The 121,896-nt window shown below is 51.2% G+C and overlaps 3 protein-coding genes, 3 long non-coding RNA genes, 9 other non-coding genes and 2 pseudogenes across 17 annotated transcripts; 9 read left to right on the top strand and 8 right to left on the bottom strand.

Annotated features, from left to right (window-relative positions):
- Positions 1 to 2,053: 2,053 nt before the first annotated feature.
- LOC131817288 (U2 spliceosomal RNA) lies at positions 2,054 to 2,244 on the top strand. The gene has a single exon (XR_009348471.1). It is a non-coding gene; the product is annotated as a U2 spliceosomal RNA (small nuclear RNA).
- A 9,756-nt stretch (positions 2,245 to 12,000) lies between these two features.
- LOC131816829 (uncharacterized) lies at positions 12,001 to 14,078 on the top strand. Of its 2 annotated transcripts, none has more exons than XR_009348199.1 (3): positions 12,001 to 12,421; positions 12,697 to 12,741; positions 13,088 to 14,078. It is a non-coding gene; the product is annotated as an uncharacterized LOC131816829 (long non-coding RNA). The 2 variants fall into 2 exon arrangements; XR_009348198.1 differs by having other exon boundaries at positions 12,994 to 14,078.
- On the top strand, positions 12,225 to 12,415 carry LOC131817290 (U2 spliceosomal RNA). The gene has a single exon (XR_009348473.1). It is a non-coding gene; the product is annotated as a U2 spliceosomal RNA (small nuclear RNA).
- Positions 14,079 to 19,161: 5,083 nt separating the features above from the next.
- LOC131816709 (uncharacterized) lies at positions 19,162 to 31,794 on the top strand. The gene is made up of 5 exons (XM_059149648.1): positions 19,162 to 19,254; positions 21,761 to 22,509; positions 23,543 to 23,712; positions 23,792 to 23,921; positions 30,978 to 31,794. Exons 1-3 carry the CDS (start codon positions 19,162 to 19,164, stop codon positions 23,703 to 23,705), a joined length of 1,005 nt encoding a protein of 334 aa, XP_059005631.1. The 3' UTR covers positions 23,706 to 23,712; positions 23,792 to 23,921; positions 30,978 to 31,794.
- On the top strand, positions 22,629 to 22,819 carry LOC131817294 (U2 spliceosomal RNA). The gene has a single exon (XR_009348477.1). It is a non-coding gene; the product is annotated as a U2 spliceosomal RNA (small nuclear RNA).
- On the top strand, positions 30,626 to 30,696 carry LOC131817131 (U4 spliceosomal RNA; annotated as a pseudogene).
- Positions 31,795 to 32,370: 576 nt separating the features above from the next.
- Positions 32,371 to 32,561, top strand: LOC131817292 (U2 spliceosomal RNA). Its single transcript, XR_009348475.1, has one exon. It is a non-coding gene; the product is annotated as a U2 spliceosomal RNA (small nuclear RNA).
- Positions 32,562 to 34,179: 1,618 nt separating this feature from the next.
- LOC131817296 (U2 spliceosomal RNA) lies at positions 34,180 to 34,370 on the bottom strand. Its single transcript, XR_009348479.1, has one exon. It is a non-coding gene; the product is annotated as a U2 spliceosomal RNA (small nuclear RNA).
- Positions 34,371 to 38,336: 3,966 nt separating this feature from the next.
- On the bottom strand, positions 38,337 to 38,527 carry LOC131817291 (U2 spliceosomal RNA). The gene has a single exon (XR_009348474.1). It is a non-coding gene; the product is annotated as a U2 spliceosomal RNA (small nuclear RNA).
- A 576-nt stretch (positions 38,528 to 39,103) lies between these two features.
- On the bottom strand, positions 39,104 to 51,736 carry LOC131816707 (uncharacterized). Its single transcript, XM_059149643.1, has 5 exons — positions 51,644 to 51,736; positions 48,389 to 49,137; positions 47,186 to 47,355; positions 46,977 to 47,106; positions 39,104 to 39,920 (listed from the first exon to the last, which is right to left on the bottom strand). The coding sequence occupies exons 1-3, from the start codon at positions 51,734 to 51,736 to the stop codon at positions 47,193 to 47,195; spliced, it is 1,005 nt and encodes a 334-aa protein (XP_059005626.1). The 3' UTR covers positions 39,104 to 39,920; positions 46,977 to 47,106; positions 47,186 to 47,192.
- LOC131817130 (U4 spliceosomal RNA) lies at positions 40,202 to 40,272 on the bottom strand (annotated as a pseudogene).
- Positions 48,079 to 48,269, bottom strand: LOC131817293 (U2 spliceosomal RNA). The gene has a single exon (XR_009348476.1). It is a non-coding gene; the product is annotated as a U2 spliceosomal RNA (small nuclear RNA).
- A 5,083-nt stretch (positions 51,737 to 56,819) lies between the features above and the next one.
- On the bottom strand, positions 56,820 to 58,899 carry LOC131816771 (uncharacterized). 2 transcript variants are annotated; one of them, XR_009348175.1, is made up of 3 exons: positions 58,477 to 58,899; positions 58,157 to 58,201; positions 56,820 to 57,904 (listed from the first exon to the last, which is right to left on the bottom strand). It is a non-coding gene; the product is annotated as an uncharacterized LOC131816771 (long non-coding RNA). The 2 variants fall into 2 exon arrangements; XR_009348176.1 differs by having other exon boundaries at positions 56,820 to 57,810.
- Positions 58,483 to 58,673, bottom strand: LOC131817289 (U2 spliceosomal RNA). Its single transcript, XR_009348472.1, has one exon. It is a non-coding gene; the product is annotated as a U2 spliceosomal RNA (small nuclear RNA).
- A 9,358-nt stretch (positions 58,900 to 68,257) lies between the features above and the next one.
- On the bottom strand, positions 68,258 to 68,448 carry LOC131817295 (U2 spliceosomal RNA). The gene has a single exon (XR_009348478.1). It is a non-coding gene; the product is annotated as a U2 spliceosomal RNA (small nuclear RNA).
- Positions 68,449 to 79,502: 11,054 nt separating this feature from the next.
- On the top strand, positions 79,503 to 81,482 carry ARL4D (ADP ribosylation factor like GTPase 4D). Its single transcript, XM_059149528.1, has 2 exons — positions 79,503 to 79,620; positions 80,190 to 81,482. The coding sequence occupies exon 2, from the start codon at positions 80,284 to 80,286 to the stop codon at positions 80,887 to 80,889; it is 606 nt and encodes a 201-aa protein (XP_059005511.1). The 5' UTR covers positions 79,503 to 79,620; positions 80,190 to 80,283; the 3' UTR covers positions 80,890 to 81,482.
- A 4,310-nt stretch (positions 81,483 to 85,792) lies between these two features.
- Positions 85,793 to 90,505, top strand: LOC131816251 (uncharacterized). Its single transcript, XR_009347987.1, has 3 exons — positions 85,793 to 87,319; positions 89,768 to 89,828; positions 90,039 to 90,505. It is a non-coding gene; the product is annotated as an uncharacterized LOC131816251 (long non-coding RNA).
- The last annotated feature ends 31,391 nt before the right edge of the window (positions 90,506 to 121,896 follow it).

Raw genomic sequence — 121,896 nt, 5'->3', positions numbered from 1 at the left:
AGGGCACCTGATGGAACTGAGGAAGGACAGGTGGGACTAGGTAAAGGGAGACGTAGACAGGGGCCATGTGAGTGTAGAGGCCTGGGGAAACCAGAGATGAGGGAACAAACCCTATGCCCTGCCCTGCCCCAGTGTATGGGATGGGTGTCTTTTTTTATGACAAAGAATAACCAAACCATAAAATGGAAGGAAGCCATTGAAAGTGTTTTCACTAATATCAACAGAGATGTTACAAGGATTTTGGTTCCCTTTCTATAAAAGAGGAATCCTAGGGGCCCTCATTGGCAAGCCTGTGGGGACCCATCTCACCCTTGCAGGCTTATTCTGTATCTTCAATTAATAGACTTCTGTCCCTTTACTCACTCTCCTTTGTCCTCAAGATACATTCATTGGCTCCATGAGACAAGAACCTAGCTCTACCAGAATGACATGAATCTGGGCTCCCTGAGCAATGGGAAGAATGCTTCTCCTTCTCCCACTCCCCCTCTCCTTGTGTTCCTTCTCTCTCCCTGTGTCTCTGTCAAATAAAACTTTTTTTAAAGATAAATAAAATCTAAAAAAAAAAAAAAGAAGAAGTGGACAAAATAGAGATCCCTGCTCTAGGGCTTATGCGCTATTGAGCTAAAAGGCAATATAAACTCACGTTTAGGTGTCCAGGGATACGCTGCTACGAAATAAAAGAAAGGCAGGTAAGGTAGAAGGCGGGGCCCTGGGTGGAGGAGGGAAGGTGAAGGTCAGGATTATAGGCCAGGATCATAGTCTCCCTTTGGAGATGAGGAGGCTACAGAGAAGTGACTTGCCGGAGCTAGTTTCCCTGCCTTTGGTTCTCCAGGATACAGTCTATAGCAAATATGTCTCCTTATCCCCAGTAATGATGTGCAGTAATTTCCCATCTCGCCAGCTCCCTGTTTAGAGATAAGGGACAGAAGGGGGAGGGTGAATCGAGGAGGCCAAGGTATACAGTAGGTCCCACCGGGTACTGGGAGCCAACGCTCTCAAGGCCTGCACGGGTTGTGGCCTTCCGGCCTGTCTGCGGGAAGGACTCCTGTGTCACTCTGGGCAACACTTCATCTCCTCGTGCGCTGGACACACAAGCATCAGGTTCCCCTTGGTGCCCTTTCTAGGCCCTGCGCTCTCGGATTTCCAGGCCCAGCCAGCCTCTTCCATGAAGCCCAGGGTCTCAGGCAAGTTTCTTCACCTGTCTGCCTCAACTGCCCCATGCATAGGCAAACTGGGCAAGTTTGAGATGAAGAAAGCACTAAGCCCAGGTGTGAGCCCTATCAAGGAACGTTTGTCTTTTCTCGTGTCCCTTGCTCCATCTAACTCTAACCCTAACCCAGAACGCATATTCTCAACCACTAACACCAAGGTCACCTCATTAGATACATCTGCATTCCCTAAATCCCATCAAGGAGGTCTGAAGGCGACCACTTCTCCACTGGGGAAACTGAGGCTCAGGAGGTTAGGGAGTGTGCCCAAGGGCCCCGCGGATGGGGCAGGGTGGCCACCATATCAGGGCCCAGTCTCGGCGCCCTGCCTTGTCTCTGGAGCCCTTCCCAGGTGGCCACAGCCCCGCGCTTCTCCGCTGGTTCCCAGCCGCGGGGACCCAGCAATCCCGCAGCAGGGTCCTAAGGTGATGCCCCGACGAGTTTCGCGGAAACTCGGACCACTCTGCCCCAGCCCCCGTCCTCCCCGGGGACATCCCCACTTCTCTGGGTCTTCCCCTCACGCCAGCAAGCACTTCCCACCAAACCCGAGCTCTGCTTCCACCGGGGTTCCTCTCCGGCGCGGCCACGCCTCCGTGCGCGGAAGGGGCGGGGCATTCAAATTAGAAATGGCGATCGGCGCGAGCGACAAAGCGACGACAGAAGCACCATTTCTGTATTCAGGTGTAGAGAATGGACACGTGTGCGGCCGAGCGTCCTGAGCGATGGCCGCCATAGCGCTGTCGGCGAGGGGAGGGAAGCGAGGCGTGGGCCGTGCGCGCCGCGGCTCGCCGTGAGTGCAATATGGATGGCGACTTGGCGGTGACCGCGAGGGACGAATGTGCGGTATCGCTTCTCGGCCTTTTGGCTAAGATCAAGTGTAGTATCTGTTCTTATCAGTTTAATATCTGATACGTCCTCTACCCGAGGACAATATATTAAATGGATTTTTGGAGCAGGGAGTTGGAATAGGAGCTTGCTCCGTCCACTCCACGCATCGACCTGGTATTGCAGTACTTCCAGGAACGGTGCACCCCTTTGGGGGTTAAAATGTGTGGTTTCTAATAACAGAAGTTGCTTTTAGATGCAGTGGTTTTAGGCTTTTTACTGGTTTTGTTTTGGTGTGATGAGGTTTATTGCGATTTCTGTTTTTCATGTACCCAACTTTCTGTAATTCTGTAGCTTCTCATTTTTTTAAATTTTTTAAAAGATTTTATTTATTTATTTGGCAAAGAGAAATCACAAGTAGATGGAGAGGCAGGCAGAGTGAGAGAGAAGCAGGCTCTCTGCTGAGCAGAGACTCAGGACTCTGAGACCAGGACTCTGAGATCATGAACTCAGCCGAAGGCAGCGGCTTAACCCACTGAGCCATCCAGACGCCTCTGTAGCTTATTTTTGATACCTTGTGGGACAACGCTTATGCTTGGTTTAGCAAAATTTTTGTCAAGTAGCTTTTGGGGGTGATTTGCTGTAATAGAGTCTCCTGTATTTTTATTCCCAGATTAGTGAAACGTGGAGGCAGGTGTTTTTTGTCTTTTTCTAGTGATTGGTGGAAGAACAAACTGTCGGGGTTCCTAGACCTTTCTGTTACTGTCTTTGCTAAACCTGACTTTATTTTTTTTTAACATTTTACTTATTTATTTGACACAGAGAGAGAGAGATCACTAGTAGGCAGAGAGGCAGGTAGAGAGAGAGAGAGAAAAGCAGGCTTCCTGCTAAGCAGAGACCCCATGCAGAGCTGGATCCTATGACCCTGGGGATCATGACCTGAACGGAAGACAGAAACTTTAACCCACTGAGCCACCCAGGCTCCCCTAAACCTGATATTAAATCTAGTGAGTTTGACCCTTTTTGAAGCTCTGTTTTCTCATCTGTTGAACAAGGATAGTTTGACCTACTTTATTACTGTGTGGATCCAGTTAAGGACTCACCAAGTTGTAAAACCACCATCCAAGAGTAAGGGAGGAAGAAGAGGAAGGAAGGTGAAGAAATTCGGTGCTGGGCCTTGGTAGCCTCGGTTTCTTCAAATGGAAAATACCATAACACTTTTTCTCTTTGAGATCCTTGAAAGAATGAAATGAGTTAAAGGGAGGGGTTTGGGAGGATGGGGAAACTGGGTGAAGGACATTAAAGAGGGCACATGATGGAATTAATTAAGTACAGGTAGGACTAGGTAGGGAGACACAGGAGCCTTGTCACAGAAATCTCAAAAATGTGGAGGCCTGGGGAAACCAGAGATAAGGGAACAAACCGGACCTCCCTGCCCTAGGTGTGTGGGATGAGTGTCTTTTTTATGATAATCACCTGCGACCAACAAAGAATAACCAGACCCTAAAGGAAGTAAGCCATTGCAAGTATTATCACTAATATCAGTGGACATGTTAAAAGGATTTTGGTTCCCTTTCTATTAAAGACAAACCCGAACCCTCCTTGGCAATCCTGTTGGGACACTCATCATTTTATTTTATTTTTTTAAGATTTTATTTATTTGACGGACAGAGATCAGCAGTAGACTGAGAGGCAGGCGGTAGGGGTTGGGTGGAGGAGGCTCCCCGCTGATGTTGGGGCTTGATCCCAGGACCCTGAGATCATAACCTGAGCCGAAAGCAGAGGCTTAACCCACTGGGCCACCCAGGCATCCTGACCCTTCTCACTCTTGAGGGCTTCTTCTGTATCTTCACTTAATAAACCTCTATCCCTTTACTCTCTTTTGTCCTCAAGATTCATTCTTTGGCTCCATGAGACAAGAACCTAGCTCTCTGGCTTCAGAATGAGCACTGTGGGGCGCCTGGGTCGCTCAGTCCCAAGGTCCTTGGATGTGTCCCCACACTGGGCTCCCTGCTCGATGGGGAACTCTGCTTTTCCCTCTTATTGTGTCTCTGTCAAATAAATAAATAAAATCTTAAAAAAAAAAACTACTAGGTATTATATAAGACTGTTGAATCACTGACCTCTGCCTCTGAAAGGAGTAATACATTCTATAGTCGTTAATTGAATTGAGATGTTTAAAAAACAAGGGGAAAATGTGGGGATTAGCGGGCACATAGTGGGTGCTAAATAATGGCAGGCAAGTTTTGAAGCCCCGAATTTGGTTGAGACAACCATTTTTTTTTTTAAATTTTTATTTATTTATTTGACAGAGAGAGATCACAAGTAGGCAGAGAGGCAGGCAGAGAGAGAGAGAGAGAGAGAGGAGGAAGCAGGCTCCCCGCCGATCAGAAAGCCCGATCCGGCACTGGCACTTGATCCCAGGACCCTGAGATCATGACCTGAGCCGAAGGCAGCGGCCCAACCCACTGAGCCACCCAAGCGCCCAAGACAACCTAGTTTTATGGATCTCATGGAGCTGGACATGCAACTTGCTCCCCAACACACAAACACTTCTGTTTTAGCCCCAGGATCCTGAACACATTCAGGGTGGGAGGTTGGGGGAGAGGCACTCTGCTGGCCCTTGCACTGCCTCAATCATCTGCAACTCTGGGGACGTCCTACCTCCAAGGTTTTCAGGCTTGGAGTAACACCCGGCTGTGTCATAGAAAGCGTAACAGCTTCCCACTTCTTTGTTCACGTCTCTCAGGGAACGTTCAGGGGCACCTAATTAATCAGATTCTTCTATGCTTTTCCCCTATCTCATCCCCAGTTCTTGCAAGCTCCTCATCACTAACGACCTGAAAAGAAAAAAAGCAAACATTGAGCTCCTACATTAGGGGTGAGGAGGGAGCAGAAGGCTGGCTGCAGACAAAGCAGAAGGGGACACCGGGCACCCTCCCCCCACCCCCACTCCTGGGTGTGACAGGCGCGACCTCCTTCCGGGAAGCTCCCAACGCTCTTAATGTTAATGCCTTGCTTGAGCGGAAAAACAACCTTAACGTGAAAATGGCAAGACCTCAGATATCTCCTAGGTCCTCTTTAGCATATGAAAGTTCTTTTGAAACCTCTCTCTTTCCTTACCCCCCACCTCCCAACTTGTAGGTATCTAAAAGGCCCCTCCACAGGCCCTCAGTACGGCTCTTTTTTGCTCAGGGGTTCTTTCTACATGCTTTAATAAACCACAATTTTGCACTCAAGACGTCTCAAGAAATCTTTCTTGGTCATCAGGTCGGCCACGGGCTCCACCCCACGGAACCTCCCAGGTAATTCCAAAGCCCCACCAATGGGCGCCTTCCTTTTCTCTTTCTTACTGCCAGAAGATTCTAGAAACTTGAGACTCTCCTCAGGGTTGTAGAAAGTGAGAGTGTGAGAAGAATGGTGAGGAATTGGGTTGCCTGTGTTGGTAGTGAAAGTTGAGATCCTCAAAACTGTGTTCGCTGCTTCTCTCTGCCTCTCTCCCTCAGCCATCAAGTCCCGTTGCAGAACACTTTTCTTTCAGGCTGCTGTGTACACATGAGAGTCTTGTTAAAAAGCCTATGGTTCTGCATTTTCAATATGCTCGCAGGACTCCAACGCTGCTGGTCTGGGGACCACACTTTGAGCGGTGAGACTGTGGCAAACTGTCCCCCCTTGAGTCACTTTTAAAACGGGGTATGTGTGACCCCAGCTTAGCTGGCTGTTGCTAGAAAAAAGCAACGTCTTTTCCCCACTGACAAGTCAGACCGACTGACCCAGTTCTGATGCTCGTCCTAGAAGTAAAAGCTTTTGTTCGTAACTGGGAAAAGGAAAAGGGGAGAAGGCTTGAGAGGGAGAGGGAGGGGTCAGAAGGGAGAGGAAGTCCGAGGAAACAAAACCGGTCAGTCTCTCCAACCGGGTCTCTTCAACTTGTTATGAAAGCTGAGGTGCTGGAAAGGACCTCACAGAGCCGTGGAAGAGTACAGTGTAGACCTTGAGGTGAAGGCAGGGTCACTGCAGGACCAGGCAGAAGGGATACGGTGAGGCCCAGACTTGAGGACGCCGGCAGGGACCCAACAGTCCTCTGGAGCCCCGGGGACAGAACACTTGGGAGGCCCTGCAGTTGGCAGCCTCGGCCCGGGGAAGACGTTCTCTGGTTGCGCTTGGCGTCCCCAATGGCTCTGTGAGGAGTGGCGGGGGTTGAATGGCAGCCGAAGAGGAAGGGAAGAGCATGGCAGATGGCCCTGACCACAGGGACAAGGTCGTGTTCACCTGTGTGATCCAGAGCAGGTGTGACACCGAAGAATCAGTTGATTCAAAAATGCTATTTCAGGGTGCCTGGGTGGCTCAGTGGGTTAAGCCTCTACCTTCGGCTCAGGTCATGATCTCAGGGTCCTGGGATCGAGTCCCATATCGGGCTCTTTGCTCAGCGGGGAGCCTGCTTCCCCCTCCCTCTCTGTCTGCCTCCCTGCCTACTTGTGATCTTTCTCTGTCAAATAAATAAATAAAATCTTTAAAAGAAAAAATTTTTTTAAATGTTACTTCATTTTATGATTTTATTTAAAAATTGATTTATTTGAGAAGAGAGCGCACAACTGAGAGGGACAGAGGGAGAGCATCTCCGACTCCGAGCCGAGCACGGATAGGATCCCAGGACCCTGAGATCCTGAACTGAGCTGAAACCAAGAGAAAGATACTTCAGGACTGCACCCACCAGGAGCCCCTGAATCACAATTATTTTTTTTAAGATTTTATTGATTGATTTGACAGAGACACAGCGGGAAAGGCAACAAAACCAGAGGGAGTGGGAGAGGGAGAAGCAGGCTTCCTGCTGAGCAGGGAGCCCAATTTGGGCTCAATCCCAGGATTCTGGGATCAGGATCTGAGCTGAAGGCAGATGCTTAACGACTGAGCCACCCAGGCACCCCTGAATCACAATTTTTTAAAATTATTTATTTATTCGACAGGCAAAGATCACAAATAGAGAGACAGGCAGAGAGGGAGGAGGAAGCAGGCTCCTTGCTGAGCAGAGAGCCCGCTTTGGGGCTCGGGGCTCGATTCCAGGACCCCGAGATCATGACCTGAGCCGAGGGTAGGGGCATTAACCCACTGAGCCACCCAAGCGCTCCCTGAATCACAATTTTTTAAAAACAGGTTATCAGGGACGCCTGGGTGGCTCAGTTGGTTGGGCAGCTGCCTTCGGCTCGGGTCATGATCCCGGCGTCCTGGGATCGAGTCCCACATCGGGCTCCTTGCTCAGCAGGGAGCCTGCTTCTCCCTCTGCCTCTGCCTGCCATTCTGTCTGCCTGTGCTCGCTCTCTCCCCCCCCCCATCTGATAAATAAATAAAATCTTTAAAAAAAACAGGTTATCAGAAGATTTTTTCAAAACAAAAATCCAGGGGCGCCTGGCTGGCTCAGTCAGTAGAGCATGCAACTTTGGATCTGAGTTGGAGGATATAGAGGTTACTTAAGCACAAGAATCTTTCAAAACAAAACAAAACAAAAAGATCCTCTAAAAAAAGGGGGAGGATGCCTGGGTGCCTTTTCCTCGGATGGAGCTCTGCTTCCAGCTCTCTGCTCAGCAGGAATCTGCTGCTTCCTCCCCTACTCCCCCTTCTTGTGTTCCCTCTCTTGATGTGTCAAATAACTTTTTCGCATCCGAGAGACCATCAGGGAGCCAACACCGCTGTAATCACACAAGGGTTTATTTGACAAGCTTAAGCTTGGGCCCAAGTATACTCAACACAGCCGAGTAGGGACTTGGACCCTGAACCAGATTACAGTTAGAGTTTTTAAAGGCAGAGTAGGAGTGAATTTGGCGGTGGGTGAGGACAAAGGGGAAGATGTTAGTCTCTAAGGCATTTTGAAAGCAAGGTCTCCAGGACCTTGAGGGGCTAGCTCTTGTTGGGAGAAAGGTTATTTATTACTAGTAGTAAAAATCTTCTTGTGAGACCCTTTAGATGTATATCAGCGGACCCTACACTTGGGAATTATCTCGACACTATCTTGGAGGTTTAGAGATAGTTTCCTAAAGGAATTGTTAAAGTAGACTTACAGGATCCTGGTCGGACCTGTCGGGGTAGGGCGTCGGTCAGGCTAGGATTGTCCTTGGCAAAACCTCGAGGTGAGGGTGGTTGAGTCCCCGGGGGAGAGCCACTCTGTCTGCTTCAAGGGCTTGTCAGTAGGTGAGGAATTTTAATGATTTTCTTCTCCCCCTGTGTCCCACTTCAAAAATCTTAAAAAAAAAAAAAAAAGATCCAGAAGCAGATCCAAATATATATGAGGACTTTCTTATATGATACAGGTGGCATCTGAAACCGATACTAGATGGGCCGTTATATGATGCTGGGACAAGTGGGTAGCCATCCAGAAGAAATAGTCAGATTTATACCAGGACTCACTAGGGGGCGCCTGGGTGGTTCAGTGGGTTAAGCTTCTGCCTTTGGCTCAGGTCATGATCTCAGGGTCCTGGGATGGAGGCCCCAACATCGAGCTCTCTGCTCAGCAGGGAGTCTGCTTCCCTCTCTCTCTCTGCCTGCCGCTCTCCCTACTTGGGATCTCTGTCAAATAAAATCTTAGGGAAAAATATACTACTCACACACTAGGATACATACACAGCATGCTAGAGATGGAAATGCAAAAAGGTAACTCAAAGGACAGTGGGCAAAGACTATGAAGAGAAAATGATAGTGGATCTTAAGCACGAGGACACATGACCATCCTTGCTCCTAAAGATACCACTGGCTACTCTGTTACGCAAGAGTCTGATAGCAAGACAGTTGGGCAAGGCTGTGGGAAAAGAGTCTCTGTCCCCAGCTTATCATTCCCACCTCCTCTGAAGCGACAGTCAAGGGAACCGGGGTGAGATTGGAGGATGCTTTGACAGGGCGTGACCGTCCCCTCTCTGGCCTGCACTGTGGAGGCACTTCGGTCTGTGCCCATCGATGCGAGCTGGCTAAAGGAGACCCATATTACCCAAACTCCTAAGAAGCTGGTGCGTGAACTAGAACAGGAAATCATTTTTTTTTTTAACTTTTTTTTATTTATTTGACAGAGAGACATCACAAGTAGGCAGAGAGGCAGGCAGAGACAGAGAGAGGAGGAAGCAGGCTCCCTGCTGAGCAGAGAGCCCTATGCGGGACTCGATCCCAGGACCCTGAGATCATGACCTGAGCCGAAGGCAGCGGCCTAACCCACTGAGCCACCCAGGCGCCCGGAAATCATTTTTTTTAAACTCTGTATTTCTTTTTAAAGATTTTATTTATTTGACAGATCACAAGTGGGCAGAGAGGCCGGCAATGGTGGGGGAAGCAGGCTCCCCGCTGAGCAGAGAGTCTGATGAGGGGCTCCTTCCCAGGACCCTGAGATCATGATCTGAGCCGAGGGAGAGACTTAACCCACTGAGCCACCCAGGCGCCCCGAAAATCATTTTTAGTCATTTATTTTTATTTTAAAAAAGATGGGGCGCCTGGGTGGCTCAGTGGGTTAAAGCCTCTGCCTTCGGCTCAGGTCATGATCCCGGGGTCCTGGGATTGAGCCCCACATCGGGCTGTCGGCTTCACGGGAGGCCTGCTTCCTCCTCTCTCTCTCTCTGCTTCTCTGCCCACTTGTGAACTCTGTCTGTCAAAGAAATAAATCTTTAAAAAAATTTTTTTTAAAGATTTTATTTATTTGTCAGAGAACGAGCACACACGAGCAGGCAGAGTGGCAGGCAGAGGCCTAGAGAGAAGCAGGGTCCCTGCGGAGCAAGGAGCCCAGTACCGGACTGGATCCCAGGACCCTGGGATCATGGCCTGACCGAGGGCAATGGCTTAACCGACTGAGTCACTCAGGTGTCCCAGGAAATCATTTTTTTTAAGGTTTTTTAATTTTTCATTTGACAGAGATCACAAGTAGGCTGAGAGACGGGGTGGGCGGGGGGGTGGGGCAGGCTCCCCACCAAGCAGAGAGTCCAATGTGGGGCTTGATCCAGAACCCTGAGATCATGACCTGAGCCGAAGGCAGAAGCTTTAACTACTGAGACACCCAAGCACCCCACCAGGAAATCATTTTTAAAGATACTTTGTTTCTTCATCTTTAAGTAGGTACTACACCCAAGAGGGGGCCTGAACTCAGACCCTAAGAGCAAGAATCCCGTGGTCCACCCACTGAGCCAACCAGGCGCCACCTAGAAAGGGAAATCACTAATTTCCAATGGGAAATGCACCTTCCCCATGAGGGAATGTGTCATTCTGCAACATAAAACTTCTCCTTCTAAATATCAGAAAGCCCACAAAGCAAATGTAGTGAGCACACGATGGGTTCCTAAGCGTGGAAGCGCTCAGAGCTGTAGTAGAACACACGGAGGGTCCTAAGGACCACAAGGCCCAAGAGCTTTGCTAATCCCTTTCTGTAGGCAGGTATCCCATGATATAATATTGATTCATTCATTTAATCAACTAAGTACGCCGGGTGTCTGGTATATGCCAGGCGCTATTCAAGCACTGGAGATATAAATGGAAACAAAACACACCCAGATCCCCTCTCTAGGGTTTCTGCGCTGTTGAGTTAAAAGACTATTATAAACTCACGTTTAGGTGTCCAGGGATATGCTACTACTAAATAAAAAGAAAGGCAGGGGGGTGCCTGGGTGGCTCAGTGAGTTAAAGCCTCTGCCTTCGGCTCAGGTCATGATCCCAGGGTCCTGGGATCAAGCCCCGCATCGGGTTCTCTGCTCAGCGGGGAGCCTGCTTCCTCCTCTCTCTCTCTGCCTACTTGTGATCTCTGTCTGTCAAATAAATAAATAAAATCTTTAAAAAAAAAAAAAAAAGAAAGAAAGAAAGAAAGGAGGGGAGGTAAGGGAGAACCCAGGGCACTGGGTGGAGGAGGGAAGATGAAGGTCAGGATTATAGGCCAGGATCACAGTCTCCCTTTGGAGATGAGGAGGCTACAGAGAAGTGACTTGCCCGAGCTAGTTTCCCTGCCTTTGGTTCTCCAGGATACAGTCTACAGCAAACCTGTCTCCTTATCCCCAGTAATGATGTGCAGTAATTTCTCATCTCCCCAGCTCCCCGTTTAGAGATAAGGGACAGAAGGGGGAGGGTGAATCGAGGAGGCCAAGGTATACAGTAGGTCCCACCGGGTATCGGAGCCAACGCTCTCAGGGCCTGCACGGGTCGTGGCTTACAGCCTGTCTACGGGAAGGACTCCTGTGTCACTCTGGGCAACACTTCCATCTCCTCATGGGCTGGACACACAAGCGTCACGTCTCTTTGGTGCCCTTTCTAGGCCCTGCACTCTCGGTTTCCCAGGCCCATCCAGCCTCTTCCACGGAGCCCATGGTCTCGGGCACATTGCTTCACCTGTCTGCCTCAACTGCCCCATGCGTAGGCAAACTTGCCAAGTCTGAGATGAAGAAAGCACTGAGCCCAGGTGTGAGCCCTATCAAGGAACGTTTGTCTTTTATCGTGCCCCTTGCTCCATCTAACTCTAACCCTAACCCAGAACCCATATTCTCAGCGACTGACACCAAGGTCACCTCATTAACTACGTCTGCTTTCCCTAAATCCCATCAAGGAGGTCTGAAGGCGACCACTTCTCCACTGGGGAAACTGAGGCTCAGGAGGTTAGGGAGTGTGCCCAAGGGCTCTGCGGACAGGGCAGGGTGGCCACAGTATCAGGGCCCAGTCTCGGGGCCCCGCCTTGTCTCTGGAGCCCTTCCCAGGTGGCCACAGCCCCGCGCTTCTCCGCTGGTTCCCAGCCGCGGGGACCCAGTAATCTCCCAGCAGGGTCCTAAGGTGATGCTCCGACGAGTTTCGCGGAAACTCGGACCACTCTGCCCCAGCCCCCGTCCTCCCCGGGGACATCCCCACTTCTCTGGGTCTTCCCCTCACGCCAGCAAGCGCTTCCCAGCAAACAGCTCTGCTTCCACCGGGGTTCCTCTCCGGCGCGGCCACGCCTCCGTGCGCGGAAGGGGCGGGGCATTCAAATTAGAAATGGCGATCGGCGCGAGCGACAAAGCGACGACAGAAGCACCATTTCTGTGTTCAGGTGTAGAGAATGGACACGTGTGCGGCCGAGCGTCCTGAGCGATGGCCGCCATAGCGCTGTCGGCGAGGGGAGGGAAGCGAGGCGTGGGCCGTGCGCGCCGCGGCTCGCCGTGAGTGCAATATGGATGGCGACTTGGCGGTGACCGCGAGGGACGAGTGTGCGGTATCGCTTCTCGGCCTTTTGGCTAAGATCAAGTGTAGTATCTGTTCTTATCAGTTTAATATCTGATACGTCCTCTATCCGAGGACAATATATTAAATGGATTTTTGGAGCAGGGAGATGGAATAGGAGCTTGCTCCGTCCACTCCACGCATCGACCTGGTATTGCAGTACTTCCAGGAACGGTGCACCCCCTTCGGGGGTAAATATTCTGGTAACTAATGGCAGGTTTAATAGTTTTTCTTCTCTAGTTGCATGAATACTTTATTTTCTCTGAGAAAAGGTTTTATGAAAAGGGTTTTCTTACAGGAATTCCTCCTCCTGTTAGGTGTTCATCTGGGCAACTTAACTCTGTGGCTTTTAAGTAGTTTATTTTGGCCTGTCGACCTTCTTTTCTAAGTGTGATGTATAGACAAGAGTTCCGGAGGCAAAAAGTTTCTTCTGGAGATCGTACTCATTTCTTTTCCTTCTCCCCAGGTCCTGACTGGTTTGAGCTAGTTTGGGATTGGAACACTAAATTAGGTACCACCGGTGGGGGTGTGATGACGTGGTGATGACAATGACGGAGGGTGGGGGGAGGAGTTACAGCTTAAGGTTTGTCCACAGTTCAAGAAATACTTGATGAGGGGCACTTGGGTGGCACAGTCCTTAAGCGTCTGCATTCCACTCAGGTCATAATCCTGGGGCCCTGGGATCAAGCCCTGCATCAGGCTCCTTGCTAGGTGTGAATCTTATCTCCCTCTCCCACTCTACTCACTTGTATTCCCTTTCTAGCTATGTGTATGTCTCTCAGATAAATAAATGAAATCTTAAAAAAAGAAAGAAAGAAGGAACGGACATATTTATTGAATGCTTTCTATGTGCCAAGACCCGATGACAGGAGTGACTCCTACCCCCAGACCAACAGGCCTCCAGCCCAAGAAAACTTACAGTCTCCAGTAGAGAAAATGAAGGAAGAAATAGGCGCGGGTCCAGGATGGTTTCCTGACCTGAGATTTCTACAGACCTTGCAATGGATTTCTTCTCATGAGTTGTGCACACTCCTTTGCCACCAGAGGGTTCCCTCAACTGACTGATGCAAGGCATCTGCTTGGACTCTCCTATCCACTGATTTAATGAGATATCCTAGGAGCTGATACCAAACAGTTGAACAGGCAACACAAAATGGACAAAGGATAGTCTCCGGGTCGGGGGAGTGGGGAGAGAGAAACACAGATATAGGCAGACATCTGGCCCCCGGGGCACATCCAACCCCACCACCACCCGTGGCCTGGGCTACCTGGTCCTGGCACGGGCCCTAGGGTGGATCCATTCCCCTGCTGCATCCACCTGATCAGGTAGGATAAGCTGGGGGAGTGGAGGGGGCAGGTGTCTCAGAGGCCATCAAGAGACCCGCACACTCCCCTGGCCACCCCACCCCACCCCACCCCTGACTACAGAGGGAGGTAAACCCTACAGTAAAACAGCACGATGTTCAGGAGGTCCTGTTGTCGTCCAGCCCAGGGACATCCCCTCCAAAGCCCAGAAAACTGCTTCCTCTTTATACCGGCGTCTACTGAGAGAGAAGGAAGCCCAGGGCCCAGCTCGCGTTCTGGAAGGGACACATTCCACACAGCTAGACACCCCATCTGGGCTCACACACTGGGTGACTGGGAAGACCCTCAGCTCAGGCTGGCCTGTAGCCGAAGAGGGCTCTCAAGCCCTTTGAGGGGAGCAGGGCAGTGGGGGCAGCTCTGTGGTTTGGGCCACAGGATCTGGCAGACCCCATTGTGCTGATGACAGTGACATGTCCTTGAAGGAAAGACATGTTGGAGTTGATGGGAGCCCCGGCAGGGAAGGATCACAGCGCGGGTTCTACCTGCGGGCTCTACCTGCGGGTTCTGGAGCAGGCCGCCAGGCCACCGATGCCAGAGACTTTGCCTTCTGAAAAGCAGCTCCTGGAACACTGCTGGGCATTTGGGGAGACGGCTGTTTCCCTGGGGACCACGGATACTGGGCAGGACAGGCTCCCAGCAGCGGCAGGCCATCCTGAGATAAACGTGGGGTATCAGGATGGAGGAGACACTGGGCAGCCGACAGACCCAATGACCCCACCCGCCTTTGTTGGCTACCGCAGACCCGGCACAGTGGGCGTGGGAATGGGGGAAGCCCATAAGGGTGGCCGTGGAGGTCCCATACCGGCCAGCATCCTTCGGGGGCCCTCGGTCCTGAGCTCAGTGGGGGTACTGGAGCCGGGCCATTTCTACCGAGGGGATGTGGGGCTCTTCTAGTCGGTCGTTAAGGGCTCTGCCTTTGTCAGTAGCTATGGGGCTTGAGGCTCTCCCAGCCCACACCTGCCTCCTCCCTCCTTCTTTCAAAGCGTTAGCCACCCCCGCATCCCTCCCCCGCAAAGAACCTCCTGTGCTCCTCACTCTGTCCAGCAACATCTTCCCAGAGGACCCAACTGCCACCTAGGACTCACACCCCAGTGGGCAACTTTACCAAACATTGGACTATGTAATGCTCGTGTCTGTCCAATGGAAAGAAGGAAGGAAGAGAAAAGGAGAGAAACAGAAGGAAAGGAAGGGAGGGAGGGAAGAAGGGAGGAAGAAAAGGACGAACAAAACTGGGAACAAATATTTGCCAGCCCACCAGAGGCGGGGTTCATCTCCAAATTACACAGGAGATCCCGGAAAGGGATCAGAAAGAAAAAGGAAAGAGGAAAACCGACTGGATAAAACATGAGTAAAGGTCATGCAGTTCAGGGGAAGGATCATCAGTGTGGCTTTTCACATACACATACACATGAGCGAAGACGGACAAAGAGAGAAATGCGTAGGACAACGGTCCCGAGATAGAATTGATCACCTGTGAGTTCGGCAAAAATCCAAGAGTCTGCTGAGCTACTAGGTACGCCAGGCTCCAAAAACATGTTGCTGGAGACCGCTCAGTCCCCGCCCCAGATCTTTGGCTCCAGTGAGAATAGCAGGGACCACCACGAGGGTGCGACACCTTGGCGGAGGCACATGGCTCTTGGTGAGGGTGACACCCCGTTCTGTGGGTGTGGACCTGTATGGGCTCTGGGGCACGGCCCACGGCTCTGGGTTCTCCGGATGCCCTGGAGTCCGTGAACGCGCAAGAGGCCAATGCGTGCACTAGAAGGCGAAGAAAGCGTCTTTCCCAGGAGAGGCAGTGCAAGCGCCTTCAGGTCAAAATACATGGGAACCCATCCGGTGACTCCTGAAGACCCCGGAACCAAGCAGAGGGGTCTTGTGTGGGTGAGGCGGCAAGAGCCCTCACCAGAAGCCTGCACCAGGGGCTGGGTAAGCGGGGTTGATGGCTGACCTGGTTTGAGCCTCACCCTTCACTCATCCCTTCTAGAGATGCTTAGGAGCTGGGCATGGCTCTAGCTCCAGAAAGTCATAAAACGCAGTCCAGGTTGGATTTCCAGGGCCTGGAGAGTGCTGGGGTGGAGGGCCAGGGGCAGGTGTGGGATAGGAGGCCATCCGGGGACCAAGTGCCTGGGGGACCTATCTTCTTCGTGCTGGTGCCAGCCACAGGAGAAAGTTAAAACCAGGCTGGGGGCAGAGAGGGGCGCCTCTCTGGTGGGGGCGGGAAAACAGGAGGCACGAAACAGGCCCCACATTAGGTGTTATTAGGACCAGGCATTCAGAGAGGAGATGCGGGTTGGGAAAAGTGACTGGCCCAATTACTGTCTCTCCCGGAGGGTTGGCTACTCCTGCTGGGCATTTCCACAGAGGGCGTCCGAGGCTCACCCGAGCACTTCCTGAGGACGAGTGCAAGAGAGATCGTCCTCTCCGCCAAGGGAGAGGGGGGCAACCCCAGGCCGGGTGAGAGTCACAGAACCCAGAGCTAGGGCCGCGCTGGGCCGTGAGCACAAATATCGCCATCGTGTTACCCGCGTCCCCTCTGCCCACGCAGATGCGTGGGAACCTGCCGCCCTCGTTGCCCTCCCAGGTGCAGGTCGGGTTCTCAGGGTTCCCTCCCACAGACTCCTGCAGCGGGCGGGGCCTGCGCTCCAGACGCGGCCCGTTTCTGGGGACAGGCGGAGGGCAGCGGGTCACCGGACCCGTTTCTTAACCTCTCGGGTCTCGGGGATCCCAGCTGGGAAGTGAGGGTGAGAAGAACTTCAGCTCGCTCCGGGGTACCCAGGGCCCAACGCGGGAGAGCGAAGCCTTGCAGGGCAGGTGCGTCCAGCGCGCGCGAGGGCGGTGCCATCAGGGTTCTTTCCCCGCAGGGCCACGGCCCCTGAGGAGTCCATGAGGTTGCGGTGCTGGTCTCACGGTCCTTCCGGCTAAGTGCAGGCTTTGCGGGGCACCCACCGAGCACAAAACCAGACGGCGGCCGGGGAGCGGTTGGCGGGGTAGGTGTCTCGGTCGCGGAAGGCTGGAGAGGAGGTGCTTAGGGCGGAGTCCGGCTACCGGACACAGGCACCCGCACAGGTTCCCCGCCCTTTCGCTTGGGTCGGGGGATGGGGCGGGGCGTGCAAACAGCAGGTCATCGTCTAGGGAAGAGGGCGAGGGAGCGGCAGGGGATGTGAAAACTCACCAGGGATGCGGGGGATCACTGCAACCGAAACCGCGTGTGGAGCGTCCCGCCCGGGGAGAGTGAGCCAGGAGTGCCGACAGAGGGTGACTCGGCTCCCGGGGAGTGCAGTACGGATGGCGGCGCGACGGTGGCGGCGAGGACAGGGCGGCCGGCATCACTTCTGGACCTCTTGGCTAAGTGTGGTATCTGTTCTTATCAGTTTATTTTTTTAATTATTATTATTATTATTATTATTATTTTTAGTGATAGACAGGGAGCACAAGTAGGCAGAGAGGCAGGCAGAGAGGGGTGGGGGAAGCAGGCTCCGTCCCGGAGCAGAGAGCCCCATGCGGGACTCCATCCCAGGATCCTGGGATCAGGACCTGAGCCGAAGGCAGCGGCTTAACCCACTGAGCCACCCAGGCACCCCTCTTTTTGAGTTTGTTCATCTCAGTGACGTTTCATTTCCCACCTAGGGTCCTGGCACGCGGGTGTTTTCTGTAGCACAGATTTGGGGCAGCGACGTGTAGCTACTGTGGCCCGAGTGTGCAGAGCCTGACCTTCCTGCCCTGTGGTACCGCCCTTGGTTGATCTGTGTGCTGGTGGCCATCAGGATCGGTTTCTCCACGTGTTTGCTGCCTCTTCTCCAAGTGCTTTCCCTGCTTTCTCCTGGTCCCCTTCTGGACTCAGACGCGCTACCGTTGCACCGCGAGGTCCTCCTGGGCCCCTTCTGCCCTTGAGGTGGGCTGGGGCCAAGGGTTCGGAGGAGCAGTTTTTGGTAGACCTAGGTAACGTCCTTGCACGTGTGACCCGACCTCCAATCTAGAGGACTCCAATCTGGCTCCTTCAGGAAGCTCTCCACTGGCTCTGCGCGCCCCCTTAACCTTCCGGAACAAAGAACAGGCCACTGAGGTTGTGGGTACAAAGGGCTTCCCCGGGAGGGAAGGAAAATTTGTTCTTCCAGATCTGTGGCCGCTGTTTATCCATTCTGGCGGTCCCCCAGAATCTCTGGGGTTTCTCGTTTCAATCAGACGCATGCCCCAGGACCGCTATAGGGCAATGGAATTCCAGTCTCGGGGGCCGGGGCGGAGGCTGGTGGACCTCCAAGGCCATGGGCTGGAAGCACTCCTGGGAGCATCTGGGAAGATGCCCCTGAGTCAGCTTCTGAACCAGGCATTCCCTGTGACCATGACAGTGTTGGACGGGCTCCAGGCACAGGTCCCTTCCCCACAGTCCCGGGACTGGCTTTGTGTTCGGCACACACTAGGCACTCAGGACAGTGTACCGATGAGGAAATGAGGGATTCCCCGGTCTTGATTCAGGAGACCACCCAGTCCAGTCGAGAGGCCTTTGGACTCATACCCCAGAATCTGTTGAGAGCCCATGAGACGGAGCCACCTTGCCCTGCTTCCTTCCCCAAACTCGTTGTCCAAATTTGTTTTAGAGGTGCAGACTGAAGCCCCCCCACCAACCACGAGGCTATGAAAAAGATCTATAGCTTACATAATGACGCTTTCCAGGGAGAGCTAGGTGGCTCCTAGGCCAATTCTAAAAGGGCTTGAGGGCAAGGGGAGGAGACTGGGTTGGTGTGTTTAGGGTGGTGAGTGGAGGGCCTGGGGTAAGGGCACCTGACAGATCCCAGGGGACCTTCTGTGATCCTCCCTTCCATTGGATCAGAGTCTGATGTAATAAGGAGGGTTCCAGCCAGACTGCGGTGGGGGTGGGGGCTTCCTGTTGAAAGGTGAACCTGCTGGCCGAGTTGAGGATATGAATGAGTCTGTGAAGGAAGGGACACGGGGAGCGGGGGGGGGGGGGTGTGAGGGGGCAATTATGGTAGTATTGCCCATCAGAAGCAAGCGTCCCCTGGGACACTCCGAGGCCCAGATCCTAACTTCCAGGTGGCGGGGCAGGTCAGCCGGATCCAACCATCCCCTCCTTCCCTAATTGCCCTCCGCCCCAGCCACTGTTGCCTCAGACTGCAGTGTCCCGCTTGCCCCCTCCTGTCGACGTGCCCTGAAATTGTGTCTTTAAGCCCCCCTGAGGTGTCAGGCAGCCCTTCCTGCTTCAGCTGGCTTTGTGTTCCACCCAGCCTTCTGATTTATTGACTAGATATCATGTGCTCCCGTTAGGGACACTGAGCCCCATGGGAGAGGCCTTGGGCCTCAAGGGAATCATGGCCAGGTGGGAGCCACAGCTGTGTGTTCACCTCTCACGGTCCCCTGTGCATGGAAACCTGGGGTTCTGGCCATTTGGGCAAATGTCTTATCCGGGTCCTGAGCCAGATGATCCCTGCTTGGGGTCAGGGAGGAGAAAGGAAGGGCATCTGGCTTCTCTCTACTCCCAGGACCAAGCAATGCCCTGGTGGGTGGTGTCCCAAGTGGTAAAGGTCTGTTGGTTGAGCCAGAGCCCGTGGTGATGGCAGGAGGCCTAGAGTCCCATGCACTGGGACCCGGACCCCAGCTCAGTGGCTGGCAGTTTATGTCCTGCTGGGCAGACCTGTTTCCCCAGGTGAGAAAAGACAAGAGGTTTATCCCCAGGAGCCCTGCTCTGTCCGAGAGTCCATCCACACTATAGTGCCTGCCGCTCCACGAAGGGGCATCCATTCTCTTGAGAAGGAGTCTCCATAGGAGTGACCCGGCAGCCCCCCAGCCCCCCCACCATGAATGCCTAGAGGGCAGGAATGAGATCACAGTCACTTCTCAGTGCTGGGCTCCCTGATAGGTGCCCAACCATCATCTGCATGGATGACATGGGTCAATCCCATGGACTCAGAGAATTGAAGGTGGTCAGGTCCATGTGCTGCTGCTGTTGTTGTTGTTCTTCTTCTTTTTTTAATTAAGCTCTTGGCCCAATGTAGGGCTTGAACTCATGACCCTGAGCTCAAGAGTCGCCTGTTCTACTGATGGCCAGCCAAGAACCTCTGCTCTGGTTTGTTTTTTTAGATTTTGTTTTTTAAGAGAGAGGGAGCCCATATGCACACGTGAGTAAGGAGAGAGGCAGAGGGAGAGGATCTCAAGCAGACCCACGCTGGTCCTCTCCATCTCAGGACCCTGAGATCAAGGCCTGAGTCAAAATCAAGAGTCCCACACTGAACCGACTGAGCCACCCAGGTGCCCCCTGCACTTTTTTTTTTTTTTTTTTTTTTTTTTTTTGCTCTGCACTTTTTAAAGAAAAATCCAAGGGGTGGTGGTGGTGGCTGGCTGGCTTGGTCGGTAGAGCACCTGAGAGATTATTTGAACTGGGTTCGTGATCCCAGGGTCCAGGGAAGGAGCCCCGCATCGGCTTCTCTGCTCAGCGGAGACCCTGCTTCTCCCCCTCCCTCTGCTCTGCCTGCAGCTACCCCTGCTTGTGCTTGCTCGCTCTGTGTGTGAAATAAATGAATAAAATTTTTAAAAAATTTTTCCAAAAAATGGGGCGCCTGGGTGGCTCAGTGTGTTAATGCCTCTCTCTGTGCCTGCCTCTCGGCCTACTTGTGATCTCTCTGTAAAATAAATAAATAAATAAATAAATATCTTTTAAAAATATTTTTATAAAAAAAAGATATTAAGGGGGCGCCCGGGTGGCCCAGTGGGTTAAGCCGCTGCCTTCGGCTCAGGTCATGATCTCAGGGTCCTGGGATCGAGTCCCGCATCGGGCTCTCTGCTCAGCAGGGAGCCTGTTTCCTCCTTTCTCTCTCTCTCTCTGCCTGCCTCTCTGCCTACTTGTAATCTCCGTCTGTCAAATAAAATAAATAAAATCTTAAAAAAAAAAAAAGATATTAAGAAGGAAAGAAAGAAAAGAAAAAGAAAGAAAAAACGGGGCACCTGGGTGGCTCAGTGGGTTGAGCCTGTGCCTTTGGCGCCGGTCATGATCTCGGGGTCCTGGAATCAAGCCCCACGTTGGGCTCTCCGCTCTGTGGGGGGCCTGCTTCCCCCTTTCCCCTGCCTGCCTCTAAGTCTGCCTCTCTGCCTACTTGTGATCTCTCTGTCAAATAAATAAATAAAATTTGAAAAAAAAAAAAAAAAAAAAAGGAAAGAGAGGAAAAAACCAGGAATGTTACAAAAATATACGCGTGGTGCCAGTTTAGGATCCAAGGGGTCATCTCAAATTGTGAAGGAAAAATTCACTGGATTACACTGTTCTGCAGAGCAGACACCAAAGGGCTAAAGATTTCGCTGTGGAGAAAGAAGAAGAAAAAGACCTGAGGGAGGATTGAGGAAATCATTTTTAAGGTCATGGTGAAGTCCTTTCTAACTTCCACTCAACATCCAAAAACTTTAAAAAACAAACAAAAAACGGATGAGGGGGCGCCTGGGTGGCTCAGTGGGTTAAAGCCTCTGCCTTCGGCTCAGGTCATGAACCCAGGGTTCTCGGATGGAGCCCAGCATCAGGCTCTCTGTTTGTCAAGGAGGCTGCTGCCTCCTCTCTCTGCCTGCCTCTCTGCCTACTTGTGATCTCTGTGTCAAATAAATAAATAAATTCTTTAAAATTAAAAAACGGATGAAGAACATGAACTGAAAAACGACTTTCTGTAAGCGTATTTATTTAGCAATCTCTACTCACAACGTGGGGCTCAAATCCAGGACCTGGAGATCAAAGCCGGACCCCCCCCCCCCCGCCCACCCCATAACTTTCTGTGGCACCTTAAGCACCTTAATCATCAGCGAGGCCCAAAGACCGCTCTCGCACAGAAGGAAATATCCAAGGCTTAGAGGACAGACGGACGGCCAGCCCTGTTAAGATGTAAATGACAGATCCAAGCGCCACCAGTTCACCTAGTCAGAAAGGGGCCAAAGTGCCTGAACAGAGCGTTCCGAGAGCACAGCAACGTGGGGCTCACAGGCAGAAGACACTCGGCCCGACTGGAGAGGCGCACATCCAAACGGCGCCGAGGTACCCTTTTCACCACCCACAAGGAAAGGTCGTTCCCTCGCGCCCCCCGCCCCCGCCCGCCATCCGAACTCCGTGGCCACGCGGAGTTGCTGGCGAGTCTGGGGAGGGAGGTGGCGCCCGAGAAGGTCCGCCGGAATTCTAGGCACTCTGGCGGCGAGAGTGGCGGGGATCACGACGCCGCCGCCGCACGCACGCTGAGGGCACCGGGGCACGGGGTCGGCCTCCGCAGAGCGCAGTTGGCAGGTACTGGGGTCCGTGCGTGTCGCTCCGAGCAAAGTCGCCGCGCCGCAGTGACGCCGAGGCAGCGGGAATTGTTCCGTTCCACGGGTGTCATCCGGGACATCCCGTTGTGGGGTCGCAACCGGCCGGGCCCTGGCCGGAGGACACGGACGCGAGCGGAGCCGTGGCGAGCGGGGAGGGCGTGGGGGTGCGGGCTGAAGAGCCGTCGCCGTCGCGACGCGCCGAGCAGCGGCTGAGCGTGCGGGAGGCCAGACCTCAGGCACCGAAGCGCGGGTGGAGTGCGCGGTCCGTGCTGGGGGCGGGGCGGCGAAAAGGGACCCAAAGTAAGATCTGGCCTTCACGGGCTCCCGGGAGCCCCCAGAGCGGCGGCCGCGTCAGCCGTCCCTCCACGGCCGCCGCCCCTCGCCCCGCGTCTCGGTGCGGGACGCGCGCTCGGCGGGTTGCGGCTCGGGGCTCGGGGCTGGAGGCTCGCGGCGGCGGACGGGAGGGCGGAGCCGGGCCGCGGCGGCCGCGCCTCCTCGGGCCGCTGAAGGCGGGCCATGCAGATTCGGAGAGGCTGCTGGGCGAGGGAGAGTCGCGGCCGCCAGGGATACGGGATTTCTGGTTGGGAGGGAGGAGAAGGAAGCCTCCTGCCCAAAAGCGTCTGGGGAGGTGGGTGGGACCGTGGACGGCGCAGAGGCAGTCGGGCGAGGAGTGAGGGTCTGGGCTGTCACCGTGAGTTGAATATGGCAGATGGGAGGACGGTGGCGGGGCGCGGGCGGTGCCGAGGTATCGCTTCTCGGCCTTTTGGCTAAGATCAAGTGTAGTATCTGTTCTTATCAGTTTAATATCTGATACGTCCTCTATCCGAGGACAATATATTAAATGGGTTTTTGGAGCAGGGAGTTGGAATAGGAGCTTGCTCCGTCCACTCCACGCATCGACCTGGTATTGCAGTACTTCCAGGAACGGTGCACCTTCCCCACGAAGTTGGTTGAAAAAAAAGAGGTGTTTAGTGTGGTAGGTTTTTTTGTATCTCATTTGTCTGCTTTTTTTTTTCTTGGTGCTTGTGTGGTTTTGTTTCTTGCTCTTTTTGTTTTCTTTTTTTCCTAAGGCTACAGTACTGTAAAAGTGCCTTTTTTCCCCCCTTTACTTGTTCTGGTTTTGTTTTTGTAACTTCCGTCCTGGTCTGGTTTTCTCCAACCTCATTTTAGGTCTTTTATTGCTTCTGTCTTTTATGCAGGGTGCTTTTTTTTTTTTTTCTTTTATTTTTGCTTTCTTTGGAAGATATATCTTCCTACTCTCTCTCTCTCTCTCTCTTTCTCTCTTGGTCGCAGTTCTTTTTCTCTGCCTCTTAGACCCTTGGCTTTGGGGTTTCCACATTATTGTCCCTTATAGCCCGCTGCCTTTTCTTGCTCCTGTCATCTGCCTGAGACATTCGTGTCCTTCCCGGTGATTTCAACACAGTGTCGTTTGCCTGGCTACCTGGCCTCTGTCAGAGTTCTCTGACTCTTGACCTGGTCAATGACCAATGAATGGCTACAGCCCTGTCCACATCCCCTATCACACTGGCCCATCACCTTCTTCCCTCCCCCGACCTTCCTCAGCCCTTCGGTACCACCTTTCCGTGTCCTTTCACCCCCACCCCACCCCCAATTCCCCAATGTCCTCCCATCCCTCCTGACGGAGATTAAATTCCCTGCAGGTACCCTCTGTCCCCTTACCACATCCTTGGGGCCACCTGTGCCTCCGAACGTAGCTGGCCGAAAGCGTACCCACCGGGCTCATGTGGCTCGCCCCAGCTCTCCGTAGGCCAGGGAAAACTAGGCACCGTCAACGTTCGCTACCGGCCATCAAGATGCCCTTAAAGGAAAGGTAAGAATAAAGCATCGTGGGTAATGGTCGGAATGGTAACGTAGCACCCCTACATGTTCCGTTGTTTCGTCCTTTCCAGGTTCTCCACGTCTAAATACCTGCATCCTGGGACACATTCCAAGTGAGCTGCCAGGGTGACTGCTCATCGGCTGTCCCACCCGGCCGGCCTGTGGGATACTGCGTCCGGACCTCCGACCCATCCCGAGCAGGTCTGGCTCACCACTCCTTCCGGTTCTCCTTGCGCTTGCCTTGTCAAAATGTTAACAGTCGAAGACATATTTTGGTGACCCTTGCTGAACTGCAGATTCGGGAGTCAGAGAACATTCATCGGGGATAGCGTCATTTGCAGACCTGCGGTGGGAGCTGTCCCTCCGCCAATGGGTCCCACCGACACGGGTTCCTCTGGCCGTGTTCTCCACTGCATTCCACAAAGGCAACGTGGAGCCCGCGGGGATGGGGTCTCCCATGCTGGGGGGGTCTGCCTTCAGGAAGGAGGACTGGGTACTTCTTTGTTACGGCAAAGAGAAAACGGGAGGACGGTGGGTGCCGCGGCACGACCTGTTCCGAGACCGCGGCGTCCCTCTCCCCTCTGGGAGATTGCTTCCTTCCTCCATTTGCAGGTCCTTGTAGACGTTTTGGTCGTAGCCGCGGAGGGAGGAATAAGGGCAGGCAGGCAGTCAGGCAGAAATAACGCCTGGGCTGACGACCCAGCAGACGGTGTCCAGACGCACGGAAAGTAAGGTCGCTGAGACCCCGCGGCGTGTCTCCGGTTTTGAGAGAAGGAGAAGCGGCCGCGGAAGCCGGCCCCGCCGCTCACAGCTAGGCCGGGGTGGTCTCCGGTGGGCCGTGGACAGTTTCCCGCGAGGGCGGCCGCCTTAGAAAGAGAACAGCCAGTGATTTTACTGGCCAGATGAGTCTGTTCGGGGATGGCGGAGGCCTCGCAGTCAGGGACGTGCAAGCTACGGGGAGCCACCAGCAAGTCTGAAGAGGCCAAGGGGAGGTCACGTTTTTTGGTTTGTTTGGTTTTTGTACTTCCTTCCTTCCTTCCTTCCTTCCTGCCGTCGTCACTGGAAAGTCAGCTTCGATTTCGATTCACGGAGGATATTGGGGATGCTTGCTTTGAACACAAGTTCCCGGGAGAAGAGCAAGACTTTGAGGTTGTGGCAGTTTCCCATTCAAAGGCGGGCGGTGGTTAGTGCTTGCTGCTGGGGCAAGAGGGGCTCTAGCCTCCTTTTCCTTACGGGCAAGCGATGACCTCCCTGCTCCAGAAGGTTCTCCCTTGTCAGAATAATGTTTATCTTCCTTCCTGCTGGTTAGGCAGGAGTGCTGTGGGCTTGAGAGCTCCCCTTCCCCAGGCCTTCCCGAGTCCAGCCTCAGCGAGATGTCCTTCCTTTGCGACATCAGCGTGGGGCCCGGCCGCTCTGGGACCGTGGGGAGTCAAGACGGGAGCGAGGCCCACCCGGTGGTGGGTCACGTGGGAACGGAGACAACAAAGAAGAACGTTGTCCGAACAACGGAATGGACCAAACACGTCCCCTACCCTGTCTAACGGGAGTAACTGCTGCGGGACCGACGGGCAGCTTTGGCTTGGCTCTGGTTTTCCTTTCTCCTGGGTAAGATTTATTCAGGTTCCCAATCACTGAATTCCCCTGACTGCCCGAAAGCATCTGTGGGGCAGCGGGAGATCTTTTCCCTTCTCCCCTTCGAGGTTCTTGGGGTGGGGGTGGGGTGGCTGGGGCTTTGTGACCAAAGACAGATTCACCAGGGAAGAGCAAACAGAAGTGGATTTGTGTGTATATCTCACATACACACGGGAGAAGCGGAGGGCTGAAGAACGCTGTGGGGTGGCTAGAACTTGGCCTTATATAGCCCCGTAACCCAAAACGAACAGAAAAAGAAAAAAAGAAAAAGAAAAAAGAAACAATAAATTTTCAGAGAAGTGACAAGACAGAGTAGAAGGGCTTAGAGTGTCTAGGGGGGCGCCCCGGCGCACTCTGACACCAGGGACCTAGGATCTATCCTGCGTGGGACGACGGTGCCCGGCAGTCGGGTTGGGTGGGGGTGCGGATCGTCTCGGTGATGGACCTTCTCGTGTCTTCGGTTCCCAAGGACTCTCCCTTGGGGTGCCTTTCAACCCACCGAAAACCATTGGGATTGCAAAACTTCGGGAAGGACTGAGCCCTTGTAACATGCACGAGTTCAGTGGGATCCATCGGTTCGATGTCCTCTGCGGGAAATGGGGCAGATGGACCTAGGGGGACCTTCACGGTTCTACACCAGGATCCCCGACCTAAGGGCCTTTTGGGGAATGTGTTTGCCTGAAGGGGTCGGCTGGCAAAACTCCCCTCCTGCCCTACTGGATGATAATTATCTAGCCAGGCCTCCTCCGGATAAAGCCAGCCGGCTGGAGGAAACATAGCGGGCCCCCCCGCCCCCCGCCAAGGGGACTCCTGTCTCCCACTGTTCATCCTCCTGGTAGATGTGGGGACTAGATTTCTCCCTTGCTCATTTCCCGGGTTAACTGCTGTAACTGGAGCCAACGGCAGTTAGTCTCCCTCGGGACGGGGGCCGGAAGGAATGTTCCGGAGCAGCGGCCGAAACTTGCTTCGGGGAGACTCCTGGTCTTCGCTGTCCTGGCGGGGACTGCCTAGTCGCCCTCGTTGGTGGGAGAACACAGCATCTGCTCCTCTGTTGGGGCCCATGAGCTCTGGAACCGGGAACCTTTTCTTCTGCCCTCTGGCGGCCCTCTGCCTCTCCTGTCTCCTCGCTCCTGCTGGAGACTCCTGCTGGAGACTCCTTGGGTGCGGCGAGCCTGACTGGCTTCTGCATCGCCCTCATCCTTGGCGCCTCAGGAACCAGGGCTGGCTCCTTCTCCCCTCGCTGTCAGGGAGCAAAGGAGTGCGCCCACCCCCACCTCCACCCCGACCCCCGACCCCGCCTGCTCCAGATGCTCCTGATCTCCCCTCCAGCCCGCCAGCCGGCCAGACAGCTGGCCAGCGTCTGGGGTAGAAGCTGCCTCTGGGGAGCTTCCTTCAGGATCCTTCCTGATGGAATCATGACCTGAGCTGAAGGCAGAGGCTTTAACCCACCGAGCCACCCAGGAGCCCCTGGTATTCAACACAGTTGAATTCTAACTAAATTCTAACACAAACTCAGCACCGTTGAGTTTGTGGGTTCCATGAAGATCTATGGGTCTTTTAAGTGACCAGCAGGAAACGTGAAACTCTTCCTGTTTCGAGGTCCGCTGAAGGTCAGACCAGCTCCTGTGGTCTCCGTTGCAGTTTGTGAGCAAAGAGATGACGTGACGTGATGGTCCATCTCACGTCCGTCCGTCCCCGGGCGTTCGCAGGCGGCTGTTGAGAGCGCTTTTTCCTCGGTCTTTGGGAACTCGAGACCTGGAAGTTCTGCTTGGATGATGACTGGGAATAAATTCACCGGACACCTAGGTCTCTTCCGAGTAGGACAGCGGGCGAAGTCGTCGACCACTGGATGGAGGCATGTGCAAAAGGATGCTTGTAGTTCTGTGGTTCTTGTTTGAAACATGGCTGGTTTTCTCATGAGGACTCTTCCAGGTTAAGGAAACTGTCTCCCAAGAGGTCTGTTGCTGCTGCCCCTCAGACCAATTTGTTACTTAAACTGTAACCCCTGGAGGATTTTACTAGTCGCCAAGCACATTTAGATATGGCCTTAAGAAAAACGTATACTGGCAACGGGTCTTTGGGGAGAAGGACGATATACGACCGTGAAGCTGGGCAGCTGGGGATGCCCGGCTCGCTCAGGGCGGAATGCCGCCCCTTCACCGAAGCCGGGCAGTCGGGATCGCCTGGCCCGCCCAGGGCGGAACGCCGCCTGCTTCAGGGAAGCTGAGCACCCGGGAACGCCCCGGTCAGCGCAGGGTGGAACGAAAACCGCCTGCTTCCCTTTTCCCGATATCGCTCCTTTCTCTTCCCAGAAGTGCTCGTTGTTAGTTAGATGAGTCCTTTGAATGTGCTTGTTTAACTGAAAACTCGATCTCCTCCTTGCTTACCTGCAAGACGAGACTACCGACTACCGTTTGACCTTCATCGGTCCTTCTGTTGGCTGTTGTTTCTATCTAATAAAAGTGAGACTGCGGAGTTGCTCGCGGCAGCAGGCCTTTTCGACTGTTGTCCCCTGCTCCCAATCTCTGGCAGCTGACTTGGTTGTGCCTAATTCTACTCCCGTCGCCGACTGGAAGCGGCAGTCTGGACTTACGGAGACGCGATAAAGGACTCGCCTGTGAACCGACGGAAGCGGTTCCCTTTTCTCTCCATCTGTGCCCTCTAAGTTTCAAAAGGCCTCAGTAAGTGTTCTTTCTTCGGTGGCAATCGTAGCCATTCGCGTGAGTTCGAGGGGACCTGGTCTCCTTGTAACAGGAGACCATAGGAGACATTGGTAGTTTCACCAAGGCTTTGACTGGGAGGTCATATCTGAGAAACCTGTACAGCCTCAGCTAGGGGCAGACGGCTCTACGGGACTAAGGCTGCCTTTACGGAGCCCGGAGCCGTAGAACCCCTCGGAAACCTTGGCCAAGTACCTCGCTTACGGAGTTCCCAGCTGCCTCGCGTGGTGAGGGAAGAACGTCACGTCCTGGCAGGTGCGGGAACCTCGGGATGCCCCGGGGACCCCGTGAAGAGGAATCTGGCCAAATCGACAGGCACGACAGGCACGTCGGAGGGCAAGTCCTCGGCCTGGCTCCTGGCCTGGAGTGCCTACTAAAAGTTCAACCTAGGGACTCCTCATCAACGTTTCAGCCAAGCCGATTCGAAGAGATCTGGATGATCGATCGTTATTCTTGCTGAGCGTATGTGAACGATTAGGCCAAGTTTGTTAAAACCGGACTTGTTTTCAAGTGCTTGAGATACGTCCAGTGGCCCTCCCTGATGAAAAGGGCGGGCTGTTTCAGAGAGAGAAAAATTACGTTTCAGGAGCACACCTTTGTGGATGGTAAATTCTCGATCCGATTGTGTTTGAATGTTTGTTGTTCCCCTAAGCCAGACCCCTTGAGGAGAACGTCGGAGAAAGTCCGGCGATAGCTCGTGGGGACGGACGGAAAGCTCGCGCTTTCTGTGCTGTCGGGGATAGTCATGGGATCCCGTGGGCCCGTGATGACGTAACCAGCTGGAGAATGAGATCGAGTCCCCGACAACGGCATAACTCAGCGAGCAGCTCGACCCCATTCTATGTGGCTGGGATGACAGAATCGTTCCCTAAAAGCCGGAGCGTACCCGACTCTGTAGGGGTGACGGTGGGCTTGTGGAGATAATGGCTGGGTTGGATGGTGCCCTTGGGGATACCCTCGTCCCTTGGCAAGTCTTCTCCCGCCTGCCAGTGATTCCTTATAATTAGGGCACCGTTAGGGCCGGACCTCAGACATAAAGGGCTCCTCGACGGTTTCACCCCTCCTAGTCCTGTTGTTCCTAGAAGCCCCGCCTGCCGAGGTCCAGTTGCTCGCAAGCCAAGGCGTCAGCCAAGCGCACAACAGCCCTCCCGGTAGAACGGAGCCTCGAAGCTCCCCACGGGACAGTCCCTGACTGTGAGGACTTCACATCAGGTCCCGAGTGTCTCAGAGCCCAAAGGCCACCAGTGGACGCTGGGAGGCAGACTTACGACGTACCGGCTTACGCGTATAGATGTGCCTGAGCTGATTCTTGAAGCCCGTCAGACTTTCGGCCCAGCTTCCCTTAGGCCCGGACCCGATCACCGTGCTTCTAGAGAGCGCAGCTGTTCCGAGGTCTCCGGCCGACCAGGTTTAAAAGATGCCCCTGTCGAAGGCAGCGATGACGGTTGGTTTACCGATGGCAACCGTTTCCTGTCTACACGGGAAGCAGTTCCATGAGAAGCTGGGTGCGTGTGCCACAGTGCTCACTGGTGCCTGGCAATTGCCCAGCCTTGCAAGTTCGTACGTACACGGACTCCGAATATGCTTCCCTGGTCCTACGTGCCCTGGGAGCAATTTGGAAGAAAAGGGGATTGTTATCAAGCCCTAAGTCCCCAATCAAAAAGCCCCGGCCCGAGATGATCAAGCTCCTTGACCGACTGGGCCGCCCAGGTGCCTCCTTGAAATTATTACTCTTCTCAAGGCTGTACACCTGCCCAAGGAAGGAGCTGAAATTCGCCCCAAAGGGCTTCAAGGGATAGGACCTTAGAATCTGAGGGAAAACAGCCCACAGGACCGTGGGGGCGAAGCGGGCAGCACAGAACAGACAGAGGCAGAGTCTTTTATCCATCTTCACTCCAGCGGAGTCCCTGCATGCAGCCCGTTCAGACCGAGGAATGCGCAGGCCTGGCTTGTTAATAATGAAGGAAGACGCCTTTCTTCCCCAGAATAACCCATGGGAGGTAATACAGGATTCACACCAGGCTACTGATTTGGGTAGAAGAGGCCACGGAGGTGACAAAAACTCTAAGAAAAACTGTCCGTAGATCTGGACTCCCTCGGTGTCTACAGAGAGACCACGGACTTCCTTTTAGGACGCCGATTCAAAAGTTGGTCCTCCAAAATGGAGCAGGCCTTGATACTTTGGCTGCCGTTTAAAGGAGCCCGGCATCAGACGACTGTCTCCTCACAGGACCCGATGGCTAGACTAGAGTCTAGCTCGTGTCCAAGGCTTCCCCCAGGCTGGACAGGCCACGGTGCCGTGGGTTTTGGCCAGCATGCAAACCACCATCATCCCAGGCAACCTTCCCAACTAGAAACAGTGCTGGACACGGTCTGCGTCTCATCGGTATGACCGCCGAACACCCGTTCTCGTTCCCTCTTTGGCACCGGACGATGTCGTTTGGCACACGGAAGCTCTTAAGAAGTACACGGTGAAGGCCCTAAATGATTACCCCACCCGGCATTTCTCTGTTAAAAAACTAACGCAGCACAAATGCTTAAAACAGGTTTACAAGCTTTGCGCAGTGGCAGTATCTTAGCCAATGAGGTTTGTCCGAGGCGCGAGTATTGCTAATTGAAAACAGGTGTACAAAGTAGCATGCCAGTTAGGTGTTTGAACTAACGTGTGCTGAGCAGAACGACAAAACGCCGTGTGGACGTTCCGGGTTATCGCAGGATGTGTGTGGGTGCCTGACGTGAGTACTGCCATTGGCGCTTTCAACAATCCCTCTCTCTCCTCTAGTGATTGGTTAAATTCCTGGACTGGCAAAGGATTTTTGTCAGCTACGAGAGGACTCTTGTTCGAGCTGCTTTTTCTTTCGGTTACACTAATCTCGTTTGGCTGTTTTCTCCCATCTCTCTCCAGCTGGCGACGAGGCCCCTTCACTGCGGGAACTTCAAGCCGGCGGAGGAGCCTTCCCACTTCGGGAGATCTCTACACGCAGTCTCCCTTGGATTCAGCTGCCTCTGCCTTTTGTAACTCCCGTTCCCTGTACGAGCCCGGACTGACCAACGCTGAGCCAGAGGTAGGGACGTCTCTATGCCCCGGTCCAGCAGGAAGAAGTCCCAGAAGATGAGACCTTCCGCCCTCAGAACCGTAAAGATTTATGGGTCTAAACTGTTTACGGGGGGCGGGAGGGGGGGAGTGATGTGGGAAACAAAGGCAGAAGAAGAATTATTAAAGTTCCCTACTACCTGTAGCCCGTTGGCAAGTCCCTGAAACAGGCAGAGTGACATTCCCTTAGGGACTCACTGGCCTCGATGTTAATCGATGTTAATCTGCCCTTTTGGTAAGGGCAGAAGGCAACCCTCGCCTGAAACCCTCCCCACACCCACCAGGATCCTGTAAGTCTACTTTAACCCATAAAGGGCTCTTTATTTCTAAACCCCGCAAGGTTCGTGTTGGCAGTCATCCCCCAAGCATATGGCCCACCGATGTACATCGGAAGGGTCTCACCCCGAGGGTTTTGCTAGACGGTAATAGGTAATGACAACAACAGCTCAGCCCCCTGGAGGCCCTGGAAACCTGGCTTCCAAAATTCCTTGGAGACTTAACGCTCTCCGTGACGCCCTCCCAACTTGGAAGTATGTTAATGGGGACACCTCCCCGGGACCCCGCTGGGGCTCTTTCTGCCCAGGGGCCCTGTCCCCGTGCTTTAATAAAACCACCCTTTGGTACGGAATACGTCTCAAGACCTCTTTCTGGCCGCAGGCTTGGAACCCTAACGTTCTCTCCCCCATCATGCCTATACACAGGACTCGGCAGTCAGATGATGTTGGGGGGTGGGTGCTCAGGGCAGAAACCTTTCAACGTAGCTGTACGTTGGAGAGGATGTTGAAAAAGAAGAGAGGAGAGATGCTGCCAAGAAAAACCTCACAGAGCTGTTCGCGTCTTTCCCGCTGGGGGATTTCTCCTAGGAAACGGGGCTGAAGGAGCTCCGGGACTACGGGTACCGGCGTGCATTTCCGTTCGGAGGTGGGAGGGCAGGAAACCAGGAAACGGCGCGCGTGTGGGCGGGACATGCAAATTAGAAATGACTGTTTCTCCCCGGGACCGATGGGAGCAAAACAGTAAAGAGGGTGAAAGCCCGAAACAGGTTAATGATCTGACAAAGCATGTATGCCTAACGAGCTGTGAGGATGGCGTGCTGTCAAGTTTAAGGGAAGAAGGTGCGAGTTCGTTTGAGGGTGACTTTTCTCACCGTGACCATAAAGACATGCGAGAGGCAGGGTGCCGGCGCGCTCCGGCGGCGTCCGTTATCGCTTCTCGGCCTTTTGGCTAAGATCAAGTGTAGTATCTGTTCTTATCAGTTTAATATCTGATACGTCCTCTATCCGAGGACAATATATTAAATGGATTTTTGGAGCAGGGAGATGGAATAGGAGCTTGCTCCGTCCACTCCACGCATCGACCTGGTATTGCAGTACTTCCAGGAACGGTGCACCCCCCTCGGGGGAATATCGCGGTGTGCAAAGTCAGAGTTAGAGTGGGTGTTTCTGACTCGGCCATGTGGGCGGGGCTGCGTTGGGAGGCAACGGTTTGCAACAATTAGCTTCTCTCTCTTTGCCTAAGTCTTCTTGAGGTTCCCAGGTGTACTTTCTGGTATGTGGGCTTCTCCGAAGAAAAGTGGACGCTAGGGTTTCTGCTAAAAATGCACAGAAACAGCCAACCGCATTTGTCTCTGCAAGGGAGGTGTGATTCAGGGAGTGCCAAGTTACACGCTTTTTTACCCTGGTTAAAAAAAGTCACTGGACCTCAGTGTTCCCTCTTTTCCAGCCCAAATACGGTTGGCCGGGGACGGGGAGGTAAGGAAAAAGGGAGGTTTCAAAAAGAACTTTCATATGCTAAAGAGGACCTACTAGATAGCTAAGGCCTTGCCATTTTCAAGGTAAGGTGGCTCTTCCCCTCAAGCAAGGCGTTAACATTAAGAGCGTCTTGTAAGGAAGTCCAGCCTGTCACACCCAGGAGGTGCGGGCGGGGGTGCCCGGTACCCGTGTCCTCTACTTTTGGCTCTGGTTATGTTCTCAGGGCCCAGTGATCAAGCAGCACATCAGCGGGGAGCCTGCTTCCCCCCGCCCCCAGGCTCTTGGTGTACTGATCTTTCTGTGAAATTATTTAGAAAAAAAAAAAGGTGCTAAGTGTTCCAACAGGATTGCCAAGATGGTTCTTCTTTATAGAAAGGGAACCACAAATCCTTTTCACATCTCTACTGATATTAGTGATAACACTTTTAATGGCTGACTTCTTTTATGATGTGGTAGTTCTTTCTCGGTTGTAGGTGATTATCATAAAGACGCTCATCCCACAAAACTAGGACAGGGAGGTTGTTTGTTCCCTTATCTCTGGTTTCCCCAGGCCTCCACATTTTGAAATTTCTGTGAGCCGATCAAGTCCTACCTGTCCTTAATTAATTCCATCATGTGCCCTCTTTAATGTCCTTCACCCAGTTTCCCCATCCTCCCAAACCCCTCAATTTAACTCATTTCATTCTTTCAAGGATTCCAAGGAGAAAAAGTGTTATTTATGGTATTTTCCATTTGAAGAAACTGGGGCTGCCAGCGCCCAATTTCAGCTTTCTCTCTCTTCTCCCTTACTCTTGGCTGGTGGTTTTACCATTTGGTGAGTCCCTTAATCTCATCCACACAGTAATAAAGTAGGTCAAACTATCCTTGTTCAACACATGAGAAAACAGCTTCGAAAAGAGAGAAACTCACTCGATTTAAAGTCAGGTTTAGCAAAGACAGGAACAGAAATGCCCAGGACCCTGCCAGTTTGTTTTAATAAAGGACCCAAAAAACTGCCCCATTTTAATTGTTCTGGGAGTTAAAAAACAGGGGAATCTATTTGACAAACCCAGACACGCACTTCCCTAACGCTGCTTCCCAAAACCTTAAATAAACCAAGATTGAATGGTGCCCTACCTTCAGTACACTCAAAATAGAGAGTACGACCCACAGAGACCATACATAGCACCTAGTGGAATACACAAGACAAATAGATAAAAACCGCTAACTACGAACACCCGAAAATAAGCTCTGTTATTGTGAACCACGAATTTTGACCCCCGAGGGGGTGCACCGTTCCTGGAAGTACTGCAATACTAGGTCGATGCGTGGAGTGGACGGAGCAAGCTCCTATTCCATCTCCCTGCTCCAAAAACCCATTTAATATATTGTCCTCGGATAGAGGACGTATCAGATATTAAACTGATAAGAACAGATACTACACTTGATCTTAGCCAAAAGGCCGAGAAGCGATACCAAGCACCCGTCCCTCGCTGTCACCGCCAAGTCGCCATCCATATTGCACTCACGGCGAGCCACGGCGCGCACGGCCCACGCCTCGCTTCCCTCCCCTCGCCGACAGCGCTATGGCGGCCATCGCTCAGGACGCCGGGCCTCACACATGTCCATTCTCTACACCTGAACACAGAAATGGTGCTTCTGTCGTCGCTTTGTCGCTCGCGCCGTTCGCCGTTTCTAATTTGAATGCCCCGCCCCTTCCGCGCACGGAGGCGTGGCCGCGCCGGAGAGGAACCCGGGTGGAAGCAGAGCTCGGGTTTGCTGGGAAGCCCTTGCTGGCGTGAGGGGAAGACCCAGATAAGTGGGGATGTCCCAGGGGAGGACGGGGGCTGGCGCAGAGTGGTCCGAGTTTCCGCGAAACTCGTCGGCGCATCACCTTAGGACCCTGCTGCGGGCTGGCTGGGTCCCCGCGGCTGGGGACCAGCGGAGAAGCGCTGGGCTGTGGCCATCTGGGAAGGGCTCCAGAGACAAGGCGGGGCGCCGAGACTGAGCCCTGATATCGTGGCCACCCTGCCCCATCCGCAGGGCCCTAGGACACACTCCCTAACCTCCTGAGCCTCAGTTTCCCCAGTGGAGAAGTGGTCGCCTTCAGACCTCCTTGATGGGATTTAGGGAAAGCAGACGTAGTTAATGTGGTGACCTTGGTGTCAGTCGCTGAGAATATGGGTTCTGGGTTAGGGTTAGAGTTAGATTGAGCAAGGAACACGATAAAAGACAAACGTTCCTTGATAGAGGGCGCCTGGGTGGCTCAGTGGATTAAGCCGCTGCCTTGATAGGGGTCACACCTGGGCTCAGTGCTTTCTTCATCTCAGACTTGGCAAGTTTGCCTACGCATGGGGCAGTTGAGGCAGACAGGTGAAGCAACGTGCCCGAGACCATGGGCTTCGTGGAAGAGGCTGGCTGGGCCTGGGAAGCCGAGAGCGCACGGCCTAGAAAGGGCACCAAGGAGACAGGAGACGTGATGCTTGTGTGCCCAGCCCATGAGGAGATGAAGTGCTGCCCAGAGTGACACAGGAGTCCTTCCCGCAGACAGGGTGGAAGCCGCCACCCGTGCAGGCCCTGAGAGCGTTGGATCCGATACCCAGTGGGACCTACTGTATACCTTGGCCTCCTCGATTCACCCTCCCCCTTCTGTCCCTTATCTCTAAACGGGGAGCTGGGGAGATGAGAAATTACTGCACATCATTACTGGGGATAAGGAGACAGGTTTGCTGTAGACTGTATCCTGGAGAACCAAAGGCAGGGAAACTACCTCAGGCAAGTCACTTCTCTGTAGCCTCCTCAACTCCAAAGGGGGACTATGAACCGCCCGCCTGGAGAACCAAAGGCAGGGAAACTACCTCAGGCAAGTCACTTCTCTGTAGCCTCCTCAACTCCAAAGGGGGACTATGAACCGCCCGCCTGTAATCCTGATCCTCAACCTTCCCTCCTCCACCCAGAGCCCCGGGTTCTCCCTTACCTGCCTTTCTTTTATTCCGTAGCAGCGTATCCCTGGACACCTAAACATGAGTTTATATTGCCTTTTAGCTCAACAGCGCATAAGCCCTAGGGCGCGGATCTGGGTGTGATTTATTTCCATTTGTATCTCCAGCGCTTTGAACAGTGCCTGGCATTACTGGACACCCGGTGTACGTAGTTGAATAAATGAATGAATCAATATTATATCATGGGATACCTACCTACAGAAAAAGATTAGCAAGCAAACAGGGAGGACTCTAATGGTGGTTTGTCAAAGATCAGTTGCTATTTTGCAAGTTTTTCTATCTATGAGAACATACTGAAGATTGAGGACCTTGAATACCATCCTTGGGGTTTTCCTATTTTGCTTCCTGCTTCCATTCTTGGCCTTTACTGGGGTCTATGAACAAGGAAATAAGTGATAAGTACCTGGCAGCCCAGGCCCATAGACCGCAATAATGACAAAATTCTTCAAAAAACTGGTAGGCGGGGGTGTCGGGAGCCAGTACAGGAGGCCTACTATAAGAGCTGTAAGGGACTGAATATGATTGGCTGTTCATTTAGGTCCACTCACGCGGGAGGTGCATGAGCACTGCGGTGATTGGCGAGGCGGGCTAAGCTGCCGGTGTATATATGCTTGAATGGACTTGTAGAGGGGCGGGCCCGCCGGGAGCCAGGCCGCGCCGCGCCGGCCGGCCTGAGGGGGCCGCAGCCCGGACCATGGCGGCGGCGCAGTTCCGGTTAGGCAGCAGCAGCAGTGGCGGGCGCCGAGGGGCGGCGCGGGGCCCTGGAGGAGGCGGCGGCGCCCGAGCGGGGCAGCGGGAGCTGCGTGCTGTGCTGCACCAGAGGGGGAAGAAGATAAAAAGAAGCCATTAAAGAAGTTTGCCTCCACGCGTGTCGTTCTTGCTGGCGAGAGCGACAAGTGGTGCTGAAACCCGGGAACTCGTGCAGAAGAGACGCGGGGAGTTAGGCAACGATCAGGTAAGGAGTGCACCTATTTCTGTCTAGTGACAGGGAAAGTTCCTCAAGTCCAGGACGAGCGTAGAAAGCTTTCCGGGATGGGAAAAGAGATGGCTGCAAACTTCCTAGGATAAGGACGAGAGTAAAGCTTTCCGGTATGGGAAACGAGATGGCCACATATAAAATGCTGGGGCTACTTTCTGATATCCTTAAAGCAATTGGTACTCCTTTAAAAAATAAAACAGCTTGTTTGTTTATGAGAGAAGTGGGACAAACGGCTCCCTGGCTTTTGGAAAGGAGCAGAGGAGGGAAATCTCCCAAAAGCCAAAAGGTGAGCGAGATGCAAAAGGAGCTTGCAAAAAAGGAGGAAAAGCTAAAGAAGGCTATGGCGCAGCTCAAAATGCAGGGGGAAGTTATGGCGCAGCTGAAATTAAAAGCTAAAGAAGGAGCTATGGCGCAGAAAGAATGAAATGGGTTAAATTGAGGGGTTTGGGAGGATGGGGAAACTGGGTGAAGGACATTAAAGAGGGCACATGATGGAATTAATTAAGGACAGGTAGGACTTGATCGGCTCACAGAAATTTCAAAATGTGGAGGCCTGGGGAAACCAGAGATAAGGGAACAAACAACCTCCCTGTCCTAGTTTTGTGGGATGAGCGTCTTTATGATAATCACCTACAACCGAGAAAGAACTACCACATCATAAAAGAAGTCAGCCATTAAAAGTGTTATCACTAATATCAGTAGAGATGTGAAAAGGATTTGTGGTTCCCTTTCTATAAAGAAGAACCATCTTGGCAATCCTGTTGGAACACTTAGCACCTTTTTTTTTTTCTAAATAATTTCACAGAAAGATCAGTACACCAAGAGCCTGGGGGCGGGGGGAAGCAGGCTCCCCGCTGATGTGCTGCTTGATCACTGGGCCCTGAGAACATAACCAGAGCCAAAAGTAGAGGACACGGGTACCGGGCACCCCCGCCCGCACCTCCTGGGTGTGACAGGCTGGACTTCCTTACAAGACGCTCTTAATGTTAACGCCTTGCTTGAGGGGAAGAGCCACCTTACCTTGAAAATGGCAAGGCCTTAGCTATCTAGTAGGTCCTCTTTAGCATATGAAAGTTCTTTTTGAAACCTCCCTTTTTCCTTACCTCCCCGTCCCCGGCCAACCGTATTTGGGCTGGAAAAGAGGGAACACTGAGGTCCAGTGACTTTTTTTAACCAGGGTAAAAAAGCGTGTAACTTGGCACTCCCTGAATCACACCTCCCTTGCAGAGACAAATGCGGTTGGCTGTTTCTGTGCATTTTTAGCAGAAACCCTAGCGTCCACTTTTCTTCGGAGAAGCCCACATACCAGAAAGTACACCTGGGAACCTCAAGAAGACTTAGGCAAAGAGAGAGAAGCTAATTGTTGCAAACCGTTGCCTCCCAACGCAGCCCCGCCCACATGGCCGAGTCAGAAACACCCACTCTAACTCTGACTTTGCACACCGCGATATTCCCCCGAGGGGGGTGCACCGTTCCTGGAAGTACTGCAATACCAGGTCGATGCGTGGAGTGGACGGAGCAAGCTCCTATTCCATCTCCCTGCTCCAAAAATCCATTTAATATATTGTCCTCGGATAGAGGACGTATCAGATATTAAACTGATAAGAACAGATACTACACTTGATCTTAGCCAAAAGGCCGAGAAGCGATAACGGACGCCGCCGGAGCGCGCCGGCACCCTGCCTCTCGCATGTCTTTATGGTCACGGTGAGAAAAGTCACCCTCAAACGAACTCGCACCTTCTTCCCTTAAACTTGACAGCACGCCATCCTCACAGCTCGTTAGGCATACATGCTTTGTCAGATCATTAACCTGTTTCGGGCTTTCACCCTCTTTACTGTTTTGCTCCCATCGGTCCCGGGGAGAAACAGTCATTTCTAATTTGCATGTCCCGCCCACACGCGCGCCGTTTCCTGGTTTCCTGCCCTCCCACCTCCGAACGGAAATGCACGCCGGTACCCGTAGTCCCGGAGCTCCTTCAGCCCCGTTTCCTAGGAGAAATCCCCCAGCGGGAAAGACGCGAACAGCTCTGTGAGGTTTTTCTTGGCAGCATCTCTCCTCTCTTCTTTTTCAACATCCTCTCCAACGTACAGCTACGTTGAAAGGTTTCTGCCCTGAGCACCCACCCCCCAACATCATCTGACTGCCGAGTCCTGTGTATAGGCATGATGGGGGAGAGAACGTTAGGGTTCCAAGCCTGCGGCCAGAAAGAGGTCTTGAGACGTATTCCGTACCAAAGGGTGGTTTTATTAAAGCACGGGGACAGGGCCCCTGGGCAGAAAGAGCCCCAGCGGGGTCCCGGGGAGGTGTCCCCATTAACATACTTCCAAGTTGGGAGGGCGTCACGGAGAGCGTTAAGTCTCCAAGGAATTTTGGAAGCCAGGTTTCCAGGGCCTCCAGGGGGCTGAGCTGTTGTTGTCATTACCTATTACCGTCTAGCAAAACCCTCGGGGTGAGACCCTTCCGATGTACATCGGTGGGCCATATGCTTGGGGGATGACTGCCAACACGAACCTTGCGGGGTTTAGAAATAAAGAGCCCTTTATGGGTTAAAGTAGACTTACAGGATCCTGGTGGGTGTGGGGAGGGTTTCAGGCGAGGGTTGCCTTCTGCCCTTACCAAAAGGGCAGATTAACATCGATTAACATCGAGGCCAGTGAGTCCCTAAGGGAATGTCACTCTGCCTGTTTCAGGGACTTGCCAACGGGCTACAGGTAGTAGGGAACTTTAATAATTCTTCTTCTGCCTTTGTTTCCCACATCACTCCCCCCCTCCCGCCCCCCGTAAACAGTTTAGACCCATAAATCTTTACGGTTCTGAGGGCGGAAGGTCTCATCTTCTGGGACTTCTTCCTGCTGGACCGGGGCATAGAGACGTCCCTACCTCTGGCTCAGCGTTGGTCAGTCCGGGCTCGTACAGGGAACGGGAGTTACAAAAGGCAGAGGCAGCTGAATCCAAGGGAGACTGCGTGTAGAGATCTCCCGAAGTGGGAAGGCTCCTCCGCCGGCTTGAAGTTCCCGCAGTGAAGGGGCCTCGTCGCCAGCTGGAGAGAGATGGGAGAAAACAGCCAAACGAGATTAGTGTAACCGAAAGAAAAAGCAGCTCGAACAAGAGTCCTCTCGTAGCTGACAAAAATCCTTTGCCAGTCCAGGAATTTAACCAATCACTAGAGGAGAGAGAGGGATTGTTGAAAGCGCCAATGGCAGTACTCACGTCAGGCACCCACACACATCCTGCGATAACCCGGAACGTCCACACGGCGTTTTGTCGTTCTGCTCAGCACACGTTAGTTCAAACACCTAACTGGCATGCTACTTTGTACACCTGTTTTCAATTAGCAATACTCGCGCCTCGGACAAACCTCATTGGCTAAGATACTGCCACTGCGCAAAGCTTGTAAACCTGTTTTAAGCATTTGTGCTGCGTTAGTTTTTTAACAGAGAAATGCCGGGTGGGGTAATCATTTAGGGCCTTCACCGTGTACTTCTTAAGAGCTTCCGTGTGCCAAACGACATCGTCCGGTGCCAAAGAGGGAACGAGAACGGGTGTTCGGCGGTCATACCGATGAGACGCAGACCGTGTCCAGCACTGTTTCTAGTTGGGAAGGTTGCCTGGGATGATGGTGGTTTGCATGCTGGCCAAAACCCACGGCACCGTGGCCTGTCCAGCCTGGGGGAAGCCTTGGACACGAGCTAGACTCTAGTCTAGCCATCGGGTCCTGTGAGGAGACAGTCGTCTGATGCCGGGCTCCTTTAAACGGCAGCCAAAGTATCAAGGCCTGCTCCATTTTGGAGGACCAACTTTTGAATCGGCGTCCTAAAAGGAAGTCCGTGGTCTCTCTGTAGACACCGAGGGAGTCCAGATCTACGGACAGTTTTTCTTAGAGTTTTTGTCACCTCCGTGGCCTCTTCTACCCAAATCAGTAGCCTGGTGTGAATCCTGTATTACCTCCCATGGGTTATTCTGGGGAAGAAAGGCGTCTTCCTTCATTATTAACAAGCCAGGCCTGCGCATTCCTCGGTCTGAACGGGCTGCATGCAGGGACTCCGCTGGAGTGAAGATGGATAAAAGACTCTGCCTCTGTCTGTTCTGTGCTGCCCGCTTCGCCCCCACGGTCCTGTGGGCTGTTTTCCCTCAGATTCTAAGGTCCTATCCCTTGAAGCCCTTTGGGGCGAATTTCAGCTCCTTCCTTGGGCAGGTGTACAGCCTTGAGAAGAGTAATAATTTCAAGGAGGCACCTGGGCGGCCCAGTCGGTCAAGGAGCTTGATCATCTCGGGCCGGGGCTTTTTGATTGGGGACTTAGGGCTTGATAACAATCCCCTTTTCTTCCAAATTGCTCCCAGGGCACGTAGGACCAGGGAAGCATATTCGGAGTCCGTGTACGTACGAACTTGCAAGGCTGGGCAATTGCCAGGCACCAGTGAGCACTGTGGCACACGCACCCAGCTTCTCATGGAACTGCTTCCCGTGTAGACAGGAAACGGTTGCCATCGGTAAACCAACCGTCATCGCTGCCTTCGACAGGGGCATCTTTTAAACCTGGTCGGCCGGAGACCTCGGAACAGCTGCGCTCTCTAGAAGCACGGTGATCGGGTCCGGGCCTAAGGGAAGCTGGGCCGAAAGTCTGACGGGCTTCAAGAATCAGCTCAGGCACATCTATACGCGTAAGCCGGTACGTCGTAAGTCTGCCTCCCAGCGTCCACTGGTGGCCTTTGGGCTCTGAGACACTCGGGACCTGATGTGAAGTCCTCACAGTCAGGGACTGTCCCGTGGGGAGCTTCGAGGCTCCGTTCTACCGGGAGGGCTGTTGTGCGCTTGGCTGACGCCTTGGCTTGCGAGCAACTGGACCTCGGCAGGCGGGGCTTCTAGGAACAACAGGACTAGGAGGGGTGAAACCGTCGAGGAGCCCTTTATGTCTGAGGTCCGGCCCTAACGGTGCCCTAATTATAAGGAATCACTGGCAGGCGGGAGAAGACTTGCCAAGGGACGAGGGTATCCCCAAGGGCACCATCCAACCCAGCCATTATCTCCACAAGCCCACCGTCACCCCTACAGAGTCGGGTACGCTCCGGCTTTTAGGGAACGATTCTGTCATCCCAGCCACATAGAATGGGGTCGAGCTGCTCGCTGAGTTATGCCGTTGTCGGGGACTCGATCTCATTCTCCAGCTGGTTACGTCATCACGGGCCCACGGGATCCCATGACTATCCCCGACAGCACAGAAAGCGCGAGCTTTCCGTCCGTCCCCACGAGCTATCGCCGGACTTTCTCCGACGTTCTCCTCAAGGGGTCTGGCTTAGGGGAACAACAAACATTCAAACACAATCGGATCGAGAATTTACCATCCACAAAGGTGTGCTCCTGAAACGTAATTTTTCTCTCTCTGAAACAGCCCGCCCTTTTCATCAGGGAGGGCCACTGGACGTATCTCAAGCACTTGAAAACAAGTCCGGTTTTAACAAACTTGGCCTAATCGTTCACATACGCTCAGCAAGAATAACGATCGATCATCCAGATCTCTTCGAATCGGCTTGGCTGAAACGTTGATGAGGAGTCCCTAGGTTGAACTTTTAGTAGGCACTCCAGGCCAGGAGCCAGGCCGAGGACTTGCCCTCCGACGTGCCTGTCGTGCCTGTCGATTTGGCCAGATTCCTCTTCACGGGGTCCCCGGGGCATCCCGAGGTTCCCGCACCTGCCAGGACGTGACGTTCTTCCCTCACCACGCGAGGCAGCTGGGAACTCCGTAAGCGAGGTACTTGGCCAAGGTTTCCGAGGGGTTCTACGGCTCCGGGCTCCGTAAAGGCAGCCTTAGTCCCGTAGAGCCGTCTGCCCCTAGCTGAGGCTGTACAGGTTTCTCAGATATGACCTCCCAGTCAAAGCCTTGGTGAAACTACCAATGTCTCCTATGGTCTCCTGTTACAAGGAGACCAGGTCCCCTCGAACTCACGCGAATGGCTACGATTGCCACCGAAGAAAGAACACTTACTGAGGCCTTTTGAAACTTAGAGGGCACAGATGGAGAGAAAAGGGAACCGCTTCCGTCGGTTCACAGGCGAGTCCTTTATCGCGTCTCCGTAAGTCCAGACTGCCGCTTCCAGTCGGCGACGGGAGTAGAATTAGGCACAACCAAGTCAGCTGCCAGAGATTGGGAGCAGGGGACAACAGTCGAAAAGGCCTGCTGCCGCGAGCAACTCCGCAGTCTCACTTTTATTAGATAGAAACAACAGCCAACAGAAGGACCGATGAAGGTCAAACGGTAGTCGGTAGTCTCGTCTTGCAGGTAAGCAAGGAGGAGATCGAGTTTTCAGTTAAACAAGCACATTCAAAGGACTCATCTAACTAACAACGAGCACTTCTGGGAAGAGAAAGGAGCGATATCGGGAAAAGGGAAGCAGGCGGTTTTCGTTCCACCCTGCGCTGACCGGGGCGTTCCCGGGTGCTCAGCTTCCCTGAAGCAGGCGGCGTTCCGCCCTGGGCGGGCCAGGCGATCCCGACTGCCCGGCTTCGGTGAAGGGGCGGCATTCCGCCCTGAGCGAGCCGGGCATCCCCAGCTGCCCAGCTTCACGGTCGTATATCGTCCTTCTCCCCAAAGACCCGTTGCCAGTATACGTTTTTCTTAAGGCCATATCTAAATGTGCTTGGCGACTAGTAAAATCCTCCAGGGGTTACAGTTTAAGTAACAAATTGGTCTGAGGGGCAGCAGCAACAGACCTCTTGGGAGACAGTTTCCTTAACCTGGAAGAGTCCTCATGAGAAAACCAGCCATGTTTCAAACAAGAACCACAGAACTACAAGCATCCTTTTGCACATGCCTCCATCCAGTGGTCGACGACTTCGCCCGCTGTCCTACTCGGAAGAGACCTAGGTGTCCGGTGAATTTATTCCCAGTCATCATCCAAGCAGAACTTCCAGGTCTCGAGTTCCCAAAGACCGAGGAAAAAGCGCTCTCAACAGCCGCCTGCGAACGCCCGGGGACGGACGGACGTGAGATGGACCATCACGTCACGTCATCTCTTTGCTCACAAACTGCAACGGAGACCACAGGAGCTGGTCTGACCTTCAGCGGACCTCGAAACAGGAAGAGTTTCACGTTTCCTGCTGGTCACTTAAAAGACCCATAGATCTTCATGGAACCCACAAACTCAACGGTGCTGAGTTTGTGTTAGAATTTAGTTAGAATTCAACTGTGTTGAATACCAGGGGCTCCTGGGTGGCTCGGTGGGTTAAAGCCTCTGCCTTCAGCTCAGGTCATGATTCCATCAGGAAGGATCCTGAAGGAAGCTCCCCAGAGGCAGCTTCTACCCCAGACGCTGGCCAGCTGTCTGGCCGGCTGGCGGGCTGGAGGGGAGATCAGGAGCATCTGGAGCAGGCGGGGTCGGGGGTCGGGGTGGAGGTGGGGGTGGGCGCACTCCTTTGCTCCCTGACAGCGAGGGGAGAAGGAGCCAGCCCTGGTTCCTGAGGCGCCAAGGATGAGGGCGATGCAGAAGCCAGTCAGGCTCGCCGCACCCAAGGAGTCTCCAGCAGGAGTCTCCAGCAGGAGCGAGGAGACAGGAGAGGCAGAGGGCCGCCAGAGGGCAGAAGAAAAGGTTCCCGGTTCCAGAGCTCATGGGCCCCAACAGAGGAGCAGATGCTGTGTTCTCCCACCAACGAGGGCGACTAGGCAGTCCCCGCCAGGACAGCGAAGACCAGGAGTCTCCCCGAAGCAAGTTTCGGCCGCTGCTCCGGAACATTCCTTCCGGCCCCCGTCCCGAGGGAGACTAACTGCCGTTGGCTCCAGTTACAGCAGTTAACCCGGGAAATGAGCAAGGGAGAAATCTAGTCCCCACATCTACCAGGAGGATGAACAGTGGGAGACAGGAGTCCCCTTGGCGGGGGGCGGGGGGGCCCGCTATGTTTCCTCCAGCCGGCTGGCTTTATCCGGAGGAGGCCTGGCTAGATAATTATCATCCAGTAGGGCAGGAGGGGAGTTTTGCCAGCCGACCCCTTCAGGCAAACACATTCCCCAAAAGGCCCTTAGGTCGGGGATCCTGGTGTAGAACCGTGAAGGTCCCCCTAGGTCCATCTGCCCCATTTCCCGCAGAGGACATCGAACCGATGGATCCCACTGAACTCGTGCATGTTACAAGGGCTCAGTCCTTCCCGAAGTTTTGCAATCCCAATGGTTTTCGGTGGGTTGAAAGGCACCCCAAGGGAGAGTCCTTGGGAACCGAAGACACGAGAAGGTCCATCACCGAGACGATCCGCACCCCCACCCAACCCGACTGCCGGGCACCGTCGTCCCACGCAGGATAGATCCTAGGTCCCTGGTGTCAGAGTGCGCCGGGGCGCCCCCCTAGACACTCTAAGCCCTTCTACTCTGTCTTGTCACTTCTCTGAAAATTTATTGTTTCTTTTTTCTTTTTCTTTTTTTCTTTTTCTGTTCGTTTTGGGTTACGGGGCTATATAAGGCCAAGTTCTAGCCACCCCACAGCGTTCTTCAGCCCTCCGCTTCTCCCGTGTGTATGTGAGATATACACACAAATCCACTTCTGTTTGCTCTTCCCTGGTGAATCTGTCTTTGGTCACAAAGCCCCAGCCACCCCACCCCCACCCCAAGAACCTCGAAGGGGAGAAGGGAAAAGATCTCCCGCTGCCCCACAGATGCTTTCGGGCAGTCAGGGGAATTCAGTGATTGGGAACCTGAATAAATCTTACCCAGGAGAAAGGAAAACCAGAGCCAAGCCAAAGCTGCCCGTCGGTCCCGCAGCAGTTACTCCCGTTAGACAGGGTAGGGGACGTGTTTGGTCCATTCCGTTGTTCGGACAACGTTCTTCTTTGTTGTCTCCGTTCCCACGTGACCCACCACCGGGTGGGCCTCGCTCCCGTCTTGACTCCCCACGGTCCCAGAGCGGCCGGGCCCCACGCTGATGTCGCAAAGGAAGGACATCTCGCTGAGGCTGGACTCGGGAAGGCCTGGGGAAGGGGAGCTCTCAAGCCCACAGCACTCCTGCCTAACCAGCAGGAAGGAAGATAAACATTATTCTGACAAGGGAGAACCTTCTGGAGCAGGGAGGTCATCGCTTGCCCGTAAGGAAAAGGAGGCTAGAGCCCCTCTTGCCCCAGCAGCAAGCACTAACCACCGCCCGCCTTTGAATGGGAAACTGCCACAACCTCAAAGTCTTGCTCTTCTCCCGGGAACTTGTGTTCAAAGCAAGCATCCCCAATATCCTCCGTGAATCGAAATCGAAGCTGACTTTCCAGTGACGACGGCAGGAAGGAAGGAAGGAAGGAAGGAAGTACAAAAACCAAACAAACCAAAAAACGTGACCTCCCCTTGGCCTCTTCAGACTTGCTGGTGGCTCCCCGTAGCTTGCACGTCCCTGACTGCGAGGCCTCCGCCATCCCCGAACAGACTCATCTGGCCAGTAAAATCACTGGCTGTTCTCTTTCTAAGGCGGCCGCCCTCGCGGGAAACTGTCCACGGCCCACCGGAGACCACCCCGGCCTAGCTGTGAGCGGCGGGGCCGGCTTCCGCGGCCGCTTCTCCTTCTCTCAAAACCGGAGACACGCCGCGGGGTCTCAGCGACCTTACTTTCCGTGCGTCTGGACACCGTCTGCTGGGTCGTCAGCCCAGGCGTTATTTCTGCCTGACTGCCTGCCTGCCCTTATTCCTCCCTCCGCGGCTACGACCAAAACGTCTACAAGGACCTGCAAATGGAGGAAGGAAGCAATCTCCCAGAGGGGAGAGGGACGCCGCGGTCTCGGAACAGGTCGTGCCGCGGCACCCACCGTCCTCCCGTTTTCTCTTTGCCGTAACAAAGAAGTACCCAGTCCTCCTTCCTGAAGGCAGACCCCCCCAGCATGGGAGACCCCATCCCCGCGGGCTCCACGTTGCCTTTGTGGAATGCAGTGGAGAACACGGCCAGAGGAACCCGTGTCGGTGGGACCCATTGGCGGAGGGACAGCTCCCACCGCAGGTCTGCAAATGACGCTATCCCCGATGAATGTTCTCTGACTCCCGAATCTGCAGTTCAGCAAGGGTCACCAAAATATGTCTTCGACTGTTAACATTTTGACAAGGCAAGCGCAAGGAGAACCGGAAGGAGTGGTGAGCCAGACCTGCTCGGGATGGGTCGGAGGTCCGGACGCAGTATCCCACAGGCCGGCCGGGTGGGACAGCCGATGAGCAGTCACCCTGGCAGCTCACTTGGAATGTGTCCCAGGATGCAGGTATTTAGACGTGGAGAACCTGGAAAGGACGAAACAACGGAACATGTAGGGGTGCTACGTTACCATTCCGACCATTACCCACGATGCTTTATTCTTACCTTTCCTTTAAGGGCATCTTGATGGCCGGTAGCGAACGTTGACGGTGCCTAGTTTTCCCTGGCCTACGGAGAGCTGGGGCGAGCCACATGAGCCCGGTGGGTACGCTTTCGGCCAGCTACGTTCGGAGGCACAGGTGGCCCCAAGGATGTGGTAAGGGGACAGAGGGTACCTGCAGGGAATTTAATCTCCGTCAGGAGGGATGGGAGGACATTGGGGAATTGGGGGTGGGGTGGGGGTGAAAGGACACGGAAAGGTGGTACCGAAGGGCTGAGGAAGGTCGGGGGAGGGAAGAAGGTGATGGGCCAGTGTGATAGGGGATGTGGACAGGGCTGTAGCCATTCATTGGTCATTGACCAGGTCAAGAGTCAGAGAACTCTGACAGAGGCCAGGTAGCCAGGCAAACGACACTGTGTTGAAATCACCGGGAAGGACACGAATGTCTCAGGCAGATGACAGGAGCAAGAAAAGGCAGCGGGCTATAAGGGACAATAATGTGGAAACCCCAAAGCCAAGGGTCTAAGAGGCAGAGAAAAAGAACTGCGACCAAGAGAGAAAGAGAGAGAGAGAGAGAGAGTAGGAAGATATATCTTCCAAAGAAAGCAAAAATAAAAGAAAAAAAAAAAAAAGCACCCTGCATAAAAGACAGAAGCAATAAAAGACCTAAAATGAGGTTGGAGAAAACCAGACCAGGACGGAAGTTACAAAAACAAAACCAGAACAAGTAAAGGGGGGAAAAAAGGCACTTTTACAGTACTGTAGCCTTAGGAAAAAAAGAAAACAAAAAGAGCAAGAAACAAAACCACACAAGCACCAAGAAAAAAAAAAGCAGACAAATGAGATACAAAAAAACCTACCACACTAAACACCTCTTTTTTTTCAACCAACTTCGTGGGGAAGGTGCACCGTTCCTGGAAGTACTGCAATACCAGGTCGATGCGTGGAGTGGACGGAGCAAGCTCCTATTCCAACTCCCTGCTCCAAAAACCCATTTAATATATTGTCCTCGGATAGAGGACGTATCAGATATTAAACTGATAAGAACAGATACTACACTTGATCTTAGCCAAAAGGCCGAGAAGCGATACCTCGGCACCGCCCGCGCCCCGCCACCGTCCTCCCATCTGCCATATTCAACTCACGGTGACAGCCCAGACCCTCACTCCTCGCCCGACTGCCTCTGCGCCGTCCACGGTCCCACCCACCTCCCCAGACGCTTTTGGGCAGGAGGCTTCCTTCTCCTCCCTCCCAACCAGAAATCCCGTATCCCTGGCGGCCGCGACTCTCCCTCGCCCAGCAGCCTCTCCGAATCTGCATGGCCCGCCTTCAGCGGCCCGAGGAGGCGCGGCCGCCGCGGCCCGGCTCCGCCCTCCCGTCCGCCGCCGCGAGCCTCCAGCCCCGAGCCCCGAGCCGCAACCCGCCGAGCGCGCGTCCCGCACCGAGACGCGGGGCGAGGGGCGGCGGCCGTGGAGGGACGGCTGACGCGGCCGCCGCTCTGGGGGCTCCCGGGAGCCCGTGAAGGCCAGATCTTACTTTGGGTCCCTTTTCGCCGCCCCGCCCCCAGCACGGACCGCGCACTCCACCCGCGCTTCGGTGCCTGAGGTCTGGCCTCCCGCACGCTCAGCCGCTGCTCGGCGCGTCGCGACGGCGACGGCTCTTCAGCCCGCACCCCCACGCCCTCCCCGCTCGCCACGGCTCCGCTCGCGTCCGTGTCCTCCGGCCAGGGCCCGGCCGGTTGCGACCCCACAACGGGATGTCCCGGATGACACCCGTGGAACGGAACAATTCCCGCTGCCTCGGCGTCACTGCGGCGCGGCGACTTTGCTCGGAGCGACACGCACGGACCCCAGTACCTGCCAACTGCGCTCTGCGGAGGCCGACCCCGTGCCCCGGTGCCCTCAGCGTGCGTGCGGCGGCGGCGTCGTGATCCCCGCCACTCTCGCCGCCAGAGTGCCTAGAATTCCGGCGGACCTTCTCGGGCGCCACCTCCCTCCCCAGACTCGCCAGCAACTCCGCGTGGCCACGGAGTTCGGATGGCGGGCGGGGGCGGGGGGCGCGAGGGAACGACCTTTCCTTGTGGGTGGTGAAAAGGGTACCTCGGCGCCGTTTGGATGTGCGCCTCTCCAGTCGGGCCGAGTGTCTTCTGCCTGTGAGCCCCACGTTGCTGTGCTCTCGGAACGCTCTGTTCAGGCACTTTGGCCCCTTTCTGACTAGGTGAACTGGTGGCGCTTGGATCTGTCATTTACATCTTAACAGGGCTGGCCGTCCGTCTGTCCTCTAAGCCTTGGATATTTCCTTCTGTGCGAGAGCGGTCTTTGGGCCTCGCTGATGATTAAGGTGCTTAAGGTGCCACAGAAAGTTATGGGGTGGGCGGGGGGGGGGGGGTCCGGCTTTGATCTCCAGGTCCTGGATTTGAGCCCCACGTTGTGAGTAGAGATTGCTAAATAAATACGCTTACAGAAAGTCGTTTTTCAGTTCATGTTCTTCATCCGTTTTTTAATTTTAAAGAATTTATTTATTTATTTGACACAGAGATCACAAGTAGGCAGAGAGGCAGGCAGAGAGAGGAGGCAGCAGCCTCCTTGACAAACAGAGAGCCTGATGCTGGGCTCCATCCGAGAACCCTGGGTTCATGACCTGAGCCGAAGGCAGAGGCTTTAACCCACTGAGCCACCCAGGCGCCCCCTCATCCGTTTTTTGTTTGTTTTTTAAAGTTTTTGGATGTTGAGTGGAAGTTAGAAAGGACTTCACCATGACCTTAAAAATGATTTCCTCAATCCTCCCTCAGGTCTTTTTCTTCTTCTTTCTCCACAGCGAAATCTTTAGCCCTTTGGTGTCTGCTCTGCAGAACAGTGTAATCCAGTGAATTTTTCCTTCACAATTTGAGATGACCCCTTGGATCCTAAACTGGCACCACGCGTATATTTTTGTAACATTCCTGGTTTTTTCCTCTCTTTCCTTTTTTTTTTTTTTTTTTTTTCAAATTTTATTTATTTATTTGACAGAGAGATCACAAGTAGGCAGAGAGGCAGACTTAGAGGCAGGCAGGGGAAAGGGGGAAGCAGGCCCCCCACAGAGCGGAGAGCCCAACGTGGGGCTTGATTCCAGGACCCCGAGATCATGACCGGCGCCAAAGGCACAGGCTCAACCCACTGAGCCACCCAGGTGCCCCGTTTTTTCTTTCTTTTTCTTTTCTTTCTTTCCTTCTTAATATCTTTTTTTTTTTTTAAGATTTTATTTATTTTATTTGACAGACGGAGATTACAAGTAGGCAGAGAGGCAGGCAGAGAGAGAGAGAGAAAGGAGGAAACAGGCTCCCTGCTGAGCAGAGAGCCCGATGCGGGACTCGATCCCAGGACCCTGAGATCATGACCTGAGCCGAAGGCAGCGGCTTAACCCACTGGGCCACCCGGGCGCCCCCTTAATATCTTTTTTTTATAAAAATATTTTTAAAAGATATTTATTTATTTATTTATTTATTTTACAGAGAGATCACAAGTAGGCCGAGAGGCAGGCACAGAGAGAGGCATTAACACACTGAGCCACCCAGGCGCCCCATTTTTTGGAAAAATTTTTTAAAAATTTTATTCATTTATTTCACACACAGAGCGAGCAAGCACAAGCAGGGGTAGCTGCAGGCAGAGCAGAGGGAGGGGGAGAAGCAGGGTCTCCGCTGAGCAGAGAAGCCGATGCGGGGCTCCTTCCCTGGACCCTGGGATCACGAACCCAGTTCAAATAATCTCTCAGGTGCTCTACCGACCAAGCCAGCCAGCCACCACCACCACCCCTTGGATTTTTCTTTAAAAAGTGCAGAGCAAAAAAAAAAAAAAAAAAAAAAAAAAAAAGTGCAGGGGGCACCTGGGTGGCTCAGTCGGTTCAGTGTGGGACTCTTGATTTTGACTCAGGCCTTGATCTCAGGGTCCTGAGATGGAGAGGACCAGCGTGGGTCTGCTTGAGATCCTCTCCCTCTGCCTCTCTCCTTACTCACGTGTGCATATGGGCTCCCTCTCTCTTAAAAAACAAAATCTAAAAAAACAAACCAGAGCAGAGGTTCTTGGCTGGCCATCAGTAGAACAGGCGACTCTTGAGCTCAGGGTCATGAGTTCAAGCCCTACATTGGGCCAAGAGCTTAATTAAAAAAAGAAGAAGAACAACAACAACAGCAGCAGCACATGGACCTGACCACCTTCAATTCTCTGAGTCCATGGGATTGACCCATGTCATCCATGCAGATGATGGTTGGGCACCTATCAGGGAGCCCAGCACTGAGAAGTGACTGTGATCTCATTCCTGCCCTCTAGGCATTCATGGTGGGGGGGCTGGGGGGCTGCCGGGTCACTCCTATGGAGACTCCTTCTCAAGAGAATGGATGCCCCTTCGTGGAGCGGCAGGCACTATAGTGTGGATGGACTCTCGGACAGAGCAGGGCTCCTGGGGATAAACCTCTTGTCTTTTCTCACCTGGGGAAACAGGTCTGCCCAGCAGGACATAAACTGCCAGCCACTGAGCTGGGGTCCGGGTCCCAGTGCATGGGACTCTAGGCCTCCTGCCATCACCACGGGCTCTGGCTCAACCAACAGACCTTTACCACTTGGGACACCACCCACCAGGGCATTGCTTGGTCCTGGGAGTAGAGAGAAGCCAGATGCCCTTCCTTTCTCCTCCCTGACCCCAAGCAGGGATCATCTGGCTCAGGACCCGGATAAGACATTTGCCCAAATGGCCAGAACCCCAGGTTTCCATGCACAGGGGACCGTGAGAGGTGAACACACAGCTGTGGCTCCCACCTGGCCATGATTCCCTTGAGGCCCAAGGCCTCTCCCATGGGGCTCAGTGTCCCTAACGGGAGCACATGATATCTAGTCAATAAATCAGAAGGCTGGGTGGAACACAAAGCCAGCTGAAGCAGGAAGGGCTGCCTGACACCTCAGGGGGGCTTAAAGACACAATTTCAGGGCACGTCGACAGGAGGGGGCAAGCGGGACACTGCAGTCTGAGGCAACAGTGGCTGGGGCGGAGGGCAATTAGGGAAGGAGGGGATGGTTGGATCCGGCTGACCTGCCCCGCCACCTGGAAGTTAGGATCTGGGCCTCGGAGTGTCCCAGGGGACGCTTGCTTCTGATGGGCAATACTACCATAATTGCCCCCTCACACCCCCCCCCCCCCGCTCCCCGTGTCCCTTCCTTCACAGACTCATTCATATCCTCAACTCGGCCAGCAGGTTCACCTTTCAACAGGAAGCCCCCACCCCCACCGCAGTCTGGCTGGAACCCTCCTTATTACATCAGACTCTGATCCAATGGAAGGGAGGATCACAGAAGGTCCCCTGGGATCTGTCAGGTGCCCTTACCCCAGGCCCTCCACTCACCACCCTAAACACACCAACCCAGTCTCCTCCCCTTGCCCTCAAGCCCTTTTAGAATTGGCCTAGGAGCCACCTAGCTCTCCCTGGAAAGCGTCATTATGTAAGCTATAGATCTTTTTCATAGCCTCGTGGTTGGTGGGGGGGCTTCAGTCTGCACCTCTAAAACAAATTTGGACAACGAGTTTGGGGAAGGAAGCAGGGCAAGGTGGCTCCGTCTCATGGGCTCTCAACAGATTCTGGGGTATGAGTCCAAAGGCCTCTCGACTGGACTGGGTGGTCTCCTGAATCAAGACCGGGGAATCCCTCATTTCCTCATCGGTACACTGTCCTGAGTGCCTAGTGTGTGCCGAACACAAAGCCAGTCCCGGGACTGTGGGGAAGGGACCTGTGCCTGGAGCCCGTCCAACACTGTCATGGTCACAGGGAATGCCTGGTTCAGAAGCTGACTCAGGGGCATCTTCCCAGATGCTCCCAGGAGTGCTTCCAGCCCATGGCCTTGGAGGTCCACCAGCCTCCGCCCCGGCCCCCGAGACTGGAATTCCATTGCCCTATAGCGGTCCTGGGGCATGCGTCTGATTGAAACGAGAAACCCCAGAGATTCTGGGGGACCGCCAGAATGGATAAACAGCGGCCACAGATCTGGAAGAACAAATTTTCCTTCCCTCCCGGGGAAGCCCTTTGTACCCACAACCTCAGTGGCCTGTTCTTTGTTCCGGAAGGTTAAGGGGGCGCGCAGAGCCAGTGGAGAGCTTCCTGAAGGAGCCAGATTGGAGTCCTCTAGATTGGAGGTCGGGTCACACGTGCAAGGACGTTACCTAGGTCTACCAAAAACTGCTCCTCCGAACCCTTGGCCCCAGCCCACCTCAAGGGCAGAAGGGGCCCAGGAGGACCTCGCGGTGCAACGGTAGCGCGTCTGAGTCCAGAAGGGGACCAGGAGAAAGCAGGGAAAGCACTTGGAGAAGAGGCAGCAAACACGTGGAGAAACCGATCCTGATGGCCACCAGCACACAGATCAACCAAGGGCGGTACCACAGGGCAGGAAGGTCAGGCTCTGCACACTCGGGCCACAGTAGCTACACGTCGCTGCCCCAAATCTGTGCTACAGAAAACACCCGCGTGCCAGGACCCTAGGTGGGAAATGAAACGTCACTGAGATGAACAAACTCAAAAAGAGGGGTGCCTGGGTGGCTCAGTGGGTTAAGCCGCTGCCTTCGGCTCAGGTCCTGATCCCAGGATCCTGGGATGGAGTCCCGCATGGGGCTCTCTGCTCCGGGACGGAGCCTGCTTCCCCCACCCCTCTCTGCCTGCCTCTCTGCCTACTTGTGCTCCCTGTCTATCACTAAAAATAATAATAATAATAATAATAATAATTAAAAAAATAAACTGATAAGAACAGATACCACACTTAGCCAAGAGGTCCAGAAGTGATGCCGGCCGCCCTGTCCTCGCCGCCACCGTCGCGCCGCCATCCGTACTGCACTCCCCGGGAGCCGAGTCACCCTCTGTCGGCACTCCTGGCTCACTCTCCCCGGGCGGGACGCTCCACACGCGGTTTCGGTTGCAGTGATCCCCCGCATCCCTGGTGAGTTTTCACATCCCCTGCCGCTCCCTCGCCCTCTTCCCTAGACGATGACCTGCTGTTTGCACGCCCCGCCCCATCCCCCGACCCAAGCGAAAGGGCGGGGAACCTGTGCGGGTGCCTGTGTCCGGTAGCCGGACTCCGCCCTAAGCACCTCCTCTCCAGCCTTCCGCGACCGAGACACCTACCCCGCCAACCGCTCCCCGGCCGCCGTCTGGTTTTGTGCTCGGTGGGTGCCCCGCAAAGCCTGCACTTAGCCGGAAGGACCGTGAGACCAGCACCGCAACCTCATGGACTCCTCAGGGGCCGTGGCCCTGCGGGGAAAGAACCCTGATGGCACCGCCCTCGCGCGCGCTGGACGCACCTGCCCTGCAAGGCTTCGCTCTCCCGCGTTGGGCCCTGGGTACCCCGGAGCGAGCTGAAGTTCTTCTCACCCTCACTTCCCAGCTGGGATCCCCGAGACCCGAGAGGTTAAGAAACGGGTCCGGTGACCCGCTGCCCTCCGCCTGTCCCCAGAAACGGGCCGCGTCTGGAGCGCAGGCCCCGCCCGCTGCAGGAGTCTGTGGGAGGGAACCCTGAGAACCCGACCTGCACCTGGGAGGGCAACGAGGGCGGCAGGTTCCCACGCATCTGCGTGGGCAGAGGGGACGCGGGTAACACGATGGCGATATTTGTGCTCACGGCCCAGCGCGGCCCTAGCTCTGGGTTCTGTGACTCTCACCCGGCCTGGGGTTGCCCCCCTCTCCCTTGGCGGAGAGGACGATCTCTCTTGCACTCGTCCTCAGGAAGTGCTCGGGTGAGCCTCGGACGCCCTCTGTGGAAATGCCCAGCAGGAGTAGCCAACCCTCCGGGAGAGACAGTAATTGGGCCAGTCACTTTTCCCAACCCGCATCTCCTCTCTGAATGCCTGGTCCTAATAACACCTAATGTGGGGCCTGTTTCGTGCCTCCTGTTTTCCCGCCCCCACCAGAGAGGCGCCCCTCTCTGCCCCCAGCCTGGTTTTAACTTTCTCCTGTGGCTGGCACCAGCACGAAGAAGATAGGTCCCCCAGGCACTTGGTCCCCGGATGGCCTCCTATCCCACACCTGCCCCTGGCCCTCCACCCCAGCACTCTCCAGGCCCTGGAAATCCAACCTGGACTGCGTTTTATGACTTTCTGGAGCTAGAGCCATGCCCAGCTCCTAAGCATCTCTAGAAGGGATGAGTGAAGGGTGAGGCTCAAACCAGGTCAGCCATCAACCCCGCTTACCCAGCCCCTGGTGCAGGCTTCTGGTGAGGGCTCTTGCCGCCTCACCCACACAAGACCCCTCTGCTTGGTTCCGGGGTCTTCAGGAGTCACCGGATGGGTTCCCATGTATTTTGACCTGAAGGCGCTTGCACTGCCTCTCCTGGGAAAGACGCTTTCTTCGCCTTCTAGTGCACGCATTGGCCTCTTGCGCGTTCACGGACTCCAGGGCATCCGGAGAACCCAGAGCCGTGGGCCGTGCCCCAGAGCCCATACAGGTCCACACCCACAGAACGGGGTGTCACCCTCACCAAGAGCCATGTGCCTCCGCCAAGGTGTCGCACCCTCGTGGTGGTCCCTGCTATTCTCACTGGAGCCAAAGATCTGGGGCGGGGACTGAGCGGTCTCCAGCAACATGTTTTTGGAGCCTGGCGTACCTAGTAGCTCAGCAGACTCTTGGATTTTTGCCGAACTCACAGGTGATCAATTCTATCTCGGGACCGTTGTCCTACGCATTTCTCTCTTTGTCCGTCTTCGCTCATGTGTATGTGTATGTGAAAAGCCACACTGATGATCCTTCCCCTGAACTGCATGACCTTTACTCATGTTTTATCCAGTCGGTTTTCCTCTTTCCTTTTTCTTTCTGATCCCTTTCCGGGATCTCCTGTGTAATTTGGAGATGAACCCCGCCTCTGGTGGGCTGGCAAATATTTGTTCCCAGTTTTGTTCGTCCTTTTCTTCCTCCCTTCTTCCCTCCCTCCCTTCCTTTCCTTCTGTTTCTCTCCTTTTCTCTTCCTTCCTTCTTTCCATTGGACAGACACGAGCATTACATAGTCCAATGTTTGGTAAAGTTGCCCACTGGGGTGTGAGTCCTAGGTGGCAGTTGGGTCCTCTGGGAAGATGTTGCTGGACAGAGTGAGGAGCACAGGAGGTTCTTTGCGGGGGAGGGATGCGGGGGTGGCTAACGCTTTGAAAGAAGGAGGGAGGAGGCAGGTGTGGGCTGGGAGAGCCTCAAGCCCCATAGCTACTGACAAAGGCAGAGCCCTTAACGACCGACTAGAAGAGCCCCACATCCCCTCGGTAGAAATGGCCCGGCTCCAGTACCCCCACTGAGCTCAGGACCGAGGGCCCCCGAAGGATGCTGGCCGGTATGGGACCTCCACGGCCACCCTTATGGGCTTCCCCCATTCCCACGCCCACTGTGCCGGGTCTGCGGTAGCCAACAAAGGCGGGTGGGGTCATTGGGTCTGTCGGCTGCCCAGTGTCTCCTCCATCCTGATACCCCACGTTTATCTCAGGATGGCCTGCCGCTGCTGGGAGCCTGTCCTGCCCAGTATCCGTGGTCCCCAGGGAAACAGCCGTCTCCCCAAATGCCCAGCAGTGTTCCAGGAGCTGCTTTTCAGAAGGCAAAGTCTCTGGCATCGGTGGCCTGGCGGCCTGCTCCAGAACCCGCAGGTAGAGCCCGCAGGTAGAACCCGCGCTGTGATCCTTCCCTGCCGGGGCTCCCATCAACTCCAACATGTCTTTCCTTCAAGGACATGTCACTGTCATCAGCACAATGGGGTCTGCCAGATCCTGTGGCCCAAACCACAGAGCTGCCCCCACTGCCCTGCTCCCCTCAAAGGGCTTGAGAGCCCTCTTCGGCTACAGGCCAGCCTGAGCTGAGGGTCTTCCCAGTCACCCAGTGTGTGAGCCCAGATGGGGTGTCTAGCTGTGTGGAATGTGTCCCTTCCAGAACGCGAGCTGGGCCCTGGGCTTCCTTCTCTCTCAGTAGACGCCGGTATAAAGAGGAAGCAGTTTTCTGGGCTTTGGAGGGGATGTCCCTGGGCTGGACGACAACAGGACCTCCTGAACATCGTGCTGTTTTACTGTAGGGTTTACCTCCCTCTGTAGTCAGGGGTGGGGTGGGGTGGGGTGGCCAGGGGAGTGTGCGGGTCTCTTGATGGCCTCTGAGACACCTGCCCCCTCCACTCCCCCAGCTTATCCTACCTGATCAGGTGGATGCAGCAGGGGAATGGATCCACCCTAGGGCCCGTGCCAGGACCAGGTAGCCCAGGCCACGGGTGGTGGTGGGGTTGGATGTGCCCCGGGGGCCAGATGTCTGCCTATATCTGTGTTTCTCTCTCCCCACTCCCCCGACCCGGAGACTATCCTTTGTCCATTTTGTGTTGCCTGTTCAACTGTTTGGTATCAGCTCCTAGGATATCTCATTAAATCAGTGGATAGGAGAGTCCAAGCAGATGCCTTGCATCAGTCAGTTGAGGGAACCCTCTGGTGGCAAAGGAGTGTGCACAACTCATGAGAAGAAATCCATTGCAAGGTCTGTAGAAATCTCAGGTCAGGAAACCATCCTGGACCCGCGCCTATTTCTTCCTTCATTTTCTCTACTGGAGACTGTAAGTTTTCTTGGGCTGGAGGCCTGTTGGTCTGGGGGTAGGAGTCACTCCTGTCATCGGGTCTTGGCACATAGAAAGCATTCAATAAATATGTCCGTTCCTTCTTTCTTTCTTTTTTTAAGATTTCATTTATTTATCTGAGAGACATACACATAGCTAGAAAGGGAATACAAGTGAGTAGAGTGGGAGAGGGAGATAAGATTCACACCTAGCAAGGAGCCTGATGCAGGGCTTGATCCCAGGGCCCCAGGATTATGACCTGAGTGGAATGCAGACGCTTAAGGACTGTGCCACCCAAGTGCCCCTCATCAAGTATTTCTTGAACTGTGGACAAACCTTAAGCTGTAACTCCTCCCCCCACCCTCCGTCATTGTCATCACCACGTCATCACACCCCCACCGGTGGTACCTAATTTAGTGTTCCAATCCCAAACTAGCTCAAACCAGTCAGGACCTGGGGAGAAGGAAAAGAAATGAGTACGATCTCCAGAAGAAACTTTTTGCCTCCGGAACTCTTGTCTATACATCACACTTAGAAAAGAAGGTCGACAGGCCAAAATAAACTACTTAAAAGCCACAGAGTTAAGTTGCCCAGATGAACACCTAACAGGAGGAGGAATTCCTGTAAGAAAACCCTTTTCATAAAACCTTTTCTCAGAGAAAATAAAGTATTCATGCAACTAGAGAAGAAAAACTATTAAACCTGCCATTAGTTACCAGAATATTTACCCCCGAAGGGGGTGCACCGTTCCTGGAAGTACTGCAATACCAGGTCGATGCGTGGAGTGGACGGAGCAAGCTCCTATTCCATCTCCCTGCTCCAAAAATCCATTTAATATATTGTCCTCGGATAGAGGACGTATCAGATATTAAACTGATAAGAACAGATACTACACTTGATCTTAGCCAAAAGGCCGAGAAGCGATACCGCACACTCGTCCCTCGCGGTCACCGCCAAGTCGCCATCCATATTGCACTCACGGCGAGCCGCGGCGCGCACGGCCCACGCCTCGCTTCCCTCCCCTCGCCGACAGCGCTATGGCGGCCATCGCTCAGGACGCTCGGCCGCACACGTGTCCATTCTCTACACCTGAACACAGAAATGGTGCTTCTGTCGTCGCTTTGTCGCTCGCGCCGATCGCCATTTCTAATTTGAATGCCCCGCCCCTTCCGCGCACGGAGGCGTGGCCGCGCCGGAGAGGAACCCCGGTGGAAGCAGAGCTGTTTGCTGGGAAGCGCTTGCTGGCGTGAGGGGAAGACCCAGAGAAGTGGGGATGTCCCCGGGGAGGACGGGGGCTGGGGCAGAGTGGTCCGAGTTTCCGCGAAACTCGTCGGAGCATCACCTTAGGACCCTGCTGGGAGATTACTGGGTCCCCGCGGCTGGGAACCAGCGGAGAAGCGCGGGGCTGTGGCCACCTGGGAAGGGCTCCAGAGACAAGGCGGGGCCCCGAGACTGGGCCCTGATACTGTGGCCACCCTGCCCTGTCCGCAGAGCCCTTGGGCACACTCCCTAACCTCCTGAGCCTCAGTTTCCCCAGTGGAGAAGTGGTCGCCTTCAGACCTCCTTGATGGGATTTAGGGAAAGCAGACGTAGTTAATGAGGTGACCTTGGTGTCAGTCGCTGAGAATATGGGTTCTGGGTTAGGGTTAGAGTTAGATGGAGCAAGGGGCACGATAAAAGACAAACGTTCCTTGATAGGGCTCACACCTGGGCTCAGTGCTTTCTTCATCTCAGACTTGGCAAGTTTGCCTACGCATGGGGCAGTTGAGGCAGACAGGTGAAGCAATGTGCCCGAGACCATGGGCTCCGTGGAAGAGGCTGGATGGGCCTGGGAAACCGAGAGTGCAGGGCCTAGAAAGGGCACCAAAGAGACGTGACGCTTGTGTGTCCAGCCCATGAGGAGATGGAAGTGTTGCCCAGAGTGACACAGGAGTCCTTCCCGTAGACAGGCTGTAAGCCACGACCCGTGCAGGCCCTGAGAGCGTTGGCTCCGATACCCGGTGGGACCTACTGTATACCTTGGCCTCCTCGATTCACCCTCCCCCTTCTGTCCCTTATCTCTAAACGGGGAGCTGGGGAGATGAGAAATTACTGCACATCATTACTGGGGATAAGGAGACAGGTTTGCTGTAGACTGTATCCTGGAGAACCAAAGGCAGGGAAACTAGCTCGGGCAAGTCACTTCTCTGTAGCCTCCTCATCTCCAAAGGGAGACTGTGATCCTGGCCTATAATCCTGACCTTCATCTTCCCTCCTCCACCCAGTGCCCTGGGTTCTCCCTTACCTCCCCTCCTTTCTTTCTTTCTTTCTTTTTTTTTTTTTTTTAAAGATTTTATTTATTTATTTGACAGACAGAGATCACAAGTAGGCAGAGAGAGAGAGGAGGAAGCAGGCTCCCCGCTGAGCAGAGAACCCGATGCGGGGCTTGATCCCAGGACCCTGGGATCATGACCTGAGCCGAAGGCAGAGGCTTTAACTCACTGAGCCACCCAGGCACCCCCCTGCCTTTCTTTTTATTTAGTAGTAGCATATCCCTGGACACCTAAACGTGAGTTTATAATAGTCTTTTAACTCAACAGCGCAGAAACCCTAGAGAGGGGATCTGGGTGTGTTTTGTTTCCATTTATATCTCCAGTGCTTGAATAGCGCCTGGCATATACCAGACACCCGGCGTACTTAGTTGATTAAATGAATGAATCAATATTATATCATGGGATACCTGCCTACAGAAAGGGATTAGCAAAGCTCTTGGGCCTTGTGGTCCTTAGGACCCTCCGTGTGTTCTACTACAGCTCTGAGCGCTTCCACGCTTAGGAACCCATCGTGTGCTCACTACATTTGCTTTGTGGGCTTTCTGATATTTAGAAGGAGAAGTTTTATGTTGCAGAATGACACATTCCCTCATGGGGAAGGTGCATTTCCCATTGGAAATTAGTGATTTCCCTTTCTAGGTGGCGCCTGGTTGGCTCAGTGGGTGGACCACGGGATTCTTGCTCTTAGGGTCTGAGTTCAGGCCCCCTCTTGGGTGTAGTACCTACTTAAAGATGAAGAAACAAAGTATCTTTAAAAATGATTTCCTGGTGGGGTGCTTGGGTGTCTCAGTAGTTAAAGCTTCTGCCTTCGGCTCAGGTCATGATCTCAGGGTTCTGGATCAAGCCCCACATTGGACTCTCTGCTTGGTGGGGAGCCTGCCCCACCCCCCCGCCCACCCCGTCTCTCAGCCTACTTGTGATCTCTGTCAAATGAAAAATTAAAAAACCTTAAAAAAAATGATTTCCTGGGACACCTGAGTGACTCAGTCGGTTAAGCCATTGCCCTCGGTCAGGCCATGATCCCAGGGTCCTGGGATCCAGTCCGGTACTGGGCTCCTTGCTCCGCAGGGACCCTGCTTCTCTCTAGGCCTCTGCCTGCCACTCTGCCTGCTCGTGTGTGCTCGTTCTCTGACAAATAAATAAAATCTTTAAAAAAAATTTTTTTAAAGATTTATTTCTTTGACAGACAGAGTTCACAAGTGGGCAGAGAAGCAGAGAGAGAGAGAGGAGGAAGCAGGCCTCCCGTGAAGCCGACAGCCCGATGTGGGGCTCAATCCCAGGACCCCGGGATCATGACCTGAGCCGAAGGCAGAGGCTTTAACCCACTGAGCCACCCAGGCGCCCCATCTTTTTTAAAATAAAAATAAATGACTAAAAATGATTTTCGGGGCGCCTGGGTGGCTCAGTGGGTTAAGTCTCTCCCTCGGCTCAGATCATGATCTCAGGGTCCTGGGAAGGAGCCCCTCATCAGACTCTCTGCTCAGCGGGGAGCCTGCTTCCCCCACCATTGCCGGCCTCTCTGCCCACTTGTGATCTGTCAAATAAATAAAATCTTTAAAAAGAAATACAGAGTTTAAAAAAAATGATTTCCGGGCGCCTGGGTGGCTCAGTGGGTTAGGCCGCTGCCTTCGGCTCAGGTCATGATCTCAGGGTCCTGGGATCGAGTCCCGCATAGGGCTCTCTGCTCAGCAGGGAGCCTGCTTCCTCCTCTCTCTGTCTCTGCCTGCCTCTCTGCCTACTTGTGATGTCTCTCTGTCAAATAAATAAAAAAAAGTTAAAAAAAAAAATGATTTCCTGTTCTAGTTCACGCACCAGCTTCTTAGGAGTTTGGGTAATATGGGTCTCCTTTAGCCAGCTCGCATCGATGGGCACAGACCGAAGTGCCTCCACAGTGCAGGCCAGAGAGGGGACGGTCACGCCCTGTCAAAGCATCCTCCAATCTCACCCCGGTTCCCTTGACTGTCGCTTCAGAGGAGGTGGGAATGATAAGCTGGGGACAGAGACTCTTTTCCCACAGCCTTGCCCAACTGTCTTGCTATCAGACTCTTGCGTAACAGAGTAGCCAGTGGTATCTTTAGGAGCAAGGATGGTCATGTGTCCTCGTGCTTAAGATCCACTATCATTTTCTCTTCATAGTCTTTGCCCACTGTCCTTTGAGTTACCTTTTTGCATTTCCATCTCTAGCATGCTGTGTATGTATCCTAGTGTGTGAGTAGTATATTTTTCCCTAAGATTTTATTTGACAGAGATCCCAAGTAGGGAGAGCGGCAGGCAGAGAGAGAGAGGGAAGCAGACTCCCTGCTGAGCAGAGAGCTCGATGTTGGGGCCTCCATCCCAGGACCCTGAGATCATGACCTGAGCCAAAGGCAGAAGCTTAACCCACTGAACCACCCAGGCGCCCCCTAGTGAGTCCTGGTATAAATCTGACTATTTCTTCTGGATGGCTACCCACTTGTCCCAGCATCATATAACGGCCCATCTAGTATCGGTTTCAGATGCCACCTGTATCATATAAGAAAGTCCTCATATATATTTGGATCTGCTTCTGGATCTTTTTTTTTTTTTTTTTAAGATTTTTGAAGTGGGACACAGGGGGAGAAGAAAATCATTAAAATTCCTCACCTACTGACAAGCCCTTGAAGCAGACAGAGTGGCTCTCCCCCGGGGACTCAACCACCCTCACCTCGAGGTTTTGCCAAGGACAATCCTAGCCTGACCGACGCCCTACCCCGACAGGTCCGACCAGGATCCTGTAAGTCTACTTTAACAATTCCTTTAGGAAACTATCTCTAAACCTCCAAGATAGTGTCGAGATAATTCCCAAGTGTAGGGTCCGCTGATATACATCTAAAGGGTCTCACAAGAAGATTTTTACTACTAGTAATAAATAACCTTTCTCCCAACAAGAGCTAGCCCCTCAAGGTCCTGGAGACCTTGCTTTCAAAATGCCTTAGAGACTAACATCTTCCCCTTTGTCCTCACCCACCGCCAAATTCACTCCTACTCTGCCTTTAAAAACTCTAACTGTAATCTGGTTCAGGGTCCAAGTCCCTACTCGGCTGTGTTGAGTATACTTGGGCCCAAGCTTAAGCTTGTCAAATAAACCCTTGTGTGATTACAGCGGTGTTGGCTCCCTGATGGTCTCTCGGATGCGAAAAAGTTATTTGACACATCAAGAGAGGGAACACAAGAAGGGGGAGTAGGGGAGGAAGCAGCAGATTCCTGCTGAGCAGAGAGCTGGAAGCAGAGCTCCATCCGAGGAAAAGGCACCCAGGCATCCTCCCCCTTTTTTTAGAGGATCTTTTTGTTTTGTTTTGTTTTGAAAGATTCTTGTGCTTAAGTAACCTCTATATCCTCCAACTCAGATCCAAAGTTGCATGCTCTACTGACTGAGCCAGCCAGGCGCCCCTGGATTTTTGTTTTGAAAAAATCTTCTGATAACCTGTTTTTTTTAAAGATTTTATTTATTTATCAGATGGGGGGGGGGAGAGAGCGAGCACAGGCAGACAGAATGGCAGGCAGAGGCAGAGGGAGAAGCAGGCTCCCTGCTGAGCAAGGAGCCCGATGTGGGACTCGATCCCAGGACGCCGGGATCATGACCCGAGCCGAAGGCAGCTGCCCAACCAACTGAGCCACCCAGGCGTCCCTGATAACCTGTTTTTAAAAAATTGTGATTCAGGGAGCGCTTGGGTGGCTCAGTGGGTTAATGCCCCTACCCTCGGCTCAGGTCATGATCTCGGGGTCCTGGAATCGAGCCCCGAGCCCCAAAGCGGGCTCTCTGCTCAGCAAGGAGCCTGCTTCCTCCTCCCTCTCTGCCTGTCTCTCTATTTGTGATCTTTGCCTGTCGAATAAATAAATAATTTTAAAAAATTGTGATTCAGGGGTGCCTGGGTGGCTCAGTCGTTAAGCATCTGCCTTCAGCTCAGATCCTGATCCCAGAATCCTGGGATTGAGCCCAAATTGGGCTCCCTGCTCAGCAGGAAGCCTGCTTCTCCCTCTCCCACTCCCTCTGGTTTTGTTGCCTTTCCCGCTGTGTCTCTGTCAAATCAATCAATAAAATCTTAAAAAAAATAATTGTGATTCAGGGGCTCCTGGTGGGTGCAGTCCTGAAGTATCTTTCTCTTGGTTTCAGCTCAGTTCAGGATCTCAGGGTCCTGGGATCCTATCCGTGCTCGGCTCGGAGTCGGAGATGCTCTCCCTCTGTCCCTCTCAGTTGTGCGCTCTCTTCTCAAATAAATCAATTTTTAAATAAAATCATAAAATGAAGTAACATTTAAAAAAATTTTTTCTTTTAAAGATTTTATTTATTTATTTGACAGAGAAAGATCACAAGTAGGCAGGGAGGCAGACAGAGAGGGAGGGGGAAGCAGGCTCCCCGCTGAGCAAAGAGCCCGATATGGGACTCGATCCCAGGACCCTGAGATCATGACCTGAGCCGAAGGTAGAGGCTTAACCCACTGAGCCACCCAGGCACCCTGAAATAGCATTTTTGAATCAACTGATTCTTCGGTGTCACACCTGCTCTGGATCACACAGGTGAACACGACCTTGTCCCTGTGGTCAGGGCCATCTGCCATGCTCTTCCCTTCCTCTTCGGCTGCCATTCAACCCCCGCCACTCCTCACAGAGCCATTGGGGACGCCAAGCGCAACCAGAGAACGTCTTCCCCGGGCCGAGGCTGCCAACTGCAGGGCCTCCCAAGTGTTCTGTCCCCGGGGCTCCAGAGGACTGTTGGGTCCCTGCCGGCGTCCTCAAGTCTGGGCCTCACCGTATCCCTTCTGCCTGGTCCTGCAGTGACCCTGCCTTCACCTCAAGGTCTACACTGTACTCTTCCACGGCTCTGTGAGGTCCTTTCCAGCACCTCAGCTTTCATAACAAGTTGAAGAGACCCGGTTGGAGAGACTGACCGGTTTTGTTTCCTCGGACTTCCTCTCCCTTCTGACCCCTCCCTCTCCCTCTCAAGCCTTCTCCCCTTTTCCTTTTCCCAGTTACGAACAAAAGCTTTTACTTCTAGGACGAGCATCAGAACTGGGTCAGTCGGTCTGACTTGTCAGTGGGGAAAAGACGTTGCTTTTTTCTAGCAACAGCCAGCTAAGCTGGGGTCACACATACCCCGTTTTAAAAGTGACTCAAGGGGGGACAGTTTGCCACAGTCTCACCGCTCAAAGTGTGGTCCCCAGACCAGCAGCGTTGGAGTCCTGCGAGCATATTGAAAATGCAGAACCATAGGCTTTTTAACAAGACTCTCATGTGTACACAGCAGCCTGAAAGAAAAGTGTTCTGCAACGGGACTTGATGGCTGAGGGAGAGAGGCAGAGAGAAGCAGCGAACACAGTTTTGAGGATCTCAACTTTCACTACCAACACAGGCAACCCAATTCCTCACCATTCTTCTCACACTCTCACCTTCTACAACCCTGAGGAGAGTTTCAAGTTTCTGGATCTTCTGGCGGTAAGACAGAAAAGGAGAGCGCCCCTTGGTGGGATTTTGGAATTACCTGGGATGTTTGACGGGGTGGAATCCACGGCGGACCTGACGACCAAGAAAGATTTCTTGAGACGTCTTGGGTGCAAAATGGTGGTTTATCCGAGAACATGGACAAGACCCCTGAGTAAAAACAGCCGCAGCGAGGGGCTGTGGAGTGGCCCATTATATACCTACAAGTTGGGAGGCGGAGGTAAGGAAAAATGGAAGTTTCAAAAGAACTTTCATATGCTAAAGAGGACCTACAAGATCAGTTGAGGCCTGGCCATTTTCACGTTAAGGTTGTTTTTCCGCTCAAGCAAGGCATTAACATTAAGAGCGTTGGGAGCTTCCTGGAAGGAGGTCGCGCCTGTCACACCCAGGAGTTGGGGTGGGGGGAGGGTGCCCGGTGTCCCCTTCTGCTTTGTCTGCAGCCAGCCTTCTGCTCCCTCCTCACCCCTAATGTAGGAGCTCAATGTTTGTTTTTTTTTCTTTTCAGGTCGTTAGTGACTGAGGAGCTTGCGAGAACTGGGGATGAGATGGGGAAAAGCATAGAAGAATCTGATTAATTAGGTGCCCTTGAACATTCCCTGAGAGACGTGAACAAAGAAGTGGGGAGCTGTTACGCTGTCTTTCTCTGATACAGCCGGGTGTTACTCCAAGCCTGAAAACCTTGGACGTAGGAGTTACAGATGATCGAGGCAGTGCGAGGGCCAGCAGAGTGCCTTTCCCCCAACCTCCCGCCCCAAACGTGTTCTCAGGATCCTGGGGCTAAAACACAAGTTTTCGTGTGTTGGAGAGCAAGTTGTGTGCCCAGCTCCGTAAAACTAGATCCGTAAAACTAGGTTGTCTCAACCAAGAATGGGGCTTCAAAACTTGCCTGCCATTATTTAGCACCCACTGTGTGCTTGCTAATCCCCACATTTTCCCCTTGCTTTTTATTTTTTTTATTTTTTAAAGATTTTGTTTATTTATTTGACAGAGATCACAAGTAGGCAGAGAGAGAGGAGGAAACAGGCTCCCCGCCCAGCCGAGCAGAGAGTCCGATGCGCGGCTCGATCCCAGGACCCCGGGATCATAACCTGAGCCGAAGGCAGAGGCTTTAACCCACCGAGGCACCCAGGCGCCCCCCACCTTGCTTTTTAAACATTTAAATTCAATTAACGACTACAGAATGTATTACTCCTCTCAGAGGTAGAGGTCAGTGATTCAACAGTCTTTTATAATACCTAGTGCCTTTATTTTATTTTATTTTATTTATTTGACAGAGAATACAAGCAGGGGTAGTGGGAGAAAGAGAAGCAGGCTTCCTGCTGAGCAGGGAGCCCGATGTGGGTCTTGATCCCAGGACCTGGGACCATGACCCGAGCCAAAGGCAGATGCTCAACGACTGAGCCACCAGGCACCCCCCCCTCCCCAGTGCCTTTTTTAAAAAAAAGGTTTCATTTATTTGACAGAGAGAGACACAGTAAGAGAGGCAACACAAGTAGGGGGAGTGTGAGGGAAAAGCAGGGGGAGTGGGAGAGGGAAAAGCAGGTTTCCCCACTGAGCAGGGAGCCCCGTGTGGGGATACATCCAAGGACCCTGGAGTCATGACCTGAGCCAAGGGCAGATGCTAAAGATCTGAGCCACCCAGGCGCCCCCCTTAGTGCTCATTCTGAAGCCGGAGAGCTAGGTTCTTGTCTCATGGAGCCAAAGAATGAATCTTGAGGACACGCGAGAGTAAAGGGATAGAGGTTTATTAAGTGAAGATACAGAAGAAGCCCTCAAAAGTGAGAAGGGTCAGGGTGCCTGGGTGGCGCAGTGGGTTAAGCCTCTGCTTTCAGCTCAGGTCAGGATCTCAGGGTCCTGGGATCAGGCCCCACATCAGCAGGGAGCCTACCCCCCCCACGCCTGCCTCTGTCTACCTGTGATCTGTCAAATAAATAAGTAAAATCTTAAAAAAAGAAAAAAAAAGACGTGCTAAGTGTCCCAACAGGATTGCCAACAGGGGCTGTTAGGTTTAGTCTAGTATAGAAAAGGGTCCCCAGGCCTCCACATTTTTGAGATTTCTGTGAGCCAATCACACAGCCCCTATCCCTGTCTCCCTACCTAGTCCCACTTTTCCTTAATTAATTCCATTATGTGTCCTCTTTAATGTCCATCACCGAGTTTCCCCATCCTCCCAACCCCCCAGCCCCTATTCTTTTCCTCATTTCAAGGATCCCAAAGTGAAAGTGTTCTTTTTGGTATTTTACATCTTTGGAAACTGAGGCTGCCAAGGCCCAGCTCCCAACTTCTTCAGCTTCCTTCCTCTTCCCCTTCCCACAGAATTAAAGGGACCTTTAGTCTGGGCTGGTGGTTTTACATCATGGTGGTTGGTGGCTCCTTACTCCCATCCACAGTGATAAAAGTAGGTCAAACAAATCTTTGTTCAACAGATGAGAAAAGGGAGCTTCAGAGAGACCAACACACTTGACTTAGAGATGAACTCACATTTAGCAGAGAGTAAGAGAGGGGATCCTGCTAGCTTCCCCCCCCCCCAAGTCAGTCACTAGGAAAGGGTAGCTAGGAAAGGATAGAACTTCCTCCAGACTTAATAACCCAGGAACAAAAAAAGAGAGTTACTGAAATAAAGGCACGACCCCTCAAGAAGTGTCCCCAGCAGCTATAGGAAAGGTAAAACCCCAAAATACTTCAGATCAGAGCATTCTAAGACAAGTCCTGTCATTTGTAACCCGTCTGTTAACCCCCGAGGGGGTGCACCGTTCCTGGAAGTACTGCAATACTAGGTCGATGCGTGGAGTGGACGGAGCAAGCTCCTATTCCATCTCCCTGCTCCAAAAACCCATTTAATATATTGTCCTCGGATAGAGGACGTATCAGATATTAAACTGATAAGAACAGATACTACACTTGATCTTAGCCAAAAGGCCGAGAAGCGATACCAAGCACCCGTCCCTCGCTGTCACCGCCAAGTCGCCATCCATATTGCACTCACAGCGAGCCCCAGCGCGCACAGCCCACGCCTCGCTTCCCTCCCCTCGCCGACAGCGCTATGGCGGCCATCGCTCAGGACGCCGGGCCGCACACATGTCCGTTCTCTACACCTGAACACAGAAATGGTGCTTCTGTCGTCGCTTCGTCTCCTCTCTCTGTAGCGCCACATCTAATTTGAATGCCCCTCCTCTTCCCGCCCAGGAGGCGTGGTCACAGACAGCGGGCCGACAGTCACCCGGCAACGCACCTGCGTTGAATCCCGGACGGGGCCGGGGGGTGGGGGGGGTTAGTCTCCACTTTTGTACAGACCGAGAGAAAAGACAGGATCCAAGAGGGCTCTGGGTGACGGCAATCGGGGCCTCTGGAAGGGAGCCGTTGGCGGAGTTGGTCCTGAAGAAGACAATGTCGCAAGACATCCTCACTAGAAATGCTTGGACCTTGTGGTGTATTACGTCGGCGGAAAGACGATCTTATCGTACTTGGCCAGCTGAGGGGCTCATTCTGAGTTAGGGGAGCGGAAGGTCTGGAGCAGGGGCTTCCCGAAGCGAGGAGGGTTGCCTTCCTGCGAGACGCAAGGCAAATCTTAAGAAAGTGCGGAGGAGAGAGGAGGCGTGTCAGATCGGGAAGCGGGGGTGGGCCGCTGGATGGATTTTCTCCAACTCCAGTACCTGGGTCTCTCCGTGCTTCTGAGAGTGAATCATGTCTTGGGCTTCATACGTAAAGCTCCCTGCGCCTGGGACATCGTTTCCTTCACGTCTTCCTAACTTGGCTGTTTATGCAGATACTCTGGATTCCCCTTGGGTGTCACCTTCTCCTGAAGCCTTCTTTAAAGGCCCTTCTATACCCTACCTAAATTCTGATTAGCGGCTGTCATATGCATTTTGTCCCACCTGCTAATTCGTTTCAGGTACACCACTCTCCACCTTTTCTGGCAACCCTTGACCGCCCCCGCTTGGAATCCGAGATCTTTGAGGGGTGACCCTCATCAGTATTTATCTGTGTACCCCATCACTAGCTTAGTGTTTGGCAGGTAGTAGGTGGTCAGTAAACGTTTGTTAAGTGAAGAAGCGATCCCCAGATCGGACTGAATCAGAGAAGCAATTAGGAGGCTACTGGCCTGGTCCAGGGGTGATGGGGGTGGAAGATCTGGTCAGGGGTGGTGGCACACGACAGAGGAGAGATGACTGTCAGGGATGTTCTGGGTATCAAGGCCAATCAATTCCTAAACTCCCTCCCCTGACCTTTCTTTGTGGCAAAGACTGCTGCTGGCTGGCTGCTTAGTCAGCATTTACCTTTCATATTCTCCTTCCTAGAGAACTTCAGTTTACTTGGGGGGTTAATATTTCTTTCATTTGATCTCAGAAAAACTAGAAGGTATTGCGGTTATAAGACTGAAACGCAGTCACTTCACCCTGTGGGATGGAGAGCCTGTACTCAGGTGTTGCCTGAACCCTTTCCAACGCCAGCCCCTGGGCTGAGTGCTCTATTGTATTACCGAACTTAATTCACTCAACAGTCCCGCAAGGTGGATATTATATTTATCCAGGGCCAGGACTATGGTGAGGCCAATGAGGACCCCTCCTTGGGGTGGGGGAATTTGGGAGACTGCCCCCCCAACTCTTCAGTGATCAAAATTAATAATATTTTAAGACAGGGGATGCCCAGGTGTGTCAGTGGGTTGAGCATCTGCCTTCTGCTCAGGTCATGATCTCAGGGTCCTAGGTCTGAGCCCTGCATGGGGCTCCTAAAATATTTTATTTATTTATTTGACAGAGAAAGACAGCAAGAGAGGGAACACAAGCAGGGGGAGTGGGAGAGGGAGAAGCAGGCTTCCCGCTGAGCAGGGAGCCTGACACGGGGCTCGATCCTAGGACCCTGGGATCAGGACCTGAGCTGAAGGCAGCTGCTGAACGACTGAGCCACCCAGGCGCCCCTAAATAAAATCTTTAAAAAATATTTTAAGACACTTAATTTAGATATATTCATAAATATACACATATATTGGTTTATGTGCTTCTCACCTTGATAGGGGTTTTGTGGCTGTTCTATCCGCAGCACTTGAGGCAGTGCTCAGTATGTATTCGGCGCTTGATAAATATTTGTTGAACGAATGCACGAGAGTCACATGAAATAATACATAAGGTGCTTAGCTTGCACCCAACGTGACTCTTTGGGCCTTCTAATCCTATGATCTCTGTTCAGATCTGTGTGTCTCAGACCATCTAATTTACTCACTAATTTGGATTGGCTGAGAGGGGGTTGCTGTGGTTTGAACACCCCAAGCATTTATTTATCTCTCATTGGCCTTCTTGTCCTGTCTGGTGTTCTGGCCATTTGGGCAGGTATCTTAGTCCCTATCCCAAGTTGGATAAGGCCCAACAGCAGGAGAAGGGTCTGTCCCCTCTCTATTTCCAGCACCTGCCCAGGTAGTCCATCTCTCGACCCCCTCTCCCTTTGTCCTCTCTTCCCCATGCTGGGCTTGCTGCAGACCCTACTGGCTACCTGGAATCTTCAGGTGCAGGAGGCCAACATGAGCTTTGGAGCAAAGAGTTCCAATTCAGAGGCCAAGAAACTTGTTTCATGGGGCTCAACTCTAATTATTATTATTTTTTTTAGTATCCTTGTGTGTGAGCCAGGTGCAGTTTATGGCACATGCATGGTCACAATCTTATTTAATCTTAAAACAAACAAACAAACCACCTTTTTTTAAAAAAGTAAACTCTACCCCCAAGGTAGGGCTCAAACTCACAAGCCTGAGATCGAGAGTCACATGCTCTATCATCTGGGCCAACCGGGTACCTCTCATTTAACCTCTACAACACCTTTGAGAACTGTTAACATCCCCAGTTTGCAAATCCAGCTTGCAGAAGCTGCCTGGCTCACCCTGGGTACTTCCTTTTTTTTTTTTTTTTTAAAGATTTTATTTATTAATTTGACAGAGAGAAATCACAAGTAGACGGAGAGGCAGCCAGAGAGAGAGAGAGAGAGAGAGGGAAGCAGGCTCCCCGCCGAGCAGAGTGCCCGATGTGGGACTCGATCCCAGGACCCTGAGATCATGACCTGAGCCGAAGGCAGCGGCTTAACCCACTGAGCCACCCAGGCACCCCACCCTGGGTACTTCCAAAAGTCTTCCAAGTCCAAAGGTCTTTGCAGTAGGCAAGGTGACCAGGGGTCAGACAAAACTCTTAGCTCATACATTCTTTTATCTAATTATGATTGCTGAGGCTCGGGATAATAAGCCTCTAGACTCATCAGAGGCTTGGGATTATAGCAGATTTCTGTTGTAGATCTGCAGGAGAACATTTAAAGTACTCATCGTCAGGGGACGCCTGGGTGACTCAGTGGGTTAAGCCTCTGTCTTCTGCTCAGGGTCCTGGGATAGAGCCCTGCGTTGGGCTCTCTGCTCAGCGGGGAGCCTGCTTCCTCCCTCTCTGTCTCTGCTTACTTTTGATCTCTGACTGTCAAGTAAATAAATAAAATTAAAAAAAAAGAAAGAAAATAAAAAAAATTTTTAAAAAGACACCAAAAAAGTACTCACCGTCAGGGAAAATGCACAGCCTTTAGGGTAACTTTCTATTAATCTGTTCTAGATCCTTGCTGCTCAAAGCGCTGTCTGTGAACATCTGCATCTGTATCACCTGGGAGCCGGTTAGAAATGCAGAAAGTTGGGCACCGCATCAGACCTACTGTCTTAGTTTGCTCTGGTTGCCATAACAAAATACTGTAGACCAGGAGCTTAAAGAACAGAAATTTCTTTTCTTACCGTGGAGGACGCTGGAAGTCCCAGTTCAGCGTACCAGCTGAACCAGATAGCACTCTGGTGAGGTCCCTCCTTGCTCACAGATGGCCACCTTCTCCGTCTGGTATCTCTGGCTCTCTGGCATCTCTTTTAAGGGAATCCTATCCTGAGGGCCCCACTCTCATAATCTCCTCTCTCCAAATTACCTTCCAAAAGGCCTCCCCTCTAAATACCATCACACTGGGGGGTGGGGCATCAATATATAAATATTGAATTTTTACTTGAATAAAGTATTGAATATTCAATATATAACCTGAGTGGGTGGGGCACAATTCAGTCTGTAACACTTACTGAAACATAATCTGCATTTTATTTTATTTTTTAAAGATTTTATTTATTTGACAGAGAGAGATAAGGAGAGAGAGGGAGCACAACCACGGAGGAGCTGGAGAGGGAAAAGCAGACTCCCCATGGAGCAGGGAGCCCGACATGGACTAGATCCCAGGGCTCTGGAATCATGACCTGAAGTGAAGGTAGATGCTCCATGACTGAGCCACCCAGGAGCCCATGATCTGCATTTTAATAGGGTCCACAGGAGGTTAATATGCACATGAAATTCTGAAAAGCAATGCTTTCAGTCATATACATTGGAAAAGAAATGGCAGCCAAGGATCAATTTGTATATGTCACTTTGTGTGTTATCTGAGGAAGATATTCCATATTAAACTGGTTTCCTGGGTCCTTTTTTCTGTAGTTTTATTGGTTGAGATAAACTCATTTGTTTTTTTTTTTTATTTTTTAAAAGATTTTATTTATTTATTTGACAGAGAGAGACACAGCAAGAGGAAACACAGGCAAGGGGAGCGGGAGAGGGAGAAGCAGGCTTCCCGCCGAGCAGAACCTTGGATTGATGACCTGTGCAGAAGGGCGACTGAGCCACCCAGGAGCCCTGAGATAAACTAATTTAATATCATTATCATAACAGCTACCAGGCATAGAGAACTTTATATAGGCCAACTCCTTTGTGGACTGCTTCACACATTTAACCTTATTCAATTCTCATGACAACCATGTGAGGTAAGTATTATCCCATTTTACAGATGAAGAGGTTGAGGCTGGGAAGATAAATAATGTGCCCAAGGGCTCACTGGAAACGTGAAAGTCAGGACTGGAACTCCTCTTTTAAGCCAATAGTCCTGGTAGCGTGGCCCCCAGACCAGCATCATCAGTATTACCTGAGAAATTGCTGTAAATGCACATTTTTGGGTCTGTGAGCCCGAGACTGACCGAATCAGAAACTCTAGAGGTGGGGCTCAGCAATCTGTGTTTTTAGTAAGTCCTCTAGATGATTCTGACGTACACTCAAATTTGAGATCGATGGGTTGAAGCCTACACTAACCTCTCAGTGTGTGCCAGACCACATGGAGGGCTGGACTGAGAAGCCTCCCCACCCCAATCTGAGGAGAAAGACTGAATCGAACGGATGAGGTCACTGGGGACCGGCCCTGTTGTGAATGCTCCAAGGAGCCCACCCAGCTTGGATACCTGGGCGGTCAACCTGTTCCCTCCAGAGCATGGGCCTGCCTTTCTCCCTTCTCTGCCTCTCAGTTCAGCTGTTCCTTGTTTCTGAGGTATTCTCTTTCTCCTGGGGGCTCTCGTGCCTGGTTCTTGCTGACTACCCAAATCCCTTCCTCCGGCCCTCCCCTGAGTGCTAGGCATGGACGCTGGACATCCCTCCTCACAGACACCCAAACATGGCTGCCACCGAGCTCTTCATAACCGTCCCTGCCCTGGAGCTTCCTCCTACCTCAGCCTTCTCTGCCCCTGTCATTAGGCCCTCAGTAACAGTATGGGAAATGTCACCGAAATGAAATTTTCTGCTCAAATCATGGTTTTCTGTTTTGTTTTTGTTTTTGAAGTAGCCTCCATGCCGAGCACGGAGCCCACAGTGGGGCTCGACCTCACGACCCTGAGGTCAAGCCCGGAGCTGAGATCAAAGAGTTGGATTCATAACTGACTGGACCACCCAGGTACCCCACAAATAATATTCATTTAAATCTGATCTCAGTTCCACAGAAAAACTTGAAGAGGGTATATTTTTCATTTCCAACCTCAAACTGTAAAAAAGGCCCTGTCTGAATGGAAGACTCCAGAAGGAGGCAAAGGAACCTGCATATAACTTATATACATAACTTAAAACTTAACCTCCCTCCACTTTTCTTTGGGGATCAGTCAGTGACAAACATATCCACCAGGGGGCAGTATCTGCTCCTTTCTAGACCTAAGCCCCAGGCCCTGGGACTGGGTCTTGGGATCGTTGCTTCTGAAAGGGCCGCCTGCAGGGGAGAAGGGTGCCTATGGGGTCCTTCCATACATGGTTTTTTCCTCTTCACACTCATTCTAAGAGGTAGCTTGTAATTTCTCCATTTTGTTCCTGAGTAAATAAAGCTGGGATTTGAAAAATGGGTCTTCGTGGGGGTGCCTGAGTGGCTCCGTCAGTGGAGTGGCTGACTTTTGGTTTACACTCAAGTTGTGGACTCCTGGTGGTGGTCTCAGGGTCGTGGGATGGAGCCCCGTGCCAGTTCTGCGTTGTTCAGGGAGTCTGCTTGAGGATGCACTCTCCTCTCCCTCTGCCCCTACCCCTGCTCTCTCTCTCAAATAAATAAATAAACCGTAAAAAAAAAAAAAAAAAAAAGAAAAAAAAAAGAAAGGAAAAAAGAGTCTTTGTGATTCCCAAGCTGCCAGCTGCTTCTTTGGCTTCCCTCCTTCACGGCTCACTCCTCCCTTGGAGACAAGGATGTTCTCAGCCCCTTCCTTGGTGAGCTCCTTCATCTCTTATCCTCAGCTATTTCTGTGTATGGACTATTGGTAGCTGAAGGGACCTGGAATGGCCTAAACCCGGAGGGCAGGGGGGAGAGTGACTTTTCCAAGCTAGTCTATTGGTGAGGGACAGGACTCACCCTGACTCTCAGCCCAGGGTTTCAGCCTGCCAGGCTTTGAGGAGGGGCTTCTCTCTCCAGCGTCATCCCCACCCCTGGCCTCTGTTTTTCCTCCTCTAAGAAAGTCCCTTGTCCTCAATAAAGTCCCCAGAGTCCAATACTACCTAGAACTTGCCCAGAAACACAGGGTTTTATAGGCATCCCTGGCTAACCCAGTATCAGCAGAACCCTCAAAGGCTGAGGAACCCCAGACCAGGAATCTCCCAGGCTAAGCGTAGATGTTTGGTTCTCCTAGTCAGGGATATGAATTCATGCAAGATTTCCTGACTGTCCACTGGCACAGTGCTGGGCAGCTTGGAGCTGTAGATGACAGGAACCAGCCCTGGGTTAAGGGCTTCATCTGGCAGGGAGACAGCTCTGAGGATGAAGAAGGATGGAATCCTATCCATGTGGGGGAGCCCTTGGAAGGAAGTGGGTAGGTCCCAGCTAGTCTGTCATTCTGTCTTGAATGCTGACCTGATTCCTTGTGGCTTTATCCTTGGCTCTAATGTCACCTATGGGAGAGGACTTCCTGAGAAGCCTCCTCTCTCCCCAGTTTGAAATAGTTCCCTTCCTGAGTCTCTCTCTGGCACATCTCCCTGTCTTATTTCCCTCGATTGCAAGTATCACCATCTGAAACCATCTTCTTTATTTCACTGCCTGCCTCTCCCCTCTAGAATGTACATTCCAAGAGGGCAGGTCCTTCACTATCTCACTCAGGGCTGTGTGCTCAGAACCTAGCAGGCACCCCATATATGATTGTTCAATGTACGGATGTTCAAATGTTCTCTGCAGTGAATCCCCCAATACAGAAGGTCCTGGGCTGTGATCTTGTGGAGAGAAAGGGCTGCAGACATGAGGCTGCCAGGAAGGAAAATGGTCATTAATGGAGGAAGGCTCCCTGGGGACAGGGTGTGTATGTGGGGGAGGGGGGGCAGGGAACCGGAGTTCCCGGAGTTCCCTGCTAGACAGGGACAAATTTCGGTAAGCCCACAGTATAAAGGGGACAAATTTCCGTAAGCCCACAGTCTAGCACTGCCCTGACAAGCTGGGCCCCTTCCTTTACCTCTCCCTGCCCCTCCCCCTCCTACCCATTTGTTCATCAACACCTCTGGCAAACCAGAAAGATGAAGGGTGGAGTAGGATTGTCAGTTTTATCACTTTCATCAGATAATCAAGTGACAATTTCCCTCTCAGTTATGAGGCCCAGGAAGTTTCAGAGGTTGCAGAAGAAAAACGAGACAATCTGTGTTTCTCATTACTGTGTGTTTTCAGTTTCACAGCCATTGTAACATTTGCTCAATGCCAAGTTTGGCCAATTTCTAGCAGCCTGACCTTGGACAAATTACCTAACTTTTCAGTGCTTCTTTCTTCTTTTTGGAATAACCATACTGACTTCTTGGGTTGAGCTGTATATTAAAAAGGAAAAGTATGGGGTACCTGGCTGTCTCGGTGGGTGAGACACATGGCTCATTGATCTCAGAGTCGTGAGTTCAGGCCCCACGTTGGGTGTAGAGCTTACTTTATTTTATTTTATTTTATTTTATTTTTTAAAGATTTTATTTATTTATTTGACAGAGAGAGATCACAAGTAGGCAGAGAGGCAGGCAGAGAGACAGAGAGAGAGGAGGAAGCAGGCTCCCTGCTGAGCAGAGAGCCCGATGCGGGACTCGATCCCAGGACCCTGAGATCATGACCTGAGCCAAAGGCAGCGGCTTAACCCACTGAGCCACCCAGGCACCCCAGAGCTTACTTTATTTTAATAAAAGATTTTATTTAGGGGCGACTAGGTGGCTAAGTGGGTTAAAACCTCTGCCTTCAGCTCAGGTCATGATCTTAGGGACCTGGGCTCAGGTCGTGATCCCAGGATCCTGGGATCGAGTCCCGCATCAGGCTCTCTGCTCAGCAGGGAGCCTGCTCCCCTCTCCTCTCTCTGCCTGCCTCTCTGCCTACTTGTGATCTCAGTCTGTCAAATAAACAAACAAACAAACAAACAAATAAAATAAAAAGATTTTATTTATTTATTTGACAGAGAGAGACAGCAAGAGAGGGAACATGAGCAGGGGGAGTGAAAGAGGGAGAAGCAGGCTTTCTGCTGAGCAAGGAGCCCAACGTGGGGCTTGATCCCAGAACCCTGAGATCATGACCTGAGCTGAAGGCAGATGCCTAACGACTGAGCCACCCAGGGACCCCTAGAGCTTATTTTTAAAAAAACAAGTTAAAAAAAAATAATAAATAAAAGGGAAAAGTATACAGAGTTCTCAGAAGAAGAGCCTGGCATGCAGTGGCCACTCAGCATGGTAGTGGTTTCCGACTTCGTGGCCTGCCGTCTTCCCCTCTCCTAACACAGGCCATCTCTGTGTCTTAGCTCTTGTGGTAATCTGCTACCCCCCAACATGGAGTATAACACTAATTTCCTAAGGTCTTGATGTCTCCAGGGATTCAAGGAGGCTCCCTGCATTGCTGGGGAAACCAGGTGGCTGGTTTTATAGGAGGGAGGGAAAGAGGGAGGTGGCAAGGCGGGCTGGTGCTAAACGGATGGGAGACCAGTGGACAGGAAAGGGCTAGGCCCTCCCTGTCTAGCAGTGACTTCCCCTACTCTTTTTCCGATCCCCCTCAAATATAACCTTTAAAAAGGGTTAATACTGAATTACACGGGAAATGTAAAAATCCAGCCTCCTTTTAAATTGGAAATAATAGGGGTGCCTGGGTGGCTCAGTGGGTTAAAGCCTCTGCCTTCGTCTCAGGTCCTGATCCCAGGATCCTGGGATCAAGCCCCGCCTTGAGCCCCGTATCTAGCCCTGTATCGAGCCCTGCATCGAGCCCTGCATCAGGCTCTCTGCTCCACAGGGAGCCTGCTTCCCCCCACCCCCGTCCACTCTCTCTCTGCCTGCCTCTCTGCCTACTTGTGATTTCTGTCAGATAAATAAAATCTTTAAAAAAAATGGAAATAATAGGGTTATGATCTTATTCTTTGATCTGCCTCCCCTCCTTCAATTTCACTTACCTCCCCCGCAGGTAATCACTGATATCCTTTTGCTCATCTGTCCTTTTGTGACATCTCCTCCCCTTCTGGGCTGCCCAAACTGTATCAGGGTGCAATGGCTGGGGAGACGCCATTCCGTCCTATCCCCCTCCTAACCAATCCTACACAGTACTCATTAACTTACAGAAACCTTTCCAGAAGCTTCCAGTTCACACCTCTCCTTTCTCTGAAGCCCTATGCAGACTTTTTTTTTTTAAGATTTTATTTATTTGACAGAGAGATCACAAGTAGGTAGAAGCAGCTGGGGGTTGGGGGGGGGGAGAGGGCTCCTGCTGAGCAGAGAACCTTGATTCCAGGACCCTGAGATCATGACCTGAGCTGAAGGCAGAGGCTTAACCCACTGAGCCACCCAGGCGCCCTGTCCTACAAGGTCCTACTTACCTGAGGTTTACAAAGGTCTAGTGTTCCCTGTCAGTGGTGGGTCTTGGAGTTTAAGCCCTCTGAGGTCCGGCCCTGTGACCTAGGCCTCCTCTCTATCTGAGGTCTCTCCGGCAGAGCACACAGTACGAATGAGGATAATCAAAGTCCTGTGCAGTGAAGAAGTCTCTCTATCTCTTTGAACAAGGGAGGCCCTTGGGGTGTCTGCTTCCGGTCAGCACTAGAACCAGCAATTGAGGGATTTCTGCTGAGGATGCCTAACCCTATGTCCTCTCGGATGAGAGAGGAGGGACAGCTATGACGTCAGGTCTCACACTTGGGATTCAGACAGATCCCTTGCTCAGCCGCGTCCTGCCTAGGTGACCTTATTCAAGTCATTGAACCCTTCGGAGTTTTCCTCCCCTGTAGAATGCAGACTGCACCAGTCTGTGCCTCAGGCTGTTTCATGAGGTTCCAGGGTTTACACAGGTTTGAACACTGACTTAGTAAAGATGAGGGAGTAAGATTTGTGAGCATCGCTCCAGGAGACCCTGGCGGAGACGGTGTACGCGTGGGGTGGCTCTCTGTGTGGGCAGGGAGGATGCCACGGCGTAGAGTACGAAGCTGCTCAGCTCTCCTTCCAAGTCAAACGCCGCCACGTCTGTCCCTCCCACTTTCCATCCCGAGTTACCTCCAAATATTAGACTATGGGAGAAAAGAGCAAATAAAACGTTCACGCATTGAGCAGAGACGTCCACCTCGGGGTTGTCGGGGTCGCAGGTCACGTATCTCCAGGCCCCGCCCCGCCCCGCCTCGCCGCTGAGGGACTGCTGATTGGCTCGCGTTGCGTGACGTTTCGCGCGGCTTTTTAAGGCGGAGACCCCGGGACTGTTCCGCAGTGGCAGCGGTGGCGGCGGTGGTGGCACCTCGCGGAGGTGGGAGTGGAGTTCGTGTGGCGGCTCGGGTGGCTGGTCCGGGGAGAGTGCGGCTGCCGGAAGGTAAAGGGGCTGTTTCAGGGGGAGCTGAGGTGGCCCCGGTGCGGGGACCTGGGGAGCAGGACAAGGCGATCCGTGCAAGGCGAAGTGTCGCGGGACCGTGGGAAGGGGGTTACGGTGTTAAGGAGGGGCGTGCCAACCGCTTGGAGATGCGGTGGGCAGGCGGGAGCGGGCTTTACTGCCCCGACTCAGCGCCCGTACCCTAACACTTAACTGGGGGGCGCTGCCCGACCTGCCTTTTCCTGTAAGGATTCTCGCGTGGGGAATAAGGGTCTCTGCGTCTGCTACCGCGCCGCGAGCTCGGAGAAGGGGCGCGGGAAGCCGACCATATCCATATCAAGGCTTCACCCCGCAACCTGTGTCCAGGACCGGGGGTCTCTGTATATCATGTCGCCCCTGACAGTGGGGAGTGCCTCTTTTACACATGGAGCTGTTTAAAAAACAAAACAAAAGCCGGAATTTTAAAAAGGAAGGATGGGCGACTGATTGAGGAAAGGATCTAGAAGTTGCACATTTCATGTTTATTGTTAAAGCGTCTCCTTTTTTTTCTCTCGTGACTTTTCCCTGTCCAGATAACCCAGCACCTGTCCCAAGAGCCTGCCGTTCACGGCCACCTCCCTGCCTCTACTGTGTGCCTCAAGACCTGCACCTTAGCTGGAGCTCACCATGGGGAACCACTTGACTGAGATGGCGCCCACTGCCGCCTCTTTCTTGCCCCACTTCCAGGCCTTGCATGTTGTGGTCATTGGACTGGACTCTGCTGGAAAGACCTCACTCCTCTACCGGCTCAAGTTCAAGGAGTTTGTCCAGAGCGTCCCCACCAAAGGCTTCAACACAGAGAAGATCCGGGTGCCCCTGGGAGGGTCCCGTGGCATCACCTTCCAAGTGTGGGATGTGGGGGGCCAAGAGAAGCTGCGACCCCTGTGGCGCTCCTACACACGGCGGACAGACGGATTGGTGTTTGTGGTGGATGCTGCCGAGGCTGAGCGCCTGGAGGAGGCCAAGGTGGAGCTCCACCGAATCAGTCGGTCTTCGGACAACCAGGGTGTGCCTGTGCTGGTGCTGGCCAATAAGCAGGATCAGCCTGGGGCACTGAGCGCCGCAGAGGTTGAGAAGAGGCTGGCCGTCCGAGAGCTTGCAGCGGCCACACTCACCCATGTGCAGGGCTGCAGTGCTGTGGATGGGCTGGGCTTGCAGCCAGGCCTGGAGCGCCTGTACGAGATGATCCTCAAGAGGAAGAAGGCAGCCCGGGTAGGCAAGAAGAGACGGTGACCCGAGGCTGTCCCCTCCTCACCAGTAGGGGTCTGCACACCCGGAGAGCCATCTGGAGCCTCTGGCCCCTCACTCAGCTCTGGGGTGCAGGACCCGTCCGCCTCAATGAAGGACTGAGGAGCACACTGGGGGTCCTGTTCTGGTGCAGCACTGGGGACCGCACGGGAGGGGAGATGGGATGACTTCTCCTCTCCCTCCCTTATCCTCCTCTCTGGAGAAATGGAGGCTGCAGGACTGGGGAGGCTTAAATGTAAGCTGTGACTCTACCTCGACCCTGTTTCTTCTTTTTCTTCTCTGGCTTGTTGATGAGATGTGTTTTGGGGGCAAAAGAAGGTTGTTTGGAGAATGCATTTGGAATGAACGAGAACTGTCTCCCCACCTCCACCCCCCCAAATGGGGTGTCCCCTAAGGCTGCTTTTCTAAGGATGCTAGTCACAATAGTCTTTATTTTTGTGTCTGTGTGAAAGTGCCAAGAACCCTACCCCACGTTTGTAGATCCACAACTGTTTTTATAAGCCATGTGTGCCCTCTGTATTATTATTAACTATTTTTTAGCATTTGCCTATAAGTTATTAAAGACTGATGATACTGTAGCTCTGACCTTGGTCTGGTATTTTCTTACCCAGCCCCAGGAGTAGCCCCAGATTTTTATACGGGTGGCAGGAATGAGGAGGAGGGTGTTTATCTCAAAGCTGAATTTGCAAGGGAAACACTCTTTTTGGGATGGCTGGTGGAAATTACAGATGGAGTTGAAATTGCCCTCTCCCAAGCTATTCCCTGATTTCTGCCGTTTTTTGGGGTATCCCTTTCCCCTGCTTCTCGCCTCTCCCCTCATCTCCTGGCTCTTACGTTGCCCCTCATAGGGCTGGTCCTTGAGAGGACTTTCCTAAGTCTCTATACAGAAGTCCTCAAGGAGCCATTCTGTTTTCATCCTCCCCCACTCCTCAGCACTCAGGCTGATCCTTTTTTTTTTTTTTTCCACCTTGGGGGATCCTGTGAGAATGGAAAGTAATTCCTTCCTGGCTTTCAGCCAGCTCCGTGTGCTCAATCCTGCTGACTGCAGCTCCCTGGCGGCAGCAGGGGCTCTTGCTGGGGAGGTCTGGGCTGGATTGAGCCAGCCCGGCCCTGGTGACTAAGCTGTGAGTTGCCCCGCTCTAGGAATGGTGGCTGTTCCCAGGAGAGGGGCTGTTGTGGTAGTCTGGGTTTGTGCCTGGTGGGAGTGTGGACTGCTGGACATCTACTCCCTCTCTAGGGGAGGAGGGGGAAGGTGTAGGTCACCCATAGCGAGGATAAGAATAAAATGCTACGGTGCCTGGGTGGGTCAGTGGGTTAAAGCCTCTGCCTTCTGCTCAGGTCATGATCTCAGGGTCCTAGGATAGAGCCCCATAGGCTGTCTGCTCAGCCGGGAGCCTACTTCCCGTGCCCCCCTTTCTCTCTGTCTGCTCCTCTGCCTACTTGTGATCTCTGTCAAATAAATAAGTAAAATCTTAACAAAAAGAAAAGGAAAAGAAAATGCTAGGGGTGCCTGGGTGGCTCAGTTGGTGAAGGTCTACCTTTAGCTCAGGTCAGGATCTCAGGGTCCTGGGATCCAGCTCTGTGGGGGGCTCCCCGATCAGCAGGGAGTCTGCCTCTTCCTCTTCCTCTGCCCCTCCCCCTGCTCATGCTCTCTCTAAAATAAATAAAATCTTAAAAAGCGAATAAAGGCTATTGTTGTTAGGTCCAGAGGGCCTCTGCCCAGATTTTCAAGTCTGCCCCCTCCACCAACACCCAGGGCCCACTGAGTCAGAGATGACCAACAATCAGATCCTCCTAGCCTGGGTGGGAGTAGAGGGTTAAAGACGCACAATTCTTTCCAGCCCTCAGCCCCCTGGTCCCACCCCTACCCTTCGTGCAAAAGTGGGATCCAGAGCAGGTTCAGAGTCCCCACTCCAGAATCAAATAAAGGAGCTGGGGAGGGAGAGAAGGTGCTGACTGGCCTGTCCGGGGGGACTTCCTAAGGAACTTGCTCCTTCCTAGCCTGGACCAGCAGAAGCTGAGTTTTGCTGTGGAGTCTGGGCTGGTTCAGATTTGTTCCCCTTCCTGGCTGGCAGGATACGAGTGGGTATGCATGGATCCAGAAGGGTGCCCAGGTGTGCGTCAGCGAGGGGCCTGCTTAACAGAGCTGCTGGGCTGGTTCTGCTGGAGACACGTGCTACCTGGCTCCCCTCTACACACGCCTGTGACTCATCTCTCTCAGTCCTCAGGGCAGAGTCCTCTTCTGCCCAGGAACAGGCTGGGGAAGACTTGGCTAGAAGGTCCTCTGTCCTGCTGGGAGCTCTTTCCTCCTCATTCCACCACAATAATGTCCTTTTATCTCAGAATCTCCAAGGACATGTTTTCTCCATTTCTGGTCACCTGGGGGACTGGGGTCTCCAGATCTGGAAGAAGAGCACCCTCCTACACCCCTGCAGAGGGGCCTCCAGGGGCCCAGTTCCTGGTTCTGGCCCTGCCAAACACCTGGCCTCCCTCTCTGGTTAGAAGCATCTTCTGCTCCCCCGGACTCCAGCCCTGGGCAGGGACCATGTCTGCAGGAGATTGCCAGGGTCCCAGCTCTTCCCCACATCCTTCTGGCCTGGTGAGGGTGGAGGAAGCCGTATTGGCAGCAAGAGAGTGAGATGGAGAAGCCAGCTGCATTGAAGGGGTTGTGGGGAGAGGGGAGCAGTGGAAGATTCTGGTAAGAAAGCTCCCTTCTGGTTGGGTGGGGATCAGGAGCTTTGGAATAATCCTCCTGTCTCAGGGATTCTTTTTTTTTTTTTTTTTAAATATTTTATTTATTTATTTGACAGACAGAGATCACAAGTAGGCAGAGAGGCAGGCAGAGAGAGAGAGAGAGAGGGGAAGAAGCGGGCTCCCCGACAAGCAGAGAGCCCAATGTGGGGCTTGATCCCAGGACCCCGGGATCATGACCCGAGCCGAGGGCAGAGGCTTTAACCCACCAAGCCACCCAGGCGCCCCTTTTTTCTTTCTTTCTTTCTTTCTTTTTTCTTTTTTTTTTAAGAGATTTATTTATTTATTTGGGTGGGGAGGGGCAGAGGGAGAGGATCTTTCAAGCCAACTTCCCCCTGAGCATGGAGCCCCAGGCAGGGCTCGATCCCACGACCCTAAGATCATGACCTGAGCCAAAACCAAGATTCTGACACTTAACCACCGGAGTCCCTGGGCGCCCCTGCCCCAGGGATTCTGCATGCTGAGCTCTGGACCACAGGCTTGGAATGGGGGTGGGATCAGGGTTGGAGATGGGCTGTAGTTTTCTTGTCCCAGCTTCTTCATGAAGTAGAACTTCTTCTTTTTTTTTTTTTTTTTAAAGATTTTATTTATTCATCAGAGAGAGAGAGAGGGCAAGAGAGCGAGCACAGGCAGACAGAATGGCAGGCAGAGGCAGAGAGAGAAGCAGGCTCCCTGCCAAGCAAGGAGCCCGATGTGGGACTCCATCCCAGGACGCTGGGATCATGACCTGAGCCGAAGGCAGCTGCTAACCAACTGAGCCATCCAGGCGTCCCTCTTCTTCTTTTTTTTTTTTTAAATAAAGATTTTTATTCATTTATTTGACGGAGATCACAAGTAGGAAGAGAGGCAGGGAGAGAGAGGGGGGAAGGAGGCTCCCGGCTGGGCAGAGAGCCCGATGCGATGTGGGGCTTGATCCCAGGACCCTGAGATCATGACCTGAGCCCAAGGCAGAGGCTTTAACCCACTGAGCCACCCAGGCACCCCGCAAGTAGAACTTCTTTGAGGTCCTGAGATGGATCTTGAGGGGATCCTGAGAGCAGAGGGTCTCGGGGTGCCAGGAGTGGTAGATAGGGGCTGTGGTAGAGTGGAAGGATACCAATGGGCCCAGAATTTGGGCTCCCCCTGAGCTGCCCTTCCCCCACCAGTCACCTCCTCTCCTTGCACAAGCTGGATGGTAAAATCCAGGTGGACTGCACTTGCCCCAGGTGCCTTGCCCAACCCCCAGCAAGGATGGCAGTGGTGCCTCACCTCCTCTGCCCTCTCCAGTCCTGTGCTGCATGTGTTCCAGGAAGAGAGAGAACAAAGAGGAAGGAAAAAAGTCTCAAGGCCCAGAGGAGGCAGCAACTTGCTCAAGAGCTCATAGCTACTTAGTGGCACATACAGATCCTTCCTCCCAGGCTGGCTTTTCGTACTCCCAGGGCCAGAGAGATAGGAGATGGGCAGCAAGTCTAGGAACTCAGAGCTCCCCCTCCCCTTCCCTCCCTCCCATCCTCCTTGCATCCCCTCCCTGATTACTTCAAAGGCCAGCTTTCCACTCCCCTTCTCCCCTTCCTGAGGAGTCAGGACTTTATCTCTGAAGTCCAGAACTCTGGCCTCAAATCTGGCCAGAAGTCCCCACCCTGCTTCCCCACTGACCACATGTCATCCCAAGTCTTGCTTGAGATGGATTCCTCCACGGGGGCCTGGGAAGCACAGACTTCCACTGAGGCGCCGGGGGTGCAAGGGACAGTGTGTTCTCCAAAACAGGCCTTTTGTGAATCGAGCCAGTGGGAGCGGAGTGAGTGAAGGCAGTAACGGAGGCCCTAGCCAGCACTAGGATGTAAAGGGAGGGTGGACTGTAGCCACACGTCACTTCCAAGGCCATCAGCTGGGGAGTCTGTGGGTGGGTGTCATGGGACCTCCTCCCCTGGCTAAACCAGAGGAAAGGATTTGTTCTTCCTTCCTTAAAAAAAAAAAATATATATATATATATATATATATATAAATAAATTTTTATATAAAAATATAATATTGTTTTTTTCACTGTCTCCCCCACCCTACTTGCTTACAAAAGTAACAGATCTTTCTGTAAAGGAACTTAGAAAATGGAGAACCCCATAATCTAAATTTCAGAGCTAGCTAAATATTAGGGGCAGGTTTTTATATATAATCTTTCTGATTTTTTTTTTCCCTCTTTCCTTCATATCCAACATACAGGGAATTACAGGAGGTTTTTGCTTTTCTCATTTATATTTTGGGCATTATTCAACGTTGGGATATTGGGGTTTTTCCCATTCTTTTTGATGACCATGTGAGGTTCCACTGTTCACTGTCTGAATATGCCATTATTTCTTTTCCTTTTTTTTTTTTTTTAAAGATTTTATTTACTTATTTGACAGAGAGACAGCGAGAGAAGGAACACAAGCAGGGGGAGTGAGAGAGGGAGAAGCAGGCTCTCTGCTGAGCAGGGAGCCCTATGAGTGTCTTGATCCCAGGACCCTGGGGATCATGACCTGAGCCTAAGGAAGACACTTAACGACCGAGCCACCCAGGTGCTCCTATGCCATCATTTCTTATTTAAATCCCCTATTAAATCCATAGCGTGTCCACAGAGATGGACCTCCTTGCATATATGTCATGTAATCGTTGTGTCAAAGGGTATATGTATTTCAAATTTTTATAGACATTGCGAAAATGTATGTGCAGAGAGTGTTTGCAGGGAAAGAACTCTAATCCAGCCTCTTCTTCCTCCATCCCCAGATTTCAAGTCCTCAGCAAGATGAGAAGTGTGTGTGGGGGCAACAGACATTATATAGTGCCCTTGCTTTGGGGGAGGTAAGAAAATCTCCAGCCACTTGGCAGAAGATTTGCGAGCATGGGAAGGAGCTTGGGCTGACTTTCCTGGTCTGGGAATTGAACTGCTTGGGGGCTGCCTGGCTGACGGTGGACGTGGGCAGATGGTGAGGACTCCCTAAGCACCCAGCTTCTCACAGACGTCAGGCAGAGTGGGCGAAACATCTCCGGAAATAAATCCCAGCAACTCAGGGAGGGAGCCAGGCTGAGACACGGAATGCATGTTCCAAAAGGAACATGGAGAGGACCTCTTCAGTCTGAGGAAGGGCAACTGAGACTCTGGACTTTCCCCAGGGTGCCCCCCACTCTTCTAGCGAGGTCCCCCTCCCCCTCCAGCTGTTCTGGAGCATGGACTCCTGGAACAGGAGATGGGGAGCAAGTCCTGAAGTCTTAGATACCTCGGCCACTCTGGGCTGTGTGCGGTAACATGCCTCTCTGTTCATTCAGGCCCCTGTGCTAATCTTGGGTCCCTGCCCCTGCAGAATGGGGTGGGGAAGGCAGGAGGGCTTATCTCTCCAACCTCCTACCCCCTCCTTATGAAATCTGGTGAGTAGTTTGGTGGAGTTGTGCTAGGATGACAGCTGGGTTTTAAAGATTGCTGAGAGTGAGGTTTTATGCTTTCAACTGTGTTTGTTTTTGCAAGATTATCCATTGCCTTCCATTCCAGATGCTGACTCTTATCCTTAGGGAGTGAGAAGGCAGAACTGCTTACTCACTTTCTGGAACTCTCCCAGGCTAACAGGGGAGGGACAGAGCCACCGGTCTGACCAGGCAGCACCTCAGAAACAACCTCACAATCAGCCTCAGTTTACCCATCTGTAAAGTGAGGGGGGTGAGTAGACAATATTGGATCTTCTCTGGTTCACTTTCTATGGTCCTCAGTACAAGGTGGGCGTGGGGAACTCCTTCATGATCTTTCTGCCTTCATTTTATCGCCCTCTGAGATTGCCTTGTTTGTTTTGCTTTTAAGTTTGTTTGCTGTCCGCCTTCATCCCCAGGTTATCTGTTCTGGGAGGACAGCCCTCATTCTTTTTGTTCAACACTGTATCCCTAGGACAGTGGTGGGTGCCAAGTAGGAGCTCATCTTGGATCTGTGGAATGTGGGGTATCCACACAAGGGTTGGAGGGCTGGGGTATTACCTCAGTGAAGAAGTGTTTTTGGTCTGAATAGCGACAGCAACCAGAAAAGAAGCTATCAGGCAAGGTTGGAGAGTTTATCTGGGAAGGCCTCCTGGAGGAGGTGAGGCAGATTTGGAACCCAAGTTAAATATTCTGATTAACAAAGGACTTGGGGGCGCCTGGGTGGCTCAGTGCGTTAAGCCGCTGCCTTCGGCTCAGGTCATGATCTCAGGGTCCTGGGATCGAGTCCCGCATCGGGCTCTCTGCTCAGCAGGGAGCCTGCTTCCCTCTCTCTCTCTCTCTCTCTCTCTCTGCCTGCCTCTCCATCTACTTGTGATTTCTCTCTGTCAAATAAATAAATAAAATCTTTAAAAAAAAAAAAAAAAACAAAGGACTTGGGAAAAACAAACAAACAAACAAACAAACAAGGGACTTGGAGGACCACAGGCTTCAGAGCATTTTCTTGGCTCTCCCTACTCCTCAGGAAAAAAGAACTGAGCGTGAGGTTTAATAGACATAGTTTCGTTTCCTCCCTTCCCAGTAATTAATTACCTGACTTAGGACTCTCCCTAGAGTCTGTTTACCACTCCCCTACCCCAGCTCCTCCCAAGGTCACCCCAGGATAGTCAAACTAGATAACCATTTTCTGCCCTCCAGAAGAGCTGAATGTGGGGCTGGTGTCAGGGAAGGGACCGCCAGGGAACTCTAGACCCATGCTGTCCAATATGACAGCCACCAGCCACACGCGGTGAGAACAGAACTCAGGTATGTTGTAAGAGTGGCTGAACAGAACTCAGGTATGTTGTAAGTGTGAAATACAGCAGATGTTGCAGACTTAGAAAGAGAAAAGAATGTAAACTATCTCATTAATATATTTTTAATTATTTATTTTATTTTTAAAAAGTTGTTATTTATTTGAGAGAGTGAGTAAACATGAGCAAGGGAAGGGGCAGAGGGAGAGGAAGAAGTAGACTTCCCGCTAAGCGCAGAGCCCAAACTACATGGGGACTTGATCCCCGCACCTTGAGATCACGACCTGAGCTAAAGGCAGATGCTTAACTGACTGAGCCACCCAGGTGCCCCTAGTTTTTATTTTTATTTTTTAAGTAGGCTCTATGCTTATTATAGAGCCCTATGAGGGACTTGAACTCACAACCCCAAGATCAAGACTGGAGCTGAGATCAAGAGTCAGATGCTCAACCACCTGGGCCTCCCAGGCACCCCTCATTAAGAGGGGTGAGAGCCACACCTCTCACCCTGCTCGGGGAGAAGCCTGCTTCTCCCTCTCCCACTCTCCCTGCTTGTGTTCCCTTTCTCTCTGTCAAATAAATAAAATTTTAAAAAATGGCTACCAAAAATTCTATAATTAGAGATGTGGTTCACATTCTACTTCTTCTTCTCCTTCTTTTTTTTTTTTTTTTTTAAGATTTTATTCAATGTATTTGACACAAAGAGAGAGTACAAGCAGGGAGAGCAGCAGGCAGAGGGAGAGGGAGAAGCAGGGAGCCTAATGTGGGGCTCTATCTCAGGACCCTGGGATCATGACCTGAGCTGAAGGCAGATGCTTAACCGACTGATCCACCCAGGTGCCCCCACATTCTGCTTCTACTGACAAGGCAGGTCCAGATCTTTGGGAGAAGGAGCATCATGGGGAAACAAATGGGAGACCCATAGTTCTTCCTTTCTTCTGAAATCAGAAGAGAAACAGACCAAATTGCAGCAGTCTGGCAGGAGGGTAGACTCTAGGAAGTCCTTCTTGATGGGGAGAACTGAAAAATCTGCGTACTCTCCTTCCTGGAAAGCTTTCAGAATAGGTAAAGTCTTGGTGTATCTTGAATTATCTTAAAACATCTTATCAGGGGCGCCTGGGTGGCTCAGTGGGTTAAGCCGCTGCCTTCGGCTCAGGTCATGATCCTGGTCCTGGGATCGAGTCCCACATCGGGCTCTCTGCTCAGCAGGGAGCCTGCTTCCTCCTCTCTCTCTGCCTGCCTCTCTGCCTACTTGTGATCTCTGTCTGTCAAATAAATAAATAAAATCTTTAAAAAACAAACAAACAAACAAAAACATCTTATCAAACTATGATTCCTAGGGATCCCAGCCTGGTTGTCTAGCAAACAATATTCCTAGCTTCATTCAGGGTGTTTTTCACTCTCTAAAACAGGTCTTTTAACATCTCTTTCATGAGGAGCCCCGATACCTGGAATCCACACAAAAATCCGGAGGTGATTTTATCTGGTGGTTTCTTTTTCCTTTTTTAAGATTTTATTTATTTATTTGAGAGAGAGACAGTGAGAGAGAGCATGAGCGAGGAGAAGGTCAGAGGGAGAAGCAGACTCCCTGTGGAGCTGGGAGCCTGATACGGGACTCGATCCTGGGACTCCGGGATCATGACCCAAGCCAAAAGCAGTTGTCCAACCAACTGAGCCACCCAGGCGTCCCTATCCGGTGGTTTCTGATCTTTCACCGGATGGCTGTGACAGTAGCAGGAGAGTTGACTGTGACGGAGTTTGCATCACTCTCTTGCCCTCCCCTGCTGCCTTCCTCTGCCCAACCCTACCAGCTCCCTCAGCCTCCCCTCCCCATGCAAAGGTCCTGGAACAGGGTAGATGATGGGAAGATGCCAGCCAGCCAGGGGTCTGGATAATCCACAAACTGGATTATCTGCCCCTGGGTTTGCATGTACATAAGCAGGTGGCCTAGATGCAGACAGGATGTACTGGGATGAGCCAAGGGGATAAGGTTAACACCTTGTGTGTGACTCTTGTGTGTGTGTGTGTGTGTGTGTGCGTGTGTGTGTGTGTGTGTAAGTGGGGGAGGGGGCAGTTATACAATAAAAACCCCACCCACTTATCTCCCATTCTGAGCATTAAGCCAATCAATCCCTCCTTTCAATCAAGCACATGTAATATAATATTTAGCCTTATTGTGCACGGCCATACTGTCCTAGGCACTGGAGCTAAGGTTCAATTCATACACAGAGAAGGTGTCTGGGTTTCCCGGATGCAGAGCCTGAGACAGGGATTCAGGGAGCACATGGTTTATTGAGGGCACATCTTCAGAAGAAAGAAAGGGAGTGGGCAGGGAAGTTGCTAAACAAGGGGGCTCTCACATTTGGAGTCTAATGTTGGTTTGGTCCTGTGGGGAAGATCTGGTTGGAGAATTGCTCCTGGAAAATATCCCCCAGAGGCAGAGAGCCTGGCCTTTCATACCCCTCAGTCAGCAAACTGACTGCTAGTCACTCAAGTCTCCAGAGAAGGAGCAGTCAAGAGTCATTAGAGCCAACACTCCCAGTCAGTGGAGAGGGTCTGGATGGGGTGTCAGGGGCATCCGTTCAGGGCGGAGCCCCAGAAGAGAAGAGCAAGTGGCCCTGTCGCCCTGGGCAGGGCCAGAGTCCTGACAGCTGTCTTTGGCAATCCAGTCCTCCTTCTACTCTCACTCTCTGCCTCAGCCTCAGCCTTTATCTGCCCTCGTCCCGCCTTGTCCCCAGCTCCTACTACCCGCCCTTGGTCCCCCCCACTCAGATGCTGCCCTCTCTCTTCTGGAGATTTATCTGAAACTCAAAATGGAATGCTGAGTTTCTTCAAGAGCCTTCAGGAAGCTGGGGCTCCTGAGTCATCCCTGTGGACTTCTTCCCTTGCCAGTGGGTCAGGGGAGCCCTGCCGCTCTCCCCTAGGCAGAAAGCTTTGGTGTGCTGGGGAAATCTGAAACACACCCCTTCTCCTGGGTCCTCCCTTTCCTGGGTGTGCCCCTCCTCACCTTTCCTACAGAAAGGACAGTTCAGGAGAATTCTTCTCCAGGCTTGACTCCTCCTTAGACAGCACAGGATACGTTCTCTGGAAGGGAAGGGTGGGGTCTGGGTTGGCTTCCTTAGAAACTTCAGGGAGAAAAGAAGCCTCCTTTCTCTGTTCCCTCCCAAAGTCAAACAGGGGCTGTTAGAGAGGAAGAGTGATTGTGTCTGCCTAAGTGTTGGGAGATGGATAGTCTGATCTCTGAAACTTATTTTTTCTCTTGGTTTGTAGAGGTGCCAGCATTCTGAGGCAAAAAGCAAGAGAGAGAAAAAGAACATTCTTTCAGGACATTTGGTTGCAATTTTACACCCAAAAGGACAAAGAGAGGGTCTAGTGTTAGGTCCTTCCATCCTCCTGTGGTATGTCACACACACACACACAGACACACACACACGCACGCACCCTCACACTGTTGAAACCAGAGCTGCTGGCTCCAGGGAGGGGAGTGAGGAAGCAGCTGTGGACAGGTGTGGGTGGCCACATACTTCTCCTTTGGGAGGTGACACTTCCACTACACCTCCACAGGTTTCATCTGAACCTCACCCTAGCCTTGGCCCTGTGTGGTCAGGGTGGGCACGAGGAATGGAGGAACAGAGCTGGCTCAAATGCCAAGCAGGAGGTCATCGTTAACATGCCCCTGAAATGCCAGTAGATCCGTTCTCCCAAGAATCAAATCTGGAGGGAACTCAGCTTAAAGATCAGCAACAGGAACGAGGCCTAGATCGCTGGGTGGACTTCAGTGATCCTGGAGAAGTTTGGGGGAGCCCCCATCCTCCAGCATATTGTCTGAAGGTGGGGTGTGGGAACAGGACAAAGGTCAGGGGTCTGGACTGGGGAACTTGACCTTGGCAGCCCCAAAGCATTTGGGATCTCAGAATCAGGGCAAGGGATTGCCTGGCTGGACGTGTCACCCCCATTAGGAAGGGGTTGGGGCTATAATTGCTGTAATTCATTGATGAATGCAATTTGCAGCTGGCTTCTCTCCCTGTGACAGGCCTCAATTAGAGGTGCCAGAAGGATCTGGGATGGGAGGGGGAGCTGGGTGGTTTCCAGTGGCTTCTTCTGGTCCCCTCTCAGCTCTCTGCTTCACCCTAAAACAAAAGAGGGTTCTTTAGGGTGAGATATTGTTACTCTCCCCTCACTCCTGAATTTGCCCCCTGAAAATCTGAAATTTGATAATTTCAGAATGAGTGGCATAGAAGTTGAGAGGGAGAAAGTTATAAAGGCAAGGATGCCTTCTTGCAGGTTGGTCTGGGAAGCTTTGGGTTTAAAAACCCAACCATGTTTAATTAAGTTTAGTATTTTCTCATTTATTTTAGAGCTTCTAAAAGTCCTAAAGGAAGGAAGGCTTTTGAGCCATAATACTTATTTCTGTCTCGTGGTCCCTGCTCCATCTCACGAGACAAAGGGAAAAAGTCCAAGTCAGAATGATGGTAAGGAGAGAGCGTTAAACAACAACAACAACACAACCAGGTCCACGCAAATATATAATTTTAATTTTAAAAGACTGCAGAGACATTAGAGATCCTTTAGTTCCGTGGTTTTCAGACTTTTTAAAAGATTTTTAAAGCTGTGAGCAAAGAAAATCTAACATAGAAGCTGAGTATGTAGAACACATCATGACTGATCCAGTTAAAGTGTAAATGGGGCTCTGAGCCCCCCGACTGTCCTTCTTCCTGAGACCTGCCCCCTATTTCTCACTGCCTCTATGACCTCCTTATGATATCTGACTTTAGAAAGTCCTGTGTCCTGAGAAATCCCTCAAACATTGGCACACTGGGGCAGTTGGTTGCCCATTTTTGGGTTGGAACAGAGTCAAAAAACCACTGATACAATCTTTTTCATCTTTTTTTAAATTTAATTTTTATTTTTTTTTTAAGATTTTATTTATTTATTTGACAGACAGAGATCACAAGTAGGCAGAGAGGCAGGCAGAGAGAGAGGAGGAAGCAGGCTCCCTGCTGAACAGAGATGCCGATGTGGGGCTCGATCCCAGGTCCCTGGAATCATGACCTGAGCCGAAGGCAGAGGTTTTAACCCTTTGAGCCACCCAGGCGCCCCCAATCTTTTTCATCTATTGAAGACACAGGCCAGGAGAGGTGAGGTGGTTTGAAGTCTGGGTCATGGATAGATTCCCCATGCCTAGGAATAGTCTATAACCTTGGTGGGGGTGGGGGGTATAATCCTGCTTCTCTGCCCTGTGTTTCTGTGGGAGTTAAGATTGCCCACCTTTGGGGCGCCTCGGTGGCTCAGTGGGTTAAGCCGCTGCCTTCAGCTCAGGTCATGATCTCAGGGTCCTGGGATCGAGTCCCACATCGGGCTCTCTGCTCAGCAGGGAGCCTGCTTCCTCCTCTCTCTCTGCCTGCCTCTCTGCCTACTTGTGATCTCTGTCTGTCAAATAAATAAATAAAATCTTTAAAAAAAAAAAAAAAAAGATTGCCCACCTTCAAATTTCTCTTCTCTTCCAAGACCCTTCCTTATGAAACCTTCCCTGATTCCCCTGGAAATAGTTATGTCCACTCTTCTAAGTCTTCTTCTTCTTCTTTTTTTAAGATTTTATTTATTTACTTGACAGACAGAGATCACAAGTAGGCAGAGAGGCAGGCAGAGAGAGAGGGGGAAGTAGGCTCCCCACTGAGCAGAGAGCCTGATGTGGGGCTCGATCCCAGGACCTTGGGACCATGACCTGAGCCAAAGGCAGAGGCTTTAACCCACTGAGCTACCCAGGCACCCCTCTTCTAAGTCTTCTTATAAAGCACTTACAGGGTAGTCATTTTTACTTTGGCTCTGTCTTCTCATTTAGACTTGAAGATTCTTTTTTTTTTTTTTTTTTAAGATTTTATTTATTTATTTGTCAGAGAGCGAGCAAGAGCGAGCACAGGCAGACAGAGTGGAAGGCAGAGTCAGAGGGAGAAGCAGGCTCCCTGCGGAGCAAGGAGCCGGATGTGGGACTCGATCCCAGGACGCTGGGATCATGACCTGAGCCGAAGGCAGCTGCTTAACCAACTGAGCCACCCAGGTGTCCCGAGACTTGAAGATTCTTGATTCAACATCTTATTTATTTCATATCCCTCAGTGTCTAGTGTAGTAGCAGTCATTCAAAAGATGTTTTTAGGGGCGCCTGGGTGGCTCAGTGGGTTAAAGCCTTTGCCTTTGGCTCAGGTCATGGTCTCAGGGTCCTGGGATCGAGCCCCGCATTAGGCTCTCTGCTCGGCAGGGAGTCTACTTCCCTTCCTCTCTCTCTGCCTACTTGTGATCTCTGTCTGTCAAATAAATAAACAAAATCTTAAAAAAAAAAAGATATTTTTAGATAGTAAGAAAGAAAGAAAGATAGGTGTTGAGGGATAGATAGATGAATGGGTGGGTGAATGGAGTAATTGAGAGATGGATAGTTGAAACAAAGGAGTGGATAGAAAGATGGATGCATAGAAGGCTGTGCGCTTTGTTGAAGTCCTAAGATTGGAAAAATGAGACAATTTTCAGGCAAGTTCCTCTTGCATCAGTTCCCCTAAGACAGTCATTTTTGCTTGAATTTGATTTTCGGGTTATCTAACACACCCATATTCAGACGCAAGGACCAAAGTTGTTTCCCAATCGGAAGTCACTTAAATTGATCATTTTTGGATTATTTTTTTGTGCCATTGCTTTCCTCTACAGAAAGTTATGGTTTAACTACACAAATACAATATTTGATGAAAATACCTCAAATAGGCAGCTGATGGCAGTGACGAATACCATCTGAAAATAAAACAGTTTAAAAATATCAGACAAGGGAGAGTGTAGGAGGCAGGGAGAGAGGAAGAGCAGTTGGTGAGTACAGTGAACAAGGCAATCAGGACTCAGGACTGCAAAGGCTGGAAGGTTGGTAGGAGGGATTCGACGCAGGGCTTCGAAGGTCTTCCCAAGGAGCAGGAACAAGAGACAATAGGACAGAAAGTTTTGAAAGAAAGAGGGGAATGTTGCTGATCATGTTTGGGAGCAAAACATTAGGCTAAACAATTATCCGTGACTCTTCTTGGATCTACTGTTCATTCAACTACAATTTATCGAGCATCCGTGCTGACCCAAGCGTCAGACTTGCGGTATCTCAACCCATTATACCTGTGGGTAGAAAGATGGCGTCTACGCATTCTCGGACATGCGTGTTGTCTGTGAGCCTCATCCACACCCATGGTTTTAATCACAGCAGCTTCGCTGGCTCCCAAGTGTTTAACTGTAGTCCAGACCCCTTCTTGAGTCCCATCCCTTACCTCTACTGCACTGCAGAATATCTCTCCCCAGATGTTGGCGGCTTCCTTCCACTTGAGAGCCCCCATGCTGAACTCATCTACCTCCTCTCTAAACTTGCTCTGCGTCCCAGATTCCCCATCCCCATTCATCTGACCCACTCAACACCCAAGTCAGAACCTGGGTGTCATCCTCTTCTCCCTGTTCCCCACTTTGTCCCTCCACGCAGGTCACACTGTCCAATAACTCTACTTCCCACATGCTTCCGGATCTGCGTCTTCCTCTACTTCTCACGGGAATGGCCCTAAGATCAGATCACCATTTGTCCCTGGGTTACCACCGTACCCTCCTCAGTGATCTCTCACTCTCCCATCTTGTACCCTCAGGAATCCCCACTTGGTTGCCAGACTCATTTTCCCAAAATTCCAATCTGATCAGTCACCACTTCCTAAAGCCTCATGATGAAAGCCCAACTGCCTCTAATTTTTAAAAAAATTTTAATTATTAAAAAAAATTTTAAATTAAGTAATCTTTACCCCCAATGTGGGGCTAGAACTCATGACCCTGAGATGAAGAGTCTCATGTTCTTCTCACTGAGCCACCCACGTGCCCCTAAAGCCCAGCTGTCTTTAAAATAACATCCCAACTCCTTCGCATGTGTGACCAGAGCTCTCATCCTCTGACCACTCCTCTTCCTCGCCCTTCACCAAATCATGGTGCCTATTCCTGCTGCCTCGGAATGCCTCTCTTCCCATTTTCACTGATCTCATTCCTCCTCCTCTTCACGACTCAGCGTGTTGAATGTCACCTTCTCCAGACAGACTCTGCCTCCCCTTCACTCTGGAATCTGGGTGAGGTGTCCCTCCTCCGACCTCTTCATGCGTCCAGGGCTCCTCTCTCCCTGACCACTGCTTACACTATGGCCACCGGCTGACTCGCCTGTGGCTCCCACTCCAACGTGAGGTCTCCCAGGAGCAGGTATGCTGTCTGTCACATCTGCCTTCCTTGTGCTGCATGTGTTGCTCAGCACGTAGTGTGCCCAGGAGATGTTCGTGGCATGAACCTGTGACCTCCTGTAGTTCTCAGTCATCTCTAGGCTTTTGATCTCGTCCTCCCTCTTGCAAAGGCCAATTCAGTCCATTTGGAGATAAGACTTGAAGATACGACTCAGGATGTGCCGTGGTGATCAGGACATTTTCTTTCTCTCCCTGCCATCTCTCTCAGATTTTGCTGGTGACCACGCCCTTGGCACAGACACAGGCAGCCAGTCTGCAGAATGTCAGCTGGCAGCAAACAGCCCTTCCCTTCCTCCCCGGCTCTGTCTTCACTCAGCACAATCGTTTTTCCTTTTTGGGTGTTCAGAGCTCTGATAGCAGAGGGCTGGGTGGGAGGGTGGCGGCATCGGCTGTCTGCAGGGCGGCGGAAAAGGGGGTGTGGGAGAGCCAAGACGTGGGTGGAAGCCTGCTATTGGACCCTTTTGAGGGAGAAAGAAAATCTAGCTCTTTGGGGCTGTCCTGGTTGGAGCAGCTGGGATGCGCTTGTCCCCTTTTGCTCCCTGGGAGGTGAAATTGCCCTGTGGATATTTAGCTTTCTAAATATTAGAGGGTTTTCTAAGGGAGGGGGAGAGGGAGTGGGAGAGAGAGAGAGAAAGAGAGAGAGAGAGAAATTATGAATTTTCAGAACTAGCCCTGCACATTCCCTTGCTGCCAAAGCACTGGTAAGAATCCTGGGGGTCAGGCTATGGCTGTTTCCTTGTTTTGAAGAACATAGGGAAAGAAGATCTGCCGCACATCTCATCCATTTTTTCACTCATCTCCTGGTTGATGCCAGGTGCCAGTCCACAGGGGTGAATAAAGCTCTGTGCTCCCAGGTGAAGGGGAATGGGCCAGTAAGGAGGTATGTTACAACCCAGCAGCCTGGTGTGGTCTGGGAGGGCTGTGAGAGCAAGGACTTGGTGGGATTGGAGGACAGGCCACTGTCCACAGAAACCCATCAGCCGAGAAGGTGACATCAGCCCTCTAGGAGACATTTCTGTACAGTCTTGTTCTCACAATGCTTTCGACTTCAACACCTCAGAGGAGAATGTTGAACTCTGGCTAAGGACAATAGTATGACATATGGTAGAAACAGTGCCGGATTCAGGGAAGACCTGATTCAGGGAAGACCTTCAGGTTCTGACTCAATCATTCATTCATTCATTCATTCCCTCCCTTCCTCCTTCACTCATTCATTCAGTAAATGCCCTTGATCAGCTGTGAGACCTTGAAAATTGACAGTAATTCTCTGAGCTTCAGTCTTCTCATTAATATAATTAGGGTACTCTGACACCCACCTTGTCATTCGCCCTGATGTAAGTGACAACGCTTTGTCAGCTGTAATGTGCTTTGCAAATGTGATCTGTTATTTATCCTTCCACTTAGGCACATTCAGTCAGCCAAGAAGTATGGCGTGCCCTCTTGTAAGGTCTGACAAGCCCCTCTCTGAGGCAGGAGCCTGTTCTGCGCACGTGGGGGTGTGTGTGTGAGGGTCGGTGGGGGACGGTGGCGTGCCTTCATCAAGCAGCGAACGTCTGTGCCCTGTGCCGTCTACAGGGAAGTCCTAGCTCCCCCAGCCCCCAGCCCTCACCCCCAGGGGCAGCCGGGGAGGGACACGTTCTCCTGCCTCTCCCTGGGCTATGGATGCTGGTGCCTGGAGGAGGCTGGCCCGGCGTGTGATTCATCAGCTTTAGTCAGGTTGCCAATGGGACTTCCCTTCCTACAAGATGAGGATCCCAAATACAATACTCCCAAACATGAGGTAGTGTTCCGGGCTGTGTCTTTGCGGGGGCGTCTGAGGCACCGGAAAGGGAACAGAATTCATCATTTTGCTTGTCCCCCAGCTTCCCCACCACTCACATCAGAGACAGCCAGGGGAACCCCAGGGCAAAGGGTGACCGAGGAAGAGGCACTGGCCTCGTGACACCTGGTGGGAGACTGGAGGGCACTCTCCCACCGCCTGTTGTGGTCTCTGCAGACCTTGACCAACCAACATCATCAGCTCCAATGTTTATAAAGCAGTTTCACACACTTTCTCTCATTGGATTCCCACAAGAGGCTGTTATTGGAGAAACTAGAATAGCATAGAGGTACAGTGTGGGGCCTCTGGAGCCCTACGCCCTCAGCCGAATTGGGCTCTGCTGTGTTCAGTCGTTAAGCATCTGCCTTCGGCTCAGGTCATAATCCCGGGGTCCTGGGATCCAGCCCCTCATCGGGCTCCCTGCCCGGCGGGAAGCTTGCTTCTCCCCTCTCCTATTCCCCCTGCTTGTGTTGCCTCTCTCACTGTGTCTCTCTGTCTAATAAATAAATACAATCTTTTAAAAATAAACAAACAAATAAATATTCATTTATTTATTTTAGAAAGAGAGAGCGTGCATGAGTGATCAGCTGAGTGCAGAGGGAGAAGGAGAAACCTCAAGCAGACTCCCCACTGAGGGCAGAGCCCCTCCCAGGGCTCGACCCAAAGACCCCGAGACCATGACCTGAGCTGAAATCAAGAGTCAGATGCTCAACTGATGGAGACACTCAGGCTCCCTTCAGATTCCTCATTTTATTTTATTTTATTTTAATTTATTTTTAACTAGGCTCCATGCCCTGCATGGAACCCAGTGTGGGACTTGAACTCACCAACCTAAGATCAAGACCTGAGCAGAGGCTGAGTGGGACACTCACTGACTGAGTCACCCAGGTGCCCCCAGATTCCGCATTTTTAAAAATGGGGATCACGGGGCGCATGGATGGCTCAGTAGGTTAAGCCTCAGCCTTCAGCTCAGGTCATGGTCTCAGAATCCTGGGATCAAGCCCGGCATCAGGCTCTCTGCTCAGCAAGGAGCCTGCTCCCCCTCCCCCCTGCTCTCTGCCTGCTTCTCTGCCTGCTTGTGATCTCTCTCTCTCTCTCTCTGTGTCAAATAAATAAATAAAATCTTAAAAAAAATGGGGATCACTGGGGCACGTCGCTAGCTCAGTCAGTGGAATATAAGACTCTTGCTTTCAGGGTTGTGGGTTCAAGCTGTGAGTTGGAGGTAGAGATTATTATTATTATTTTTAAAGGTTTTATTTATTTATTTTATAGAGATCACAAGTAGTCAGAGAGGCAGGCAGAGAGAGAGAGGGGGACGCAGGTTCCCTGCTGAGCAGAGAGCCCGATGCTGGGCTCGATCCCAGGACCCTGAGATCAAGACCTGAGCTGAAGGCAGAGGCTTTAACCCACTGAGCCACCCAGGTGCCCCATGTAGAGATTATTCTTAAAAAATTAAGAATTGGGATCATGCCAGCACTTACTCTATGTGGTTTTTGTAGAGACTAACAGTTTACTTGTTTATTGTCTCTGTCTCTTCAAATTAGACCACAAATTTTAAAGATTTTATTTATTTGAGAGAGAGCAAGAGAGAGCACAAGTGGAGAGAAGAGGGAGAAGTAGGCTCCCTGAAAGCAGGGAGCTGGATGTGGGGCTTGATCCCAGGATCCTAGGAACATGATCTGAGCCCAAGGTGGATGTTTAACTGACTGAGCCACCCAGGTGCCCCTAGACCACAAATTTTAGAAAGAAAGGATCTTTGTTTTGTTAGTTGAGTGTCTAGAGTGTTTAGGACAGTGCTAGACACAGAGGTTTTTTTTGGGTTTTGTTTGTTTTAGTTTTTTAAAAATGTTTTATTTATTTATTTGAGAGGAGAGAGAACACAGAGAGAGAGGGAGAAGCAGACCCCCTGCTGAGCAGAAAGCCTGCCAGAGGGCTCCATCTCAGGACCCTGAGATCATGACCTGAGCCCAAGGCAGATGTTTAACCGGCTGAGCCACCCAGGCGCCTGGGAACACAGAGAGGTCTGCAAAAGATATTTATGGAATGAAGAACAAGCCAGATACATAGTATGTCCTGTATGCAGTCAGCTTGGAATGTATAGCAAAATATCATAGACTTGGTGGCTTAAATACAGAAACTGATCCTTCACAGTTCTGAGGGCTGGCAAGTCCAAGATCAAGGTGCCAACTCATTCAGTTCTTGGTGAGATCCTTCTATCTAGTTTGCAGAGGGGGGCCTTCTTGCTGTAGGATCAGGTGGCAAAAGAGCTCCTGTGTTTTTCCTTTTCAAAGGGTCCTTAATCCCATCATGGGAGGCTCTACCCTTATGACCTCATCCAACCTTAATTACCTCCAAATATCCTCCTGCTGGGGATTAAATTAGGTTTGGACACGTGAATTTGGCCTGGGGACATGAACATTGAGTCCATAGCAGTTACTATTATGGGTTTTTTCCTATTTGGAGGCTGTAGAAACTGATATTTAGAGCATTTAAGTGAATTGCCTGAAATCACAAAGCTCAAATTGGGAATGTCTACTCCGAATCCAGGGCCCTTTCTCCTCCACCAGGACTACTCCGATTCCTCCTCCTGTTACCTCCCTCTTCTCTCTCCACTCCCACCTCCCCAGGCAAATGCTCTGGGGAGCATTTGCTCCCCAAATGCAAATAAGGTTGGGTTAATTGAGTTCACCCAGCTTCTTTTCACTTCTTTATTTCTAAGTAATCTCTACACACTTACCCAGTTTCTTTTCTTTTTCTTTCTTTCTTTCTTTCTTTCTTTCTTTCTTTCTTTCTTTCTTTTTTAAGATTTTATTTATTTATTTGAGAGAGAGGCAGTGAGAGAGAGCATGAGCGAGGAGAAGGTCAGAGGGAGAAGCAGACTCCCCGTGGAGCTGGGAGCCCGACGGGGACTCTATCCCGGGACTCTGGGATCATGACCTGAGCGGAAATCAGTCGTCCAACCAACTGAGCCACCCAGGCGTCCCTGACATAGTTTCTTTTCTGCTGCACAGAGAGCCGTAGGACTTGCAGACAGGGACTTTTAACATCTGTGAGAACAGTTTCTTTATTTCTCCAAAGGACATCCCAACAGGACTTACTGTCGGTTTCTCAAGTGCATAACAGAACCTACGAGGTTCCTGGTAAATGCAGCTCTGTGAGGATTAAATGACAGGCAGTGTACAGAAGTTGATAGGCACATAGTCATAGCTTGTACATGTCAACTGTTTATCATAGTCTTTATTATCTTTTGGGGACGGCTAGGCAAGATTTAAAATATATCTGGGATGCCTGGGTGGCTCAGACGGTTAAGCCTTTCCCTTCCGCTCGGGTCATGATCCCAGAGTTTCTGGGATCGAGTCCCACAGCAGGCTCCTTGCTCAGCGGGGAGCCTGCTTCTCTCTCTGCCTCTGCCTGCCACTCTGCCTGCTTGTGCTCTCTCTCTCTCTGACAAATAAATAAATAAAATCTTTAAAAAAAAAGATTTAAAATATATATGAGGTTTAGACTCATAGAATGTTGGAGCTTTAAGGGATCTTAGGGAGAATAGTCCAATCTTTTTATTTTATATGTGAAAAAATAAAAACCTAGAATTGTTCCACTTGCCCAAGGATACAATGCTTGTTTAAAAAAAAACCAAAAAAAACTCCCTGAGGGGCACCTGGGTGGCTCAGTCAGTTGAGCATCAGACTCTTGATTTCGACTCAAGGGTCATGACCTCAAGAGTCATGAGATTGAGCCCCAGCTGGGGCTCCACGCTCAGCAGGGAGTCTGCCTGTCCCTCTCCCTCTGCTCCTCCCTTCTCCCTCACCCTTTCACGTAGGTTCTGTCTCTCCCTCTATCTATCTTTAAATAAGTAAATAAAATCCTAGAAAAAAAAAATTCTCCCCTTAGAGGAAACAGGGTGAAGCTTTTCAGGGACGCTTTTTTTTTTTTTTTTAAAGATTTTATTTATTTATTTGACAGAGATCACAAGTAGGCAGAGAGGCAGGCAGTGAGAGAGGAGGAAGCAGCTCCCCGCTGAGCAGAGAGCCCAATTCGGGGCTCGATCCCAGGACCCTGAGGTTATGACCCGAGCTGAAGGCAGAGGCTTAACCCACTGAGCCACCCAGGTGCCCTCAGGGACTCTTTTTACTGTTACAACTTTACAACTCTTTTGTAAATCTAAAAATATTTTATTTATTTATTTGACAGACAGAGATCACAAGCAGGCAGAGAGGCAGGCAGAGAGAGGAGGAAGCAGGCTCCCTGTCTAGCAGAGAGCCTGACACAGGGCTCGATCTCAGGACCCTGAGATCACCACCTGAAGCTGAAGGCAGAGGCTTTAACCCACTGAGCCACCCAGGTGCCCCCATGTGTGCATCTTTTCCTCTACTTTCTGAATGGGGGGGATATATATATATATATATAGAGAGAGAGAGAGAGAGAGAGAGGCAGGGAGGGGCAGAAGGAGAGAGAGAATCGAGAATCTTAAGCAGGCTCCACACCCATGGAGGAGCCCAACTTGGGCTCAGTCTAACAAGCCTGAGATCATGACCTGAACCAAATTCAAGAGTCAGATGTTTAAATGACTGAGCCACCTAGGTGCCCTTATTTTCTGAACATATTAATAATAATTATTTAAAAGTTCTTGTTGGGGCCCATGGGTGACTCAGTCGTTAAGCATCTGCCTTTGGCTCTGGTCATGGTCCCCGGGTCCTGGGATGGAGCCCTGCATCTGGCTCCCTGCTTGTCAGGAAGCCTCCTTCTCTCTCTCCCACTCCCCCTGCTTGTGTTCCCTCTTTTGATGTGTCTCTATCAAATAAATAAATAAAATCTTTAAAAGTCCTTGTCTTATGGGGCACCTGGGTGGCTCAGTGGGTTAAAGCTTCTGCCTTCAGCTCAAGTCATGATCCCAGGGTCCTGGGATTGAGCCCCGCATCGGGCTCTCTGCTCAGCAGGAAGCCTGCTTCTCCCTCTCCCTCTGCTGCTCCCTCTGCTCATGGTCTCTCAGTCTCTCTGTCTCTCTGTCAAATAAATAAATAAAATCTTTTAAAAAATGAAGTTCCAATAAGTTAAACAGTATACTTACTTTTGCCAGTGTATGGAGGGATAGAGGAAATAATTAAAAAACCCCATGCATAATAAAAGCCAATGTTGCATGGTTTAAAAAGTAAATAAATAAATATATACAGTAAGTCCTTGTCTTTTAATTCCAAGGTCTATATCATCTATGGACCTATTTCTTGTGTATATTTTTTTCATTGGATTATTAGTCATACATTCCTGTCTCTCACATATTTATTCATTTGGAAGAGAGTGAGAGTGACAGCGTGGGGGGATGAAGGTCAGAGGGAGAGTGAGAAGCAGATCCCCTGCTGAGCAGGGAGTCCAATCCCAGGACCCCAGGATCATGACCTGAGTTGAAGGTAGACACTTAATCGACTGAGCCATCCAGGTGTCCCCCACCTTTTTTTTTTTCTTTTTTTTTTTTTTGAGATTAGCTTTATGCCCAACATGGGGCTTGAACTCACAACCCTGACATCAAGAGTCACATGCTCTACCAACTGAACCAGCCAGGCATCACCATACTTAGTAATTTTTGATTGAATGTTAGAAATTATACATGAAAGCCCACAAGAGGCTCTACAAGATGGCTATTCCCTACCAGAGATGGTTTGGGCTGCCTTCCCAGAGACAGTGTGGCTGATCCCATTAATCTAATGAAGACCTCAGCTGGGTCCAGGTTGTCTCACAGACTTGGTAACCCTCAGCACAGAAGAAACTTCTCAGATAGAATCTTCACCGGAAAGACTCATGGACTGAATGGCATTAAATAAGGATTACAGTTTCCTTTTTCTTTTTCTTTCTTTTTTTTTTTTTTTTTAAGATTTTATTTATTTATTTGACAGAGAGAAATCACAAGTAGATAGAGAAGCAGGCAGAGAAAGAGAGAGAGGGAAGCAGGCTCCCTGATGAGCAGAGAGCCCGATGCGGGACTCGATCCCAGGACCCTGAGATCATGACCTGAGCCGAAGGCAGCGGCTTAACCCACTGAGCCACCCAGGCGCCCTCCTTTTTCTTTTTCTTTTTCAAGATTTTATTTTCTAAGTAATCTCTTCCCACAGTGTGGGGCCAAGCCCACAATCCTGAGATCAGGAATTGTGTGCTCTACCAGTTGAGTCATCCAGGTAGCCTAGGATTACAGTTTTCTTTTCTTTTTTTTAAAGATTTTATTTATTTATTTGTCAGAGAGAGTGAGCACAGGCAGACAGAGTGGCAGGCAGAGGCAGAGGGAGAAGCAGGCTACCCGCTGAGCAAGGAGTCCGATGCAGGACTTGATTCCAGAATGCTGGGATCACGGTCTGAACTGAAGGCAGCCACTCAACCAACTGAGCCACCCAGGCGTCCCGGATTACAGTTTTCAAAGTTTATTTTGCTTATGGTTATAGAAGCTAGTTCAGCAAACAATTCTACAAAGACTAGATTGATGATAAAATAACTATCATTTTGCCTTATATTATCATTTAAAAATTTTATTTATTTATTTATTTGACAGAGAGAGAGAGATGGCAAGAGAGGGAACACAAGCAGGGCCAGTGGGAGAGGGAGAAGCAGGCTCCCTGCTTTGGGAGCCGTATGTGGGGCTGGATCCCAGGACCCTGGGATCATGACCTGAGCCGAAGGTAGATACGTAAGGCTGAGCCACCCAGTTGCCCTGCCTTATATTATAATTTAAATTTTCGTAAATGTTTTATGACTCAGAAAGGCTATATATTTTTCTGTCAAGTTTTTTAGCTCAGTGTTCCTCAGTGTGGTTCGCTCAGACCAACAGGAGTTATTATCACCTTGGAACTGTAAGAAAGGCCAATTCTTGTGCCAGTCCAGAGACCTATCAGATAAGAACGTTAGGGGGCACATGGGTGACTCAGTTGGTTAAGTGTCTGCCTTGGCTCAGGTCATTATCTCAGTGTCCTGGGATTGAGTCCTGCATTGGGCTCCCTGCTTGGTGGGGAGCCTGCTTTTCCCTCTACCTGCCACTCCCCCTGTTTATGCTCTCTTTCTTTGTCTGACAAATAAATAAATAAAATCTTAAAAAAAAAAAAAGAATGTTAGAAGATAAGTCTCCTAGAATCTGTATTTTATTTTCTTTTTTAAAAGATTTTTATTGGGGCACCTGGGTGGCTCAGTGGGTTAAGCCGCTGCCTTCGGCTCAGGTCATGATCCCAGGGTCCTGGGATCCAGCCACACATCGGGCTCTCTGCTCAGCAGGGAGCCTGCTTCCCTCTCTCTCTCTGTGCCTGCCTCTCTGCCTACTTGTGATCTCTGTCTGTCAAATAAACAAATAAAAAATCTTAAAAAAAAAGATTTTTATTTATTTATTTGAGAGAGAGAGAGAGATAGTGAGAGAGAGAACACAAGCAAGGCTCAACCTACTGAGCCACCCAGGCACTCCTAGAATCTGTATTTTTTTTTAAAGATTTTATTTATTTATTTGACAGACAGAGATCACAAGTAGGCGAGAGGCAGGCAGAGAGAGAGAGAAGAAGAAGTAGGCTCCTTGCAAAGCAGACAGCCCGACATGGGGCTCGATCCCAGGACCCCAGGATCATGACCTGAGCCGAAGGCAGAGGCTTTAACCGACTGAGCCACCCAGGCGCCCTAGAATCTGGATTTTAATTAGCTCTCCAGTTGATTCTGATTGTCCATAAATTTAGGAAGCGCTGATCTAGGGGTGCCTATCTGGCTCAGGTGGTAGAGCATGTGACTCTTAATCTTGGGGTCATGAGTTTGAGCCCCACATTGGGTGTAGAGATTACTTAGAAATAAAATCTTAGGGTTCCTGGGTGGCTCAGTTGGTTGGGCAACTGCCTTCAGCTGAGGTCATGATCCCAGAGTCCAGGGATTGAGTCCCATACTGGGATCCCAGCTCCATGGGGAGTCTGCTTCCCCCTCTCCTTCTGCCCTTCCCCCTGCTCATGCTCTCTCACTCTCAAATAAATAAATAAAATCTTTAAAACAATCTTTAGGGGCACCTGGGTGGCTCCGCTGGTTAAACAACTGACTCTTGATCTCAGCTCAGGTTTTGATCTCAGGGCTGTGAGTTCAAGCCCTGCCCTGGGCTTCACACTGACCATGGAGCCTTCTCAAAATCAAAACAAAACAAAACTTCAAAAACAAATTTTTTTTTAAGATTTTATTTATTTATTTGACAGAGATCACAAGTAGGCAGAAAGGCAGGCAGACGGGGGTGGGAAGCAAGTTCCCTGCTGAAGCAGAGAGCCCGATGTGGTACTCGATCCCAGGACCCTGGGATCATGACCTGAGCCGAAAGCATAGGCTTTAATCCACTGAGCCACCCAGGCACCTCAAAAAATAATTTCTTTTTTTTTTTTTTTTTTTTAAAGATTTTTATTTATTTATTTGACATGGAGAGATTACAAGTAGGCAGAGAGGCAGGCAGAGAGAGAGAGGAGGAAGCAGGCTCCCTGCTGAGCAGAGAGCCCGATGCGGGACTCGATCCCAGGACCCTGAGATCATGCCCTGAGCTGAAGGCAGCGGCTTAACCCACTGAGCCACCCAGGCGCCCCTCAAAAAATAATTTCAACACATAGGGCACACAAGGAGATTTTCACTCCACGTCACATTGGGAATGCTTGCCTGCATAGAAGTGGAATATTCACACTTATCAATAAATTGGAATGACATCCCCTGCTTGGATTATTGATGTTGTTATACTGGTGAGATATGAAGGCAAAATATGTGGCTCCATGATCATCAATCATATACAAGCTCAGAAATGCCGTTGAAGGAGGCATTTCACAGTTCTGGCTTCCAAAAGCCAAGGAAGAAGCTGAGGCAGAATAGCGCATCTTGGTCCTATATTGAGATCAAAGCAGAACTCTGAGGCATCCCTAGGAGCTATTATTAACTATCAAGGTGACATTGTGCTATTCAGGGACCTGGAGGGGGTTCAGTCTTCTCAGCACACCCCTCCACCCCCTGCCAACCCCAGCTCCCAGGGAACTCAGAGCTCTTCGCCTCCAAGTGGCATTTCCATCTATTCAGGTGCCCCAGCCAGAAACTTCTAATTTGACACCAAATTCTATGAACTGCATGTCTTAACTTTCTCACGGCTGCATCCATCTCTGTCCCCGAGCCCAGCCCCGGTTATTTCTTACAGCTTTCACTCTTCCCACCATATAATCTACTTTTCACCCAGCAGCCAAAGCCAAAGTCTATATATAAACCAGATCCCGTTCTTGCCCTGCTTAAAACTCTCCACCGGCTTCCCATACTTTGAATGTGAACTTCCACCTATGTCCTCCAGCTTCTCAGACTCTCCTAACTGCTGCCTACTGTGTCCACCTCCTTTGGGACCAAATTCCCTCTGAATCCCCGGCTGAACGGTACTCTTCTGTTGTGCGAACAGCTCCAAGCATTTTCCTGCTCTGAGACCTCCGCTCCCCCTACTTGAAGGCTCCTTGCCAACTCCTTGCTGACAGGATGGGCCAACGTGACAACCTGTTATCCTTCAATTCTTTGTTAAAAGTCACACTCCCTTAGAGAGGTCTTTTCCTTTTCTGATCACCCCATGTTATATAGATCCCTCCCCCTCTTCCCTGCTTGTCTTTTAAGGCCCTTAATATGTGTGTTTATATAAGGGTGGGTTCATTTGTTTCACATTTGTGTCCCCACCAGGCAGTAAGTGCCCTGAGGAAAGACCCCACTTCTGTGTTGTGCTTTACTGTGTCTCTAGTGTCCTGCCCACAGCGGAAGCTCCATATACACTTGCTGAATGTTGGAGGAGCCCCTGTCTCCAGCCTGAGCCCCGGGGCATTGTGGGTGGTACCAAGCTCTCTGCAGAGACAGTACCCAGCAGGTGTCTTCTGGATTTTGGAACAACACCCCATGCTGTTTCAGCTCAGATGCCCTTCCTTTGGGAGGCCTTCCCTGATCTCCCCAGCTACTTATCCCTGCCCCTCAGTATTCTCTGTGATAGTCTCGTTTCTAGAAAACCTTTACCATAATTGAAATTATCCTATTCATTTATTTATCTGTTTGCCGTCTTTCTTCCCTGACTGGAAAGTAAAGTTTGGCTCAATTTTGGACCCCCAGAATCTAAAATATAGTAGGTACACATAAATATGGGATTGTTTCTACATCATCTGGCCTTCTCAGGTTCTTCTAGGTATATGTAGGCTTAGGGGGAACTGCTTTGATCAGAATAAAAGTCAACAAAGCTGCTCCACTTTGCAAAAGACGAAGGATACAAAAATGTACATAATAATACACTGTTAACATGTAACATGTGCATAAAAAAAAAGACTGGAAGGAAATATGCTGAAATGTTAATAGGGGTTTTTTCTCTGGGGGATAGGTTATGGGTGATTGCAGCCTTTAAAAAAAAATTATTTCCTGTGTTTATCCAAATGGTTAAGGATTGTTTTTTAAGAAAAAAAATCTGAGGACGTCTGGGTGGCTCAGTGGGTTAAGCCTCATGGTCCCAGGGTCCTGGGATCAAGTCCCGCATCAGGCTCTCTCCTCAGCGGGGAGTCTGCTTCCTCCTCTCTCTCTGCCTACTTGTGATCTCTCTGTGTCAAATAAAGAAATAAAATCTTAAAAAGAAAGAAAGAAAGAAAGAAAGAAAAAATCTGGACTGAAATTGAAATGGGTAAATAAAATTAAAAAGAAAAGTGGGCCCGCCAAGTGCTGAGACCTCTCCAAAGGACTGGCTACTCCTGCAGCTCTCTCTGCCCTGAGAGGCTTGGCTCTTCACAGTCTATTTCGGGGCACCTGGTTGGCTCCGTCGTTAAGCATCTGCATTCTGCTGGGGTCATGATCGCGGGGTCCACATGACATTGGGAAGCTTGTAGCCCGATACAAGCTCTATTCTGAATGCCTGGCCACTTGGGGCTGGGAATATTCCAGGCTGGGAAATAAAAAAACCTAGGCAAATCATTTTGTTGGCCTAAGGATAGGTTCAACCCTCTACCTAACAGCTTTGCTCCTCTTAGAATGTGCCGTGTTTTCAGAGAAGATGGATTTGCTAGTTGGAAATATGGCCAGCCGTGAAGGGAGGCAGGGGCTGTGCGAAGAGGCAAGGGAGTCAAGTGGAAAGAGGGTTGGGCTTGGCTCAGGTTCCAGTCCTGGCTTTTGTATTTACTTGTTGGGCAAACACAAATAGGCATTTTGTTCCTTTGACCTGGTTTTTGTTTGTTTGTTTTTTGTTTTTGTTTTTTAAATCTGTAAAATGGGGGTGCCTGGGTGGCTCATTTGTTAAGCATCTGCCTTCAGCTCAGGTCATGACCTCCAGGATCCTGGGATCAAACCCCACATCGGGGCTCCTTGCTCAGTGGGAAGCCTGTTTCTCCCTCTCCCACTCCTCCTGCTTGTGTTCCCTTTCTCGCTATGTCTCTCTCTGTCAAATAAATACATCTTTTAAAAAAATAAATAAATCTGTAAAATGGAGAATGTAATCCCTGTCATAGAATTAATTCATCACAGATGGGAAGGGGATATTCTGTCCTGACTGCATCCCCAACAGAGGTAAGAAGTTTCTTACTGAATCTGTTTAGGATTTCATCAGTTTATTTCCTCTCTTTCCCCAACCTATCAGGGTGATTGGGAATATTGCATATGATGACACCAGGTCTGAAGGTACTCTAATCCAAAGGGGACCAGGAGAGGGTCCCCATGAGATGCTTTCCTATCAGAAGGTATGAGCCCAGTGACACACCATCTCCTGCCTCTCCTCCACCCACCCACCCCCACCCCGTCACCCACCGCCATGCCAACCTGGCCCCATGGACACATGGTGGTTTCTGAAGAGATGCCCTTTGCGGAGTGTTTAGTGGCCAGAATATATTCTCTAAACTTTTTTTTTTTTTAAGATTTTATTTATTTATTTGACAGACAGAGATCACAAGTAGGCAGAGAGGCAGGAAGAGAGAGGGGGGAAGCAGGCTTCCTGCTGAGCAGAGAGACTGATGCAGGGCTAGATCCCAGGACACTGAGATCATGACCTGAGCCTAAGGCAGAGGCTTAACCCACTGAGCCACCCAGGTGCCCCCAGAATATATTCTCTACACCCCCTCATTCTTTCATTCATTCGTTTGTTTGCTCACATGGTCAATACCTCTTGAGTATAACTCTATGTTAGTCCCTATTCTGGGCACTGGGCAGAGAGTAGTGTGAAAAAGGCAGATCAGCTCTTTGCCCTCAGGTAGCAGACAGTCTATGGGGACAGAGAGAGTCCCTGGGGATTCCAATGCTGTATAATCGGTGCCAGCATAGAGGGACACATCCAGGCTTGAGGATCACAGAATCCTCCTATCAACCTTTCCCAAGTTATGGGTGGGCGTCTGCCCAGCATGGCATCCCCTAGACAACCCAAGATATCCCTTTGCTCTAGGTCATGGGTCCAGGGTGAACAGCAGATGGGGGAAGCTCCAGGAAGTCCCCAGGGGAGGAACTGAGGCTGGGCACATGCCAGCTACAACCCTCCTGCCCAGACGCCTGTGTTTCCCCCAAGATGTCAGAAAGCAGAGCCGGTCACAACTTTCCTGCCTTCTGCAAATGAAGCATCATGAAGGCGGGGAGACTTGGAGTGCAGCCTGGCCGCGGGTTATTTATTCCATCACTTGAATCACAATACATCTCCAAATTTCCCTTGATTTGGCTAATTCAAGAGATTAAGGCCCAGATGTGATGGGGGCAGGGTTGCCACCAAGTGTCACAAACCCTGCATTTTGTACCAGCTGATGGGAGACCGTAATTGCCCAGATGGTGGGAGAGCGTGATTTCGTCCCTCTTTTGTGCCAAGCCCCAAGGGAAATGGGAATTAATCATGGAGCCGGGATGGAGGAGGCTCCACTGTCTCGCCCTCCCTCTCAAGCTGGCAAGAAGGCCCCTGATGAATATGCAGGAGAGGAAGCTGGTCAAGTCTTCCTGCTTAGTTAGCTCCAGTCAGGTCTGGCTATAGCTCAGGATTCTAGCAACTCTGGGCTCAATATAGCTTTTCCCTCCAAGGTTTTTCCCTCTGGTTGCATAGTTTGTTTTTTCCATTTGCCTGAACACTTCACTTCTTTACCTCCTACTCACCCTTTTCAATATGTTTTTATGTTCTTGGCACCACTCTTAACCAAGGTCAAAAGTCTCACCAAGACTAACGGCCTCCAGGCTTGTCCTCATCTCTTTGACCTCCCTAATAACGTTTGAAGCTGTTGGCCACTTCCTCCTTCTGGGAACTCTCTTTTCTTGTCTCCTCCTGCTTTCCAGATCTTTTCTCCTCCGTCTCTACCTCCCTCACCCTCCCTACCGCATCCCGAAAATGTCAACAAGTTCTCAGTTCTCTATCTTTGGCCTTGCCCATTCCCTTGGCTCCTTCAGGGAGTGAGGATACTGTTGGAGGCTTGTTCCACATTATCTTTTCTTCTTGTTCAGGGAGAAAGTCCCCTCCTCTTTGCTCGGGGATGAATCATGATTGGTCCAAAAAAAAAAAAAAAATCACAGTAAAAAAATGTGCCTTTGCACATGGTTTGTTGAAGGGTGAACACATGACATAGCCCTGGCCAAGGGCTTGTGGATAGAAGTGAGCGTGGGAGGGATTTCAGGAGACCGATGTGTGAGGAGAAGCAGCCCTTCCTGCCTTTAATGGAGAGATGGAGAAAGGGGAGCTGGTCCGCTTACTTGGTGGAACACACAGCTCTTGATCTCAGGATTGTGAGTTTGAGCCCCACACTGGGCGTACAGATTACTTAGAAAAAAAAAAAAAAACTAAAGAAAAAACAAAAGCTATGAGGATACAGTGCTAAAAGCTGCAGCATCTGTCTTGTGAACCTGGGGAGAGGGACCCACGGGCTCAGTCACAGCCATGCTGCCCGGGGTCAAGGCAATGAACGTAGGCATCCTGGGCTGGTCCTGCTAGTCACATTCTGCAGCTGCCAAAAGCATCCTTGACGGATATACTGAGAGATGCGAACATCTCCCATGACTTCAACTGCTGGCTTTTCACTGATACCTCCCAGGTTTCTATGTTTATTTCAGACCTCCTGCCTGGCACAGCATCCCACACATCTTCACCTGGATAGCACTTGAAGCTGATGTCTAAAACAAAACACTATCTATATATTCTCTTATTCTCAGACCAAGGCATTTTATTTTGCCTTCTGTCATCCCGCTGTCCTTTATTCTTACTTCTGCTTGAGCACTTGTCCCCTGGGTTTATTTGTTTTAACTGTCTGTCTTTCCCTCTAGAATTTAAGCTCCCAGAGGGCTGGAAACTAATCCATCTTTAAATTCCTGGCATCAAGCAGGAGCTCATTAGGTTCCTGTTGAACAAATCAATTTGCGCATGTTTAGAATGTTAAAATGCATTCAGCTGTGAGTGACACTGTTACCTGAAGAACAGTACCTCAAACTGTGAAGGGATTTCATTATTACACAAAACATGAGTTCTGGGGTAAGTGGTTCCAGGATTAGTTAAGCCATTCAGCAAGGTCAGAGCACTGAGTCGGAATCTTAGGGATTCTCTTGGCTCAGGATCTCTGAGAGTCTGAGATTCGTCACGGTTTTAAGGTAGCCGTCACCACTCCAACACGTCCTCTTGCTGTAGCCTCCGAAGAGGACATAACAATGTGGATGGTCAGGTATTGGTTGCAGGAATAGGGCTTTTGCTTCACATACCTCTCTCTTCCGGGCAAGGCAAATCCTCTTATTGTTGATAGCTCCAACAATGGTTATATGCTCTGTTGGACCAATCGCTGGCAAAGGGGACAGGAATGTCTTAGACCCATCCTAAGTTGTCCTTGGTGCTGGGCACACTGCTATATGGAAAAAGCAGGGTTCTGAGTCAAGGCTAAAGAGGGAATATCTGCTGGACAGGTGATCAATGACGCTTGCCGTTGATGTGTTCTGTCCTGATCTGAGTTCCTCCGGAACCCTCGCTGCTTTCTTGGGCACTTCAAGATACGTGTAGCTCTGCAATGAACCTGCTCTAGGGTAGGAGCAGTCCCTATAGGTTCCGTGTTTGGTGACCATAGCAGGGGCCAGTGATAGGCAGTCCCACAACTCCCCCAGTAAGAGGGCTACTGCAGAGAGGTTGTCGTTCATGGGTGTCAGGGTCAAGGACAATAGGAGGACAGGGTTGAAAATCCAGCTTCAGCTCTTCTCGCTGAGTCGTGCTCTGTGGCATGGGATTGTGTCTTCGTGGAGGTAGGGACATCTTGCTCCAATTCTCACAAAAGCATACTAAAGGCTAGGGCTGCCTTCTGGAAAAGCTATGCTAATTTATAAACCCATCAGCGGGCATGTGAGAATGCCTGTCTCTCTGCACCCTCTCCATTACTAGATCTTATCACTTTAGAAAATCTTTAATAATCTCTTATTTGATCCCGCTGGCTCCTCTCTAAACTTGCTCTCTACTCTCAGATTTATCTTCCCCCAAATCTTAAAGCAGTCACCGCCTTGCTCAAGATCTTCTATGACCGTCTCTTAGGATTAAGCTAACCCCCTCGTCTGACATTCTGGGCCCCATGAAATCAGGCCCTGCCCAACACTCCCAGCCTTATTTCTCAGGACCAATCTTCCTTGAGCCAAATGTGTCCTTACAGACATCTCCACCCTCAAATTCCTTTCTTCTTTTCTTCTCCTTCTTGAAGCCCTGGCTCAGATCCCATCTCCTGCAGAAACATTCTTAGGTCACTCTGGCCTGTCCTCTTATCACCTCTGAATTCCTTCAGTTCAGTGAGTTGAGAACCACTGCACGTTGGCGTCATGTTGGGGTCACCCAGGGAGCTAGAGAACATGCTGGGAGCTTGGGTCCACGGACAGACCTTCTGATTTAATTGTTCTGGGTACCAGATTGGGCGCTGGGATCTTTAGACTCTGTAGGTGCTTCTAATGTGGAGTCAAGTTCCAGAACCGCCCCCTTGATATCCCATGGACTATTACCTTGCATAAGGGAGAGCTCTCTGGGGGAGCTTTCCAAATCAAATTCCTGGCCTGCACCCCACACAGGTTCTGATATCTGTCTGTTGTTTTTTTAAAGCTCTCCAGGTGATCCTGATATGCAACTTGATAGTGGACCACTGGGCTGCCATGCTTATACATGTTTTTTATACTTCTCATGGGGCCATGTACAGAGGACATGCTTGATAATGGCAAAGGGTTTCTACATCGACTAGGGAGAAACAGAAAGACATAAATGTGTAAAGGAGACTTGACCACTGTAACGTGCTGTGTGGGTTTAAGAGGCTTTTTTCTTTTCTTTTCTTTTTTGTGCAACAAGAGTTTCTTATTAAGAGGGTGTTATTATTATTTTATTTTTTAAGATCTTATTTATTGATTTGACAGAGAGAGACACAGTGAGAGCCGGAACACAAGCAGGGGGAATGGGAGAGGGAGAAGCAAGCTTCCCGCTAAGCAGAGAGCCCAATGCGATGTGGGGCTTGATCCCAGGACTCTGAGATCATGACCTGAGCTGAAGGCAGAGGCTTAACCTACTAAGCCACCCAAGCGCACCTGTCCTTGAACATTTTAAAATATTACCAATATCACCACAAGTAGTGTCTGTGCACCTTTGATCCCGCTCTCCCGCAGGGGGGATAAATGCTTAGAAGCGTGATTGAGGTGACATGGGATTTGCCCAGTTTTTAGGGCTTGTGACACCAACTGCCCAGGTGCCCTCCGGGAAGTACAGCAGAAGAGTGGGCTGCCCACTTCCTGCATCCTTGCCAACACTGGGTATTAGAATTCCTTTTAATCTTGGTCAATTTGAGAAATTTTTTTAAAAAAGATTTTTATTAGTGCAACTGTAATTCCATCATGGTTTTTCCCTACCTCAAAACCAATGTTTGCACGTAATGATATAGAGATACATAGTGGCTTTCCCAGTCCTTGGTCTCCAAGGTTGTTGCTTCTGACACGCTGTAAACCTGCAGTGAAGGCAGTTAGATAAACAAATGACCCGATCTGGGCTGAGATTCTCCAGATTCCTGCTCCCAGATAAATATTTGGTGGAGGGTATGGTAGGAAGATCGCGAGAAGTGTGAAGTTAAATATTCTCTTACCCTTCCTCCAATAAAGAGAGGCAATATTTTGGAACCTACGCCAAAACATCTTTGTGATTTTGCCTAAGCAAACAAACCTGACTCCAGGTGCTGGGGATCCAGCCCCTGGCGTAGATGTCCTGTCCCTTTCACACAGGAAGTGGTGCCTTTGTGTGGCTTCCAGGCTCTGCTGGCTCTTTGGGAGTTTGATTGGGTTGGGGGGGAAGGAGGAACAAAAGATGACTTAAATTGCTGCCATCTATCCCCAGGATGAATGGCTACATGATGGAGCTGATGAACAATTTGCATCTAAGAGGCGGTTTGGGAGTTTTGGTGAATAGCCCATGATTGCAGATAAACACCACCTGCCATACTGGCCCCGTGGCCCCCCTTCCGCTCCGGGAGGGAGAGTTTTCTCCTGGGCAGAAAAGCACTTCTACTTTTCCTCCGCTCTCCAATGCTTATATGCTAATGATTTGGAGCTTTCCGAGAAAACTGGATTTACAGGAAGTCTAGCCGGTTCCTCTGCAGAGAAGGAAGAGCGGTTTTCCAGTGGAGGTTTGGATTCAGTTGCAAAAGTGGTGGTTGCGAAGCTTTCTCCCAGTCCCCAAAGGTCAACTTTGTGTGGTCTGTGGACTGCATGCTTGTAGGAATGCGCATTCCAGGGCCCAGCACCCGACTCTAGAGGGGCTGGAATCTGCATTTTTAGCAAGCACCCCTGGATGATCTTATGAATCCTAAGGCCATGGCTTCTAAACTTAGGTGAGCCTCGTAAGTCCCTGGAAGGGGTTAAAAACCATAGCTCCTCAGGCCCTAACCTCTGATGATTCTGACTCCATAGACCAGGAGTCCGTGTGTGGAAAGTGGGGAGGTTTCTCCGTAGAGATTTTTGGGAAGCAGCCAAGTCTGGTGGAAATCACAATCCTAAGAAATACATCAGAGGTGATGGGGCCTGGGTGGCTCAGTCGTTAAGTGTCTGCCTTCAGCTCAGGCCATGATTCTAGGAACGAGTCCCATGTCGGTCTCCCTGCTCTGCTGGGAAGCCTGCTTCTCTCTCTCCCACTCCCCCTGCTTGTGTTCTCTCTCTGGCTCTTTCTCTCTCTCTCTCTGTCAAATAAATGAATAAAGTTTTAAAATAAATAAACAGGGCGCCTGGGTGGCTCAGTGGGTTAAAGCCTCTGCCTTCGGCTCAGGTCATGATCCCAGTGTCCTGGGATCAAGCCCCGCATCGGGCTCTCTGCTCAGCAGGGAGTCTGCTTCCTCCTCTCTGCCCGCCTCTCTGCCTACTTGTAATCTCTGTCAAATAAATAAAATAAAATCTTTTAAAAAATAAATAAATAAATAAATAAAATAAATAAACAAATATTAAAAAAAAAAAAAAAAGAAAGAAAAGAAATGTATCAGAGGTGAAATACGGGGAGCTTCTCAGTCATACTCTAGTACCTGGAGCGGAAAGGCAGGGAAATAGGCTCAAGTGCAGGGATCTGCTTTTTGGCCGTCCTTGCGTACGACTGTAGACTTAAGCCGATTATTGGGAACAAGATGGTCGCTAACGACGGTCACCAACTCCAGAGCCACAGGCTCTCTGCACCAGCCCCCCATGGAGTCCTGGGTGGGAACAGCATCTTACAAGCTGATTTCAACCTTGAGCGCCTCGGAGCAGGGGGAGGCTGTGAGGTGGGCTGGGAAGAGCACTGGACTAAGCAGGTAGGAAACTTTTCTTCTGAGTTTGACCAAATCCATGAACCGGGCAACTTGACCTTACCTCTCTGGTGGGATTTTGGTGTGTGAAGTGAAGAGAATAATTACCATTCTAGACACTGTGTACAATTTATTAATATAAAGAGGAATGCAGTAATAAATGGCAGCAGGAAAATGCATGAAATCACAGATATGCAAATTTAAGTCAACTTGAAATACCGCCTTTTCATTTATGTGGACAATTTTTTTTTTTAAAGATTTCATTTGTTTCTTTGACAGACAAGATTGCAAGTAGGCAGAGAGGCAGGCAGAGAGAGGAAGAAGCAGGGTCCCTGCTGAGCAGAGAACCCGATGCAGGGCCGAAGGCAGAGGCTTTGACCCACTGAACCACCCAGGCGCCCCGACAATTCTTTTTTTTTTTTTTTTTAAAGATTTTATTTATTTGTCAGAGAGTGAGAGTACACACAAGCAGACAGAGTGGCAGGCAGAGGCAGCGAGAGAAGCAGGCTCCCTGCCTAGCAAGGAGCCCGATGCAGGACTCAATCTCAGGACCCTGGGATCATGACCTGAGCCGAAGGCAATGGCCTAACTAACTGAGCCACCCAGGCATCCCCCGACAATTCTTTTTTTAAATGAAGAGTCCTTGGGGCGTCCGGGGGACTCAGTTGGTCAAGTGTCCAACTCTTGGCTTAGGTCAAGATCTCAGGGTTGTAAGACTGAACCTCATGTTGGGCTCTATGGAGCCTGCCTGAGATTCTCTCTCCCTCTGCCCCTCCTGCTCATGGTATCTCTCTCTAATAAACAAATAAATCGTGGGGGAAAAAAAAATAAGAAGAGCCTTTAATGCTGGTGAAATTGTAGTGAAATTGGTATGCTCATAGACTGCTGGGAAACAATGTAAATTGGTACTTATTTCTTGGAAAGTGATAGGGAACTTTGTTCCAAGAGCCATAAAGACGTCCACACCCATTGCCTCAATAATCCCATTTCTGGGAACTACCTGAATAATTAAAACAAGCAGAGTTACGTACATAAAAATGTATATTGCAGCATTACTGATAAAGTGAAAAACTGAAAACCAATAAACCTGGAAATTAGCTAAAACATTTAGTGCTTGGAAGTTTGCTTAAAATTAAAGTAGATCCTTTAAAAACGCTTGTAATAAAGATGTTTCTAAGGACCAATAATAATAATAAAAGTAGAACAGTGTAATGGAACACTGTGCAATAGACCATGTAGCAACGTGGAAACCATTTATAAATGTTAACCAAAACACGCAGAAGCCCAGATGGTTGCTCTTTGACTGTACCCCATACACTGAAAGCGAGTGTAGATAGGGAATGGAGGTAACATGCGAAACAGAGTAGTTATGCAGGGAGTAGGAGTATAGGTGCTTTTCTCTTTCCCAAAATTAAAAAAAAAAAAAATCTGCATTCTTTTTTCATAATAGAAATGACTCATTTCTAAACTGTGAAAACTGTGGTGTGTTTGTGAAGGCCCGTCGGAGGTGAACCTACCATGTGTGACTCATTTTCATCCCTATTAATTTAGATTGGGAAGATTGGACACATCCATTCATTCAGCACTCAGCCATATCTTGGGGGTGAGGACTAGGCAGCTTCAGGCTCTAGGCAGAATGCATGTTCTGTGCTGTGGAGTGAGTGCGTGCGCAGATCCCTGTGCTGGTTGCTAGGGGAGGAGGAAAAGAAGACACCTGGATTTTAGGTCTCAAGGGGCTCACAAAATAGACAGGTAGACACCTTTTGGGGGTGTCTGTTTATCCCAGTTGTTCTCTCCTGAGGCTGGTACTCTCCCCTGGGAGCATTTTGATTGTCACAATGATTGGAATGATTAGTACTGGCATTTATTTATTTATTTATTTATTTTGAAATATTTTATTTATTTATTTGACAGGCAGAGATCACAAGTAGGCAGAGAGGCAGGCAGAGAGAGAGAGAGAGAGAGAGAGGAGGATGCAGGCTCCCCGCTGAGCAGAGAGCCCGATGTGAGGCTCCATCCCAGGAACCCAGGATCATTACCTGAGCCGAAGGCAGAGGCTTTAACCCACTGAGGCACCCAGGCGCCCTAGTACTGGCATTTAGTAAATAGGACTGAGATAGCCCTGCACAGCAAGTTATCTGGCCCTCAACCCCCATTGTGCTCCTGTTGAGAAACATTGAGCTAGTCCTTATTCCATAATCAGGGCTGCTCAGTATGGGTATACAGGTTGCCTACTGCACAATTTTTTTTTTTTTAAGACTTTATTTATTTATTTGACAGAAATCACAAGTAGTCAGAGAAGCAGGCAGAGAGAGAGAGGAGGAGGAAGCTGGCTGAGCAGAGAGCCCAATGTGGGGCTTGATCCCAGGACCCTGGGATCATGACCTGAGCTGAAGGCAGAGGCTTTAACCCACTGAACCACCCAGGCGCCCCTACTGCACAATTCTTAAATGCATCATTCACATGGTAGTTAAATATGTGGATTCTGAAACCGAACTGCTGGAGTTCAAATGCAGGAAGTCTCAAAGGTTGGAAGACCTTGGGCATGTTGCTTTATCTTCAGTGTATCTTAGTTTCCTCATTTATGAAATGGCAATAGTAATAGTAATGTACCTCATAATAAAGATGATGATGATGTAAGAATAACCTCATTGGATTAACATGAAGGATTTAGAACAGTGCCTGGCACATGGTAAATATCCAATTAATGTTAGGTGATTATTATTCTCTGAGCTCTAACTTCCCTATCCACTAGGGTGGAGCCCCAATTTCTACTCCTTGATCTTGACCTTATATTCCTGGATTCCTGCTCTCTTCAAGGTTCACCTTTTCCACATCTCAGCTATAATCTATTGCAAACTCCCTTGTTGCTTAAATCTAATCTGCAACCAAAAGTTTTAGTAATTAAGACAGGGAGAGAAGACTGACCTGCATCAAACAGCAGTGGAAAATACAAAAGCACCTTCAATTAAGTGTGAGATTGCTTTCCCAATAAAGTCCATTAAGTGCCACAGACAATATCTAATCATAACTGCATGAAATTTCAATTCAAACCACAGTCATTGTGCGATTGGAAGGTTGCTAGCTACGATCTCATTCTCTGTTCTAAGAAAACAGGATCCGGGGACATCTGGGGGGCTTAGTTGGTTAAGCCTCTGCCTTCGACTCAGGTTGAAGAGACCCTCTCCTCCAAAACCAGTCCTGCTAGAATCTGAAATTTTATCCTTAGCCACTGATGCCTTTGGTCTTTGAAAACGTGAGTATCCCTCAGAAGGGTCATCAAGTAAGCTTGCAACATCCTACAGAAAATGTGTTTAAGTGGCTCCTTCCCTCCTCCTCCATGTTCCCATCCCCAGCTACCAGTGGGGGCAGCCAGAGAGCCTGAGAAGGACGGAGTGGGCCAGGACCTGCAGAATATAGGCTCCTTGAGCTGCTGACGGTCTGATCAACCACATGTTTGTGGAGAGAGCAGTGGCCCTTAAGGACCTGGAAGGAATGTTCTAATTTGTTTCTGTCCAGCTTGGTGAACAGCAGGAATGACTGCATTTGTTCTTTTGGCCAAGGACAAATCCGATCTGATTTCGCTGAAGTGAAGCGGGGGAGGGGCCGCCTTTTGGTTCCGGGGAATGGGTGTTCCTCGACCATTTGCTAAGCTGGTGGTTCTCAAATTGCGCTGCATGTTAGAATCACCCTGGAAGCATTCAAAACTCTCAGTTCCCAGCTTGCACCCTAGATCAATTTAATCACAATGTCTGGGGGTAGTTGCCAGACATCAGAAGTCTATGAAGATCTCCAGGGGTTCCAGCGTGTAGCCAGTTTGGGAACCACTTGTCCTAAGCATTTAGTGTGTGAGACACAAAACAGGTGAGAACTTGATTCCTGCCCTCCAGATACAATGTTTAATGAAACATTTTTTCTGTTGGCATACAGTTTTTTGTTTTTTTTTTTTACAGATTTTATTTATTCATTTGATAGGGAGAGATCACAAGTAGGCAGGGAGGCAGGCAGGGGGTTGGGAAGCAGGCTCCCCTCTGAGCAGAGAGCCCGATGCAGGGCTTGATCCCAGGACCCTGAGATCACGACCTGGGCCAAAGGCAGAGGCTTTAACCCACTGAGCCACCCAGGCGCCCCTGGCATACAGTTCTATGAATATTTTTGTCCATATAGTTCCCATACTGTAAAACTCACTCTTTTTTTGGAGGGGCACAGGGAGAGAGAGAGAGAGAGAGAGAATCTCAAGCAGGATCCACACCCAATGCAGGAGCCTGATTTGGGGCTCGATCTCATAACGCTGAGATCATGACCTGAGCTGAAATCAACAGTCAGACACTTAACCAACTGAGCTCCCCTCCAGGTGCCCCTCACCCTTAAAAAAACAAAAAAAGATTATTTTTAAGTAATCTCTCCATTCAAAGTGGGGCTTGAACTCACAACTTTATGATCAAGAGTCCTGTGCTCCACTGACTGAGGCAGCCAGAAGCCTCAATTTACCTTTTTTAAAGTACATAATTAAGGGGCACCTGGGTGGCTCCGTGGGTTAAGCCTCTGCCTTTGGCTCAGGTCATGATCTCAAGGTCCTGGGATTGGCCCCTCATGGGGCTCTCTGCTCAGCAGGGAGCCTGTTTCCCTTCCCCCTCTGCCTGCTTCTCTGCCTGCTTGTGATCTCTCTCTCTGTCAAATAAATAAATAAAATCTTTAAAAAAAAAAGGTAC

This window comes from Mustela lutreola, chromosome 15 (assembly GCF_030435805.1).
Source record: "Mustela lutreola isolate mMusLut2 chromosome 15, mMusLut2.pri, whole genome shotgun sequence".
Classification (NCBI taxonomy): Eukaryota; Metazoa; Chordata; class Mammalia; order Carnivora; family Mustelidae; genus Mustela; species Mustela lutreola.
This window is presented reverse-complemented; position numbering and strand designations above follow the sequence as displayed.

Coding starts and splice junctions, on each gene's coding strand:
- LOC131816709 (XM_059149648.1), top strand. CDS start 19,162: ATGGCAGGAGGCCTAGAGTCCCATGCACTGGGACCCGGACCCCAGCTC. Junction 19,255..21,760: donor GGGCAGACCTGTTTCCCCAG/GTGAGAAAAGAC, acceptor CCGGAATTCTAG/GCACTCTGGCGGCGAGAGTG. Junction 22,510..23,542: donor GCCCAAAAGCGTCTGGGGAG/GTGGGTGGGACC, acceptor AATTCCCTGCAG/GTACCCTCTGTCCCCTTACC.
- LOC131816707 (XM_059149643.1), bottom strand. CDS start 51,736: ATGGCAGGAGGCCTAGAGTCCCATGCACTGGGACCCGGACCCCAGCTC. Junction 49,138..51,643: donor GGGCAGACCTGTTTCCCCAG/GTGAGAAAAGAC, acceptor CCGGAATTCTAG/GCACTCTGGCGGCGAGAGTG. Junction 47,356..48,388: donor GCCCAAAAGCGTCTGGGGAG/GTGGGTGGGACC, acceptor AATTCCCTGCAG/GTACCCTCTGTCCCCTTACC.
- ARL4D (XM_059149528.1), top strand. CDS start 80,284: ATGGGGAACCACTTGACTGAGATGGCGCCCACTGCCGCCTCTTTCTTG.